This window comes from Symsagittifera roscoffensis, chromosome 7 (assembly GCF_963678635.1).
Source record: "Symsagittifera roscoffensis chromosome 7, txSymRosc1.1, whole genome shotgun sequence".
Classification (NCBI taxonomy): domain Eukaryota; kingdom Metazoa; phylum Xenacoelomorpha; order Acoela; family Convolutidae; genus Symsagittifera; species Symsagittifera roscoffensis.
This window is the reverse complement of record NC_087068.1, coordinates 35,742,524-35,886,702: the sequence shown is the minus strand read 5'-3', so window position 1 is coordinate 35,886,702 and position 144,179 is coordinate 35,742,524. Positions and strand designations below refer to the sequence as shown.

Here is a 144,179-nt window from a genome sequence, read left to right as displayed (position 1 = left end):
ATTGGTGCTCGGAAAATCATTTTGCCCGGGGCAACATTGGTGCTCGGAAAATCAATTTGCCCGGGGCAACATTGGTGCTCGGAAAATCAATTTGCCTGGGGCAACATTGGTGCTCAGAAAATCGATTTGTCTGGGCGCATTTTTTTGGCCTATTATGTTTTTTTTTGCTCGTAAGAAAGCTCTTTGGCAAGAGATGCAATCTGAGGTCAAACTGCAGCAAGATAATTGATCAGGAAGTTGAGTTGGAATGTTATGTTGATTGCGTATGTTTTAGTCAGTTGAAGTGGCGGCGGATCCGTGGATGAACAAACATCCGAATGCGACTGCGTCCCTCAGAGGGGGAGGTGGTGGTATGGGGGGAAATGAGTTGCGAGAGAGTGTGAACGAGACAGGGCAGACAGCATACAACTCTTCCCAGACACACCTCGTTTTCCACCAGGCATTCGAGGAGCCAGTCCAACTAACAGACAGACCCAGGTAAGAAACACTAAAGAGTCTAGCAAAGGAAAACAAAGAAAAGACTAAGTTTCGGAAAAAAAAACGAAGTACAAAGCATTCAATTGTTAGTCTAGTGAAAAAAATTAACTTGAAAAAATGCAGACACAGAGTGGCTTCATTGATTTAACGAATGTTTGACACAATTCCACACAATTTGTTGTTAACAAAGTACTTGAATCATGGACTACGCGGACCAATGTATGATTTACTAAAATGTATATATAAATTTACTTATGGATTGCCGCAAGGTTCTGTCCTCGGTCCCAAACTTTTCCTAATTTATCTATATAAATGATGTTTATTTACGATGTGAATGTAAAACAATTTAATTACGCGTAATTAAGGTTGTTTGCCGATGACACTCTTATATAACAGGAAACATTGGAAAAAAATCAACTCAGTTTTTAGTCAGGATTTAAATAAGTTAGATTATTGTTTCATTACTAATGAATTGACAAGAAATAGCGGTAAGACAAAAATTATAATTTTTCCACTAAAAAAACAATAAGCATCGCCGATATTGAAAACAATAAATCAGATCAATGTTTTTTTTGTATACCTACCTTGGTTTGGTTATTGATTGCAAATTAAAATTCAAAGAGCATATTGTTCATGCTTGAAAAAACTAGCCAGTGTATATTTTGTATACACTGAGAAAATATTTAACAAGGAAACAACTTCTTGAAACTTACAACACCTATGTTAAAACTGTATACGAATATGGGGCACCTATGTTTGTTACTGCCAACAAGACTGTTATTGAATACTTCTATGGAGACTATGCTTGAACCTTAGAAAAAAAATACTGTATGAGGCACGATCTGAGCGGAAATTTTCTAACGATAGAGATTCATCTAAAGCAGCTGATTTGCCGTTTAGTAGAAATATTGCGAGGTGACTCATATAATGATGATTTGAAGTCAGCAATAGTCAAAAATGAAATACAAAAGTCACTTAGTGAAGAAAACAGAATAAGGGTCCTCAAATCAGAAGATACAAAAAATAAAGAATTGTTGAAATGCCTGAAACACTTAAATGATGTTGTTGAAAGCAAGTATTCAGTTTGAAGAAAAGATTATTCAAAATCTGGTTGATTAAAATGAGAAACCGCTCAAAGTGTATTATAAGAATCTCTCAGTTACTATCTTGTTCGATAATAATTTTTTTGAAACATGTTTTGGTAGATACGGGATTTCTAATTTTTTTCCTAAGTAAATTAATAAATTATAGTTAAAATGTTAGTAAAATTTTCTTCCCTTTCAATATAGCCGATATTATCATGGGTAATACATTAACACGTATAATCCAATGATTGTTAATTACTTTCTGTTTTTTTTTCCTGTGTTTGAATGAATTTTTTGAGTGTCTTTTTCGTAGTATATCGTTTTGATTACTGAAAGTTATTGCTCTTTAAGAGGATTAGAAGCAGGTCGCAAGGCCTGATTATCGTCTACCATATGTAAAAGAGTAAACACTATTGTTTGTTTTTCTCGGTTCAAGTTGAAGTGTATAATTCAAAACTGTTTTGACCCATGCTTCATGTTCATAATTGTTCGTTCAAATGGAACCGCTTTTGTGTTGTGAACATCTGAAATGGAATAATGTTTATTCGCATAGACTGGAGTCAGGATTTGACAATTTGGTTTTTTTAAATGCCCACTGATGCTGTAATGCTAATTTGTTTTAAGTGGGCGTGAGAAAAGGTCAGTTCGTTTTTATCGTGTGTTGGTGATTGCAAGATTTTAATGCTCATCTTGTCTTTCTTAATATCTCGGGGAAAATAGCTTGGTTTCCATCGTATTTTTGCATGGAAGGAACTTAAGAGAATAATTATCAATTCCATATTCATATCAATTCCTCCTTTCATGATCAAACCACGGATGCATTTTGCTGATTTCGTAATTTATTTAATGATTTCAACCTGTGATTGCGAAAGGGTTGAAAGTTGTAAAATTCAATACTTGGTTGCATCTAAAATAAAATTGAAGATGTTACCAAGTAGATCATCGTTTTGCATTTTTTAAATTTGTTTTAATCTTAGCTATTTTTGATGTGTGTTTGACAGGAATGAGTTCGGGAGATTCAAGGCCCTGATTGATCCGGCCGAGGCAGAGAGACAACGCAATAAGCGAGAGAAACAACAGGAACATGTTGTGAGTAGACTTCAATTGAAACTTTTGACCATAATCAGACGACTTTCGAATTGAACAGTTGGTTGAAATCTTTTACCAGCTTCCATGCACGCCGAGCATTCAGTCGAGTTCAAATTTGTACTGATTACTTGATAATTCAATCTGATATCGCACATGCAAGGATTTTTTTCTTAGCTTTTTGATGGAATTAAGGATTTTAAAGTTTTTAGTACTTGTTTTTGGCGTAGTTTTGCCTGTTTGCGAAGCGCAGCGCCAAACTGTTGAATTGATACGTTACAGAAAGAAGTGCAACGACAGATAGAAGCTAAGCGATTGGCGAAGGAGGAGGAGAAGAGGAAGCAAAAACAAGAGGAGTATGAGGACGAACAGAGAGTGAGGAGAGAACTAAATCTGGCAACCGACTCCGGCCCCAGTGAGTACAACAGGACCAGACCAGTGCCCAAAGCACAGCTGGAACCACCACAGAATGAGTATGTACAGCAGCATGGCCAAGTGGAGGCAGCACCAGAAGTCCAGAAGGCAACACATTACGTGGATACGAATCACAACCACAGTAGATTACAGCAGGTAAAATAATGTTTTACAGTTCTGTGCTTGGAAAGTTTTTTTTGTCTCAACGTTTTAGAATATTAGAAGTTTAAATAAACCACTGAATCAAATCGAAATCTTAGCGTTCATATGTAGACACAAAGAAACAGAGAGACACAGAACGTTGCTAATAGAAGGGTGGCTCCTGGTGATTTCACTGGACCTGGATCCAATGTAGTCCACTCTCCAATAGACTCATCAGCGTACCACCTGGACCCCCACCAGTACCAGGGAAGAGGGGGAGGAGGAGGGGCTGGCAATATGGGCATGATCTCAACTGGGGCTAATATAGTGCAGAGGCAGGACAGTGATGTAGTTGTGGAGTATGTACCTCAACATGAGATTGGAGCTCAGATGAATACCAATAGGAATATTAATGATGGGCGCCAGCAGCACAACGAATCAGCACTGGCATCATCCAGATATGGTAGCTAAATTAGATGAAAGTACGCAGACTTCAAAAACAGTTAACTCACAAATTTGTTTAATTTAGAAACAGCAGAATAGTTAAATTCCATTTGAACATTTGAACAAGTTTTACAAATCTAATTAAGAGTAATGAACTTAGTCAATATTTTTATATAGGTCTTGGTGATTTTTTTTGTTTTTCAGGAAAAAAATCATAAGATTAGTTCACGCTCAGTTTTGATTTTCGTGGTTTGACTTGTGTTTTTTAAGTTCAGTTCATTTCCATTGTTAAAAGGAAGGCAAAATTCACTATCGAACAGCAAAATTGTGAAGTTCACGAAAAACGTGATCAATTTCGGAAATGGAAATTAATTATCTTCCCAGCGAAATAAAGATTTGCCTATTGATCCAGTTTTCTCAAATTGGTTTAATTTTAACCAAAACGTGTTCATCATAAAGTGTTCTACAATATTAAAGAGCTTTAAGGCCATTCATTTTTTTCTTCGAAATCAGAAGTTGGTTTATGAAAAAAAAAACAAGTCATCTTTTTTTCAGTTTCCTTGCGTTCATTACTCTTTTCCAACTGTCAGTTGGCTATGTTCGAATTTTTTGAACTTAATTTGAAGTAGCAAATTTTAACTGATGCCTTTTCAGTTGAACAAGAAGTGAGAAGCCACCAGGCAAAACAGTCTGGGAGGAGAGCGAATGAGAGAGACATCAGGAGGCCAGAGAATCTGCGGCAGAAAAAGAAGGAGACTCTAAATAGACACAATAGACAGTTCGGGGCAGTCGCCACTGACCAACAGTCCACAGTATCTGGAATGACTTCGTCCAGAAAACCACTCTACAAACAGAATGGTACAAAAACAAAATTAAACACTAAGTGACTCGCGTGGCAGGCAACAGCAACTAAGAATTTACACTTAATTTAATATTATGTACAAGATACGATGTAAACATGAGCATTGGCATGAGAATAATAAGCATCAGATTTCATTGGCAGACGGGTTTCAGTTTCAATATTTTCTTTTGGATGAGAAGTTTTATTATATGATACTTTGTGTAGTCAATTTCCGGTCGACAATAGCAAATAGACTCTTCTTCATATTTAAAATGAAAAAATTGCCTCTGTAATTCTGTGATTATAAATGAATGAAATTTTGTTCAGAAGCTGTTTTGAGATCCAACCGGTCTCCGCCTGTTCCGGCTCTGCAGAAGAGAACGATGGACAAGCCCTCCATTCCATCGCAGAACAAGAGAGCACCCTCCAATGCCACCACCCACGTGAACGAACAGAATTACCACAACACTACCATCCCGGAGACAGGCAGAACACAGCAGACTGTAATGAGTAGTCGATATGTTGATCCTAATGGTAAGTAGCCGGAAACACTTCGCATTTTATCCAAACCAGAAATTATGCTTGGGTTTTCAAATAAATTGTTGGAATAGGTATCTATTCCGAGACCTTCCGGACCTTTTATGTGAAATGCCATTCAGATTTTATTGTAATGCAGATTAATCTTAATCAAAGATTCGGAAGTTATCTCTTTTTCATCAATATCTTAGATAAAAGTAAGATGAGAATACCAAGAAAAATGAAGAATAAGGTGTGGTTTAGAGAAAATGTAGTAAAGATTTCGCTTCCTTATACTGCTGCCGTTGAAAATAATCTAAAATTGAATCTAAAATTGCAGGCATTTCGTTGAAGAGCTCACTCATTTCTTTACAAAATAACTCAGTCTGGGGTGTGGGCAAATAAAAGAAACGGACTATGCTTAGACAGGCTAGATAGCCTTTCATAGATCCTCTGCGAATCGTAGAAATCACATTTATTATTTAATTATTTTCCAAGTCTTCATTTCAGATATAATTAGTCATGTAATTACACTTCGTCAGCTTCGTTTATTAATAAGAACCTTTTTTTTCTAACCTAAGTCGCAAATATTGGCGCCACTATGTGCTCCGCCTCTGTGTTCACATCTGATTTCAGTAACTTCCCCGCCTCCAGTTGCAAACGGAGACTTCATCCCCTTTCGCAGAACCAGTGCCCACATGGATCCAGCCATCAACAGTTCGAGACGCCAGCAGCCTCCAAACCACCACCAGTCATCTACCAACCAAAGAGGCAGTCAGCAGCAGCATCATCATCATCAGAGAAGAGCACCCCCTTCAGAGTTCTCTCTGGACGAGCCAGTGCAGCAGAGGAACACGACAGGGTCTGCCATAGAGAGACATGATGCCGTTCTCAAACAACTATCTTCACTACGTCAGGTAGCAAAGATACATGCCTTTTCTGTCTAATCACATCCTCGAAGGTTTTTAATAAAATAGCTGCTTGCAAAATAATTTTGCTTCCATATTGAAAGAAGTTATGAGAACAGTGTTTTAAGTGTCAGTGATCGGAGCTATGACCGTTAGGTCGTGCACTTTTTTAAGAAAGTCTTAAATTTTGATCACATTACAAGTATCATTTTTCGCTGCTTAACTTTTAAATCTCTTGAAGTTCAATTCAAAATCATGTGCTGAAAAAAGGAAAACTACGCTTTCCAATGACGAATGTGCAAGGTGCAAAAAACTTGACTTAATTTCAGAAAAGGATTTTAATTTTCAGATTTCCTTGCGAATTATATTAATCAGTTATTGATCTTGTTTTCTCTAATTCGGCTAACTTATCAAAAAGGTGTCATGGTCAAAAGATACTAGAAAATCAAACAGATTTAACAAATGTTTTTTGTATGAAACTCAGTCGATTTTTTGTTGTGTTATTTTTCTTTTGGGTTGTTCATTTTTTTCAAAAAACTATCTGGATTAGTCTATGCGCTAGTATTTCAAAGCTTATCTTCGCCCATCTGAATGGCTGTATCTAAATCACAACTAATTTCACTTTTGTTTAGGGTCTAATTGAGAAGCAGCGTGAATATAACAATCAAACTCCGACCCAATACGATGGCTAGAACGAAGGGTTCTTTCGATCGAAGTTTTCAACGCGTAGAACTTCTGAAAAAAACTTTGTACCCTATCTTCGTCTTGTAAATTATACCTGTAAATTATTTTTGTCGAAATTGTACATATTGTAGCAATTAAATTCTTTCTCTCAAACCGATTTGAATTTTGAAATACGTGACACTCAATTTGTTCGAAAAAAAAAGATGAGGTACCTTGAGCGGCTGCTCTCTTTAAGCCACCACGGTGCGCACAGAAGAGAAGTCTTATGTTTTTCCGAGGAAAATCTTTTGGATGTTTCTTCCAGAAAGTTTTCCAGTACTGTTTTTCAAAAGAGAATCTTTTGGATGTTTGATCCAGAAAGTGCTGTATTTTACAAGCGAATGCTTGTGATATTGTGCGATTTCATTTTACTATGTTTTAAAAAAATGAAATGTACTCTTTTCTTGCTCCGACCGCATCGCGAAGTGACTGAAGGAGCCTACAACGTAGGACGGGTTTTTCCCAGCCGATTTTAACTACTTTAAAGCTAGTTCGTGGTGGACCGAATGCCGAATCATATCGAAGCCCTTTTAGTTATGTATTCCAGAAAAGTCTCAGCTTCGAGCCGAATATGTTGAAAGTTTCTGTGCTTAGACTGAATTACTCTTTACTTGGGTGAACGACTAAGCCACCAAGTTACTGATACAACAATCAATGTGAAAGTTTTGCTTTGATCGATTGTCATTGTTGATTTGTTCCTAAAAAAAACTATCTAAATATGGGACAATTTTCTTCCTTTGAACTATCATTACGCAAATCATTGTGGTCGAAACATTCTGTGCTAATTGTACAAGTATTGGGCTCGCCTTGTTTCATTTTTGGCTCGCATTGTTGTCAACAAATGCTTAAGAGTCGATGATTGTAGTTCAGATTCTTAAATTGGTCGTGATTTTTTTCAAGAGTTCAAGCTTAAAGTTAATTATTGCCGTTCGAATTTAGATATTTTTTTCTCAGTTCATGTTTTTTCGGATAATTTGGGTTAATTTTATCAAAAAGCTATATCATAAACTGCTCATAAAATTCAAAGAGCTGTTAGTACATCTAGTTTTTTTGAACTTCAAAAGTTGATTTTTTTAAAAAACAAGTGAATTTTTTCTGTTTCTTCGCGTTCCTTGACTCTTTTCCAACTGTCAGTTTGCTATGTTTTTTTCCTATGAAATAATTTGGCTATGAGCAAACAATTTTGATAATTTTTGGTCATTTGTCAAAATTATCGGACCAAGTGCACTTGATCACAATTAAAAAAAATTAATTTTCAGCCAATCCGAAACAAATAGTTCTTGCAGTATTTTTTCACTCAGCCGCTATAATCGGGAAATTAAATGAAATTAGAATTTTCGTACTTGCTCCGATAATAGTTTCGCGTATCAGCCCTTTCATAATGTTAGTAAAAATTTTCGACATTTTTTCCGTCTAATAGAAATTGTTTGATTTATTGTTTTACAGAATAACTTTACCTTTAAATTAGAACAAAATATTTTTTCATTTGCAAAAACAATTTCCAGAATTTAGGGTCAGATAGTTCTTCTAGTTTAAAAGAGGTGTGGTATGAGAGAAAGAGATTGTTCACATGGGTCAAACAAACAAAATCAAACGTGTCTTAGGTTTAAAAAAAATGTGATTTGCACGGAAGCCGAGTACTTGCATATGCTTTTTTTCCATTTTGTCCCATTGGCTTCTTTTTAAAATTTTTCACTGAGCTAACATTTTGTACTGGGTGTTTCAGATAAACTGTTTTTAAAAAAAACGCTATAACTTTTTTGAGAGAAGATAAAAAGTCAATTTATTGCAAAAGAAAAAAATGCTGCAAACTTTAATAGCTGCTGAAATTGTTTTATAAAATTGTTTTTGGAAATGAATAATTAATCAGACAAGTTTCAAGTCACACAGACCAGTAACCTTCTCTTCACAATGAATCTTTTTTGTGAAGAATCTTCACAAAACTGAATCTTCATTGAATCAATAGAAATTGTTCGATGTTATCTTCACTGAATCTTTTTCAAAGAATCTTCCTAATTCTGGGCCCTTATTGTATTGCTAGCATCTTCGACTGTTTGAATGAGTTCCTGATAACTTCGTGGGTTAGAAAGATGTACGATTTTCCCAAAGTAAACCCACATTCAAAAATTGAGGAGGTTCAAAACCGGGTTCTAGGATACCCAGAGTATAGAGCTTTGCTGACTTATACTTCTGCTTTAAATTTGGTCTTCAACCAATTTAGAACACGCCTCGGACTGCAGTTGGGTTTTGATAAATTGCGAAAAAAAAACAAATGATTTGTTTTTCTTCTTCCAATGTGAGAACTATTTTGTTGTTTTCGTTCACCTATGAACAAATATTTAAAAGAATTGGTTGTAGCTTCAAAAAATGAAACACTTGGGAAAATGCAGGTATTGTTTATTTTTTTGATCTAACCAATGTAATTTTTAAATAAAATTAAATTTTCGTCAGTCTTGCACATTTTCTCCAAACTTGAAGTCAAGCAGATCAAATAGTTATGAAATGACAAACTATAGTTAAACAGTTTATATGAAACACCCTGTAATTCAACAATCACTGAGGATGTCTGAGCTGAGTAGCTTAGAATAATTTTAATTTATATCGGCTGTCGCTTTTAATTATACTTTAGGCCAAACAAACTTAAAAACGAATTGAACTTCGTCAATTCACTTTCAGGGAAAGCCTTGATTGTTAGATCTTTGTAAATTTTGATTCATTCCAACTAAATTTTTATCAATCCGGCTGGTTATTGTCTAATTAAGTTCTTCTTCATTGCCTCTTAAATTAAACAACAGTTATTCACAACAGCAAAAATCATTCATCCTGTTCAGACCAAGTCACAAAAAATATATAGTGTAAGATAGATTGCTCTTTTCAAATGTAAATAGAAAATGTTTTTGTTTGGCAATCCTTTTATCATAATGAAGCCTTCATTGGTCTTGAAATTTGCAGTTTATAAGACCAATTTAGAGCGCAAACACTATTATCTGGCTTGCTCAAAAATTACGCAAGTTTAGAGTTTAATATATGTTATTTTTTTCAATTTTTATCTAAATTCTGATTGTTAGTTTGTGGTTAAAAAAAAAAATTGAAAATTGCAAAAAATGAAGTTAATAAAATAAACCCATGTTTGCAATATTTAAGAGAGAATAATTGAACCAACCGATTTGCTAAACTGCTTAAAAAGTTTTCTGAAAAATCTGAGCAACTGTCATTGAAATTGTCTGACGAATGAAAAATTTTTGTTATCCTCAACACTTGTTGTTATTAATGGTTCAACATTTAAATTGCCCAAAATTTAATGTGAATTAGTCCCGCAATATTGAACGAAATTTTGTCAAATTCGGAAAATCCAGACTATAGGGCTTGGGTCGTTGTCTGATTTTACGCTAAAAATTTGACTTAATGTGTAAGCCTAGACTACTCTGTAATCTGTAAGCCTTTAATAAAGCTAGGCTACTCGCAGGAATTCCTATAACTATTGTAATATTTATGCTGTTTCTACTCAATTTTAAAAATAGCAAAACAGGCTATTAAAAGTTTTTAATTCGTTCTATAAATAACAAAATGACCTTTTTTTGAATTTCTGAAGGGATTAGAGAGGGGAGAAAACATTGGCCTCTCCAAACCTACTATTGATCGATTGATCTCAAAGAATTTAACGTAGAAGCCAGGGGCGGATCTAGGATTTTCTTGAGGGGGGGGCGGATTTTCAAAAAATTTTCAAAAATTTTGACGACCTTTTTTTTTTTTTTTAGGTCGATCAGATTGATTTTCCGAGCTCTCCCAAAGCAGTAAAAAGACCCTGTTTTGGCCAAATTTTCTGCGCCGCAGGCAATTTTTTGAAAAAACAGGTCAAAAAAGCCGTTTTTGGGCACTTTTTGGAAAAATTTGACAAAAAAAACGCGTTTTTTTTTGGCGCGCGCTCCCCCTCAAAATTAGTATATATTGGCGCCAAAGGCGCCTTTAGAAAAATTTTAGGGTCGGTCGGCCAAAAATGGATTTCTTAAAAAGTACCAAAGGGGGGAACCTTTGGGTTGGCAGGGGTTCGAATTCCTGAGAAGCGGCAAGTATTTTGTTCCTAGTGGCAAACAGTTTTGAGTCAAAAAATTACTAATCTAAGCGTTTTTTTTTAAATTTTTATCCACTTAAAACAAATTTACAAATAGGGGACTGCTATGTTCATGAAACTGAGAACTTTTGTGTTGTGTTCTATTCTTGCGTTGTTCCGTGGAATTGTTCCGCCCATCTCTCCTGGATAGACTTTTTCTTCTTCATCCGGGAATCTTCGCCACCTAATGTCTCTGCAAATCTGACCAGCTGCAAGCAGAAACTGATTTGTTATGCTGTCGATAAAATTATTTCAAGAAAACTTACACGATGAGAATTTACAAAAAGTAGTGTGACAGAAGGTATTCTCGGTAAAAAAAATCAAGCTAGTTCTTTTTATTTGTTTATTTAAATTTTAGTCTGACTTTCGATTACATAACTTCAAGAATAGTGGAAAAACAAACCCGTTTGTAAACTTGTTTGTCGTGTTCTTTCTGAAGTAGCTGCATGCGCCTCACGTGTGCAGACTTCAGCTGTTCTTTCAATCTCTCCCTATCCCCCTCCTCACCCTCATCGTCATTACTAGCCCAACTCGCCTTCCTTCCTTCATTCGAACAGGAGCATCAATTAAACTTCAGGCTCATTCGTCAATTGCTTGAGAGCCAATAAAACACTTCTATCTTGAATGGAAATTTAAGAAATTACCGTATTTTTTTCCATCATCAAGAGGGAGTTTACTATTATTATCGTGTCTAGTGTGTAAAATGATGCTTCAAATGTAGTAAAAAAAAAGAGAGCCTCAAATCTAATTGACGCCTGTTTTCCTTTGTTCATGGCACTGCTGAAAACCTCGTTCGAAATCTGAACTGGACTCTTTCTTTCGGCTATCCTCCCAGGACCCCCTCCGGCACCCAGGTACCCCCTGTCTGGATCAGGACCCCCCTGTTTGGCCATGTTGTCTCGGAGGAAGTTCAGTTCTATCTCACATTTGCGCACGTCTTGCAAACACTTGGCCCGCTCTAAAACATTAATAGTGAGTATCATTAATTCTGGATTCATTTTTTTATAATCTATACAATGACATTTCAGTCCAAACTCAATCTTTTAGATCCCCAGCCCCCTCCAAATTTATTGGTGCAGGTGAAAATTGCATAAAAATTGGACTATTTGATAGAAAATGTTCTTTTGTAAACGGAAAAAAGAGTGTATGCTTTTCTTCAGAATGTTTTGTTCAATTTTGTTTGTTAGAAAACGATTAGTGTTAAATTTTATTTATGTTCAATTAATTTTTCATTAATTCTTCTCAGGATCTATCTGTTTCAAAGAAAATGAATTTTGTCAAATTGATTTCTGTTCAACTCGGTTACTAATCAGTAAATTAATCAATTCTTATTACAACATCATCAGTCCTTATTGGACAGTTACTACCAAATACTCTCTTTTAATCTGCAATTTATAATCATTGGTTCCTTTCATCAATTGGTCCATCAGAAGACCTCTCAACGTTGACCTCGTTTCCACTATCAGATTCTTTTTCAACGCTTCCGGCAAATCCGGGTTTTTCAGAATGTCCTCTTGACTAAGCGAGAAATAACGGTCGATCAGTTTGTTCGTATATTTTTGTTTGTCTTCAAACGTTTGAACAGTCGAGATGTATTTTCTGTAGTATGGACACGAAAAGGAAGTTATTTCACTTTTGGACTTCAATCGCTCGTCGCCGAAAGATTCTACGAATCTTTTGATTCGGTTTGGAATGTTTTCGGCTTTGAATACCATGACTGGACTAGTTAGTTTCATCGCATTTTGGACAGAAATATCTAAAGCTTGTACAGTTTGCAGAAAAGCTTCGTTGACTAAATTATAGATCAAAGTGTTCTTCGTTCTCTCATAGTCAAAAATTGGAAACAATATCAACGATCGTCCGTGTTTAGGCTCTAAACACTTGATCGCATTTTTGAGAATCTGTCCCAAAAAACGATTCGATCGCTCTGATGTTAAAACCAAATCATCGTCGGCTTCAAATTCAGTCGGATAGATGCCCCGGTAGAGTTTTTCCCGCATGGGTAGTTTTTGAGCAGTGTTTGCTGATATAATCAAGTCGTACTTGCGCCAATAGTAAGTTGATTCGAAGGAAAAGTAGTCGCCGTAAATGCCCGTAACTCGAACTTTTTGAGGCGTTGTTTCTTCAACTTCAGTGCTCAATGAAATATCATCGGAAATTGAATCGGTAACTTGGGCGTTCAACTTTAAGGCAAGATGTGTAATATCTGTATTTGTGTCTCCGATGATGATATCAGCATCTTTTTTGTTAGTTCTGCAGAAATTGGTAATTTTAGAAACAATTCTTTCTGTTTTGAGTTCCCCATGTTGGCTCAAACCAATTATAAGGATTGAAAAAGTGTTCAAATTTTGCAATTCAATCAAAATTTTCAGAAGACAACTCTCAAAAAATGCTTCTATTGAATCTTGTTTTAAGCCAGATCCCATATTTTACATCAACGGCATTTGTTTTGTTTGTGTTTTTGCGCTTTAATGCTACGAATTAGCCAATTGCAGGTGTCTTTTTTATTCAGATAGCGTCTTCTGATGAAAACACGTGAGAAAATACGGAATTATGTTTCCTCAATTCAACCTGAATAAGTAGCCAAAAGGTTAGCTGTATGGTTCAGTATCATTTAATTAAACTTGGCTTTTTTTTCAAATATGGCGTAAGAGGACAATTTTATCTCTTTTTGAATTATGTCCATACCTCTCCGGAAGAACCTTCAAAACTCACTAAAAATTAGACTAAATCAACTACAAGAAAAACATTTTTCAAAGAAGGTATCTTTGAAACTCGTGGAACTTTTACAGTAAAAAAGGCTGGCTTCGGTTAGTACAAAAAGTGTTTCCCAATAATATTCCTTTTTCTACATAATGTTTCAGTTTACAAATTGAGAAAGTATTTGAATTCAAGTGTTTTTTTTGCTTGGCTCAAATCAGATCGACCAGATCAGGAGAATCGATTCAAACCATTCAGCTAAACTTCGAATTGCAAAATGATTGTGCAATAATGTTAAGTCTTTCAAAAGAAATTGGCGCGTCTTGGACTAATTTACAATAAAAACCAAAAATATTTGAGATATTCACCTAATTCAAGAAAGTCAAGGTTTTTTCAACTTTCTAGCAAGTTGATTCGCGCCAAAAAAAGTTTGGAACTGGAGAATTCAAAATGTCCACATGACTTACCAATGATAGCAAACAGCATATATTAAAATAGTAATCATAATAGTAATTGTGGTTTCTGCCATTCGGAGAGGATCAATTAAAAGCTATCCAGCCTGTCTAAGCATATTCCGTTTTTCTTATTTCCCCACATTCAAGATTGAGGTATTTTGCGAGTCGCGGCTGTTTTTTGCGTCTTGAACTTTCACGTGGTACTATAGTGCAGTCGTATTCGGCCAGGTTGTGGTAGTCCTGAAGCTAGAAGTCAAGTGAGATATCGTCCTCGCACGCTACCATTGCCATGGCAGGGGATTGATTTCACAATAGTGAACGTCTTACCACTATGCTAAAGCCACTACGCTAAGATTTAGAAAAGTCTACGAGTTTTTAATCATATTCAAGAACAGGGGCGATATAGGAGGGAAGGGGAGCGGACGCCACTCTCCCTCTGCCCATCAGGGATTCGACCACCTCACCAAACAAAGGGTCCTAACTTTGGTATTTTTATATCATCCACTTTCCATTGTCTAAATTTATTTGTCTACTTTTAAAACGTTTTCGCCAATATACACTACTTTGAAGGGGAGCGCGCCCCAAAAAAAACGACAAATTTTAGAAATTTTGGCATTTGGCTTGTTTGGCCGTTTTTTCCAAATTTGCCAGCTGTAATAAAGATTTTGTCAAAATGAGGTCTTTATAGTAAATAAACGCGTTTTGTGCCTTAATTTTTTCAGTATATTGCTGACTTTACCATTTTTGCAACATTCTCACTCTGAACCAATTCTATAATTGTTTTTATATTCATGAAAAAAGTTTTAATGCATCTGTTGTGAATGCTCAGACGCTGAATATCTTTTTCCGAGTCTCGCGTCGGGCCACATATGATACAACACAAAATAACCTGGCAAATTAGCCGACATGAAATGAGACCAAAGCTGGGAGAGCGATTTTTTTTCAATGTCGAAAAAACTTGATATACAAACAGTTAATACATTTCTCTTCAATTGTCTTGACTGATATCCTTTTTGCGGAAAACACGCTATGTAAGGCCCTAACTAGCAGTAAACTAGCGTCAAAACAAAATATAAAAACCGTAATTATTTTTTCGGCAGGCGCCCGTCGAGTCAAATGTTACTCAATTTGAAATCTTTCAAGCCGACTATAATGGAAATGAAAAAACTGAAGTTAAACAAAATTGAAGTTGACAAATTTTTATCTTGCTTTGAAAACTGTGTTCAAAATATTTCTGCCAAAATCACTTCAAAACATGCAAAAACAACAAATAGGTCTTCCGGGATTTTTCACAAATGTTATTCGGAAATTAATAATAATTGCATAATCGACGCTCAATAAAAATTTTCGTCCAGAAAAAAGAACACGATAAAAAATGTTTGCTTGAATTAGTAGCGTACCAAGAAAACTTCTCAGCCCTGATTGCCGTGTTTTATCAAAGGTAGTAATTTACAATAGATATTTTTTACCGAAGATTTCTAAAACTGTTCTGAAGGCGCTTTTGGCTATGGGTACTAATTTTGAGGAGGGAGCGTGCGCCTTAAACGTGATTTTGGTTCAAACCAGCTAAAAAGCATTCAAAAACAAATTTTCATACCAAAAAAGTGGCCAAGTGAATTCCCCCCATTTGGGCTGGGGTTTGGGTCTGACCTAAAAGTAGATAAAATTTTTCAAAAATGGTTTAAATGGTTTGATTGCAAATTCGTTTTGCGCTTCAAAACATGAATAATATTTGTTTTTGGGTAAGTTTGAAAGCTGGTTTGATTTTGGTTCAAACCAGCTAAAAAGCATTCAAAAACAAATTTTCATACCAAAAAAGTGGCCAAGTGAATTCCCCCCATTTGGGTTGGGGTTTGGGTCTGACCTAAAAGTAGATAAAATTTTTCAAAAATGGTTTAAATGGTTTGATTGCAAAATTCGTTTTGCGCTTCAAAACATGAATAATATTTGTTTTTGGGTAAGTTTGAAAGTTTATTTCAGAAAATTTTTTTGTCAACAAAAATTTCTATTCAGAAAAAAACTAGTCAAATAAATTTGTTCCGATCATTGAAAATGGGGAGGAATTTCGTTATCGGTTGTTTTTATGGCTCTTTTCCAGTTTCCCCCCCTTTCAAATTCAAATTTGAAAAGTCTATTTAACGATGTCATAATGCAATGAAATTTGGCGTGGTGAACAAATCGACAATTCTGAACAGATTTGTTCTTCATACATTACAGCGTAACATTACGCATTTAGCCGTAATAACACGTAAAACAGAGATAAAACTCGGTATTTTGAAAGGGGGGGGGACTGGAAAAGAGCCGTTTTTATTTTTTTAAATTTTTTTCCACGCAAAATTAGTAACCAGAAATAATCATCGGAAAAATTTAACTGATATATCATAATAAATCTCTTTTAGTAGTAATTCAGATGACATTTAAAATTGTTCAAAAAATTGTCCCAGTGTCGAGAAAACTAGTTTGAAGTTTTTGAGATCTAATTTCAAGCAAATAACGCAATCGATAGAGTAACGCTCGTTATATGGAAATTTACTTTTAAGACTCTTAGAGTTAAAAACTTGATTTTACTATGAGGAAATTTAGTTTTGGATGTTTCATTTAGCGCTTATTTGACAACAAAAAAAATTTTTTTTTTCGTTTTTTTTTCATTATTTGGAGACATATGTTGTCGATTATTAATTTTGCGCAACTTTGTAGTTCTCAAATCACTACGCTAATATAAGAAAAAATATAAAATAATGTCTGTTTTTTTTAATGAATATGGTCGGAACATGCAGTGCCTTTTGCACAACAACTGGCTGTTTTTAATATAGTATAGAAACTGTATTATTAGACATTTTTTCGCAAACTTCTTCCTCTGTTTCAAAATTATATATCGATATTTTGTCAAAACTACAAAATAAAAACATGTTTAACCCTGGTTCTGAAAAACTAATACTGGTACTGGAAAAAAAATTAAAATGTAAGAGTTTTTTTTCATAGATTAAAAGCATGGAATTGTATGAGAAGCATTTTTTCTGTGGAGATCAACCCAGGGTAATTGACTGACCAGAGCCGCGAGGTCATTGCTTGTGTTGCTTGACTGACCTTTGAGGTACAGCTGCTGGTAGACTAGGTTGTCCCTGTCCACTTTGCCGTGCTTGTCTCTGAGCATGACCTGGGACTGTTTGTTCTTCTGGTCTGTCTTCGAGTCACTCTGCATCGCCTTCTTCATTACATCCAGAGCTGTCTTCTCACTCACTCCCGGCATGGTTGAATGATTCTTCTTTTTACTGGCAAAATGCTTTAAGACCAGCTAATTTGGTCCTTCTTCTTCAAGACTACGTAAACGGAAATGACAGTAAAACCTGCTAACTTTTCAGTTTTTTACAATAAAAAAAATTGAAGGGATGCGAATCAAAAGCAGCTACAGAAAAGCAGCAATTCCAAATGTTTTTGTCCAAAATAGTATTGCTCTTTGCAACTCTTCTGCCAAAATGGATAAAAGAAAAAGAGATCGACACAATAATTAGGAAAAGGGTGGTAGTTAATAGAAATTTGGAGAAAACTGAAGTAAATCGTTCTTTAAAGTCAAGATAAAATAAGGATTAAATACAATCAGTGATGTTAATTGGTTGAATACTGAATGCGTGCTCAGTTGATTATCTGTAAAAACATTTTTTTTTCACTGTTTCGCTCTTAAACAAGTACAATCAAGTCACTGCAATTTATTTTTTAATTTTACATATCAAAACCTCAAAAGTACTCTTGGACAGATGGTTGCTTTTCGAATAAATCTTCGGCTGGTTTTTAAAAAATACAATTTTCTCTATTTTCGTGATTTTTGTGATTTTTGACAACAGGTGACAAATTTGAACGTAAGCGCGGAGTCCTCGTAATAATACTTTTACTGCTCTTTTGCTATCTTTACTGTCATTTCAAATTATATCTACGTCTTTGCGACTTGTTTGTTTTGTTGCCGAGTTGTCATAAAGTAGTTGACTCCATTGTTTAACTGTGAAATTTAACAAGCTTGGCAGAGTTTGCGGCTTTTTTAATTGTAGTATTTTTTTACTTTACACCATTGTACCATAATTTGTACAGATCAAAATTAAACGTGTATGCTGTAAAAACATATGTTCAATCAATTGCTCACTTCAATTGTTCAACCTTTAGAGCATGGTCAAAGCGCATGGTCGACTGATAATTTGTAATACAGCCCTTTCACTCGTGATTCGAAATTTTCGCTTTTCAGTCTAATTTTGAGCGAGTAAAGCAAGCGAGAGGATATTTTTTTCTGATAGGCCAAAGCGTCTTTAAGTATGAAACGCTTAAATTACCACCAAAAAAAATCATTTTTGACTCCTCATTTAGCACTTTCTTGGCTAAAAAAAAATCTTTTTTTTTCAAAAAAAAAAAAAAATTTGGGCTAAAGCAAGAATTTTTGTCTTGTTTCTCTCATCGCACAAAAAACGACACAACTTGGAAAAATGGAAGTGTTTTGTTTGCTTAGCTTTTTAATGAATGTGGTCGGACCGCTTCTAGTCTCTGACGAGAGTTTCTTTATAAAAATATTTGAACAATATTACCGCTTCAATTTTTTAAACAGTTTTAGAGATATTTTTATGTCATTTCTCCAAAAAACTGTGCATTTTTTCCTCTTTATACGGCAAAAAACTGTTTGCAACGTAAATTATTCAAAATATTGTGATCCACCCGAAAAATATCAATTAAAATAGCAACCTAAATAAACAAAATCACATGTCATTAGAACGCTTTCACAATAAGTGATCAAGGTGGCTCGTACAATTTTTTCACAAGTAAACGGAATCTCCATAGCCTAGATCTCTAATAATAATGATGCACACTCATAAATTGATCAATGCAATCTAGAGCATGGTAAGTAATTATCTCGAAGCAAGTCCCGAGTGAACTGCATTCAGAAAAAAGGCGATAAATTTTGTGATGGAGTTCACTCGGGACTTGCTTCGAGATAATTACATACCATGTTCTAGATTGCATTGATCAATAAAATGTGGCAATAAAATTTGCAAATTGGCAATAAAATTTGTGATAAATCACTTATTCACTCCAACTGTTTAGTTTTGCGAGCCTTAGCACAGTTGAATGTTGAATGATCCATGAAAAATATATAAATTGGCAATGAAAATTGTCCGGAAAATTTTAAATGAAAAGATCGTAATTTTAATCAGAGCACTAGTATTCTAAGAAGTTAAAACAATCTGAAAATCTGAAAAAACACCAAAGTCTTAAATAAAACGGTGTTTATCTGCTATCATTTTTAAATTAAAATTGAGGTGTTTGAAAAATTCCTCTGTCGCTAACGAATAGCCATTATAACAAGCATTGCGGTAAGGCGTTAACTTTAAGATCGTCAGTCGTGCAATCGATCACTTGATCTCCAGCTTCAGGTCTACCACAGCTTGTCTGATTTCGGCTGCAATAGTGGTACCACGTAAAATTTCCAGACGTAGAAAAATGGCCTCGAGTCGAAAAGAAGAGATTCGCTCAACAACATGAATCTTGAAACTGGGAAAATACCAATGATATATGCTTAGACAGGCCTGATACCTTTTAATGGATCCAATTAATATTATTCTATTTATTTTGCGCTGAGCTAGCAAATTAATTACGCTCAGCAAATAGAAACCAGCACTAGCAGTGAACTTCATCCAATTAAGTCGGGAATGTAGAATAGAAGGGTTCCATTCCGTGTAAACATCCATTTTGTCAAAATGAGAAAAACCAAATTGTGTTGCAGACAGCCAATAAAAAAAAAGCTTTACCTGGGCAAACATCCAAAAATTTTCAAAAAGTAGAGCAAAGATCCGATTTTTTTTTTACTTTTTTATAGATGCTATGGTTGTCGAAAAAACGTGTTGCGAGCTTGCCAACAAAGGGTATGAGTTTATATGAAAAATAGATCCAGTTGTCACCGCAAAGTAGCGACGCCTGCCCACCTAAGACTTTAAATCAAGAGTCGGTTAAATTGGAGTTGGATAATTGAACTAGTTTATCTAGTTTTTTTTTAAATTTAACATCATAATTTTACATGATTTTTAAATGGGGTCGGATATTTGACAAAGCGGGGTCGGATATTTGACATAGCGGAGGTTTTCTAGAACATTTGTAACTTTATACTTGATACCGAAAGTAATTTAAAAGTGATATGAGCGGAATGTTTGAAAAATCAGATATTTGCATGTTTGCACTCAGAATAGAAACATTCCGCTCATATTGCTTTTAAATTACTATCTGAAAAATATTTTTTGAGTTTGGAGTGAAACTGGATTGTCTTTGTTAATTTTGAGTCCATTTTACAACCCATTATTGGTTGGTATGTCAAATTAAGATAGATAGCCAAAATTTCCAAAAACTTATTTTAGTTTTATTGTTTCGGTATCAAGTATAAAATTACAATTTTTCTAGAAAATTAATTTAGAAAAAATCGATTTTCAAAGAAATTAAATTGCCTTTTTTGACCCAGTTTTTTTTAAGGAGAAAAATAGAGTGCCTATGCTAGGATATTTTTCTCTTCTCGACAAAAACAAAAAATTTTTAGATGATAATGTTTTCTATAAAACTGATGTTTCCTCTGAATTTTTTTTTCCTCAGAATAAAAAAAATACCTGCAGTTTTTTGCAAAATTAAAATCTTGTTTGTAGTCAATTTTGAGATGCAAGAACAACCTATGCGCATTTTATGTTTACTTATCAACTTTGCAAAACTAACGCCATTGTTTGAGCAAAGCGAACTAATCAATCGAAAAATTGTTAACCAAACTCACTGGCCGCAATATAACCACCTGATCTGTATTTTAGTAGAATAGCAGTTTCAACAAATTTTGTGTTTACTTATTTGCAGTTTGCAATTTAAATAGCGTAGCATATATCTTAAATTTGCTCCTGGAAAATGAAAATCAAAATAAGTACCAAAAAACAAAGCTGCGCAAAAATAAAAAAGAACACTCGATTTTTTTCTCAATGGCAGTTGTGATGATTCATGGTCGATAATTTTTTGCTGCTGTAAAATAATTTTCACAATACAAGAGAAATGAGGAAATGTTTTTTTGAGCTTTGAGTTTTATGTCTCTCCTATGTGTTAAATTCCAATTTCCCTTCTAAACAACGCAAAACTGCTCATGATGAAAAACTAGTGAGCAGATAAAAACCCGTATCATTGAAAATACGAGTTTAAAAAACTGATTTTTGATTTTTTTTCAATTTTTAGAAAACTAGAACGGGTTTGGTAATTTTTAATTTAGAGCGTAGCTTTTATGGTTTTATTTTTTAATTATGTAGTTTTAGTTTTCTCTTGATCAACTTTTGAGCAATAAACGAAAGATCTCAGCTGAAAATTGTTCTGTTTTCAGTCCAATCGATCGATCGAATTGAAATTTTTGGTTTGTCATTTTTATGCCACAAGCATCTAAAAGTTTCTCAGTGTCAAAAATGATAGATATATATTTTTTAGAAGAACTGCCAAGATATGAACGGTAGGCTAAAAATACAGATTTCATTTTTTTGTTAGTTGTGATTTTTTATCTGTATTTGAACTTTATCACAGGTACTTGCACAGAAATCGGCTGTTTTTGTCTGTATCAATTATGAACTTAGAGCCTTGACATTTTCACTTTCATTTTTAGAGCAAAATTCATAAATGAAACAAAAACAGCCGATTTTTGTGTAGGTAGCTGAGATAATAGAAAGAAATTTAAATGAATGAATAAAAAATCACAATTGAAGAAAAAAGAAAATTTTAATTATTGTTATTTCACTGTCCATTTATCTGAAAAAAAAGCGATCAAGAATATGAAAAATTTGCCAACAATTAATTTAAATAGGCAAAAGTTGTAGGTAAAATTAATTTTGTCTGAAAATCGAAGATTCAGTCTGAATATCCACGATCGGAAAAAAAATAGATCATTTTCTTCTCGACACTGAGAGAACCTTTAGGTTGTTTTTAGAAACGCAAACACGATCAGTTGATAACAAATTTGACCACTTACGAGCTCGTAATGAGGTAATCAATGTGGGGGGGGGGGGAGGGGGGGGGGGCATCCACTTGTGAAATTATAACTGCGTGGTTTTGAAAATATTTTCAGGCAAAATTTTGCGTGAAAGAATTGTTATACGAATCTGTTCACTTTTTCATGATGATACATTTTATTGCAATTTCGAACAAAAGAAATCATTTTAAATGTATCTTATGTAAATAGAATTTTAAAAAATTTAGGTTGTTCAGAAAAAAAATGAGATCTAATGAAATCTTGTGGAACAACTTCTCCCACAACTCCATTGACTAAAATGGCAACCAAGAACTGTTCTGCTAAATCTGGTAATCATTTGTAAACTTGATGAAGGCAAAGCACAATTTACTTTGGCTCAAATCGAAACAGGAACTTTGAGTTGTAATGATTTTTAGTTCTCGCATCAGTTACTTATTTGTTTGTTTAATTTTTTCAAGGCTGATTTCGATTTCTTCTGAAACAAAGCTCGTTGTTTTCTGTAACTCACAACTTTTATGCAACTCAAAACTATTCTGCAATCGAAGAATTTTCTGCAACCCAACTTTGCTCTGCGACCCAAAGTTTTCTAGCAACTTCAAGTAATTTTAAGAGCTTACGGAGGACTTTGAAACTGAGTTCAACTGAATTGCCAAAAAAAACATCGACCCATCCGAGCCCAACCCGCATAATGTTTATTAACTTTTCAGAATAGCATAGTTGAAGTGTATAATCAAATCAGAACCCATTAGAAGCCTTGTTCTTCCTTCCATTCAAAATTCAATTGCCATAATGTCAAATTGTAGTCAGTTAATTATGCGTTGCTTGACATTATCCGGCATTAAAAGGTGTTTAATCATCGCAAGACTTAATTGAAAGTTGTTACTATTTCCTTTCTATCAGGGATTTGAATAAATTGAGTTAAATTTTAATTTTTCCCAAATAATTTTTCCTATTTCTAAGCCCGCTTAACCAGAGCAGCTCAGGAATTTCTGTTTTAATTTGGCAGCCGCTAAAATTTGAAAGTCAATCAGGGGATTATGTGTGATTACTTGCAGCAGTTTTGAAAACAGCAAAGCAATATTCGATAAATATTCTAAGTGATTCAAAAGTAACGTCAAACTATTCGAAAATTACTGATTTTAGGCAAACAATAAATATTTGTAAGCGTTTCTTCTTTTTTTTTCGTAAAACTCGAGAGCACCAAATCTTACAATAAACGACTGATAATTTTAAACCTACTTTTTATTATAAGTAACCTTAAAAAATAATGGATTTCACTGGATCTTTCCTCCCCCCTCCTCCCTCTTCCAACTCTTCTAGCCAGTTGTTCCAACCAGACGAGTCCCCCCTTATGCTGTCTGCAGGGGGTTCAGTCGCGGGTGTCGGCGGTGCTGGTGGGGGAGGGGGAGGGGGAGTGTTGGGATCTGTAGCAGTTGAGGGGTCTTGTCTGAGTGACGTCACTTGTGTGGTGTGTGGGGATGTGTCCAGTGGTAAGCACTATGGCATCTATGCATGTAATGGCTGCAGTGGATTCTTCAAGCGCAGTGTGAGGAGGAACTTGAACTACAGGTAAATAGAGTTTCTACTATACTATCGATAGAAAACCTATCACAAATCAAACTGATGATTTATGAGTTGGAACTAAATTCTAATATCAAGTTTTAAAAATTGTCAGTTCAAGTTACAATTTTTTCGTTACTTGAGCGGATGTGGTTCCAAGGTTGGAGCGGCTGTTCAGAAAAATTTAAAATTGCTAGTCATGATACGAACCTCTAAAATGAGGAAATTTTAGGCAAACCGTTTTGCACGCAAAAAAGATTGGACCATTTTGCAATATTGAATCAAAATGACATTTTGGCACTTTTTGGAAGGTTTGATCAATAAAATGCAATTTTTCTCAACCCGGGTGCATTCAAGAAAATCTAAAGGTTGATCGAATAAAAATGGCTAATAATTAAAAGCATAGAGGCCTCTTTGGGTGGTGAGGAGGTCGAAATCTTTGATACTTTCTGGAACATTACAAGGCCAAACTGTGCACTGGATAGGCTCACAGTTTTGTGTCTTTATGTTCCTGGATTCCATAGATAAACCTTTAAACATGTTCCAAAATGTAAGTGAAATACACTTACAAAACTTCCGTGGACTCCGCGTACAAAAACCTGTAACGTAAGTTTTGTCGGAACAATCAGATTCCTCGACAAATCTGATTTTGGCCTGTTGCGGAATCCGCTAACAATGCACAGTTTGGCCTCGTAATGAGGGTGTTGAGCTTCCAGGGGTATTCGTCCATTTAGCTACCTCCTAAAAATCTTAATTCTGCCAGCATCGAATAATGATTCTTTAAATTATTTGTGATATGTTATGTTATGTTGTAGGTGTCAGAATGGGGGCAATGCATGTGTTATTGACAAAGTCCATCGGAACCAGTGCCAGGCATGCAGACTCTCCAAGTGCCACCTCAAAGGCATGAACAGGGACGGTGAGATACACTACTTGCAAAAGAGTTAATACCTTATTCGTGTCTTATTAGGAACCGCTTTTTTTTGAAATGCAACGTTGCTATATGGTAGCTTCTTCGTTTCAAATCCTTTACTTTTTGGAAGAGTTAACTGATATTTGTCAAAAATTAGAAGAACACAATAAGTAGTACGGAATTTCGAACAATTGTCTCTATGTTCGTTAACTTGATTAGATAGACTGGAGTTGCTTATTGACCGAGTTTTCACCAACATTTCAGCTGTGCAAAATGAGCGGCAGCCTCGAGCAAACGTGTTCGTGTCTCAGTCGGCTGCTAAATCTCTCAGCGTGAACAAATACCGAGGAGGAGCTACGAGAATCCAGGCAGCCCCCATAGTGATGACACGCGGCCCCTCCAATGATTCAGCACCCAGGGCCATGAACCGAGTCAGCCAAAATCCATTGGCAATGACTCCAGTCTCTTGGGTAAGCTCAATTTCAGTTGGGTAAGCTCAAAAACGACAGCACAACTTGAGAAAAATTGTGCAGCGTGTAGTAACTCGACTCCATAGTTAAGGCTAAGTTTTTGGTAACATCGGCGAGATTGACCAACTTAATTGGTCAGAAAAGTACGTATTAGGTTAAATAGACTTTTTGACAAACTTTTTGCGAGCTGAAATGAGAAAATAATTGATACAGATGTCAGAAGAGCAGTTGTAGATTAAACCACTTCGTTCAGCTTCGTTGACCGAAAAGGGTATTGCCAAAAGTTTGACGTTAAATATGTAAGGTTTCAGAGTAGGACTACTTTTTTTGTCGAGCTTTCTATAACAATTCTCTATAGCAGAAGCAAACTATTCTCTATTTGGTATATACTTTAGCCTCCACCTTTCAACTTCAGCATGGGTGTGGTGCCAAACTTACTGCCAATCAACTTTTGTTCACGAGAGGCTTCAATGATGGCCCACAGAAACACCCTCCTTCTGATGAACAACTCAAGTGGCATTAGCTACAATGCTGTCCCCAATCAGAGCCTTGGCTCTGAGTTCCCAAAGGAATCAGATCAGCCGCAAATTCAATCGCACAAAACAGGTTCACTGAATAAAATAAGAGAAATAATTTTGCATTCGTGAAAACACATGAGTACATTCATGTTCTTCCAGGGAGGTTGTGAGACTATTTCCATAAAGGAAATATTTAAGTTTTTTTTTGGATTGGAAGAAGATTAGTTAGGCCCACAGCTCGCAAAAAAAAATTTGAAACTGAGAATTTCGATTAGTGTTTCTTTATTGCATCCAAAATCGAAAAAATCTAAAAATTCATCTCAAATAGGAATGAATGAAAATGAAGCCACTGCAGATGCAGATGCAAAACAGACTATGCCAGATGATGTGACAGCAGAGACCTACAAGAATGAGTACATGGATGCAATATTGAGAGAAGTTGTCAAGTGGCTGCAGCACTTGGCTCCTCTCGGGTTATTCAACAACGAAAGCAAGGTAAGATTCTAGAAAGAAAGAACGAAAGAATTTAATATAGGGGCTGATAACTTGAATGGAGAAATTTTGCTTCGTTTCACATTTCATTTCGAGACCAAACTGTGCACTGGATAGGCGCACAATTATGTGTCTGAATGTTCCTGGATTCCAGAGACAAGTCTTTAGATATGTTCCAAAATGTAAGTGGATTTCACTTTAAAAAAAATTGTGGATTCCGCGTACAAATACATGTAACGTAAGTTTTGTCAGCACATTAGTTTTGTTGCCGCGGATTCCGAAACGAGCGAAAATATGTCGTTATTCCGGATTCCGCAAATGTAAGCGGATTCCGCAATTTTAAGTGGATTCGGCATACTTATGCGGATCAGCTTACAGTTTGCGGATTCCGCTTGGAAATTGCGGAATCCGCTCACAGTTACGGATTTCACGACAGCTTTAGTTTACGAAACACGTATATTATTCTTTGTTTGTATATTCTTTTTTTGGCCTGTTGCGGAATTCGCTTACAATTCACAAAACGATTTGGCCTCTTAATGACATTACAAACTTTTTGATTTCTTGTAGATAGATTCATTTTTTCAGTTTTGGCCAACACTCGCTGAAAAATTTTTCAACTTTTATTAGTTTTCAATTTCATTTTTAAAGAAATTTCTCATAATTTTAGTCAATTGAAAAGTTGCAGTGAACAAGTTCTTTAGAGATTTTTAAATGTTCTCTATAGCTAGCAAAAGTTTAAAATATTCTCTATTTTTAAAATGTTCTCTATAGCTAACAAAAGCTCGTGATAACTTTCCCAGCTCAATTTTTACTTTTCGTTTTGAATTACCAAGCTAGAATATTAAATATTTGCCAATGAACCAAAAAATCAGAAATAAAAAAATTAATTTGATGATTTTTCATGCATAATTTTCCTTTTACAGAAAACCCATTTTTCAAAGATATCAATCACTATTCATGCATTGAGCAAGGGTTTAGCAAACGCATACTGATAATTTTAACTCAAAAAGTTCCGCTGAATCTAAAAATTTTGTCAATTAATAAATTTGTTATCTGGAACTATTTTTGCAAATTTTCAATCAGAATTTATTTTTGTTTGGCTCGGGTGCAGTCGCTCTAATCTTAAAAACTGGATGACTTCAAAAAAAAATTGCCGAAAGTCAAGTTTCCAACGCTAAAAATGCCTTTATTTGCAATAATGTTCTTAATTACTATTTTTATTCAAAGAAATCTGTTTGCAAGTTTTTAAGTGCTACTCATTTTCGTTTCCTATAGATAATATTTTAAAAATTCCTGGTGTCAATAAAGAAGAAAATGTTTATCAAAGTTTATTTTTTTCTCTCCAACAATGAACAATGTTGTTCATAGGAAGCATTTCTTGTTTTTTCATTTAAACTTAGTTTTGCAAATTTCAATTTGAAAGTACCTTCCTCTAGAAAAATATCGTTCATCATTGCCACCTTCTTCTGAATCTATTTTGCAAATTTTCATGTGTTTATTACTTTATGTTTTTCAATTTGTAACATATTTTTTTCAATTTGAAATTATAGCATCAAGTAATGGTTTTCTAATTCTGTAAGTTAAGGAAATTTTTGAGACTTTTTGATGAACGCTTAAATCAATTTAAGGCTTGATAAATTGGTAAATATAAAGTAGATATTTAGATATTTAATGATAAATAGATATTTTGAATTTAAATTTTTTTCTTGAAATTGAAAATCATTCAACTTTTTTCGAGTTGTAGAACCAATATTGTTTTCCATTTAGTAAATAAGTTTGAAATGAACTTTAAACTAAAATATAAGCAAAACACTTATAGAAAATAAACACGCGATCTGGAAAAGTAAAAATTGTACTATAATTGTTCATCAAATTGCACCAAAAATTTCGTTTTGGACTTAAAAACTTTTAAGCATCAAATACATCCGAAAATAGTTCCACATTTGAGCAAACTCATGTTGAGAAAAATTCACTCTACCTTAGAAAAAAATTTCATTTTTGACGTACATCCTCATTGTGGAAATCTTAATAGAAAATTATTGATCAGTTTGTCTGGATAAAACTGCATTAAGGAGAAAAGTAAATTAACAACTAAACTAAACGTGATTTAAAAGATGTATCAATCAGACCAAACAGAATTTACATGAGCTGTAAGTTGTAATTTGAGGTTAGATAGAATTCAGATTTGGAATTAATTAGCTTTTTGTTTTTTTTTTGGTGAAAAAACAACGTGATTCATTGAGAGTTTGCAAAAACGAGTTTCAATAGTTTAAATCATACGAAAACCAAAATTTTGGTTTATTTTAATTAACATCAAACGCGAAACATTAATCAAATACAATGACGAAAAAAAATGAAAATCAATTGATAAGCGCCATTTTTCTTGAGACTTGAGATTACTTATCAAAATTTTTCTCGGCAGTTCCAATAGCTCTTACGCGTTTCTATGTAGATTTTGATAGAAAATTTACTCAAAAGCTAACCTAAACTGATTTCAGTGTTCGCTGTGAGCTTGATTCTGTATGATGCAATGTCTCACTGGAGGTGAGGAATACTATAGGTTCGGATGCATTTCTTGACAAAAATATAGTTATGGGAAGTTGTGAGATGAGTCACATAGAAATTTTTGTAGCCGTGATTTGGATACAATTTTTTTACACTTGACTACCAATATTAAAATATTAGTTATGACATTAAAACGACATCATTCTCATAACATCTTGAGGATCAAATCAAAAACAGTTGTTTTTTTTGTTTGATCTACTACTTAGTAAACGAACTGTTAAAAACACGAAGACACATAAAGACCCCCAACAGGCATAAAAAAACTAATTCCGTAATTTTTTTAATCCGCAATTTTCAAAAAAGTGATGGACAAAAATATCTATAACTATAACTAGTACTATTGACACAGCAACCGATAATTTTGTTGAGCATCACTGTTTCGAATAATGATGATTGCAAAGTTATCAGCGACCAAATTTGCAATTCTAATAAAAAAAAAATATTCATTCCCGCCAATTATATGAATTATCTATTAACCCATAAGTTTACAAATTCTCAAAAATTTACAGCAGGAGTTGAGCCAAACCATAGTCAATCAAGCAGGGTTATCTAGCAAGATCTTGCAAGATTCGGGCAAAATAGGGTTATCTTGCAGGAGTGAGGTTGCAGGAGTGAGGTTATCTTGCAGGAGTGAGGTTATCTTGCAAGATCTTGCAAGATTCCTGCAAGAACTTGCAAGATAACCAACAATGAAATTTTTCGCAAAATCTTATTCTGGCGCCAAAAAACTATGGAGATTTAATTTGACTACGTTCGCAAAGAATTCTGAGTTTAAGCTCGGAAAAAAAATTAGGTTAAACAAATTTTAAAAATTTTCATGTTGTACTGATTTTTCATTTTTTGTAATGTAATTCGTTATAATTTATGCAGTTCAAAAAAAAATTTCCAAGACCATATTTTATTGACGTTATTGGGATTTTTCATCTAGTTTTGCAAGTCTAGTGGTAAATTTTATATTTTTTTTTGTCAAAATTTTGCTGAATAGAGTCAATTAGCTTCAGATATCTTGTTAAGGTGTTCCGATAAATCCGATTAATAATTATATTCGTCTTATTAAGCGGTTTTATTTTTTCACTGCTGATTTGTTCAAGTATTTAAATGTTGCTAATTGCTACTGGTAAAGAGTTTAATGGTATAGCAAACTTTGCTTATATTCTTGCGTAAAGTTTTCCAAGGGGTTTGGAAGACATGTACTTGGGTATTGGGATGTCATGATTCAGATGTTTACTTGAGACAATTTTAGAGATGCCCATTTGACAGACATCGCTGCCACACTTTTGACAACAATTTTCATAGTCTTTTTCGATCAATTTCTTAATTTTTCAAGCTCCTGTATGGCAGAAGAGACCAGTATTTGAGAGACCACGTATTTGCAAGAACCATTGATTTTTCAAGGTTTTGTAATAAAACCAAATGTATTAGAATGTGGAGCACTTTAAAATTTTTCCTGAAGAAACATAAATATAGCCAACGGACAGTTGGAAAAGAGTTAATGGTCGAAACTAAACAGAAAAAACAATGCTGATTTTTTTTTTTGAAAAAATCTCAACTTTAGATTTCAAAGAAAAAAAAATAGATGGACTTAGAGCTCTAAATTTCTAGAACAATTTAAGATTCAAAATTTTTTGATAAAATTTATCCGATTTGAGAAAACTGGATCGATAATTAAATTTTCTGTTTCGCAGAGAAATCTGACCAATTAACTCAAAATTCGAACTTACAAGTTGATCAAGTTCTTCGTGACCTTTACATTTGTTCTGTTCGATAGTGAAGTTTGCCTTCTTTTTTACAAAGGCAATATGCTGAACTTACAAAAAAATCAAAAGTCAAACTATGAAAAAGTAAATTAGAGCCTGAACAAATTTTTAGATTTTCCTGAAAAATAATCGAAGAAAAAATCATCGCGACCTATATAAAAGCCTGAACTACGTTTATCGGTTCTTAAAAAAATTATTATTACTTTTATAAGAGTCTGAATTACGTTCACCGACTCTTAATAACCCTGCTTGCATAATTTCAAAATAATCTATAGATTTCTTATTAAAAAAATAACACTAAATCCCCCTTCAAATTTTCATTTTTACCCTTTTTTTTTTCGTGTAACTATGGCTGAATTTGTAAAGATACAATGTAAAGTATGAAAAGCAAATCTTTCCACTACACTTTTAAAAGAGTTATTCTGGTGAAAAAGGGGGGTGTGAAAAAGACCAAGTTTTGTAGCATTATAGCCCAAATAGTTGCAAAGATGTTCTTTTTTACATTTAGTACTGTTTATCTGAAACGCCCAGTAGAGAAGTTTGAAATTGTTCGTATTTGCCCAATGTCGTAACAATCAGAAGTTTGGAGAAGTCCTAAAATGTCTATCGTACAAGATTTTGCAATGAGTATATGTAACTTTAAAAAACGTTGGACTTTTTAACAGTTTCCAATTAAGTTGGTATGGAAGTACAAAAAATTCAAGCATAGTAGTTGTATCAGTTGTTTCCCCGTCTTTTCTTGTTTTCCTGTTGTGCACTGAAACTAATGAACTGTTACCGGGAACACGGTCTACACGAGGAACCCGTATGGCAACCAGAACGGTAAGAGCAACACGAGTTGCAGTAGCATGACGAGCATGGTCTTCGGGTCAGCCAGCACACGTAGGGTCTATAAGTGGGGCATACACAGACAGACCTATAGAAACGACATGTGGAATTATTTCGAGTCCATGACAATTGTGTACATTACCATAAGAAAAAACAACGCTTTGCTTTCCATTTCCCCCTCCACACGCAAATTTCATTTTTATGCATTAAAATTGGCTGTTTCCCCACCATCCCGCCACTCATTTGAATTTATTTTGGGAAACTATTTTAGCGTTGTCATAATGAAACATGGCATATGTTAAACAAACTAACAATTATTAACCGTTTTTTTTTCGTTCAAACCTCATATCGTAACAATACGCATTTACCCATAATAATACATAGAACTATTAAAAAAGAGAAAACTTGAAAAGTGGGGGAAATGAAAAGAGCCGTACTAATTTACGACATCCTGTTCTGGCTGGCACAACTAAGTTGCGCCAAACTTCATAATTATTATGAAATCAATTTTTCAAATACCGGTTTGCGAAAAAAAAGTCTTCATTTAGACAAATTGTCTCGGTTTTTTTTCCTTTTCCCCATCTCAGATAAGCATCAATTTTCTGGTGAAACGGTGAGATTTACAAGGTTAAGTATGAAGACCAAATATGTTTTCATTAGTCCACATGCATAATCGGCATTCACCAGTTGCCATGCACAATCGGCGTGTCATATTTAATCCGCATGCAAAAAAACTGTAACAATCGGGAAAAGTGAACAAAAAAATTACGAACAAAAGGTTTTCACAGTCAGGGAATAGACGGATTAAATCTCCGCTCACGCGTTAATAGCGCGAAATATATCGCGCGTTAATTGTCCCAAATTGGCCAAAATGGCAATCTTTAAACCCCCAAAACTTTACGAAAAATGATCACAGGTGAAATATCTTTTCAAATTTGAGCTCAGGACAACAATACCTTTCGAGTGATATAAGAAAATTCCGTCAAAAATGGCTAGTTAAAAAGTCGAAACTTGTCTGAAGAAAAAAAACCCACTCCGACCACAAATATTCCGTTACTGTCGTATCCAAACTCGGAACAAAAATAATAAAATCAGAGCAGGTTTAGTGCGTCTACTATTGTGTAGTATTTCGATGGGAACAAAAACTATTATTGTAAAACTTTACAAGAAAGAAAGTTGTCTAAACTGACTTTTAAACTGAACCGTATTTAAAATCCAGAAACATTTTGTTTTTAAATCTGAACAAGACTACTCGTATTAGGGCGAACCCCTTATTGTTTTGACTGCCTTTTAAGGTTTGATGGAGCAGTAATAACATTAAAAAATTAAATGTAAGAAAAAAATGAATTTTTTTTTCTAAAATTTGAATTTTTTTTTTGTAAAAATCATCCCCAATGCATCGAAACTTGTACATTCGTACACCAAAACACTTATTGGATGAGGAATCTGATGTTTGATTCATACTATTTGAACACAAAGTGAACTAATTTTTAAAAAATCCAACTTGCAAACTGACGTTTGAATAATTGTGAACAGTGACATGTAAAGGGACGAAGAGACGAAAAGACCTTGGATAGGTATACCCCCACCCTGATTGAACCCTAGCCACAAGTCAATTTTGCTAATTGTATAGTTATTTTACAAACTATTCTGGCTGAATTGGTGAAATGACAAGGCGAAGTATAAAAACATTTGTTCACTTTAGTTGATTTATCAAAATATTAAGCTTGAGAAAAAAAGTAATGCAACTTAAGAAAATACAAACAAAAAACAAAAAAACATTATAAAACAAAATACATTGGTAACTACTATATTAGTTTTACCTGAAAATTGTAATTTGCCTTTACTAGTGGTCAAAACTAAGCATGTTAATTTTTTTGGCCCTCAAGATTGGCTTTTTTCAAGGTCCATTTTTGACGACATTTTCTTCAAATTTCAGCAAAAAAAATCATAGACCAAGAGCAAAAATGATCGAAGCTGCCACCCATGTAATTATCAAAATTTGGTTTCAAAGACTTCCCAATTTAATCCAGATTTATAAATGCCAGTTTTCCTCGTCTGCACTAGTTTGAATGCAAAGGAGTTCACTTCGCTGCAAAATTTAGCATTGATGAAGAGACTCGGCATATTCAGAATTGAATTCATTTTGTAAGCCTTCGAAACCAATTTTTGATATCTTTATATAGGGTAGCTCTGATCATTTGCTCGTGGTATTTTAAAAAAAATGCTGAAATTTGAAGAGAATTTTTTCTAAATTGGACACTGAAAAAAAGTGCATTTCACAGAGTAAAATCCTGACTATGCGGTTAATATTTTGCAAAGGTTTTTTATTTTTTGAGAATCTCCAGAAGGCTGCATAGAATTCAAAAAACAAGTAGAAAAAGCTCAATTTTGAAGCTTTTATTGAAAACTGGTTTTTCTGTTTCAATTGAATCAGCCAAAACGTGCTCATAACGGGTTGTGGGGTTGACTTAATCCAAAAGATTACTTGTGACATGTGCCGCAACATGAGGAAGGTGTGTGACAGTGTGATGTTCCGCAGTGTGATGTTCCGCAGTGGGAGGTGCCACAGTGTCCATGATGTGAGCCACAGTGGGAGTGGTAGTAGGAGTATGGTCTGTAGCAGTAGCTCCAGGGGTAGTAGCACGAACTGTAGTAGTACCAGGGACGGTAGCAGTATCGGTAGCAGCTCATCCTCTATCAAGTCCAATCCGTTTTCTTCGCTCGTCTTTCTCCACTAATGTTGGTTCCGCAACTAGTCTTTGTGATTGGTGAATTTTTACTCAGACAAGCTAACCCAGATGTTTAGGATCTGGGCGTCCAATGCCTCACGGCGGTGTACTGTGTATGATTTCAGAACGGTTTTATTCAATATTTTTTGGTTGCCTTTTGGGTTTTGTTGGAACACTCAAGTTTTGTTTTTTATCCGTTTGTTTGGTTTTGTTTTTTGATTGAAAATTTGTTTGCGTTTGGTTTTGGTTACCACTTGGTTATGACGAGCATCAAATCAAATCTGAAGCGGGAACCTAGCTTGATTCAAAAGTCAAAAGTTACACACAATTTGAAGTCATCGTCACTCAATAAGCACGTGCGAAACTAAATTTAAACAATAATAGCCCGGGTTGTTGTTGCAGAGATAATTTTTGCTGTTTCAGGCTCTTTTTTCCGTTTTTACCCCACATGTGAATTTTTTCTTGTTTATTTTTTGTTCAAAATACCTAATTGTTTTCGAAATTGACATCTAAAAAAAGATGTTCGGGTATTTCCCATTATAGGCTCTTCTCATTTATATTTCCTCCAATTTTCTTTGTTTGAAAGGGCGAAAACTTTATTTGTTAGCGGGGCGAGGGGGTATGTAATGGAAAAAACCTGGCTAATCTACCTATATTTGGTTTTAAACCTAAACTTATAAAACCAAAAAAAAAGTTTTCATGTGAAGTGAGGGCGGGGAGAAAATGAGAGGGAAAAAAAGGCTCTTCTAACGTTCTCCCATTTTCTATGTTTCTAACGTTTGTCCACGTTGTCCAATTGTCACGTGGCTGCAAACAAAATTACAATCATATTATGTCCTCAAATTTGTTGTTACCGTAAAATTCATGGTTACACTGTACACCTAAAATGCATGCAGTAGGAATCGGACAATAGGAAAACACATATCTTTGTAATTGCGTAATTGCTGCTGTTTCCCCTCCCCATACCCCCACTTTTCATAAAATCTCTTTTCGAAGTTGTTTTTGCCTGTTATTATGTTTCTCAAAAATGAAATTGTAAGGCAGGATGGTAGGGTGGAAAAGCAGTAATTGCTGGTAACAATTTTGGGCTCTTCTCCAGTTTCCCACCCCCCTCTCAAAAAATTACAAAATACAACTGTTCAAAAATTGTTCACACGGCATTTTGCATGTTAAAAATGCGGTGCAAATTTATTCACCTGTTCACGCTGACACGTTTTAACGCAGTTTTTTTTTTCATAAAAAGTTATTTTAAATAGACTTTCATTTATTGAATTTCAAAAAATATCAGGGGGGGGGGGGAGAAACTGGAAAAGAGCCAAATTTTGGATACTCTAGTAAAAAATAAAAAAATTTAAACGACTTTCCCCGCACCTACTTGAACTTCAATTCTCAAAATGTAGTTCGGCATTGTCAAAACGTAGTCAATTTTAGCTAATTTGTGTATATGGCCCTAAAATGGCCCTAAAATTTGAAAATAGGGACCCGTAACGTATTTTTGAGAAAAACCAAAAGTTATGGGAAACATTAAAAAACCATTGCCCGAACTTTCAAAAAAATGTAATAAAACGAAATAAATAGTAAGAAATTATAGCAGCTAGTCCATGTATTGTGAAAAAGAGTGGATGACTTTTTTTTATCTTTTAATTTTGATTTTTTAAAAAAGTTTCCCAAAATTTTGGTTTTTCTCAAAAAACTACGTCTCTAAAACCAATTTTCAGATCTTCAAACTACGCACAACTGCTTAAATTTTTTGAAAATTAGCTTCCTGGCTCCGTCCAAACTGTTAAACACAAACAATAATGGCTCTAGAAAATCAAAATTTTGATTTGTTGAACCTTTGTTTGTATAACTTTGACTTTTTAAAAAATAAATGAACGAAATGAGCTCATATAAAATTTTGTGATTTTTTTTCAGGTAAAGAAAAAATCAATTTTGATTGTCGCTGTTTTAAGTTTGATTATTCTAGGTTCCTTGTTTTTCCTTGTTTAAAGGAAGGCAACTCCTTTTTCAACAGCAAAAAGTAAACTTCACAAGAAATATAATCGACTTCTAATTTTGAATGAGGATTTTATTATTTTGATTCTCAACGTAAGTATAAATTCAATTTTTATCTAGTTTTCTCAATTTAGAGTAAATTTATTTTAAAAAATGAGAGTTTTGTTTTCTGTTTGTTTGCGATCATTTTTTTCCAACTGTCAGTTGGCTGTTTAAATAATACTCTCGCATATATCCAAAGTTTGATTACATCTCAAATGGCATAGTTCCCAAATTACATAAAAATGGCATAAGTTTCATTCAATCGAGAACAAATTTTTGATAAGCAATTTATGAAATTTTGTCAAAATATCAATTAAAATGTCGATTAACTTTTTATCTTGAAAAAATTGCAGAACTTTTTAATCAAAAGCAAAAAGCATAAGCTTTCGGTTATTGATTAGCTTCTTGTGGTCAAATTTTCCGGCAAATTTGTCGCTTAACATTCGTTTGGAAGCAATTAATTCCATATGTTCTTCACATGTTTTGGTATCTGGCAAAATAAAGAATATGAAACTGATAGAAAACGTTTGACTTACAATGAAAACTTAGAATTTATGCCATTTGGGAAAAGTTTCATTTTTATGCTATTTGGGAATTATGCCATTTGGGAAGTTACCCAAAGTTTTGATTTCAATCATCAACAAAACGGTTTGTGCAAAGCTTCTTTGCATCAGCGGCTGCGCCCAAGTTTTTATGGCTCTCAGAAAAGAACTTTTGATTCGTTGTCCATGTTTTGAAATTTTTTCACTTTTCTCGACGATTAGCCTCCCAAATATGAAAACTTCACACTTTGGTATCAATCAAAAGACCATATTGTCAGAAGATAACTGCAAAAGCAGCTAGGCAAACTTTCTAGCATAAAATTTATTGCTTCAGAAAGAGTCAAATTATGATGTTTTGACTGTTTTTAGAAATTGTTTGTCTTGACTCAAAAAACGCACTCTGAATTTTGAAACATGCAATTAATTCGAAAGAAACATTTTTGAAAATTTTCTTTTGTGGCGCAGCTGCGACCAATTTTTTAAGACAAGAAGTTAAAGCTCTCGGAAAAGACAATTTTCAGATGTTTTGAGGATTTTTTGAAACTTTTTGTCTTTTCTCGGAAACGATCCCTCAGAGCTGTTATCAAGGATTTAGTTGAAACAATTGCTTCCGAGAAAACTATCTGCAAAAACAGTAGGCCCAGAAAGTTCCGCGAATCATGCCGTGACCGCTGTGATGGCGAATACTATGATTAATGTGCAAACACAATTCCTTATTTGTGCCAGGATTTTAGCCGCCCAAACTCGCAAGATAACTCGCGGAAAGTTGCAGCAAAGCTAATAATGGTATTAATAATTTCGTAAAATAGGTTTCTTAGGATGGGTCTATTGGAGATGTGGGACAATTCATTCAATTCACGTAGAAAAAAAGTCGACAACAATTTTACCATCAACAAACCGAAAAAAGTTGAAACAAATTGACAAAGGGAAGACAAACTAGTCAACATTTTCTTTTTCGAAAAAAAATCAACACTTGTTTAATTTTAATTATTTAACAAAAACAATTTTTTTTGAAATTTTGATTAAAAAATAAAAATCTTGGTTTTCTTTGTTTCAACTTCAAGAATTATTTGCTTTATCAACAGTGTAAAATAATTTTTGATTGTATATATACTACTTTTTCTTCATTACTTAAATTGAAAATTCTTTTCCGCTCAGAGACGTTTGAAAACGGACCATTTGATCGAAAGACGTTCTCTCAGGCTTCATTTTGGGATAAAGGTTTTACCAGTATTTTATACTATAATTACAAACTAGTGAGCCTGGTAACAAAATATTTAGTATTCGGAAAAGTCAAAGCCTATTTTTAAAAATGCTTAAGATTTTTTGGCAAATCTTTAATTTTTTGAAAACAACTATTTGGCAAATTTGACATTGAGTTCAGTTGAAAGAATGGGTAGTAATCATCTTCTCTAAGTAAGCGGCTATTATCGCTTCTTTTATAAGAGAAACCACTGAGGTTTTGGGTAAAGTCCAACTAGTGAAATTTGATCCTGAATTTATTAAACCGATGTCGCCAGATTTAGCTGGGCCCCTAGTTTCTCTTGTAAACAAATTAACTACTGAAAGCATATTTTTCTTTCCCAGGTCAAGTTCCGCGAATCATGCCGTGACCGCTGTGATTGCGAATACTATGATTAATGTGCAAACACAATTCTTTATTTGTGCCAGGATTTTAGCCGCCCAAACTCGCAAGATAACTCGCGGAAAGTTGCAGCAAAGCTAATAATGGTATTAATAATTTCGTAAAATAGGTTTCTTAGGATGGGTCTATTGGAGATGTGGGACAATTCATTCAATTCACGTAGAAAAAAAGTCGACAACAATTTTACCATCGACAAACCGAAAAAAGTTGAAACAAATTGACAAAGGGAAGACAAACTAGTCAACATTTTCTTTTTCGAAAAAAAATCAACACTTGTTTAATTTTAATTATTTAACAAAAACAATTTTTTTTGAAATTTTGATAAAAAAATAAAAATCTTGGTTTTCTTTGTTTCAACTTCAAGAATTATTTGCTTTATCAACAGTGTAAAATAATTTTTGATTGTATATATACTACTTTTTCTTCATTACTTAAATTGAAAATTCTTTTCCGCTCAGAGACGTTTGAAAACGGACCATTTGATCGAAAGACGTTCTCTCAGGCTTCATTTTGGGATAAAGGTTTTACCAGTATTTTATACTATAATTACAAACTAGTGAGCCTGGTAACAAATTATTTTATTATTACTTTTTGTAATGCTTACGGTTATGATTGTGGGTGGCCTCATATCTTCGAACCATTTGCACAGCAATCGGTCATTCGTGTTTTGTTCATCACATCTGAGTTTTTCTTAGACCAAGTTGGTTAATGGGAGTCTGCTCAGTCTGGCTATCATCACTGCCAGTCAGTTGAACATGGAGAAACAACTACTCCACTGGCTCCACCAACAACTACTGCTTGTGAACAAAGTGGAAAAGGGAGCAGATTCTTCCAGAAGAAATGAGGACAGTTCGTCTGTTGACCTTTTGGTTCGCACTTGCTTGTTGGTGTTTGAGGAGCTGAACACACAGGCTCTCAATGTGATGGAATTTGCAGCTCTGAGAAGCATCCTCATTTTCTACCCATGTGAGTTCTCAAACTTATCAAATAACTATGTCAATCATGATAATCATTTGCATTTCAACTCTTTTTTCAGACAAAAAATACCAAGCAAACATGCTTGGGTTCGAATAAAATAAAATTTTATTTTCTCGTCAGAAGCGGAATTAGGATTTTTCGAGAGAGGGGGGGGGGGGGTGGATTTTCAAAAAATTTTCGAAAATTTTGTCTACCTTTTTTTAGGCCGACCAAATTGATTTTCCAAGCGCTCCCAGATCAGTATTAAGACCCTATTTTGACATACTTTTTTGCGTCGCAGGCGAAGCTTTGATATAAAAAACAATTCAAAAATGCCGTTTTTTTAGCACTTTGTGAAAAAAAGTTTGACTTAAGAATAGGGTTTTTTTTGGCGCGCACTTCCCTTCAAGATTTTTGGCGCAAAAACCCTTTTAGAAAAATTTTAGAGTTGGTTGGCCAAAAATGGATGTCATAAAATAATACCCAAGGGGTGACCCTTTGGTTGGTAAGGTGGTCGAATCCCTGAAGGAAGACGCATCCCTCCAGCCCCCTAAATTCACCTTTCTTTTAGTGCTGTAAGTTTTCCAGAATAAATTGAGAATGGATGACAGCTCTGTTCTTTTAGATAACTCTGAGTTGGATGCAGAAATGACCGAGTTGAGCAAGCGCCTCTATGACCAGGTGTGCATCATGTTATTACACCACTGTGTCGCCAACCACTCCGCACAGCCAATCAGGTAAGCAAAACTTGCAGTTACTCTTTCAAACAGAATTTCCTCGAATAAAATACAATAAAGTAATAAAAAAGTTTCAGCTGCTAAACTGGCGATCAATGATTGTTCGAAATTATCTTTTGATTTTTGTCAGTTTTTTGATGTTTTGAGTTTTGGTTAATTGATAGTTTATTTTAAACAACTGATCGAAGAAGTGAACCTACAATTTTTGTCTTTTTCGCAGATTTAGCCGACTTCTGAGCTGTGCCATTTCAACTAAACTAATTCCAAGCTCGAAAGCAGAATTGATCAGACAGAATCTGCCGTTCAGCAGAGAGTTCAAACAAATAATTCACACCACAGAAACTGCACAGATGCAGCAGCAATGAAGACATAATAATACTACGATTGTTCAATTTTCACAAACAACTGGCTGGTATTGTCGAAACTTTTTGATTTATATAAATAATGGATGATATAATATAGAAATAGCATTAGTTTTGCCCGTAATTTATTTAATTCTCAACTCATAATGTTTGACGGCTTTCCTAGCAGGGTTTCAATTACGAAAAATTGCGTGATGTCAAATTAAGAGACGTTTTAAAGTTACAGCACTTGTTTCAGGGTACAGATTGCCTAATGGGTATTTTCTGTGACTACAATTCAGCGCAAAGAAAATCAATCTTTTTGTTTTTAATTGTGCGAATTTTTTCTTCATTTTTTTTCGTTGTTTCTGTAACGACTAAGTTTCATAAACTATAAGTCAATTTATCAGCCCTGTATATTGACTAGTTAAAGAGTAGACGACAAAAACATGAAGAAAAATTTCGCTCATATGACAAAAAATGTTTTATTTTTTTGTCCTAAAGGTAGGTACTGTGGGTAATTGGTTTTCAAAAAACTGCTTCAAAGAGAAACACTCTTCTGAATTTTTTGCCTTTTTTGATTTGTTTTGGCAGATGGTCAGTCAGGTTGGTCTCTCATACCAATCACTGATAGAAAAGGCTGCAATGTTGTGAAATTAATTTGCTCCATAGCATTTAAAAACAGTAGATAAATGACGTTGAAAAAAATTTACTTGATTCAAAACCGGCCTGTAAATAAATGAGTATTTCTGAGATGATGATTAAGATTAATCAACAAAGTTTTTCAGCAAAATTTTCAATTCTTAGCCCAATTGATGCATAAGTGTCCAAAAACAGTTTTGCGGTTGAAATTTGAACCAGGCTACCGGGTTGACCAAAAATGCTTATCATACAATTCTCATAAATGGGAAGTTTCTTTTCATACAATTTCATACAATTCCATACGTACAGAAAATTGTATGAAAACTCTATAATAAACATTTTCCCATATATGGAAATTGTATAATAGGCGTTTTCTCCATAAACCAAAAAGTTGTTTTTTGTTTCTAAACTTATTTTCTGAAAATTTTTGGGTTGTGTTTGCAACCGAACACAAGTGACAAAAACCTTGGTTACTCAAAGCATCAAAGGTTGGACGGTCTTACATTTACAATGCATAACAAACGACCTAAATTGTCTTCCAGATGTCTATCACAAATGATTTAAAAAAGTAACAAACTTTTAATTTTTGGCAAAATTTTTCAGTGATGGTTATTTTAAATTTTTGATTTTTCAAATTATCAGACATTGATCAAGGCATACATAAACACGCCATACAAAAAAAATAGGGATTTTCAGCGTTTTTGAAAAAAAAATTTAAGTGAAAAGAAAATAAAGCGAATATATTATTGTATCCACCACTATGTTATGCACACAAAAAAAATTAAATTTTGCATGCAAAAAAAAATTTTCGAAAAAAATTTGTTTGCATACAAAATTTGATTTGCGGTTGGAAAAAAAGTTTTGAGGTAAATTTTTAAAATTACTTATGTCGCCATCAAAAAATATGCATTTATGGAAAATATGGAATATATGGAAATTGTATGGAAAGCATTTTTTTTTCAAAATAATATTTTAAATCAGTTTTTTTTGTCACCAGTCTGTTCAACTGTTCTCAAAAAACCGCAGAAATGGTTTAACATTTTTTCTATTGTTTTTCGAAAATGTATGAAAAATGTATGACAAGCGTTTTCTCCATACACTTGATATATGGATTTGTATGATAATGATTTTTGTTGTATCGAATTGTATGATAAGCATTTTCGGTGTATGGAGGTCAACCCGGGCTGCTTGTCCTCTAAGCATCTAGATCTGTTTCAAACTAAATAAAAATGCACAAAGCAAAAATGTCGTGAGTTTTTTATTTTGAATTATAGATCTTACCAAATAAGTTTTTTATGAATTATTAAAAATTTGTTCTCTTCTGGATTTTAAATAAAAAAGTTCCATAATTAACGTGCAAATATGGCGTCAATCGTGCGCTAACAAGCTCACCAAGGGTTTTTGAGTCTTAGAAAAATGCGGTGGGCGTAAATTCAAGATCAGATATTTTGCGTATTAATATCTCTATCGTGAAATGCATGGTCTAACAATATAAACAATGACAGGCCTTGACTCGAAGTTTACAAAAAGGCATTGGATGCTTTCGGCAAGAAAAACTCAGTTTTACGTTGAATGGACTAAAAAACGCAGATATGCTGCCGTTCATTGCATATAAAAACAGTGCCGGATAATTGTAGCAAAAATTAACAGAAGAGATTAAGACAGCACGAGCTCAAAACATACAAAAACGCTAAATTTGTGAGTCAAAGAACATCCTTTCTTCAAAAACATGTTTTTTAAAATAAATTCAGATGTATACTTTAATAAGGTCACCAATCGATTTGAAAACTTTCAAGTAAATAACCCAATTTTTCAAGTAAAATAGCAATTTTACAATAGCAAACACATCCTTTTAAAACAAATTCATTGACATGAAAGAAACTCATTACCAGACCATCTCTGAAGGAAGAACGCTATTCGGTCATTTTAGCTAGGCAATTTCAGCTAATCGGAGTCGGGAGTTTGACTTTATGTATGTCGAGAGTTCGACTTTACCCGGGTCGAGAGTTTGATTTGATGAGTTTGACCGACGTGACTACGGTTTTCCATTTTTTGACCAATTTTGAATATCTGAGACATGCTTTGACTGGCGCGACCCAAAAACTATGATTCGACCAAGTTTGGCCAACTCAGGTATGTTTCGATCAGCGCAACCAAAAGTACTATATTTCAACCAAGCTTGACTACAGAAGTTTCATTTCAACTACAACGCAATATAACCAAAAGTGAAAACATAATTTATGCTTGTTACGTGATATTTTGGGGCAACGCTTGATTGACACAAACAAAAATAGCAGTCACTATGGAATGAAATTGTTTTTGTATAAAACATAATTTGGTCTGCTAGGTTTTCTATTGTGTGGATTTTGGTTGTACGTTGGTTTGAAAAGTATTTTACTAGCAATTAAAATTGTGGAAGTATCCAATAATTTCAACTGCAGGAGCCCTTAGACCTCAAAGCTTCAAGGGGATCCCCTTCAAACTACTGGTTTTCGTTTCCCTTAAGCGACTGTTGCTGAAAGAATCACTCTGTTGGAGGTTCTTTTTTGCTCAAATTTGCTCAAATTTGTGAACAAAAACAATTTGAATTTAAAAAAAACAATTTGACAATTTCATGAGCGATTTCACGTTTCAACTTAGTTCGAATCATATGCCCTCCACCACATCGGCCAGAAAATGAAATCAAAATCAGGCCCCCAGGGGGGGGGGTGGGGTTGAAGCAACCACCGACTACCTAATTCGCGTATAATTTTGAAAGACATTATTTGTAGTTGTATAAAAAGAAAGTTACTGGTCCGAAAAACGTTTTTACCATTGTTATGGTTTTTGTCTAATGTTTCTATATCAGAAAACAACGTTTTTGTCTCAATAAAATAAGAAGCCATGATACGTTAAGGGTCATTTTGTTGTTGCTCAAGCAATTTACCAGAAACAGACTTTCTTTTTTCAAGATACCTGAAAACCAAGACTGAAACTCAAACAAAAAACAAAGAAAATAATAATTCGAAGCCGCTATTTGAAGAAACCACCGTGCTCTAAAACATATATACCACGCTGATTGAAAGATTTTTTTTAAAAAATATTTAGTTTGGTGCGTACAAATAAAAACACCGCACATATACTGTCGCACGTACATTTTATACTTTATCACGCAACAAACTGCAGTAGAATTAAATAATAAAGAGCAAATTTAGATTTACTTTTGTTATTGTTGTTGCTATCGTAGCGCTGTGCGCGAGTTTAACCTTATATGGAGGGGGAGCGTGTTAAGTCCCCAGAGTGGGACATAGGTGGGACTAATTTCAAGCACAACCCCCTAGTCCACTGGGACATGTCGGATGGGTGGAACGAGGACTTGAAGTGGATGACAGCAACTGGACTGGTCATCCCGCAGAGTTTTGACCGAAATGCCAAAGTGTAAGTTTCAATTAAAAGCACTAATTAATAACAACAAATTTGCTTCTACGAGTTACCGAGGGCTTTCTGGAGACCATCTTAACGTGTCTAAGGAGAGACCTCTTCTTTCATTTTCCCCAAATTTCAGACAGTTATTTTGCTGAGCGAAGTTGTTCTTTTATGCGACTCAATACCAAGATCAGTAAGGTTCAATTTGATTTTTAGGTTCATTATAGAAAAAGTTTTAAGTCTTAAAGCTAATGTTTCGAGCAACAGAAACTTGCAAACGTGTTTTAAATTCAAAAGAACTGATTGATACCAATTGAACAATTTGTTTGAATATTTTTAAATAAGGCTCACAAACTATTTTCAAGATTCAATAGTTTTTCTCACTTTTTGACAATATGAACAACACGTTAAATGGTTGGTTCTTTTTGGGTTAATTCACACTTAAATTTAGCAGTTTTCTACTTTTTTTTCTTTTTTTTTTGACACAATCAAACATCCGTTACTCTTTCAATTAAATATTATAATCATAACAGTAATTTTTGCTTAAATGAGTGGGAAAACTTTATAACAATGAATACTTTTTCCGGAAATGTTTACTATATTATTGTGTTTTTTAAGTGTTATCAACTTTATAAAAAAAGCGCCATATTCTTACATTGTTACTTATACTAGCCTTCGCATAAAATGATACAACTCCATTACTCCAACCGTAGGTCTCAATTAGCCTAGAAGAAAATTTTCATATCAGTTAAAAACGACAAGAAAAAAATTTTCTCAAGTGTTTTTTCTTTCGATTCAGGATCACAACTAAAGGTGCTTTAAAAAGTTATACAACTTGATAACAACTAACAATTTTTTTTATACATGTTTACGCTGAAATGCATTCAAGTCAATCAAATTTCCGACTGTATCTTTGGCCGGCAGAAACAAAAGAGGATAACGTCTATAAAAATTTCAGTTTTTTTTCTAACTTCACAAAAACAACAAGCTTAACTTTTTCAAGATTGTTCCAATAAATTGTGTTTTAATTGCGTTTAATCGGGTCAAGGAGCGCGAGGTTACCACTAATCAACCCTGGCTTAAAGGGCGCTGTGAAAAGCTCTTTAAATGACTCACATGACTAAAAGAGCGCTATGATACTTTGATGCTGCAAAAATTTGACTCGCATTTATTACGCGTGGCCAACTATCCCGCACCACAAAATCGTTTCAAATTCAATTTAGGCAGGCTAATTAATTGATCACAAAAATTTCGTACATGATTCATAAAATTCAGCATAAAATTCACAGTTGTCAATATTTCATTAACTAAAAACTATTCGAGACCAGTTTTACGGACAGTCGGAACATTTAAGGCTTTGTTAGTGTTAGAGTTTGAGTCTTATAATTTTCTGTTACGCTTTCAACTTCCTAGATAAAGTCTCCAAATTATTAGGCGATTAGCCCACACAGGCTGAAAACGCATGTGATATAAACCCTAGAACACTCGCTTGATGAAACGTAGCTAACAGATTTGATCTCCACTCTGGTCTTTACTTTGTGAAAATGGTCTGAATAAAAATCGATCTATGCGTTGAGGTTTTTGTCGAAAGTCAAAAAGTCAAGACTGCTCAATTCCGTGCAAAGCCCGAAGTTTTTTGTTTGTGTTTTAACGTTTTACATGCAATATGAAGTACAAAATTATAATTTTTGTGCATTTTGTTTACTAGTTTAACCTTTAAAGTAATCAGCTAGCCTCAAATTTGGATCAAATTTTGAACAGGTTAATTTGCAGCCAGCGCTAACCGTTATTCAATAAATGAAAATATCGTGGAAATCGACTCAACCAAATTGGAAATTTTCAAAGTCCTATATAGTTAAATGGTCGCAGGTGAATTAAGCTTTTAACTTTAAGCTCAAGGCATCGAATTGCTTAAATTGTTTTTACAATACTGGAAATTCATCTGATGAAACAAAGTATTATATTGGATCTTTTATTCAAAACTCGGAACAAAAAAAATAAATATGTTCAACAAAACACGTAGACAGCTGAAAATATAACTTCTCCACATTACGAGGCCAAACTATGCACTGGATAGGCGCACAATTTTGTGCTTGTATGTCCATGGACTCCAGTGACAAGTATTTAAATATGTTGCAAAATGTAAGTGAATTCCATTCACAAAATTTCCGTGGATTCCGCGTACAAATACCTTTAACATAAAGTTTGTCGGCACATTAGTTTTGTTGCGGAAACCGCTGCGATGAATAAATGTAGTCCTCAAATTTAAGTGCGTTCGCAAATGAAAGTGGGTTCCGCAAAGCTATTGCCTCTTTTCGAGCAATTTTGAGCAATACAGTGTTTAAGCTGTGTCCTTGGAGTCCTAAATTGCAAAGAAGATCAAAGAAAGTAGCAATTCTGTTTTTGGCTTGTTGCGGAATCCGCTTACCATTCACGAAATGCACAGTTTGGCCTCTACGGCATTGTATCAAACTGCCATAATTGTTCAGATGAATTGTTGCTCGGAATAAACTTCTAAATTATATACAAGTTTTTTCGAATGACTTAAGTACGAAAACTCTTCCGCCGATATGGGACAATTCCAGGTAGTCAAAACTGAAAACAAAAATAAATCCCTGACTAAATCCAGAGCGTTCGGAGCAAGCAACATTATGCTTAGATTTGATATCGTGAATTCATTATTTGCTTCTCAAAATCAGTTTTGTGTACACTATGAAACATTGCAGATGCCATTGCTTTGCAAATGCTGATTATATTATAAAAAAAGATGTGTAATTGAAAAAAAAACGAGCATTGATTATTTTTAGGATGTATTTGTATACAAATTGTATGCTACCATTTTTCTTATTTTGCTTAATCGAACCTTGCCCCTCCCATTAAAATGCTGAACGAGGATTTCACGGATGAGGAGTTTATGCGGATAAGGCTGGACGCATTTTTTCAACGGTAATATCCTTATTTCCAGCGTTATTTCTATCTCATTGAAAATTTGTTTGGAAAATAGTAAATATTTGCAGTGTTTCAACTTTCTTTCAGATCAAAAAGTCAGGGCAAGAAATCCGGTCGCAAGCGCTCCCAATCGTCTCATCAAAATTCTTCCAACTTTGAAGATGGTTTTTCAAAGTCAAAGCCAGAACTGAAAAGTGGGAAGATCAAAAGAACGAAGGCAGATGAAAGAACCTTTGACCGATTAGTTGTTCACGGATACGGGGAGTCTGCTGCTAGTCTCGATAAAAGCCAAGATGACAGCAGCAAGGAACTGACAACATACAAAGTATGACTTGGGAGTTTGCTCATTTTTAACTTTTTTGACCTGGCATTATCACAATTAGATGCATAAAGATGTTACAAAGTTAGCTAAGAATTGGGGCGAACCTGCTCAATTTTAATTTTGAAATAAACTCCTTTGACATTGCCCGTACGAATAAGACCCTATGCTGCTCCAGATAGTTGTCACTACTGGGTCTGGAAAAGGATCCGGCACCAGGGCTCCAGTGTACATCCAGATGAAGGGGGAGACAGGTGTGAAGTCAGTGAAGAAGCGGCTGGTGGACAAACGTCACGTGACCAAGAAGACGAACGAGATGTGTTTCAGGGAGGGCACTGCAATTGCATTTCGAATGCACAATGAAGACATAGGAGAGTTGCACAGCATCAAAGTGGACATAGACCAGGTGAGAGGGGTGATAATGTCTGGGATCAAAATTTGACACAAAATTTCTGTTTCAAAGTTCAGCAAATATGTTGATTAATTTGACTGCTGCAAATAATCTTTGTCAATTTTTTTTTATTTTTTTTTGCTCCATTGCTGTAATCTATTTTGCTTAAAGGCATTTTGGGCTTAAATTCTAACGTCTCTTAATTGGAAATCATCTAAAGAGTGATGATTTTATAGGTTTCTTAGTTAGTCGATAAGGCGAGCTCGTTATACATCCTGATAGTTTTGTTCTGTTGCTTCGCTCTCTTGTCGACTCGATACTCTCCGATATTCCGTGAGCAATCAGAAAACTTTTCCGTTCAGGCGTTTGACGACGAGTGTTGGTACTGTGACACCGTTACAGTCAAGAACAAAGCAACAGGAAAACAGTGGAAGTTTCCTTGTCATCAGTGGATAGGGTGGAACACAGAGTTGGGAGAAACCTATTGCATCATAGAGTCAGAACAGAAACAAATTCAAGAGACTTTCACTCTATACCAGATAACCTCAGTCACAGGTAACTAAGCTTCCATCATTTTAGCCAATCTGCTAGCAAATGGAGAAAATCCGCGCCAGATAAAACTTGAAAAGTATTTAAAAAAATTGAAGAAAGAAGAGGAAAAGTTGAAGAATTATAATTTCATGAGCCAGATCTGAATTAATTCTTAGATCAAATTAAATAACTAACTAATTTTTCAGACCACACATTTTAGAGGAAATTCGATCCCCTGTATTTGACCCCCTGCCATGGCAATGATCCCGGGTTGATCACTAATGCTAGTCATACAATTTTCATATATGGAAAAAGGCTAGCCATACACTTTCCATGCAATTCCATACGTACAGAAAACTGAATGAAAGGTCTATGATTAGTATTTGTTCATATATGGAAATTGTATGACTAGCATTTTTTCATATATGGAAATTGTATGACTAGCATTTTTTTCATAAATGGGAATTGTGAAATTAGAACTTTTTCATATATGAAAAATTTTTGATTAGTATTTCTAAGCAATTATAAATCCAGCTAAATGAGGCAAAAATTGTTTTAAATCCTATCCCGTACAACGAGCAGTCTCTTAACAGAGAAGAAAAACCAGAGAAAAATGTTTTCTATCAGTAAATTCTCCTCCCTTGCTGAGAAAGCAAAGCAGTTCTTATTCTTATCCAAGGGAGAATCCATACCGGGCGGGAATGCCTCAGAAGGAAAATTTTAAAGAAACCTGATAGCGAGCTGAATAATCCAAAAACCAGAAACAGTCCACCGAAAAATCTGGATTTTGTCCGTCTATTCGGGCAATATTTTTACGGGATTCTTGTCTTCTAGTCACGACATCAGCCTCTGAAACAGTTCTCTATAAACACAAAATTGACACTTAAGTTAGAAACAAACAATTAAACATCGACACCATTTTATGGAGGTCAACCCGGGGTAGTGTGCGATGACAAGGTCTTACTTGGCCTCTAGTTTCAGGTCTGCCAACCCTGGCCAATTTTGGTTGCAATAATGATACCATACGAAATGTCAAAACGCAAAAAAAACGGCCTTTAGTCGCAAAAAAAAGAGCTTCACTCAGCAAAACAACAGTCTGTAAGGTGGGAAAACAAAAGAAACGAACTGTGCTTAGACAGGCTTGATAGCTTTTCATAGACTCTCTGCCAAAAGCAAAAACCACAAATAAAATTGGTTTCTGTTGTGTTTGAGGTTCGGGTGCTAATGACGGGACCTGCGCAAACGTAGCTATTACTCTCTATTCGACCACCTCTGACACTGGTCCACTCATTCTAGAAAGAAACAGTGATGACATTTTCCAGGTAACGTGAAGAACCATTGACTTCCAAGAAAACATTTTTGAAAATCATTTACCGATCCAAATCACAACAACAGGCAAAGCAAAAAAAATAGCCTACTTTCAGCCATCCAAAACGGATGTTTTCACGATGGAAGCCAAAGAATTAGACGACATCATCAAAGTCCGAATCAAACTTCTCGAGGACGACCCAACGGCCTCTGATTGGTTCCTGGAACGACTCGCCATCAAAGTCAGATCTAGACCGAACGTCGTTTACTACGCCGCATGTTCCGACTGTGTGTCCCAGTTTGGAAACCCAACTGACCTGAGAGTCTCCACAAACCCTCTGGAGTGCTTGAAGTGCAACAGGTTCAAGGTCACAGTGTTCACTGGGAAAGGGAGGGACCATGGGACTAGTGCGAATGCTTTCATCGTCCTCTTCGGGAGTACTGGTCACTCAGACGAAATTCTTCTCCAAAATGACGGAACTTGTTTTGAACAGGGTGATTTAATACTATACCTTTCATACTCAATTCTACACCATTTCTATACATAGTTAACCTTCATGTTGCGACATTGTGATTTGAAATATATATATTTGCAATTATGATTCGCGCTTTTCCAGGCATCGTATCCGAATTCTCTATCAGCACTCCCTTCCTCGGGGGTTTCGTGCGCCAGATGCGACTGAGTCATGACAGAAGGGGAGACAGGCCAGAGTGGTTCGTGGACAAGGTCATTCTGGACCAGCTAGATGCGCCCAGGAGAGTGTATGAGTTTGAGTGTAGAAGGTGGCTTTCTTCTGATAGGGACGACGGCAGCATCAGTTGTGTCCTCAAGTTAGTTGGAATTTTGTTGAACTTTATATCAGGGCGACCCCACTGATGTTTCTAGCTCTTTCGAAACACTATTCGGACCCGCGGCCGAATATTTGAAAACACTGTCCTTGTGCCAGTTTTTATTGGGCTTTGACCAAAAAAAAAGATATTTTCGGCGTACCGACCCAAATCTATTAGAAAATTGACGCCCAAGGCGCGCTTAGAAAACTCTCCTGAAAAACCACCCTTCCCTAATATTGTTACGGGATGTATGGTAGTTGGCGTTTTTAGGTTCAATTCAAGTGGTTGCAAGTTTCAAATTTTTTGATGTTACAAACAAAAAGTTAGCTTCAAAATAAGGATGCCATAAAACTCTCATACTTTCACTGAATAATTTTGTGGTCAGGCCGACTGGGTTCGAAGACATGGCAGATGATTTGACTGACGGGGACGGACTGAAGTCGACTGCGAACACTTTTGTCATCACTGTGAAGACCAATCTGGAGAAACAGCGACTGGACTCAACAGACAAGTGCACATGTCTCTATGTCATCCTCTACGGAGAACAGAAGACAGGCGAAATGGGCGAGTTGTTCAAATGTTTATAACGCCTAACGCTCACAAATCGAAAAACCTTAAAACACACTTATTACACACCTAGATTAGATTTTTATCAAGAAAGTTTTTGAGACTTTAGAGAAATTATTTTTGATGTCATTTATTTGCGTGCGCATTGATTGTTTGGTTTCAGAAACAATCAAGGCGCGTGCAAATAAATGACATAAAAATGATTTCCTTAAAAACACAAAAATCTTCAAAGATAACTAATTATCTTCTCATGTTTCTGCCATCTTAAGATTTCCAAAAAGTCGCTATCTCGAGTTCGAATGACCATTAGCGATTTAGCAAGAAGTTTAGATGAATTTAGCAAAAAATGTAATGTTTTGTCACGATGTGTTTGCAAAAAAAGAAAACCTGATGCTCAGATGGATACCTGCAAGTGTCTTCTCCCAAACTGTTCATCAAAGACGACTTCGCCTCATCTGACAAAGTGACTTACACTCTCACCTGCGACAATCCCAGTCCTCTGACTCAACTGTGCATCGGACTCAAGGACCACTCGCAGGAGACATTCGTGGATGACGTCATAGTGTACTGTCCGGAGACATGTATTCAGCAGGTGTTCACGTGTGGTGGATGGCTCTCGGACAGGAGGGATAACAAGTTGACGGAGAGGACTTTGTTCGAAAGGATGGATGAACGAGTCATCCGAAAGCCAAACAGAACCTGGACGGTATTACATAAGTGTCTGTTAAACAAGACTTACAATGAAACTAAACTCAAAGTCTATAAAAAAGATTCAAATAGATATCTTCATGAACTTTTTTGCTGGGAGTCTGCGCAAAATGACATTAGTTAATGACAACCAAATTGATTGAAATTCATGGCAACTGTTTGTTTTAGACGGAGATAATTGGTAAAAACGAAGATGTGGAAGTTGAAGGCGAGCTGAAGTTGGTGTTTTGGGGGAGAGAAGGTCGCACCTCGATGCATACTATCATCAATCCACGTAAATACATGTATATTTATTGCATACAGCTGAGACAGCGCATGCAGTGCTTAACGCATAGCCAAAGCTTCAAGCTAAGCTTGCCTTGGACGCTATTAAATCCCTACACCGCCAAAAGGGTCCCTCTATGGTACTTGTTAACGACATCTGAAGACTAACCCCAAATTAAGGGCGCCTTGGTTACCAGCAACCTTTTAGCCTAAAAGAAATTTTGCTGCTATTTCAGAAAAAAAAATCTCAATCAAATTTTTGACAATTGTTTGAAAAACACCCGTTGAGAAAATCCGAGATCCGTCTTTGGATTTCAGGTTTCAACGAGCAGATAACACTGTCATTAGAAGACGTCGGAACTTTCTTCAAAGTTTCCCTTGAATTCAATCCAAATGACTGTGGCGATAACTCCGAGATATTCATCAAGAGACTCTTTCTCAATGGAAAGAAAAGACGCGAAGAGTATCAGTTTGAATTCAAACAACTTTTGTCGGCCGCTAGAGGGCCATTTTACTCTTTGGCAACTGATGTTCCTGCATTCAGTGATGGTTTGAAAGTGAAGCAAGCTAAAGTAGAGGAATATAAAATATCAATCAAGACTTCGGAGACAAAAGGTAGAAAACTGTGCCTTCGATCTTCCAATGTTTTTTGTTTGAAAAACTAGCTATGCTGTTTGCTTAGGACTACGTTAGTGTTTATCAAGTGGTACTTCTGAGTGTAAAATATAACTCATTATCTCAAACTCCATTGCAGGTGCTGACACTTCGGCACAGGCGTCTCTGGCTCTGGTGGGGAGTAAGAGTGACAGTGGGTACAGGAAGTTGTTCCTCAACCCTCAAATCAACCCAGAGTCTCATTCTATTTTTCGCACAGGGCAAACAAACTACTTCGCCTTTAACTGTGTACAGCTGGGAGAAATTGAACACGTAAGGCGTTTTTTTTTGTCCTTTGCTAAAACTTATTTCAAATTTTCTCCTGAATTGTTCAATTCGAAATACACTTAAAAACACTTTCAAATTTCTTTAAATGAAAATGTTTGCGACATTTTTTTCATTAATCCTAGCCATAATAAAATATTAGTTATTAGAAGTGAAAGAGAAACTAATGAGCCGCTTTTGACACACTTCTAGCTTTGGTACAAATTTTTCAAGTTCAATTCGCTTTTTCCCAGATTATTCTCGGTCATGATGGCAAAGAATCCGAACACGATTGGCTGGTGGAGGAAGTGATAGTCACGCCCCCTCCCGACTCAAAAGAGGACAGGCTGCTGTTCCCCTGTGGCCGGTGGATATCGGCAACCAAACACGACCGTCACACCCAGATTACACTCTACCCATTGGGCAAAGGTGGAGGCAAGGCATTCTGCAGAGACTACAAGGTGCGGGTTCTAACAGCAGATGTTCCAGGTACACTTCCTTTCATTTTGATTGTTATTTATGAATCTGCAATTGAGTAAAATTAGAGTCAGTTCGAAATAAAGTTTGAGTGCGGGTGCATAGAAAACTCAAAATGTGCTTAGGAAATAATTTCACTCGTTTTTTGATTGACAACTTCTCGTGTTCTATATTTCTGTTCATTGTGACGATCGCTTTAGACACTATTGCAGACATTGGATCTGCCTTCATTACCCTCATCGGGACCAAATCCGAAGCTACCAGTCTTAAACTGACAAATCAGAAACAAACAACGACCGCCGGCGACATTTTCAAACCAGGACAATGGGCCGAATTCGTTTTCCGAACTGCTGAACTCGGTGAAATTCACCAAATAGTGATTGGCCACGAAGACGAAGATAAAAAGTGGTTCGTGGATAAAATCGAAGTTTTCTGTGAACAAAGATGTGAAAAAATGTCTTTTCATCCGCAAAGATGGCTCGCAAAAAGCGAAGGCGATGGATGTTTAAACGTTTCAGTAGATCCTTCTGAAGCTATTCACGGACAGCCGAAAACTAGATACGATTTGACTATCGAAACCGGACAGCAAGGCACAACTGGTGATGTTTTCCTGACCTTATTTGGAAGTTGGGGTAAAACTGAAGAAGTCTCTTTGCGAAAGTCAACGCACCATTTCCAGTCTAACGGAAAAGATCATTTTGATTTTCAAGAAACTGATGTGGGCGAAATAGATAAAATCAGATTTAGATATGTGCCAAACGAGCTTGAAAGTTGGGATTTAGACTTAGTCAAAGTTATGAGAAATGCTCCAATAAAATTAGACAGATTGTCTGAGAAGGAATGGATGAAAAAAGGCGTTTCAGTAAGGCACAGTTTTGACAACCGAAAGCCCAATGATTTTTCAAATGTTAAATTTGACGTGAACTATCTATTTAAGTGCAACCAACATTTCCGACCGACAAAAATTAATGCGAAACCGGTTCTAGAGTTTGTGCCTGAAAGTATGAAAAAATCTTCAAGAAGAAAAGAAGCAAAAACTGAGTCCTATGACGTACTAATTCAAACAGGTTCAAATTCAGGGAAAACTCAAGACTTAAAAGAAAATAGCTTTGCGATAAATCTAATCGGGGCTCGTGGCGATACTGGCTTCCGTGAATTTTCAGGCCAGATTTCTGATGCTGGAAAATTGATCACATTGACGGTTGAAACTTTAAATATCGGCATGCCTGAAAAGGTGATTCTTAAAGTCAATGGTTCGCTCAAGTGGAATGTAGAAACTGTCAGTTTACAAACATCTAAAAAGGAGTTTTTCTTTCCAGCTGAAGTTTCGTTTGACGTCTACAACGAAGTTTCAGGGCAGATAAATCACACATTAACTCCTATGAACAAAAACTTTGTGAAAAACTTCCAAGATAAACAGAAAAAATCAAAAGGAAAATGGAGTTTACGGTCCAAATTTGGATTAGAAATGACAATGGGAAAAGTTCTTTACAAAGTGAAAACATTTGCAAAATCTTTCGACGGCCTCGAAAAATCAGACGGTGATGTTTACATGCACCTAATTGGGAGTTTCTCGAAGTCAGAGAAATTCATCTTGAGCCAGTCATTATTACACAATACGGCATTCAAGTCAGGGCAAATGGACGAATTTGATTTGGAAACATTTGATCTTGGAGCCATCGAGTCTATTCATCTGGGCTGGAAACCAAAAGGTGCTTCTCACAAGTTTCCCTTTGAGAAAATCCAAGTGAGGTCAGGTCAAAAAGGAACCCAATGGTCGTTTGCTGAAAGTGGTTCTGCCCAAGATGTTGATCAAACCAAGAACCCTTCAGGGTACTGTGAACGAGTTCTGAACTACCTTCCTGCCTTCGTGAACACTTTTAAACCGATGCGATTTTATGAAATCAGGATCAAGACTTCTGATTCGATCACAGATGGCTCTACTGATGCTAACGTGTACATTCAGTTGTACGGGGATGACTTGAAAAGCGAAGTTGTGAATATGGTATCAAGGAAAGATCTGAGGAGCAACTGTTTCAATTTGGGCTCCGAAGACGTCTTCATCAGGTAGTTTTTCCACAAGTGTTTCTTCCTTCCTTGTTTCAAGTTAAATACCAGAGTGAACTAGAGTGTTTTTTGCGTGGTTTGATGAGAGAACTAGACGAACGTGTAGAAGGTTAGTGGATTGAGCAAAATCGGCAACAGTTGACTTCGAAAATGACTAACAAATAAAAAAAATGAAAAAAGTTTACTTCCGAAGAATTTATCCAAAGAAGCGCTAAATGTAGCTTCCAGAAATAATTTTCATTGGAATCAAAAACCCTTACACAATTCTTCTGAAAATTTTAAAAGATAGTGCAGAACTTAGACGGCAATCTTCAAGATTCTGGGATCAAAAACTATTGAATAGCTTATCTCAACTGTTACTTTTCAGGGAAATGGAGAACATTGGAGACTCTATTCGCAAAATTCGCATAGGCCACAACAACTCTGGATTTAAGCCCGGATGGCATCTGGCATGGGTAGAGATACGAGAACTGCTCGGAGAATACGACTCCCTCTGCTACCGATTCGAGTGCAACAGGTTACTAAGTAGCAAGAGGCTAATGATCAAGTTACACTTCACTGGAACGCAACTTGAGCTTCAAGCTATACTGATTTACTACTAAAATATATTGGCGGTTTGATACAATTAGATTTGGTAACAATAGATTGGCAAAATTTTTAAGAGTTATGCGGCTGGCTTCATTCATAAAGGATCATGTTGGCCAGAAGCATGGTAAAATCAATCTAGATGTTTTAAGACTCTGTTAGCTGTACTTTCTCAAAAACTGAACAAAGTTAGTATCTTTTATTGTAAACAAAGCCACCAAATGGAAACTTTAAAAATAGCGTACTTTAAATGATAGCTTTGATATAAGTAGTTTTTTTTCTAAACAGATGGCTGGCCCGAAGCGAAGACGACAAAGCAACCGAGAGAGAACTAAATCCAACTAAAATTTGGGCTCTCAAATATGATGCAAATGGGAATCTGGAGAAAACTGAGAAGACGGTGGAGAAGTTAGCCATCAAACAATACAAAGTGCACGTGTACACAGGGAGCGTACCAGGTTATAAAACAAATATTTATTGCGTCATATTTTCTGCTCACACAAGCAGGCTTGCCAGAGTATTATTATAGGGTCAATTCACTTTTTTCTAACGCAAGTCGCGCCTTTTAGTGCAAATTTTCCCTAAAGCTTCTCAAAAACAAATTTGAGAGACATTTTTATGACCCTTGAATTTGCCGTGGAACTGAGCTCAAATACAAAAAGTATTTTATTGCGATAAATTTTTGCAAAGTTTGTAGATCGGAAAAGTGCCAAGTTTTTAATTTGCTAGATTTAACATATGCGCGCTTTTATTAACATATATGAGATGCTCTGTGAGGTGCTCCGATTTCTTCATAGTGAAGTCAGGTTTTTTATCCTAAAAAACTATACAGCTAATTTTTCATAAAAATCGAGAGTTTCTGTGAATATCGAAAAACTTCATGCACATCGATTTTGATAATAATTTGCTCGAAATTAGACTAAAGCTCAAACTCGACTTTTTTTTCTCGACATTGGAACCGTTTTTTATGTAGTTTAAATCACGACTGAAAATGCTTCAATTTGACATATCACTTGGCCCATCGCGATGTTTATTTGTGGTACCTAATTTTGCGTATAAAACAAAAAATGAATACAAGGACAGTCTGTTGAATAATACATAAGAAATTTTCATTGCTTTTTCAAATTAGTTGTTTTTTTTTGCGCGTGGCGTGATGAAAGGATCTGAAGAAAACCTGATAGTTAGATAACTTCGACAGTCACTGCAAGAGAGACAAATCGCGCAACAATTTGGAAAAAAACCGAATTTGAAAAAACCAAAATTTTTTTGAAGTTTTTTATTTTATAAAGCAAGGCGCAAAAAACTAATTTTAATCAAGGTTCGTGGCTTATCTCTCTACAATTGGTCTGCTCACTAGCTTTACCCGTTCGAAGTTACACAAAAATTTGAAAATCTCAAACTGGTTTTTCTCGACATTGAATAAACTTTTTCAATACAAAAAAAACACGCCCAAAGACAACGTTCATCCCAATTTTCAACTGATTGGAACAAAAAAACACACGAAAAGAAAGTTACTCGATGATCGGAACCTCAAGTGACAACTCGTGTCACTTAATTGCTGATCAAAAATTGCGTTTAAAAATTAATTGCAGTTGAATTGGAGGATTAATGTTTCTATTTCAATTGTTAATTGCATCAAAAATCTCAGAAATAGAAGGATAATTAGCTTGTGAAGATAGAAAAAACAGCCGAATTAGTAATAAATTGCAGGGACTAGCTTTAGTTTCAATTTGTGATTTCTTTTTTTTTGCTTTATGCTAATTAAGCTGTCAGTTGGTTCTTTCAATTGGCTAACATAAAAAAAACAAGGATAACCAGTTACTGTGCTAATAGCACAGAAAGTTCCGAGCATAGTCCTAACAAACATAGATTTTTTTTCAAAAATTTTTTCTGTGTGATGTAATATAAAAATCTGCACAAAAAACAGAAGTCAAACATCTTTGTCAATCATAGTCGAATAAGCTAAATCGAAAGCAGTTTTTATGGAAAAAACTTAGAAAATGAAAAAAAACTGTAAAAAAATTCTTAAAAATCTTTGTAAATTTTTTTTGCAGAATTTATTTGAATATTTGAAAATTTTGATTTACAAAATGGTGCTAAAACAAGCCAAAAAACTAACTTTGTTTGAATAGTACTAATTTTTCATGGCTTTAAGTACTACTAAATAAGCTATTGTAAGTGTGCACGCTGACATTTATAGCTGGAAATTAAACCAAAAATCAAAAATTTCAAACTTCGAATTTGATTGACACTAAGAGATTTTTTTTGAATATTTTTAATATTGCTCGAAATACGACTGAAAGTGCTGCAATATGACATATCATTTGGCCCAACGCGATGTTTATTTGTGGTACCTAATTTTGCGTAGAAAAAAAAATGAAAACAAGGACAGCTTGTTGAATACTACATAAGAAACTTTCAATGCTTTTTCAAATTAGTGTTGTTTTTTTTGCGCGTGGCGTGATGAAAGGATCTCAAGAAAACCTGATAGTTAGGTAACTTCGACAGTCACTGCAACATAGACAAATCGCGCAACAATTTGGTCAAAACTGACTAGGAAAAAAACCGAATTTGAAAAAACTAAAAAATTTTTGAAGTTTTTTATTCAAAGCAAGGCGCAAAAAACTAATTTTACTCAAAGTTCAAGGCTTATCTCTCTATAATTGGTCTGCTCACTAGCTTTATCCGTTCAAAATTAGACAAAAATTTGAAAATCCCAAACTGGTTTTTCTCGACATTGAATAAACTTTTTCAATACAAAAAAAAACACGCCCAAAGACAACGTTCATCCCAATTTCAATTGATTGGAACAAAAAAAAAACACAAGAAAACAAAACTACTCAATAGTCGGAACCTCATGCGACAATTCATAACACTTAATTGCCGACAGAAAATTGGGGTTTTAAATTAATTGCAATTGAAATGGAGGATTAGTTTTTCTATTTCCATTGTTAATTGCATCAAAAACCTCAGAGTAGAAGGATAATTAGCTCATGAGAGATAGCCGAAGTAGTAATATATTGCAGGGGCTAGCTTTAATTTCAATTTATGGTTTCTTAGTTTGGTTTTATGCTATTTAAGCAGTCAGTTGATTCTTTCAATTTGCCAAGGTAAAAAAAAGAAGGATAACCAGTTACTGTGCTAATAACACAAAACGTTCCGATCATAGTCCTAACAAATGAAATTTTTTTCATAGTCATAGTCGAATAGGCCAAGTCAAAAACAGTTTTTATAGAAAAAACTTACAAAATGAAAAAAACTGTAAAAAAAATCTAAAAAATTTTTGTAACTTTTCTTCCAGAATTTTTTTGAACTTTTATATTCTTGATCAACAAAATGGTGCTAAAACAACTCCAAAAACGAACTTTGCACAAAAAGAACTAATTTTTCTTGGCTTTAGGAACTCCTAAACAAGCTATTGTAAGTGTGCACGCTGACATTTTTTGCTGGAAATTAAACCAAAAATCAAAACTTCTAGTTCGGTTTTGCTTGACACTGAGATTTTTTTTTTAAAGTTGCTCCAATCACAACTGAAAAGGCTTCAATATGACATATCACTTGGTCCATTGCAATGTTTATTTGTGGTACCTAATTTTGCGTAGAAAACAAAAAATAAAAACAAGGACAGCCTGTTGAAAAAAACGTTAGTGTTTTGTTTTCTTTTGCGCGTGGCGTGATGAAAGGATCTGAAGAAAACCTGACAAATAGGTAATTTCGACAGTCACTGCATGAGAGATAAATCGCGCAACAGTTTGGTCAAAAAATGGCTAGAAATTAAAAACCCAATTTGAACGAACTAAAACTTTTTTGAAGTTTTTTATTCAAAGAAGGCGCATAAACTAATTTTACACAAGGTTCATGGCTTATCTCTCTCCAATCAGCCTGCTCGCTAGCTTTAATCGCTTGAAGTTAGACTAAAACTTGAAAATCAAATAAGTTTTTCTCGACACTGAATAAAATTTTTCAATAAAAAAACACGCCCAAAGACAACGTTTTCCCCATTTTTCAAATGATTGGAACAAAAAAAACACACACAAAAATAAAGTTACTCAAAGGTCCACGGTCGGGAACTCAAGCGACAATTCGTATCACTTAATTGCTGATAAAAAAAATGCGTTTGGTAATTAATTGCAATTGAAGTGGAGGATTATTTTTTCTAGAACAAACTAAAATTTTTTTGAAGTTTTTATTCAAAGAAGGCAAGAAAAACCAATTTTACTCGAGGGTCGTGGCTTATCTCTCTCCAATCAGCCTGATCGCTAGTTTTAATTGCTTGAAATTAGACTAAATTTGAAAAATTCAAATTAGTTTTTCTCGACGTTGAAATTTTTTTTTCAATAAAAAAAACACGCCCAAAGACAACGTTCTCCTCATTTTTCAGATGATTGGAACAACAAAAAACACACAAAAACAAAGTTACGCAATGGTCGGAACCTCAAGTGACAACACGTATCACTTGAATGCTGAAGAAAATTTGCACTTAATAATTAATTGCAATTGAAGTGGAGGATTAATTTTTCTATTTCAATTGTTAATTGCATCAAAAACCTCAGAAGTAGAAGATAATTAGCTCTTGAGAGATAGTCAAAACAGACGAATTAGTTATATATTGCAAGGACTAGCTTCATTTTCGATTTATGATTTTTTTTAGTTTCTTTTCATGCCAATTAAGCTGTCAGTTGGTTCTTTTCATTGGCCAACGTAAAAAAAAAAGAAGGATTACCAGTTACTGTGCTAATAGCACAGAAAATTCCGATCATAGTCCTAACAAATATTCTTTTTTTTTCAATTAAGTGTATTTTTTTCTGTGTTATATAATATAAAAATCTGCACAAAAAAAAGATATCAGACATCTTCGACAGTCATAGTCGAAGAGGCAAAATCGAAAACAGTTTTTATAGAAAAAACTTACAAACTGAAAAAAAACGGTTAAAAAAATTTCAGAAAATTTGTAAATTTTTTTTTTGCAGAATGTTTTTGATTTTTTAATCTCTTGATTTACCAAATGGTGCTAAATCAACGCCAAAAACGAACTTTGCTGGAACAGAACTACTTTTTTATAGCTTTAAGAACGGCTAAACTAGCCATTGTAAGTGTGCACGCTGACCTTTTTAGCTGAAAATTAAACCAAAAGTCAAAAATTTCAAACTTCGGTTTTGCTTGACACTGAGAATTTTTTTGAAATTTTAAACTTTTGCTCGAATCACGACTGAAAGGGCTTCAATATGACATATCACTTGGCTCATCGCGAAGTTTGTTTGTGGTACCCAATTTTGCGTAGAAAACAAAAAATGAAAACAAGGACAGCCTGTTGAAAAATACATAAGAAATTTTAATTCTTTTTTCAAATTAGTATTCTTTTTTTGCGCGTGGCATGATGAAAGGTTCTGAAAAAAAAAACTGACAATTAAGACACTTCGACACTCACTGCAAGAGTGACAAATCGCGCAACAGTTTGATCGAAAAATGACCAAACTAAAATTTTTCTAGAAGAAACTTAAAAAATTTTTGAAGTTTTTATTCAAAGAAGGCGGAAAAAACTAGTTTTACTCAAATTTCATGGCTTATCTCTCTACAATCAGCCTGCTCGCTAGCTTTAATCGCTCGAAGTTAGACTAAAACTTGAAAAATTCAAAGTGGTTTTTCTCCATACTGAATAAATTTTTTCAAAAAAAAACACGCGCAAAGACAACGTTCTCCCCATTTTTCAATTGATTGGAACATAAAAAAAACCCACAAAAACAAAATTAATCAATATTCGGAACCTCAGGTGACAAATTGTATCACCTAATGTTAATTGCATCAAAAACCTCAGAAGTAGAAAGATAATTAGCTCGTGAGAGATAGTCAAAACAGCCGAATTGGTAATATATTGCAGGGACTAGCTTTAAAATCAATTTATGATTCTTTAGTTTCTTTTCATGCTAATTAATATGCAAGCTGGTTCTTTAATTGGCCAATATAAAAAAACAAGGATAACCAGTTAGTGTGCTTATAGCACAGAAAGTTCCGATCATAGTCCTAACAAATATACATTTTTTTTCAATTTAGTGTAGTTTTTTCTGTGTGATAAAATATAAAAATCTGCACAAAAAATAGAAATCAGACATCTTCGACAGTCATAGTCGAAAAGACCAAATCGAAATTAGATCTTATAGAAAAAGCTTACAAAATCAAAAAAAAACTAGAGAACGAAACTTAAAACATTTTTTGTAAGTTTTTCTTGCAGTTTTTTTTTGATTTTTTGAAACTCTTGATTTACAAAATGGTGCTAAAACAACCCCAAAAATGTACTTTGCTCGAATAGAACTACATTTTCATGGATTTAAGAACTACTCAACAAGCTATTTTAAGTGTGCACGCTGACCTTTTTAGCTGGAAATTAAACCAGAAATCAAAACATTCAAACTTCGGTTTTGCTTGACGCTGAGAAATTTTTTTGATTTTTTTTAATGTTGCTCGAATCGCGATTGAAAGGGCTTCAATATGAAATATCACTTGGCCTATCGCGATGTTTATTTGTGGTACCTAATTTTGCGTAGAAAACAAAAAAGGAAAACAAGGACAGCCTGTTGAATAATGCATAAGAAACTTTTAATGCTTTTGTCAAGTTAGTGTTTTTTTTTGCGCGTGGCGTGATGAAAGAATCTGAAGCATAACCCGATACTTAGGTAACTTCGACAGTCACTGCAAGATAGACAAATCGCGCGACAGTTTGGTCAAAAAATGGCTAGAAAAAAAAACAAATTTGAACAAACTAAAATTTTTTTGAAGTTTTTTGTCCAAAGAAAGCGCAAAAAACTATTTTTTACTAGAAGTTTATGGCTTATCTCTCTACAATCAGCCTGCTCGCTAGCTTTAATTGCTCGAAGTTAGACTAAAACTTGAAAAATTCAAGTTACTCGACGGTCGGAACCTCAAGGGACAATTGGTATCACTTAATTGCTGATAAAAAAATTGCCTTTAATAATTAATTGCAATTGCGGTGGAGGATTAATTTTCCTATTTCAATTGTTAATTGCATCAAAAACCTCATAGTCATAGTCGAATAGGCCAAATCGACAGCAGTTTTTATAGAAAAAACTTACAAAATGAAAAAAACTGTAAAAAAAAAATTAAAAAATTTTTGTAAATTTTTTTGCAGAATTTTTTTGAATTTTCGAAACTTTTGATTTTGAGGAAATGGTGCTCAAAGAACCCCAAAAACTAACTTTGCTCGAATAGAACTAAATTTTTATGGCTTTAAGAACTCCTAAATAAGCTATTGTAAGTGTGCACGAACTTAAGTGTGCACTTTTTAGCTGGAAATTATACCAAAAATTTCAAACTTCGGTTTTGCTTGACACAGAGAAACTTTTTTGAATTTTTTTAATGTTGATCAAATCACGACTGAAAGGGCTTCAATATGATATATAATCCGACACTCTCCGATGATTATTTGTGGTACCTAATTTTGCGTGGAAAACAAAAAAAACTAAAACCCCCCCGAATACAAATTTTTTCCGCATTTTTCTTATGGTTCCAACAATTTTAAATTGTTGCCTTTCACAGCATTACGAGCTGTCGCTTATTTCCAACTGTCGCTGGCTTCGAATTGCCGCCCAACCATGATGCTGAAGGCGAAAGTGCAAATAATTTGAATGTGGACAAAATAATCTCAACTCAGATGCGTTCTCAAAAAGTTTGTTCCAACTTTCATAGAAAATGATGCAAATTTTGTGCTCGGGGTGTTTGTATTTCTCCAGACAAATTTAGACAAAAAAACGAGTTTTCAAGATATTTTACCTGCGAATGAGTTTAGTAAAAATCTAGGGAAATCAAATTTCTAAATTGAGATGATTAAGCAACTTAGAAGTCCAATGACGCAGGCAGTGAATCCAGAGAGCAGGCAGGGAATCAATTTATCACAAAAATCAATTCAAATCGAGTTTAAGCAAGCTTATTGGTCCAGGCATTACATTTCTGAGAATTATATCATTCTGTATTTAGATTTTTTCATCATGAAAAACTGTTTCATTAATCGTACAGGGAAGTCAGAACGCTAGGAGCATTGACCTGAAACGAGCAGTCGTATCACTTTTTAAAGAAGGTTTTCTTGCAATTTTTTGGTTTACCTCATATTTTCTTTTTTTGGCGTTTTACGAGCTACTTTTTGCAACTTGTCTCGTTGCTTGTGTATGCGAAAAGCAGTCTTGGTTCTAAGTTTAATTTCAGATTGGCGAATCAAAAACATTATCAATTTTAGCAGCAAAAATTAAGGGTGAGTAAACATCATTGGATCTTCGATAGTTTAGTTTTCTCATCACTGCATGATGTTCGTTGGATCTTAATGTTCACCTTGTTATTCTTAGGATTCTTCTTTCTGTTTCTGAATGCTCAAAAAATTGCGTCATTATAGACCAAATAATGTCAACAAAATAAGTTCATATTTGACACCACAGTACCCGAGTAAAAAAATAATGGTTTTGGATGACACAAATTTAGATAAATGAGTGTGTGCTGTTTCAGGAGCAGGTACAGATGCGAATGTGTTCCTGACCCTGTTCGGGGATCTGGGCGACACCGGCGAGAGGCCTCTGAAGCACTCGGACTCTAACATCAACAAGTTTGAGCAGAATGACGTGGATGTGTTCACACTGGAGGCTGCCGACCTCGGACAACTCTACAAGTGTTTCGTCAGACACGACAACAAGGGTGAGCCGACAACTTATAACACTCAGGACGGCTGCTCCGTAAAACAATAGATCAACCTTACAATATTTCCCCATTTCGACAGATATTTTAATAATGTCTTCGTCAAAAATCCCCCCACCGTCACGCTATAGAGGATATAATCACACAATGAGCTTAACATACCAGTCACAACCCGGGTTGAGGTGTTCGACTCATGATTCGACCGACACAATCGAACGGAGTCCGATTTTCGTCGCAAATTAGGACGGTCGAACGAACACTATCGTCGAACAAAGTCGAATCATGGCTCGAACAGGGTCGAATCATGAGTCGAACAGGGTCGAACCATGAGTCGAACAGTGTCGAATCATAAGTCGAACAGGTTCGAACCATGAGTCGAACAGGGTCGAATCATGAGTCGAACAGGGTCGAATCATGAGTCGAACACGGTCGAATCATGAGTCGAACAGGGTCGAATCATGAGTCGAACAGGGTCGAGTCATGAGTCGAACAGGGTCGAATCATGAGTCGAACACGGTCGAATCATGAGTCGAACAGGGTCGAATCATGAGTCGAACAGGGTCGAGTCATGAGTCGAACAGGGTCGAGTCATGAGTCGAACCGGGTCGACTCATGAGTCGAACAGGGTCGAATCATGAGTCGAACAGGGTCGAATCATGAGTCGAACAGGGTCGAATCATGAGTCGAACACGGTCGAATCATGAGTCGAACAGGGTCGAATCATGAGTCGAACAGGGTCGAATCATGAGTCGAACAGGGTCGAGTCATGAGTCAAACACGGTCGAATCATGAGTCGAACAGGGTCGAATCATGAGTCGAACAGGGTCGATTCGTGAGTCGAACAGGGTCGAGTCATGAGTCGAACCGGGTCGACTCATGAGTCGAACAGGGTCGAATCATGAGTCGAACAGGGTCAAATCATGAGTCGAACAGGGTCGAATCATGAGTCGAACAGGGTCGAACCATGAGTCGAACAGGGTCGCAACATAAATTTGGGTCGCGCAAAGTCGCAACATGGGTCGCGCAAAGCTGAAGTAATGGAATTGTTGTCGGATTTTTTTTTGCTTGCATAAGCGTTATACAGATGCAGATCGCAAAATCATCCAGTATATATGTATTTTTAATGTGCAGTTAGCAAGATCAACAAATTTGCTGATCATATACAGGACCGCCACGAGAAGGCCTACACATGGTCCCAACGTTAAATATAAGCAACCTTTTTAGGGCAACAACAAAGTCGTTACCATAAAAACTGAAAGCTAGAAATCATCCAAATCAAACATAAATCAGAGAAGTTAAATGAATATTAAAAAAAGCTAAAACTAAACAAAACACACTTACCATGAAGCTAAAATTAGAAATAAATTTTGGTACCCTATGCTTGAATCGACTGTTTCCAAAATGTATCTACAATTTTTGTTTAAAAAATAATTAAAAAGGCGCAGCACACTCTTCGCCGCCTGTGAATTATAAGACAATCGATTGATATTGAAGAATGGTAAACCCAAAAATCAAAAAAGAAATGACACCTTCCAAAACCCGACAAAAAACCAAACGAGATGTTTTTTCACTGAGAGGTCAGAAAAGATTTTTGTACAGTTTCGAGCAATCAAAACTAACACTCAGACTTTGAATCAGCTTGCTTCGGGAGAATTTCGCCCGAAAAACTTTATTTTTCAAAGATAAGGCCCAAAACTAAACGGTAAATATTACGTTTACTAGTTTTTTTTGGTACACTATGCTCGAATCGACTGTTTCCAAAATATATTTAAAATTTTCGTTTAAAAAACATTTGAAAAGGCGCAGCATACTCTTCGCCTGTGAAATATAAGACAATCGATTATGAAATAACACAAAACGAAATAACACAAAGTACTATTGGTAAGGTACGCAATATGCTTGAACAGGTGTGGTTGGAGCTGCTTGGTTTCTGGGCAAGATAGAAGTTGAAACTTCATCGTCGCCCGACAAGAAGACAGTGTTCTTCTGTGAGAGATGGCTTTCTAAACAAGACGATGACAAAAAGATAGAGCGAACCCTCTACGCACAAGGCTATCATGGCTCACTAATTGGGGAGCATGACTTCACACTGGCTGACCACGTTTTGTACTATGTGAAGGTGAACACAGGGCGTGAACAAGACATGGGCACTAATGCAAGTGCATTTGTAAACTTGTTCGGAGCAGATGGGAGTAACACAGGTTCATTTAAAAAATCTGTTAATAGGTCTCGGTTTTATAGGCTATTAAGTAACATGAAAGAATGAAGGTGATAAGGCAAAATACTTAGTGATTAAAATTTTGAAAAGATGACTGTTCCAAAAACTAATTACCATTGAACGCAAGGACGTGAAAAGATACGCGGTGAAACGACGATCAGGTCTTCAAAATATCAATAACTTCTCAAAAAATTCGCTGATAATTGATTTATTTATGCGAAACAGTTGATAGATATCTATGAGTCAATACGTTCGTAGAATGATTGTACACTTTAAATTATACATTTAAAGTTTGAACGCATGTTAATTGATTCATTTATAAGGAGATCTATGCAGAACAGACATAAAAAGTATTGATTTGCAGGGAAGATGGCGTTGCGCCACACGACTGAGACCCAGTTCAAGCCCTCTTCCTCGGAGGAGTTCCAGATGTGGGCTGCCAGAGTGGGACAGAGTGTGCGAAGGGTGGATGTGAGTCATGATGGACTGGGGGAGGGACAGGACTGGTTCATAGATAGTGTGGAAGTGAACATTCCGCAGATGGGCAAAAACTACATATTCAAGGTGCGTCTAAAGTACACTTGTCAATGCGATTCACATCTGCCTAATTTCAATTTGCAAGTATTTGCTTTTCAGGCTCAACCAATTTTTCCATTCCAACCAGCTTTAGGCGTTTTTGACGCTTGGTCCTTTACTAAGTGTTCTGAATCATGCTGCTATATTGTGTTCAACTATCTTTCTATTTGCAGATGACACGAGCATTGCTTGCCATTGCTCATTTTTTGATACGTACGAATATGGTTCAAAGTTTTGTGGCACATTTCAAAAATGCAAAATTTCAATTGAGATTTTTTAAAAAGATACTATAAAACCTCATAATACTGTTTACTCACCTGTTTTCTTGTAAATGTATAATGTATACATGTATGACAGTAACTTGTCATTCATCAATCGCATACAAACTAGGTCAACAAAAAACTTGGGAGATATTCCGGTTTTATATCAAAAAGGAGAAATTTTGTTCCTTATACGGTTCTATTGAAAAACTATAAAACCAAAATTAAACCAATCGTACACCATGGTATATTGCTAAATGGCGGAACATGTTAGGCTTTGTAGAACCAAACTCTATTTTAACAGCGAAAAATAGTACGACACGAGCTTTTTACCACAAAAAACTGAAACAGACAATGAGCTCTATATTCATGACCTTCATAAGTTTTGCATGCGCTCATCGAGCAAACAAAGCCCCATTTCGTTTCTGACTCATTTTTTTGCCCAAAAAGTTTTCAAATATGAGGCCACATTTTGTACATTTGTTTGTTCATTCATAAAAAAAATTCTTAACAATTAAAGAATATACAGACTTCTAATTTATTGAATATATTTTATAAAAACACAGATTTGTTACAAAATATATTTGCTTTCTAATTATTCTTTTCCAATAATTAACACTGTTGATTGGATGCTATATAAATTTAGGGCCCCGCGTTGAGGTCCCATTGGAAATTAGTGCTAACTTAATACTAACTTTGTAGCCTTTAAAAGGCGGCCCATACAGCCCGGCGGCCCTACTCGGTGGAGCTTCTATCCTGTAAACTAAACCTATAGTTTTTACTGGGCGGCCTCCTCATCCCGAGGGCCCTATTGTTCTATAAATAAAATTTGGAGCCTTTGCTCGGTGGCCCCCACCTCCTAGCCGCCCTGCATCCAATTATTTTCCCACAGTCCCACTTCTGTACTCGGTTTTTGTTTCCTGATTATGATTCATTCCCAATAATTAACAATGTTGATTGGATGCTATGTGTTTTTAGGGCCCTGCGTTGAGGTCCGATGGAAATTAGTGAAGAAAAATTGAAAAAACAGTGATCTTCATCGATGATTTAATGCTTAATATTTACCAAACTAGCAAATTTCAATTCGGAATTATCACTGAATCGAATGAATTACCAATGAGCTTTCAATTTTTCTCTATTAGCAAGTTTCACTGCTAAAATAATAATATTCAGAGCTGAAATTTTTGCTTTATATCCAATGAATTACTAGTTTCCGATGAAATAAAAAGCCTCATTTTTTATAGAAATGGATCTAATTTCTTTTTCTCAAAGAATTCTGGAAAAAAAATCGAAAAAACATCCATTCGCTGATTTTAAAACAAAATTTGAACATGTGAAATATACACTTTTTTGTGATAAAACCAAGTCAACATTAGGTTTAAGAATTGGGATGGGGAAGCGCCGAGTAAAGGCTAAGACTCAATTTCCAAAAATAGTTCTTTCTCCCAAATTTCCAGATCTAACAACTGAATGAATGTCTGATTATCGAATTTTAAGTGAAAATCATTTTGTAACAGTTGATTGCCTAAAATTACTGAGAAACTGAAAATCATAAAGTTTTACTTGCAAATTCGCTTTCAGACAGATTGCAGAATTCCATTTATATAAGAATCTGAAAACTAACTTGGAGGTAAAAATTTTTGATTTTCAGTTTTCAAGTAATTTTAGGCAACCAACTGCTACACTTTGATATTCATATAATTAGTTAATTTTTAGATCTAAAATTTCGGAAAAAAACTAGTTTTTAAACTAAATTTATAGCCTTCACTCGGTGCTCCCGCATCCCGGTGGCCCTAATATTCTATAAACTAACTTTGTAGCCTTTAATCGGCGGCCCCTACACCCCGGCGGCCTGACTTGGCAGAGCTTTTATTCTATAAACTAAATTTATAGCTTATACTGGGCGGCCTCCGCATCCCGAGGGCCCTATTACTCTTTAAACTAAAATTATAGCCTTTACTCGGTGGCCCCCACCTCCTGGCCGCCCTACATTTCTTTATATTCCCACATTCCCACTTCTTTACTTAGATTTTCCCAAGAAGATTATCTTATAACAGTTGAAATTACAGGTTAATTGGCTCAAAACAAAGACATACTAAGCAACGAACAACTTTTAAAAGCCTTTTTTAAAAACTCTACTGGCCCTGGAGAATCTATTTTACTATATAAGAAAAAGTCTGAAACTAATTTTTGTTTGACATGTCTTACCTTAAAGCGACTTCTACTATCAAAGATTATCATTCAAAACCTCTACGTCCACAAAATCTAATTTAGTAGAAGAGATCCAAAAAAAATATTAAGACCGATTTTCCAACAAATTCAGCAATTTTGAGCTAAAAATAACCAATTTTAGCAAAAACAAGACAAATAACAATTTTTTTTTCAAATCGAAAACTTCAAAAAGTACTTTTTTATGGGTTATTTATACTGATGGTTTTTTAAATGAGTAATTAGCTATAATTTGCAATTTGTACTAAAAAATCATCTAGCTATGAAAAATCGCTTATTCATAACTAAGTCAGCGTAGTTTTTTGTTGTTAATCATTGATAAATCATCACTAATTTTTCAGTTTCTTGATAAATAGTCTCTAATTTTTTTATCTATGAAATTGCACGGAATTGTTCATGAAAATCTTAACTATTACAGGACATCGCTAATTGTCACCGGTAATTCAACCCAAGGTCTTCCTAGTAAGAAACAATTTACCCCGCAAATTTTCCTAGAATTTGAGAAAATACTGTTTTTATGATTTGTGTAAATAAACACAACGAAAGACAAATTTTTTTCATTTTTTTTCTGAGACTTGAGAAAATGCATATTGAGAACATAAGAAGAAACACTATGAATGTATAACTGAACTATACTGTGTCCAATTTATTGAGCTATTTTGAACAATGTTTGAAAACCTTTTTATAACTTTACTGCCTTTACCCAGAAATCTTCGGGTTAGACCAAGAGTGGGGAGCAGCTATGCGTTTCGTCGATCCCCTCCAATTACGTGCAGATAGTTGTGCTTCATTTGTGTTCATTTGAAAAACACTTAATTGCCATGATTTTTGCATTTTTGGCGCATCTATCAAGTTCGTCCTCCCCTTCCGCAAAAAAGTCAAAAATCAAGAAAAAAAAATCGAAAAATCTTTTGCAAATATAACTGTGACCGGTTATACTATGGCGGATCCTTAAAATTTTTCAAAAAGATTGTCGACCTTTTAGGTCGACCAAATTGATTTTCCGAGCTCTCCCAGAACACCAAAAAGACCCTATTTTGATTTAAAAATTGCTGCGTCTAAGGCAGGGGCGGATCTAGGATTTTCTTGAGGGGTAGCGGATTTTTCAAAAATGTTGTGGACTTTTTAGGCAGTCCAAATTGATTTTCCGAGCTCTTCCAATGCACAGTGTTTTGGCCAAATTTTCTGCGCCGCTGGCAAAATTTTGAAAAAAAAAAACAGGCCAAAAAAAGGATTTTTAGGCACTTTTGGAAATTTTGACCAAAAAATCGCGTGTTTTCGGCGCGCGCTCCCCCCTCAAATTTAGTATATTTTGGCGCCAATGGCGCCTTTAGAAAAATTTTAGGGTCAGTCAGCCAAAAATAGATATCTCAAAATAGTACAAAAGGGGGACCCTTTGGGTCGGCAGGGGGTCGAATCCCTGAGGGGGGAGCTCCGCGCCCCTTCCCTAAATCTGCCCCTGGTTTAAGGCAATTTTTTGAAAAAACAAGTAACACGCTGTGTTTGTCCGCTGTTTGGAAAAAATTTTGACCAAAAAATTGCGCTTTTTGACAAGCGCTTGCTTTCAAAGTTAGTATAAATTGGCGCGTTTTTGGAAAACTTTAGGGTCGGTCGGAAAGTTTTGAATCGAGAGCAAAAATCAAGAATCAATTTGGTCGGCCTAAAAAAAAGGTCGACAATTTTTGAAAATAACCCCCTACCCTCCCCCTCCCTCGAGAAATTTCTAGATCTGCGCCTGAACAAAATAAAATACTTGAACGATATGAAAACATTTCTTTGGTAATCAAATTCATGTCAATTTTGATTCGACCGGGTATTAAATCTTTGCTAATTTTCCAAATTATCAACTAATTGAGCAAAAAAAATACATGATTTCAGATGAACGAGTGGATTGGAGCTTCAAAGGGTGGCGGGAAGCTGGAAAAAACTCTAATTGCTTCAGACACAGAAACAGTCAACTACGTGCCAAGGGAGACTTATCTTCTAACAGTTCACACCGGAGACAAATTCCAGGCAGGAACAGATTGCAGAATCACAGCTACATTCTTCGGAACAAGCGGGACTTCGGATCCGATCACGCTTCCAAAGAACGAGAGTCGATTCGAACGCGGTCGCAAAGACAGCATTCTGGTTAATTTCGACGATATAGCAAATTTGGTCAAAATGCGACTTACTGTTACTTCTAGTGGATATAGAACTGGCTGGTTCCTGGAAAAAATAGTTGCTCAAAAAATCGGAAAATACCAATCAGAACCTGTGACGTTTAGTTACAACGACTGGCTCAACTCGAAAACAAAAAACACTTCAACAGTCACGATTATTGGAGAAAGTTCGGGCAACAAACTATTGACTAACTGCGGATACGAGGTTTCGGTTTCAACTTCGGATAAACGAGGAGCAGGTACTGACGCAAATGTTAATTTGATACTTTTTGGAGAATTTGGCGACAGCGGAGAATTGGCTCTGAAAGAGTCGAAGACAAACAAAAATAAATTTGAGAGTAATCAGACTGATAAATTTGAGTTTGGGGACTTGGAGGATTTGGGCCAGTTGCAGAAAGTGAGGATTTGGCACGACAACTCTGTAAGTTCATTTTGTTATGCTAAAACTTGAACTTTTCGATCAAAAGTTACAATAAATAGCGACATTCGGTTCTTGGTAATCATACAAATCAGGCAAATCTTTGTTTTTTGAAAACCTACTTTCTGTGAAAAATTTTATTAGAAAAGACTTCATAAGACAAACATAGCATGACAAACAAAAATGTCGAAAAAAACTAGATCTATCAAAGTTTCCATGTATATTCTGACTTGAATTTAGATTGCGAAGTAAGTAAAATCATGCAAGTAAGATAATTGCCAATAATAAAACAAGCATCTGAAAAAAACGTATGAAGAGGCAATAAAGCACAGGGGCTGACAACACTTGAGTAGAAAAAAATCATAAAAATTTAAAAACTCATAAAATGTTTCTAGTCCACCACTCAAGAAAGCACACACGCATAAGAAACTTTTTTCGTCCATCAAACAAAACAAAATGTGAAACGATTCAGCCGAAACCTTATCAAGTCGAAAACAGCGAAAAGCAAACAAAAGAAAAAACGAACTGTACCAAATCGGAGTAGGTAAAATTAAAACCAACGTAAATTTTTTTTCTGGAGAGAAATGGCATTTAAAACGCAAGCTTGCTCAAAATACGTGTTGTTACCCGGAAAAGGCGCGAATGTTACGACTTCTTGTCAACGCCAATTAAAACCAATTGGTTGAAAACTTAGTCAAAGAAACGAAAAAACTTTTTTTACAACTTTTTTTTGTCGTTTTACGCTAGGTAAACTAGAAAGGATGTATTTAGCGTCTCGTGTCCTAAAATTATCTCCTAATAAGTATGAGCCGAGCTAAGGCTGGAAGTATCCATTTGATGTTTTTTAAATTGTCGTACTGATGCAGGATGAAGGGGGTAATTTCAAAAAGTCAAAAACTGTGCTTCACCCAAAACCTTAGTTGTTTATCTACTAAAATTAATTAGGAGTGAAGTTTTTTAATAAAAACAGTTTTTGAACAAATTTTAGGGCGTAGCCACGTTTGCACGGAAGCTTTCCATAATTTGTTTAATTTGTTGCCTCGGTTAAACTCTTGATGTCAGATTCGGCCCTTGGTGTCAGCTTCGGAGTAGTTTTCGAGAAAAACTTTGAAAAAACGGTCAAAAAGTCAAAAAAACTGACTTTTCTGAGGACAATAACAACCCTTTATGAGGAACAAGTTTCTTTCAAAAATGTGGTTAGCCGCTAATGCAGGGGAATTTCCCACAAACCATTTTCTTCAGTAAACCCAAAACATCAGATTTAGCAGGGTGGTGTTCGAGAAAAGCCAAAAAGTTTCAAAAAACGGTCAAAAAATGAAATAATTGACTTTTCGATGACCATATTTTTTTGTGGGAAAAATTTGAACCTAGCCACTTCATGCAGGGGAGCTTCCATGACTTTTTTTAATGGAAATTTTATTTGGATTTGGGAGAGTACTTTTAGAGAAAATTCAGAAAGTATCAAAAAACCGGCCATAAATTCAAAACATTGACTTTTCCGAGGGCCATAATTCTTTGTGTAAGTGAGCGTTACCACTGATGCAGCGGAGCGTCTTACAGTCCGTTATCTCCATTGAATCTAAAATTTAAGATATGAGAGACTTGTTTCCGAGAAAAGTAGAAAAAACGATCAGAAAATCAAATATTTTACTTTTCCGAGGAACGTATTTTTTTGTAGAAAAACACTTTGGCACAGACGCCTGTGTAATGGAATTTGTGACAACCTTTCGTTAAGATTGAAACCAAAATCTCATATTTGGGATAGTAGCTTTCGATAAAAGTCAAAAGCTTCAAAAAATCAAACATTAGACTTTTCCCAGTACCGTAACTTTTTGTAGATAAAAAATTGGGCGTAGGTGTTTACGTCGGGGAGCTTCTCACAAACCGTCCTTTAACTTTGGATCAAAATCTCAGATTTGGTAGCGTAGTTTGAAAAAATATCAAAAACCAAAAAATTGACTTTTCCGAGCGCTATAAATTTTTATTTTAAAAAAAATTTGGGGCAGCAGCTTATGCAGAAGAATTTCCCACAGCCCGTTTTATCAGATAAATCAAAATTCTCAAATTTAGTTATTGAGAAAATGAAAAAGTCCAATGTTTTGGTCAAATATCACCTCCAATCACAGAGTTTTTCGAAGGCTGTAGAAAAAGAGGTATTGTGAAGAGACTATTGGAATATGAAAGCACAGAGGGGCAAGGGCGGGGTTTCCATTAGTACCATTTTTTCACAAATTGGTAAAGTAGACATTGAGAAAAACTAACATTTTTAAAAACAGTGAAAAAAATTCCAATGTGTCTCAAAAAATCAAATCCTATACATTTTCACAGTATCTTTTTAAATCAAAAATGAACTTTCCTCAATTCAATTTGGAACAATTTCTTCCGCGGCTTACTCAATTTTTAGCGCGTTAATTATCCCAATTTAACCAAATGAGCACGTTTTAAACTCTTAACTTTCGGGGAAAATCACAGGTGAAACTTTTTTATATTGGAGCTCCGGACAACAAGATTTTTCAAACGGTATAAAAAGTTCCGGATCAATTGAGTAAGGGAGTTAGGGATATTGCTCAATTGATTCAAAATTTCTGTCACAAAAGCTTAGTTAAAAAGTTGAAAATTGACTGAATAAAAAACCGCTCCAAACATAAATACTTGGCACTGTATTCGAAAATCAGAACTATAAACTTCGCAAGTGAATTTTTATCCACTGCTCCAGAATAGCTCGAATAAACGAAAACATTCCGAAAAATGTATCCAAATTAAAGTAATTGATTTTTTAGGGATTGGGAGCTTCTTGGCACCTAAAAGAGGTGATTGTGCGCAACATGAAAACCAATACCACCACCAAATTCGCATGCGACAAATGGCTCTCGAGAAGCGAAGACGACAAACAAATATCACGGGAACTGTTCAGTCATCAAACTGAAAAGTCAAACACACGGCAGGACTCAATGGCAAAATTCAGGGCTGTTATCTCACTGAAGCCAAGCGCCAAAAATTCTAAGTACCCGAACGGAAACCTAACCTTTCAACTAAAAAGTTACGGCAAAGAAACGGGATTAGTTGAGATACCAGTGAACCAAAAAACAATTTCTAAAAACAGTGAAATAGAACATGACTTTAAAGATACAAATCTGACCAACGTAACTGATATGCTGGTGAATTTTGTGCCTGCAGTGGATGGCGAATCCGTTTTCTGCCAATCGATTCAGTTGGCTAATTTGACATCGAGAGTGAACTTCACTTTCGTGATTGAGTCTGAGCTTCCAAACGACAAAAGTCCCTATGAGCCGATGTTCATTCAGCCGAAAGACAACCCAAGCGACAGAAAGAGCGCAATGGCACAGCAGATTGCATACGAAATCAAGGTTTTCACAGGCAGCAAAATTGGAGCAGGTAACAGTTTTTGTCCCCGCCAAAGGTTAAAAGCGGTTTTTTCAAGAATATAGTTGGCCCATTATTGACTGAATAGCCAGTATAGCCAAAAAGACATCAGCAGTAAAAATAAAAAATTTTCTCTTTTTCATCGTTTTACTGGAACTCCGTTTTCGGCTGTTTACACAAAACTATTTTGCCCAAGGCTCAGAGTGTCTTATTTTTTTTTCAAGCAAAGCGCCCCATATATGGTCTAGAAAAGAATAGCGGCTACCGATATAAGAGTAGCAATCGATGAACTGCTTGCACTAGCTGACCATAATGTCACAGCCAACGTTTGAATTTTGAATGAACAATCTGACTATTTAAGATAATACCGCAATTTTCAGTTTTTTTCATGCAAACATGCAAATTTTTTAAAGTCACCTAGAGGTTAAAAAATACATGTTGTTTACCTTTGCGATAAGCAAGGGTATTGAAATCGGATACTACAATTTTTTTCGTAAATCAGTCGGTTAACAGAATGGTCAAAACTGGAAATGGTAATTTTAGGTTCAGTTCATAATAGTGAGGTTCAGTTAAAAAAAATTTCAGCTTACTATTTTCTGCTTGTTTTGACTTAGCTGCCAAATTGTAAAATTGATTTCTCAAGTCTTTTTACATTATAGTTACTTTTAGAGCTTAGTTGGCTTTTAGTATTGTTGCTTTTAGTGATTTACCTCTGCTGTTTGTATTTCTTTTAAAATATTGATTTCTAATATTTTCTTTTTTGAATTTTTTTTCGCTTGAAAACTTGATTATGCTCATATGGTTTCAGCCTATTTTTTTTATTGGCATTGTGACCTAAGTTTGACTCGTTTCAATGGAAACATATTTTTATGCTTCCCTCTTACTCGCACAATACTCTTTTAAAACCTTAGAAATTATAGTTCAAGTTTTTCATGACATTTTGTTTCGGCGTTTTTCCTTTTTTGTCGGCTTGATAGGTTTCGGCCTACATATATTGGTTTATTGGCCTCAAATTGCGTATTTAGACGAGCGTCTTTTTTGTGTGCGTGCCTTCGTTTAGAGGGCGAGGGGGACTTAATAACTTTTTATTACTGTTAAGTTTTGTTGATGTTTTTCGGCTTTTTTATTTTTTTTCTGGCCTTAACAGTTTTCGCCTTATATTATATTGCCTAAGTGGCCTCATTTTGTTTCATTTATATAGAAATATCGAAATAAAGTTTTTTGAGAGTTTTGAGCGCGAGGGGAACTTATTAACTCCCACAAATCTCTTATTATCTCTTTTCGATTTTTTTTCGGCTTAAGGGTTTTTAGTTGTTAACGCTGGGTAAAAATCATCCAATGCTAATTTCACTTTTTTGCCGTGGCATTTTTAGTTTAAAAATTAGCCTGATTCATTTTTATAATCTAGTTTTTCCGAAATTTTCAAATTTTGTTCTATTTTTTTTCTTGTGATCTATCGCGCTCAGCTTCGCCTCTGTGATGATATTTTTTCTTGCAGCAAAACGTGCAATTTGTCTTTCACTAGCCGATGCAAGTCAACTTATCCATTAGCTCATTTAAAGCCTACTTTGAACAAATTGTGAATATTTTGCATAAAGTTAATTCTTTTATTTAATTCCTTAGTTAAAAAATTAAGCTGTGGGTCTCTGCAGTACTTAATTACCGCGGGTCAAAAATTTATCAAGGTGAAGAAGACGGAGACGGTGCGCTGACAATTTTCAATTTGTTTTATTACAAGGGAAGGGCGGGTGTTCGAATTTATCAGGGGTCCTGCAGCATTCAATCAATTCCTTAAAAAAGTATGCCAAAAATTGACCATTAAATAGTCTTGAACTTTTTTTTAGATCGGCAAGAGGTTTTCTAATTTAATGCGGTAAAATTTTGCATAAGTATAATTCAGTAACATGTTTTTAGCGACCTCGTGGCAAATCTATGAACATCAAAATTTAAAATATTTCCAAAAATCACCATGAATACGCGGTTTCTGTGCAATTAGCACTGAATGCGTTCCGATCATCAAATACTTCAAAAGTAGCACTGAATACGTTCCGATACTTCAAAAAAATAAAGGCAAAAAAGGAAGCAGCCAAAAAGGAAGAAGCCAAATGATTTTTTTCCAAAATTTTTGTTGAACGTTTTTAATAAAAGCCGAATAAATGGGGTGTAAAAACTGCAATATGAAAATTACTACGATCAAGCGGAGAAACTTCAAAAAAACTCGTTTTTTACGGCGAAATGAATTTCACAAAGCTAAGTTCTCAAGCCCGCCTAATAAACTATTAGCATTTGAATTTTTTTTCAATTTATTTCGTAGCATGAATCGTTTTGCAAAAAAAATCACACTTTTCTATGCAAGATCATCAAATGATTTAATTTTGAATCATTTCAAGATTTCTTAGAGACTGAATCGGTTCGCAAAATAAAACTTTTGAGCAACTTCATCAAGCAAAAAAAAAACATTCGAAATTTGAATTTATTTTATAGGTTTTAATGCTTAGCAGAAACTTATTTTTTCCATGGAAGTTTCTCAAAAGAAGTAATCTGAAATATTTCAAGTTGTTTCATAACTCGAATTGGTTTTCAGGCTAAGTTTTTCCGCGCAATCAAGCTCAACGGGAAATGAAACGTTGATATATTTCAAGTCATTTAAAAGAAGAGTGAGTTGGCTCGGAAAAATTCTCACAAGTTTCCAGGTGAACAAACTCAAGCACAAGTTTATTTTACCTACCTCATTCGAATTTCATGACACAAAGAAAGCTCTTTCATTTTAGTTGGCTTGTCTTAGAAATTGAAATAGTCACGGAAAGCTTTGACAAAAAACTTGCAGGTTCTGTCTAGCTTTGTAAATGAATCGATTAAAGCTTGTCTGAAGCCTTTATTAAAATAAATTCAACAAAATTTTACAGAATGATAAGAATCTTAAAAAAAATTGCCAAGTTTACATTGCCAAGTAATTTTTAAAAAGTTGCACTCGATAGCCGCATCTTAACCTTGCAATTTATTGAGTACAAAAAAACCGTCTAAGGTATCATAAATCTCTTGAGGATATATTTGAATGAAAAGCTTATAACAATTATTTTGAAATCTGCCCAGTTTGAAAAGCGATCAGTTGTTTCTCCTGAATTTGTTTCTTTAGTTAAAATAGAACAATTCTCACTTTTCTGAAATTGATCACTCCTACTAAATTGAACATTCTGTGAACAAAATTATTTACGGAAAAAAGTCTACTACCGGGAAGCAACACCCTAGCTGATCGCAAGTGTAGAAAAAAAAACTTTGATCTGAAATTTCTGCGATAAAAACACAGCAACCAGCTATTTGTGATTTAAATTCTAGCCAATGCTTCTTAAAAACCGGGCAACATTTAATGTGGCCAGTACTTTTAAGTAATGAAATGTGACAAGCAACGAACGGTAACAACGGGCTGAATTTGATTGAAATTCCTAAATTAACTAATTAACAAATACTTTTCAAATAGTTAAGTTCATCCAAAAACGTATTCGGCTGGATACTCAATTGTTTTTTTTTGCTTTACACGCGCGCCTTCAGGTTACGTTTTCAAATAAATTATCCAGTAAGTTTAACCACCGGGTATTTCAATGTGTCGTAGGTATACTTGTAATTATTTTTTGCACACGCTCAATTTTTATATTACCAGAAACTTAAATATTACAGAAATTTCTAACTTTCGCCCATTTTCAGTGTCGCTTTAACGTTTTGTGATTTTGCCCACTATTTGCTATTTTCTGTAACTTCACTCAGGATTGGTTAAACTACCAAAGAAATTGTCGAAAAACTAAAATCAACCTCACATACTCTTCTGCTAATAGCTGAAATGAAAGATATAGTGGAGCTAAATTATATTTTCCCAATTCGTTTCACAATGACAACTTTGGTTAAAAACTTGTGGTTAGAGCAAGGAGCTGTAGTTTTCACACGCTTTTTGCTGCAGGTAAATGATTGGAAATTTATTGCGCTATTTCTTTTGAAAGTTTCAGTTACACAGACGCGAAGGGAGCTTAGCACCAATGCCATAGGCTTAGCACCAAACTTAGAGCTGCGAGCTAGCAGACAAAATTAGAACTAAGCCACCAAGTTGAAATGTCGCAAAACCACATCAGCAGTTAATCTGAAAAGTCTTTGAAGATAGCACTTTTTTTATTCCATTACATAAATTTAGCTAAGATGATATACTTCAACTAGCTCGCAATTTTGAAGCATCATCAGTTAAGATTATTTCTGTGTAAAAAATCATATTCTGTGGTGGCTGCGCTTTGCTTCGAATACGGTATTATTGTTTTACTGCAAAATAGATTTTCGGTGGACTGGAATTAGCGATCGGTTCTATTTCTCGGCCGAGTTACAAGAAGCTAATCAACAAAAGCTATTCAAAATCACTAGTCTTAATTGAGGTACTATTCGTAATCTTTAACGCAAATGCAGATAAATTTTCTAGCAACAAATTTTGGAGCTTTGTAAAAGTTTCGAACTACACTACTCGAGCTATTTGATTTTTTGTATTATGATACTTAAGAATCATTTCAGCCAAACGGTTTCTTCAAAAGATTTAAACTTGATATAGACATCCGTCTCAAGTTTCTTTTTTGTTTTTAAATTCAGATCTTTGGCTAAAACAATTTTCTCAAGGCTTTGCATTTCTCATCCGAGATTGTAAAAATATATTTTTAAAATTTTTCTTGCACGGGCTTTTTTGGGTTTACAGCCAAACTTTCGATATTAATGTTTTCAAATTTTAAGAACATTTGAAATTTTTAGCTTTCAAAATTTTGGCTTAAACTGTTCCATTAACTTTGTATCACACGTGATACGAAGCCTCACTTTGCAGCTGTCTCAATATTGAGAGCATATTTCAATCTTGATATAGGCAGTTAGATGACACCCAATCATTAAACTCTTCGTCTGCGGGACAATATCGCACGAAGTTGCTTTTGGCCAACAAGCAAAAAATTGGAAAATTTGAGCTTGGAAATGCAAACAAGCCCTACGATAATGAAGTCTTGCACAGAACTTTAAATACTTGAACATCGAGCTCATCCAGTGCTGCTTCGTACGCAAATACGTTAACCTGTCGCCTGACATCTACTTTGTTGATAAATGCTGGACAAATATATCAGTCACGAATCATTGCTCATTAATTAAAAAAAATTGAACTGCTAGCTAACTCATGCTTCTTGAGTTCAAACGCCAAAAGAACAGGTTTGCACAATCGCTGTGGAAAAAAACAATAGGTCCGTTACATTATAAAAAGGTAATAGCTCTATATCAAAGCTTCGCTTGTATTAAATAATTAAAACAAACATATCCAACAATAGCAAAAGTTTTCGTGAACTCAAGAACATTCCAAGAATATCTTAAGCCTCTTTCAATTTACGCTTGATATTTGCTGCAGTTGCTCTGCGAATTCTTAAAATTGAACAACAAAAAACTTCGCAGAAAAGTCTTGCACGTTTTTCCGCCAGTAGCACTTCCGTTATCGCAGAAGGTCATTTGCCAAAAAAAGTGGAGAGCACAAGAATTCAGAAATCAACACTCAAGAAAAATTTTTTTAAAAAAACACGTCCCAAATGTTCACAGTCAATTAAAAAACTAAATCATGGGTAGGCGCTATATTAGTATCTTCTCTTTTTGGTATATTGAAATAGAACAAAATGGGGGCGTTTCTATCAACATGTTATTTTCATTTCAGGGACTGACTCCAATGTGTTTATAACAGTGTTTGGCAGCAAAGGCAACAGTGGCAAACACAAACTGGCAGACTCCAAGGAGAACATCAACAAATTCGAGAGAAAACAGCTGGATTCGTTCGATTTGAAGTTTGGCGACGTCGGAGAAATGCAGAAAATAATCATCGAGCATGACAATTCCGGGCAAGGTGCTGCCTGGTATTTGGACCGCGTAGAAATACTAGACAAAAACCGAGAGCAAACTTCGGTGTTTCCATGTCAAAAGTGGTTCGACAAAACGAAAGGCGACCAACTAATATCACGAGAGTTGTTTGCGCGCCAACAGAAGAAATCAGACAATACCCTTAGCAAGAAGTGAGCTGAAAACTAACAACAACGGAGCATCTATTTTTAAACATTGTATGAATATAATTTGCTGTATTAAATATAAGAATCGAGAGATTTATGGTAACATCATAACAACAAAATATGCACAAATTCAATTATTATCATAGCCGACAGACAGTTGGAAAAGTGTTAATGAACTCAGGGAAACTTAGAAACGCAAATTTAAGGCTCTTTGTCTTTCAAATGGGAAGTTTGGGAGAGTAATTGACAAACCTTTTCAATATCCAGAATCTTTTATCATTCATACGTTCTTGGCAAAAATAACTCAAATAGAGCGAACTATCAAACCATTTCGCTCATTAACACTTCAATTTAATCGAACTAATCAGAGTAATGTTTGAACACTTAAGGCAGGAAACACTTCGCAACATCTTCTTTTGACTCAGCTCAATGAGACTCTGAGCTTGCGAGAATGGCGTTAAAAGGACGTTCAAAAATGTCCTCAAATCGGGGTTGAGCTGGGGGCGTTGTTGTAAGAATTGGAAGGAGCAGTAGTTATAATTTTGGGTTTCTTCCTCGGCGGCGACCCTGGTGAATGGACTAAGGCTAAGGCCTTGTAAGCCTCTGAAATGAGGGAGGGCCTACTGCTCAGCAGGTTCTTCCACGAATCTGTTTCCATCACTTCGTGGGGTCTGAAGTTAAGGAAGTCGATTGCTGCTGTTTTCAGTTCTTCCGCATTGTGCATGTCGGCAAGCATGAGCACATTGGCCGCATTTTCTACGTTCAGGTTGGCACACAACGTGTCTTGACACATGTATTTTAACCTCTGCAAGTCATACTAAATAAAATGGCATACAACTAAACCTTTTATTATAAACAATTAAAACCTAATTCCCTCTCCAAATATTTTCAATCCTTTCTTATTTTAAATTTTCAGTTTCAAAAATTGGAGCCAGCGTTTACTTCACCGCATTTCAAATTCGGCATGGTGAACAAATTAACCGTTATTTGAACATAATGCTACAACGCATTTTCTATCCGTAATATCACGCAAAATCAGGAAGTCTGAAATTGCGACAATTAAATATTTTTTTATCCCCATCGTAATACAGTTAATTTTAGGAAAACATTTAAATTTTGTTAATATGCTAATTAAAACATTCGAAAAAGGGTTCAAAAGTATTCATTTGCCAAAATTGACATAACAGAGTAAGATTTGAGGACTGAAATTGGCTCTGTTCCAACTTCCTATAATGACAGCGAGGCGCAGCTCCGCGTCATATCACTTGCGATAGACATAATAGAGTAAACAAACAGTGCGAAGTTTCAATGAACTAAAAAGAAATTAAAAAAGTCAGGCGAAGCAGACTTTTGCTACACTTGCGATAAATCACAAACATAGCTTTGCGAGCTAGCAGACATAAACAAACCAAAGAAAACTGCCTCTAGCAAAATGTTTATACGTTTATTGGCGAATGAATCTCAATTGTCAGAAAACATATCTTGAAACACAAATCCCAGCGTTGAATTGCATCACGACATAGGTATCTAGCGGTAATTATGCCGAAATTTTTTGGTAGACACCCGCTGTAAACAAATTTGTTGTCACTAAATAAACTAGAAAATTTGACACTCTGAAGCACACGCGTAAAAAAACTATCATTAAACCTCCAAATAAAGCCATATAAAGGCTGAAACTATTCAGGACGATTGAATCTTTTATACAAAAAAAATGAACACGAAATTATACAAAATCGGATCCTTTTCATTTACAAATTGCAGGAAATAAGCAAATTGGCTTTCATTTTTGTTGAAAAACGGAATTTGACTGAAGTTTATGCTGTTCAAACTGTTCAAAGTCGGCATTAACCGAGCAGACACATAATAAACCGACTAATCAGTACTGATATAAGATAACTCGCAGTAGTTTCATCTTAACTTTCAAGAAGTTGAGCATGTCAGCAAGTGAATGGAGTGCAGGAGCTGTCCAGTGATTCAAATCATTTTGTTAAGCAAACTGTTGACCCAAAATATTGTTAATCCGATTTAATAACGCTTGCGTACTTATTAAAACATTTGCAAAAATTTATATGGCCTTACAGTTCTATGAATTATAAATGATCCCACTTCTTGGATAACACTAACCAAAAATGAGAAGAAGGATCAATAGTTATTTTTTTTCATTCCACTGGGATTCATCTTCTATAAAAATTCATTTTGATAAAAAAAAATGTACGACCAGCAAAAAAAACACGACCTTTGATAAGTATCCAAATTTGTCTAAAAAAGATCTTTTTGAAACAAAAATATATGATCAACATAGAAAAAATCAATACGACCTATGATAAGTTTCTTCACAACGTTAATTGACCTTCAATTAGACAAACGACAGTCTGAAGATTGTATTTTCAAGCAAAAATGCTCATGTTCAAACAAACAAGTCCAGGTCGGACTCGAACCTTGGACCTGTGTCACCCCAGGAATTGACGTTATCCTCAATTCCAAAACATCAGACTCAGACCCTGAACTTGAATTGACAAAAAATTAAGATATCACATGATAGCATAGCCGAAGAGCCGATAGAAAATAAGACGGAAACCCATAACTAAATTGAATTTTCAAATAACGAAAACAAAAAAAAAATCAATCAAAATTTCGATGTCTCGATTTGTCATGAACAAAGTTCAATTTGAAAAAAGCCGAGTAAAACCAACAAAAAATGTATAGGAATGGAATCAGCATAGGAAAAAACTTCTGAAGCTGTAACAAAGCCGGCAATACTTTTTTACGCCCCTCAAAACACGCATAAAAACGAACTTTTTTCGAAGACCAAACGACGCAAAAGTTGGCCACATGCCCAACATGATAAAAACCGAAGCCTTCTGAAACGAACAAATAGATTATAGCCAACATTCAACTTTCGAAACTTAAAGAAAAAAATAGAACTTTTTCAATTTCAAGAACAATTTATGATTAAGAGTTTTTTTTATTAAATTAACTCAATTTGATAAAACTGGATCAATAGGTAATGTTTTTATTCCGCTGGGAAATCTAAAAATTAAATTCCACTTTCGAAACTAGAAGTCGGTCATGTATCTCCTGGCCTGTACACTTTTGCCGTTCGATAGTGGAGCTTGCCTTCTTTTTAACAAAAGAAATGAACTGAAAATAACAAGAAATCATGGCCAAACCGTGAAAAGTAAATTTGTTCCTGAAAAAAAATCATCGCGACCTATATAGGAGTCTGAACAACGTTTATCGACTATTAAAAACTGATATGAGACCAAATCAAATTTTCAATCAACATATTAAAACATAGCAAATAGACTGGAAAAAGATTTAATGAACGCAAGAAACAAAAAACGACTTGTTTTTCAAAAAAAAATTTTTTATTTTCAATCTTAAAGAATTGAATAATATGGCTTTACCGCTCTTTTGAGTTTCGAGAACACTTTAAGATTGACACTCTATTGATAAAATTAAATCAAATTAAAAAAACTGAATCAAAAGTGTAAATTTTTATTCCGCTGGAACTTGAATTTCGAAACTAGAAAACTCGAACTTTCGAAACTACGAGTCGATCACGTTTATCGTGACTTTTCCACTTTCGTAATTGGAGAGAGCAGTTTACCGAAATATAAAATAAAATTTAACTAAGCTCAAAAATGCATATATACCTACAGCATTCATAAATGCACTAATATGTATGAATGCACTTCTGTAAAATATATGAGCATTTTAAGACTTTTCCAGAGAACAATAGGAAAAAAAAAATGTTCACGGCCCATATAAGAGTCTGAAATACGTTCATAGAATTTTAAAAATGAATTTCGATAAAGAACAGCTTTGACATAATGATTACGTGATTCTGCTAGACAAGTTGTTTATTTATATAAAAAAAATTCTTTATTGCCGATTTGATACCGCTTACGTATCGCATGCGTAATAATAAATTGGGCTTATTAAACTGCTCTAAAAAATTCCTTCTTTTACCAACACAAACATCAATTTCTTGCTGTATTCGGGAAATTTTCAAGTTTCGGTATGGAGGCCGAATAGCCAAAAATGCCTTTGAAGATTAACCTAGGCTCTCGATCGGTCATTAAAACGAAAGTAGAATCAACTAGAAAAGTAAAATGTATGATTAACAATACTTGATTAAAAGCAAGACCTACTTTGTCTGCTGCGGCTATGAGTGCTTCTGCCATACTGTCGATGTTGGGTGCACTGCCCGTGTAGATATAATGAAGCATCTCCTTCAGAACAGGAAAGTCTACGTCTAGAATCTCCACGCGACCCTAGTCAACGGAAAAAAGCTTGGTAGCTCCATACCGCAAAGACTCATTGAGAATATAATGTGCGACCCATTACTTTGTCAAGTTACAATATTAAGTCCTCTGAGATAGATTATTCATAATCCCATTCGTATGCCTCAAAATTAACTATGATTAGTAGGAGTTACTTCAAACAGCCTTTCAAGGTGTGCTTCTTTAAATTCAAGGGGTGGTTTGGAAAAGAACCAGACTCTCGCCAATCAAACCCCCTCCCTTATAATATAATTGATACTGAGCTGGGAGGGGGCTAACGATGTAACGATGTTTACAGAGGCGAAGCTGTACACACAAGCCAAAACATGACCGATAACGATACTGGGAAAAACTGAATGATTAAAACTTTGAGTCTGCAAAATTTCTCAAGCCGCACGCCAATTATAAGTCCACCTAATTGCTAAGTGACGCAAGCCAATCATGACGCATTAGCAGTACCAGCCAATTTGAAAAAAAAAAATAAGAAAAATTTACCAACTAACATGCCTCAATTTATAGAGCGGACGCATTTTAACTGGTATACGAAAAAGTCGAAAACATCCGACACTGCCCAGGTTTGAACCCTCTTATTTTGTTGCGGGTCTCCTTCCCTACCTCTACGCTACAGATCCATGATACCTGTAAGCTTAAGTGATAACTATAATATAATAGTCTGTGTTAATATCCTTAGCAATGGCTGTACTTAATATCTGGTTACTGATCAAAATGAACGCTTTCAAAATTAACACATTTTGTCGCAACAATATTTGCGACTTAGGTTGGAAAAAAAGAGAGTTCATACTATAACACAAGCTTTGCTTGGTCTCCTTTCCTTTGTTTGTTTAAATAGTCGACCATACGAACAGCTCTCTAACCTTCTGCTGTTCTTCCATATTGGAGGAAAACATTGCACTGAACACTCGACTTCGCGCTAAAACATGACAAATTATTACAACTTGAAATTGCGGTCTAAATGACAGAGCCATCTGCATTTTCGTTATTTAAGAGCGTTAAATTGTCGGCTCTTTTTCCTTTTCTCCCTTTAGAAACGTTACAAACAGATTTTCATTCACATTGTCTGATTGTTACTAGTTATTTTTTTTCATTCCACTGGGATTCATCTTCTATAAAAATTCATTTTGATAAAAAAAAATGTACGACCAGCAAAAAAAACACGACCTTTGATAAGTATCCAAATTTGTCTAAAAAAGATCTTTTTGAAACAAAAATATATGATCAACATAGAAAAAATCAATACGACCTATGATAAGTTTCTTCACAACGTTAATTGACCTTCAATTAGACAAACGACAGTCTGAAGATTGTATTTTCAAGCAAAAATGCTCATGTTCAAACAAACAAGTCCAGGTCGGACTCGAACCTTGGACCTGTGTCACCCCAGGAATTGACGTTATCCTCAATTCCAAAACATCAGACTCAGACCCTGAACTTGAATTGACAAAAAATTAAGATATCACATGATAGCATAGCCGAAGAGCCGATAGAAAATAAGACGGAAACCCATAACTAAATTGAATTTTCAAATAACGAAAACAAAAAAAAAATCAATCAAAATTTCGATGTCTCGATTTGTCATGAACAAAGTTCAATTTGAAAAAAGCCGAGTAAAACCAACAAAAAATGTATAGGAATGGAATCAGCATAGCAAAAAACTTCTGAAGCTGTAACAAAGCCGGCAATACTTTTTTACGCCCCTCAAAACACGCATAAAAACACGCATGCCCAACATGATAAAAACCGAAGCCTTCTGAAACGAACAAATAGATTATAGCCAACATTCAACTTTCGAAACTTAAAGAAAAAAATAGAACTTTTTCAATTTCAAGAACAATTTATGATTAAGAGTTTTTTTTATTAAATTAACTCAATTTGATAAAACTGGATCAATAGGTAATGTTTTTATTCCGCTGGGAAATCTAAAAATTAAATTCCACTTTCGAAACTAGAAGTCGGTCATGTATCTCCTGGCCTGTACACTTTTGCCGTTCGATAGTGGAGCTTGCCTTCTTTTTAACAAAAGAAATGAACTGAAAATAACAAGAAATCATGGCCAAACCGTGAAAAGTAAATTTGTTCCTGAAAAAAAATCATCGCGACCTATATAGGAGTCTGAACAACGTTTATCGACTATTAAAAACTGATATGAGACCAAATCAAATTTTCAATCAACATATTAAAACATAGCAAATAGACTGGAAAAAGATTTAATGAACGCAAGAAACAAAAAACGACTTGTTTTTCAAAAAAAAAATTTTTATTTTCAATCTTAAAGAATTGAATAATATGGCTTTACCGCTCTTTTGAGTTTCGAGAACACTTTAAGATTGACACTCTATTGATAAAATTAAATCAAATTAAAAAAACTGAATCAAAAGTGTAAATTTTTATTCCGCTGGAACTTGAATTTCGAAACTAGAAAACTCGAACTTTCGAAACTACGAGTCGATCACGTTTATCGTGACTTTTCCACTTTCGTAATTGGAGAGAGCAGTTTACCGAAATATAAAATAAAATTTAACTAAGCTCAAAAATGCATATATACCTACAGCATTCATAAATGCACTAATATGTATGAATGCACTTCTGTAAAATATATGAGCATTTTAAGACTTTTCCAGAGAACAATAGGAAAAAAAAAAATGTTCACGGCCCATATAAGAGTCTGAAATACGTTCATAGAATTTTAAAAATGAATTTCGATAAAGAACAGCTTTGACATAATGATTACGTGATTCTGCTAGACAAGTTGTTTATTTATATAAAAAAAATTCTTTATTGCCGATTTGATACCGCTTACGTATCGCATGCGTAATAATAAATTGGGCTTATTAAACTGCTCTAAAAAATTCCTTCTTTTACCAACACAAACATCAATTTCTTGCTGTATTCGGGAAATTTTCAAGTTTCGGTATGGAGGCCGAATAGCCAAAAATGCCTTTGAAGATTAACCTAGGCTCTCGATCGGTCATTAAAACGAAAGTAGAATCAACTAGAAAAGTAAAATGTATGATTAACAATACTTGATTAAAAGCAAGACCTACTTTGTCTGCTGCGGCTATGAGTGCTTCTGCCATACTGTCGATGTTGGGTGCACTGCCCGTGTAGATATAATGAAGCATCTCCTTCAGAACAGGAAAGTCTACGTCTAGAATCTCCACGCGACCCTAGTCAACGGAAAAAAGCTTGGTAGCTCCATACCGCAAAGACTCATTGAGAATATAATGTGCGACCCATTACTTTGTCAAGTTACAATATTAAGTCCTCTGAGATAGATTATTCATAATCCCATTCGTATGCCTCAAAATTAACTATGATTAGTAGGAGTTACTTCAAACAGCCTTTCAAGGTGTGCTTCTTTAAATTCAAGGGGTGGTTTGGAAAAGAACCAGACTCTCGCCAATCAAACCCCCTCCCTTATAATATAATTGATACTGAGCTGGGAGGGGGCTAACGATGTAACGATGTTTACAGAGGCGAAGCTGTACACACAAGCCAAAACATGACCGATAACGATACTGGGAAAAACTGAATGATTAAAACTTTGAGTCTGCAAAATTTCTCAAGCCGCACGCCAATTATAAGTCCACCTAATTGCTAAGTGACGCAAGCCAATCATGACGCATTAGCAGTACCAGCCAATTTGAAAAAAAAAAATAAGAAAAATTTACCAACTAACATGCCTCAATTTATAGAGCGGACGCATTTTAACTGGTATACGAAAAAGTCGAAAACATCCGACACTGCCCAGGTTTGAACCCTCTTATTTTGTTGCGGGTCTCCTTCCCTACCTCTACGCTACAGATCCATGATACCTGTAAGCTTAAGTGATAACTATAATATAATAGTCTGTGTTAATATCCTTAGCAATGGCTGTACTTAATATCTGGTTACTGATCAAAATGAACGCTTTCAAAATTAACACATTTTGTCGCAACAATATTTGCGACTTAGGTTGGAAAAAAAGAGAGTTCATACTATAACACAAGCTTTGCTTGGTCTCCTTTCCTTTGTTTGTTTAAATAGTCGACCATACGAACAGCTCTCTAACCTTCTGCTGTTCTTCCATATTGGAGGAAAACATTGCACTGAACACTCGACTTCGCGCTAAAACATGACAAATTATTACAACTTGAAATTGCGGTCTAAATGACAGAGCCATCTGCATTTTCGTTATTTAAGAGCGTTAAATTGTCGGCTCTTTTTCCTTTTCTCCCTTTAGAAACGTTACAAACAGATTTTCATTCACATTGTCTGATTGTTACTAAACATGGCATGGTCGTTATTAAGACTATGAAAAACGTATTTAGTCTTCATACTTTCCATTGTAAAACTCCTCGTTACGCAATAAAACTGATCTAAAATTGAGGTGGGGAGGAGGAAAAAGATTTTAGGAACACAGAGGCAAAGCGGAGCTTCGCACCACTTGCGATACAGCAGAATCATAAATAAGCATGAAAATGAGTCGAAAAGCAAGAGTCGAAAAAATGTTGAAAAAACTAGGTGAACCAAAATTTTTGTATCTCTCGATGAAGGACACCTAGGGCTCAGCTAAAGCAGGAGCTAATCATTAATTTTTTCGAATTTGTTATACTGATGCGGGACAAATGCGTAATTTCAAAAATTAAACTTTGCCCAAAACCTTAGTTGTTTCTGAACTAAATTGAGAAGAGTGAAAATTTTTGAGATTTTGGAATTTTCTCAAATACCTAGCCTTTTTTACACAAAATTAAGGAGTACCCGCTTCTGCAGGAAAAATTCAAGCAAACGCTTCTTTCGATTGAAATTTTCATATCAGATTTGATAAGGTAGTTTTTAAGAAAATTCAAAAAGTTTATAAAATAGTCAAAATTCAATGATCAGTAATTTTTTTTCTACTAAAAGCAGGTCGTGACCAGTAAAGTAGGGAAGATTCTCGAAACCTTATTTCTCAATTGAACACTTAATCTGAGAATGGGCAAGTAATTTTCGAGTCTAACTTCCAAAAAACTGTCCAATTTTCGAAACTTTCATTTGTTTAATGGCCATAACTTTTTTCTGACAGACACTGAGAGTAGCAAATTTAAAAAAAAGTTAAGCTTTCATCAACCTGTTGGCTCGATTAAACCTAAAATATCAGTTTTGGGAGGATAGTTGTCGAGAAAAAGACCAAAAAACGGTCAACAAATTAGAGAGCTGACATTTCCGAGAATTATAACATTTTGTTTTAAAAAAATTGAGCGTAGCCGCTTTTGTAGAAGAGATTCACCCAATCTGTTATTTCGATTGAATGCAAAAACCTAGGTTTGGCCGGTTAATTCTCGAGAAAAGTCAATTTAAAAACCAGTCGAAAAATCACAATTTCGACTTTTCCCGTGTCCATAATTTTTTTTTTAATTTGGGCGTGGTCGCGTATGCAAATGAGCTTCCTAGAACCCGCTCCTTCCAAACTCAGACATAAAAGGGTATTTTCCGGTCGAAACTACAAAGCGGAAACAATGCAGACAATCTTTGAGCAGACACCAGTTGAGCCGAATAAAAACTGACTAAATAAAAAACTTTAAAAAGTTGCAAGCCCCCCTGAGACTACCCTGTAGGAACTAGTACTCAGCCAGTAGTTAAATTTTAATTTTCAAGAGATTGAGCATGTTTGGTTGCTGCAGAAATGATTCAACTGATTTTGTTAAACTAGAAAAAAGTCTATATTCCAGTTTGATAGCACTTGCTTATCGTAAGCGTAACAAATTTGAATTGAAAACAGGGGTGGGTTTTTCACGGATTTTCTCGAGGGGAAGGTATTTTCAAAAAAATTTGTCGATCTTTTTTCAGGTTGACCAAATTGATTTACCGAGGGCTCCCAGAACACTAAAATCCTAATTTCACAAAAAAAATGCGCAGCAGGCACTTATTGGAAAATTTTGTCCTGAAAAAATAAGGTTTTTGGCGCGCGCTCCCGTTCAAAATTAGTATATATTGGCGCCAAAGGCGTCTTGAGAAAGTTTTAGGGTTGGTTAGCTAAAAATTGATGTCAGCAATTAACACCAAAGGTTGGTGAGGGGGACGAAACCCTGCCAGCTCTTTGTGCCTTGTTTCTAATCTTACTAATGTTTGCCGGCTCTTTTCCAATTCCCCCATTTGAGTTGCAAATTTGAAAAACTAATTTTCTGTAGTCATAATGAAATAAAAATTTGCATGGTGATCGAACTAACAATTGTGAAAAATTTTGTTTTTCATACCTTACATGGAAACATTTCAACTAGCTATAAGCAGACGTAAGACTATAAATAAACAAAATTTGAAAGGTGGGGATAAAATTTGATAAATAAAGAATATTATTTGCTTAAAGGAAGTGAATTTATGCTCTTCCATTAACTTTTAGATGCCCCAGCGGAATAAAAATTATTCATTGATCCAGTTGGCTCTTTTTCATGTTCCTTCACCTTTCAATATTTATTATTGTTTTACGTGAAACTATTGGTAAATGCGGAAAGTTAGGATGCAAGGTATTGAGCACAAATCGGTTCATAATTGTTAGGTTGTTCATCATGCCAAGTTTCTTAGCATTAGACAGAAGCGAATCAGCGCTTTGCAAACACTATTGAGAAAACGACAAAAAGCAGTGAAATCTATATAGTGAAATTTAAAAATAATAATAAGACGTGAAAATTGATTTTTCTGCACCGGATTCGATCCTACAACCAGGAGATTTAGAATACCATGTCCTCACATCTGCGCCGCGATTTCTTGAAAACTTACTACCATTATTCACAAATATACAGCAACATATGCTAATAAAATGCCAATGCGATGCAGCATAAGTGGCAGCAAATACAAAAAGACAAAAATTTGCATGTCATAATTTAGAATAACGTAACCAACAGACAGTTGGAAAGGAGTCAATGAACGCAAGTAAACAGAAAAAAAAACCGACTTACTTTTTGAAAAATCTCAACTTTCGAATTTCAAACCAAAAACATTTGGCCTTAAAGCTCTTTGAATTTCAAAGCTAAATATGATTGGCACTTTTTGATAAAATATCCCAATTTGAGAAAACTGAATTATTAGGAATTGTTATTCCACTGGGAAATCAAAAAACTAAATCGCTTTTCGAAACTAAAAATCAAGCTCGTTTCTTTTGCGCTATTTCAGCTTTCATAATTGAAGCGTGCATTTTGCCGAGCAAATGAACTTGAATTGAGCTCAAAAAGTGCATTTAAACCTAAGGGCATTCATATGTGACTTATAAGTTATAACCAATTTATGAAAGTATTCACATTTCAAATGTTCATTTTTCTAAGTTGTTTTGATTATGACTAAAGCGTGATCTTACGATGTAAGGTATGAAGAACAAATCTCGCAATTGTTAGTTTTTCACCATGAAAAATTTCATAACATTATGACAATGCTAAATTAGTTCTTCAAAACTGAAATTAAAATGTGGCGGGGGAAATGGAAAAAACATAAAATGAAAAATATGCAAAAAATTCTATGCAAAATGTCGCGCGAACATATTTTGAACAGTTTTATTTGGTAAGTTTACGAGAGGTGTGCGAAACGAAAAAAAAAATCTTGAATTGAATACACTAACAGATGACAACTTAAATCTCAAGTGACCTGCTAGAATCGCTTTGTGGGCCGATACTTCCTGGTTCGGCCCCACAGCCAACACGACGTCTGTGAGGACACCCTGTTCCAGAAGAGACCCCATGTCCTGACTCAGTCTGCACTCTGGGATCCTCTGGGCAGCCGGGTTGGTAGTGCCTCCGAAGCTCAGAGAGTCCATCACCACACTCACCTGCAAACCACTACCAGCAATCCCATCGTACTTCTTTCTTCTGGTGGGAAATGGCCGCATGTCGAGGCGACAACAGTTGATAAATAATTACTAGTCTATTCAAAGTTCTATTCAGTTCAAGTTATAATAAAGTTCGCGCCTTTAGTTTCAATTGAACTTCTCTGTTGACCTTCTTTCACATATCAGGGTTGCATAATACTTTCACAGGTCTTCTTGTCTCAATCTAATGAATTGCCACGTGCTTTTTGATTTTTATGCGCTTTTGTCATATTGCTCTTCTAAGCAAAAATACAGGCTTTTTCTTATTTCCCCTACCACCAAAAAATTGCGCGTGAAACAATGTTTTAAAAACATAGTAGATTTTCAGGTTAAATTGATTTAGTAGCTAGGTCGGCTCTACCATTTCCCCCACCTGCACTTTTTACCTGCTTAAACATGTCATATTGCCCAACCCAGAAAAATAACCAAAAATTCGGCTCTTTTCCAGTCCCCCCCTTTGTTAAATTACAAAAAGAGATGTTCAAAAATTGTTCACACGGCAATTTTCATGTTAGAAATGTTGTGAAAATTTGTTCAGCTGTTCACGCTGACACGTTTTAATGCAGTTTATAACATTAAAATTATTTTAAAAAGACTTTCATGTAATGAATTTCAGAAAAAATGAAAGGGGCGGGGGGAAACTGGAAGAGCCAAAAATTCCTGTATACAGTAAAAGTGGCCCAACAGGGGTTATTTGCAAGAATTGAACAGCTCGTATGCTGGCCATCTCCCTCGTGAATAAAGCGTCTCAACTTGAAATATGGCTTTAATTTATTCATGCATGAATTTTTATATCAAAATTGGCTCGTTTTTCTTCCTACACATGCAAAACTTCATTTGTTCCAAATTGTGTTCATAACTTGCGCTTGCCATAAAATTGGCACCCAAACTAAAGTGCCTATTGCAAATAAATCAGATTTTCAGACTTACCTTGCAAAAGCACTCGTTACACCATAATATTGAACCGTCAAACCCATACATTACTGTCTTCTCCTTTTTGCTTATAAAAGCCTCATGCAAATAGACTTTTCATTACATACAATATTTAACAGGCATTATCCAAGGGATGTTATACCTCGCAGTAAATGGTGAGTTTGTCATCGCAAATTAGTCCGTTGATCTCGTCTAACAGGAAATCCCGTCTGATGAATTTCTTGAAGCCCCAGTCCTTCCCCTGCACAAATCTGTACGCCCTCTGGCTCTCTAAAATCAATCATCAACATAACAACCAATTCACAATCATACATAAACTATATTAAACAGTTTATGTATTTATTGGATTGAGGTATATAATTCGATAGGCATTTAATTCTTAAAAAATTACTATAAACTCCAAGATTGGGACGCATGAAAGCCGCATATGAAAATGGAGCATTTGACTAAATATTACTTAACAAACAAGTGAAAATTATAATCTGAATCACGCATTAAACTTGTACACTGAAGAAAAGCAAAGATACAAAAATAAAGACTTTTTTCCACAGCCCCCCAGAGAGAAGGGGTAAACTTTGTGTCTTCGGGTGCGTTTAAGTTTTAGTTCTTTTCACGGAAAACCTGCTGGCTCTTTTTCCTTCCCCCCCCCCCCCACCTGCATATTTTTACATGTAAATTTGTTGACCACATTGTCCAATTGATATGAAAATTTACATACAGACTAATAAGGCCACGACAAACATATTCGGTCTTCATACTCAACCTCGTAAAACCACTCGTTACACTAATAAGTTGAAACTGGCGTGAGGTGGGGGGGGGGGGGGGGGGGGGGAAGGAAAAAGAGCCAACCTGCTATCACAAAAAATGATAAGACTTCGCAATGAAAATTTGCTAGGTAATCATCTTAAAACAAAAAAAAATATATTGAAATATATTTTTGCTTTGTTATTCATTTTTCGAAGACAACTGTAGTTGACTATGGCTAATTTACTAGCTTTCAAGCTTTCGCTCCTTGCTCACATCACGTGCAAAAAAAATGAAACACAAACTAGCTGATTTTTAAAATCGATCATTGTTGCTTTTTAAGCAACACAAATCAAGGTAACTAAGCCAATAAAACATCAACCGAAAACGTTTAGGTCCAATAAAGCTTTTATGCCCAAAAACAACAAAACATAGGGAATAAACAAAGTCAGGGCTAATATTTTTATTAAAAATAGCTGACCGCACAAAAAATCCACAATGTGGCAACTTAGCCGGCAAAACATGAGCAGACAAACGGAAGTCCGATCATTAATTTTTTTCCCGGATTTTTTTCTTCAATTTCATACACACTGAAAAAACTAAGGTCCGGGCGGGACTCAATCCCCAAGCCTTGAAGTGCACAGAAAACCACGTTAACTCTAGACCAAGAGGGATGACCTCTCGGAGTTGCAATAATAAAGCAACTCCAATTTCAACTTCATTCCAAAGCGTTGTTCCCGATTATCAAACACTAGATCTCGGAAATGTAATGTCAGACAGAAATACACGAACAGTCGTAATATAACACTAACTCACTAAAGTTCGCAATTGTAAAAATGCAAAACTGTGTTAACGTATTAATATTCGAATGTCAATGCACATGCTATCAAAAAGCCAGGTGCCCCAAAAGTGGCACCAATAATTGCGACTTAGGTTAGAAAAAAGAATAGTGGTATTATAACACTAACGCTCACTAAAGATCGCAAGTGTAAAAATGTTTATAACTTTTTTCTCCATCAACGATGCAATTTAAATTATACGAAACCGTTTATTTTAAAAGTTGAAAATGGCAACAAATCAGATTGAATGCGTGAAAATAAGATAGCGGACAAAACAAATAAAGACGAAGTTTGATTTTGAACGTCGAAACAGTTTAATGCTGATTTAAATTATCCGGAAGACCTGAAGTTTAAAACGCGTTTTTCTCAAATTGGGTTGAGTTGAGTTGAAAAATGATGAAGTTGCTTAGAATTATGGCGAAATTCGGGACCAAAACGTTACCACAAAAAAGGCTCATTTTTGGATTTTGGCCAATCAAAATTAACAGCTGAAACTACCGGGTCATTTACTAACAAAACTGTATTAAAGTGAGTCTCTTATGAAGACAAACAAAGTTGAGTATAATCCCCAAAAAATGAGGTCTCCTTTCCAGTTCCGCCCTTTGACAGCTAAACAACTTTTTATAACATTTCTTGCATGCAAAAAACCGTGTGAAAAATTTATGGAAAGCTTAATTTTGCGATTTTACGAGGGGGTGGGAAACTGGAAAAGAGCAAAAATCAGCACCATAGTATCCTGTTACAATATATTTGCGTTCGCTACTATAATTATCAATCAATAAAAATCTAAACTGAGTCTTCTCAATCATCACACGTGTCATGTAAACCCATGTGAAATGCAGACTATTTGCCAGTTTCCCACCCCCATGTAAAACTTAAAAAGAACACTGTTCAAAAATTGTTCACACCGCAATTTGCATGTGTGAAATATTGTAAAAATTTGTTCACCTGTTCACGCCGACAAGCTTTAATGCAGTCTATTGCAGAAAAAGTCACTTACATGACCTGATACTTTGAATTTCAGAAAAAACAAGGGGGACTGGAAAATTTCCAAGATGTATTGCCGATTAAGCGAGAAAGAGTTAATTGGGGCTTATAGAGTTTGGCGGTTGGCTTACTTACCCATGGCCTTGGTCTCCTCTCCTTTTCCATTGAGGATGGAGAACTTGAACTTGGCTCTGATCTCGTTCTTGTTGCATGCCACCAGATAGAGATACAGACTCAGATACTCTTTCGACTCCTCGTCCAGTCCCTTCGGATTCACCCGCAGACACCTGTACATGCAAAGCAACACAACTGATTAGATATAGAAGAGACCACACTCAAGCTAAACAACTCATCCATCCTCTCAAAGGTTAAAATATAAATTTGGTCTTGAAAACCTGCAAATAAGCTCCTTTTCAAAACTGATCGCCTTTCTAAGTTCATACTTTTAATGAGATATGACATGCAATAGTTGCTTGAAACCTTCACGGCCCTTCGACAACTAGCTGACTGGAATTAAATTATTCTTGTCAGCTTACAAAATATAGAGTGATATCTAATTAAATTATTCTTGTCAGCTTACAAAATATAGAGTCATATCTAGATGTGGACCTACCACTTCATTTTGTCATTGAGGGGTGTTGAAAAAGATGTGCTTCGCAATGTCTCCCCCATCTCCTCGCGGCAATAACTGAAGTTGCTGATGGTCCACATGTAGGAGAACTTGATGATCTTCACCAGCGTGTGACCCCAGTTCTCAGCGAACAGACCACCCCCATGCATGCTCACATCTCCCGCCCCTCCTCCAGATATAACAGCACCGGAATGAGCAGAAGAATGCACGACTGCAACAAATTATAAGTCAAGAGAGTTAGATACGAATTCAAATACGGAGAAGACTTCTCTTTTGTGCACAAACCAAAACATGGACTTTTTTCTCTTTCTGTGCACGGACTATTCACATAAAATAACCCTTTTATTATGTGAAAATCTCTATTCAATGATTTCAATTGGTATACCTGTTGATGAGAGGTTGTGATGTTGGGGAAACAAGATGTGATCTGAGGATGTAGAAGCGACTGCATTGTTGTTCGTGCTACTCGACGTGGCCGGAGCTGTTGCGCAGACCACGTTTCCCGAGTGATGTACGGACCCCACTGCTGCACTTTGCATGCTACTCAGTGGCCTCAACGTAGAAGAGGGTGTGTTGCCAGGTGTTACTGCTGAGGATGCTGAGTCATTTTCACTGGAAGATGCCGGACTCTGCTGGGGAATGTGTGTGACTCCGAACTGGGCAGTGGCCGTGATGCTGATGCCTGTGGCATTGTTTGAACTCATTGCATTGTCTTGACTGTCACTCGAATATCCGGCACTTATATTCATTTTGCTCGACTAATTTCTATTCACTGTACAATTGATTCTCGTATTTAGGCAATAAGTTCGCTCAAATAACTGTCATAAGCTTTCGTTTAAGGGCATCATTAAGATGCGATCTGAAATAACGAACAATGATGTTTCCGCCACTAGTACGCACGTGCCGAATACATTGAAGACCATACTTGATACATAACCTTCTATAGTTCTATAGTGAAAGTACCAAAAATAATTTTAATCGTTTTGAAAATGAATATGCTTCTCGCCAGTCCAGTTGATGAGCATCAGCTATAAAGTCTTCTTATTACTTACAAGATCTCTCAGATCTTTACCCCCATCCCCATCCCCTCCTCTCCCCCCCCCCCCCCCCCCCCCCAACTTCACATTAGCATCAAGTTTTTGGTGTAAACTATAAACTGAGGTCTAACAAAGCTGCGTATGAAACACAAATATAAAGGAATAGCCTAATTAGTTTTACGACGAAAAGTGGGACGGGGGAAGGAAAAAGAGCCAATCTGTCAGCTATCTAATAGTCAATTTTAAAGAGCTCCCTCGACCACTCTAATTGCCTATAATAGCCTGTTTTTCCTTTTCTCCCCACCTAACGAGAATTAATTTTATGGTGTAACGAGTGGTTTTACAAGGTTGATTATGAAGACCAAATATGTTTGCCATGGCCTTATAGTCCGTATTCCAATTTTCATAACATAACAATCGAGTAATGTGAACAAATTTTTCATTTATAAAATTTTGCACGTGGGGGGGGGGGGGGGGGAAAGAAAAAGAGCCCCATATTTTATTAACGGTTACTGTTCCCCGTTTTCAAAAAACAAACCCTCTCTTGGTATGTTTATTACTAGTGTTATTATTGAAGCTTTACAATCAGAACGATTGAGATGAATTATCCCAATTTATAGTTCGTTTACTTTTCTATCTTCCATGTAGAGAACAGAAGGCACAAATGATTAAAATTAAGGGCAAAGCGGCAGAACTGGTAATCTAGTTGCCAAAATACTGTTTTGGTTTATGGACTAAAGAAAAAAAGTCAAAACAAAAAAGAGCACATTCAATTACTAATATAAATCTCAGCATATCTACATATCGTACATAGATTTACAAAACAAGAGGTAAAATCACGAATCGACAAGATTTTAGAACTAATTGTTGTGGCTTGATTTAAGTCATGCTTAAGCTTCACAAAATTGTTTTGGAAAAACTTATTTTAGTACACAAGCAATATCATTAAAACCGAAGTCAAAAATAATTTTTCCAAACAGCAGAAGCGGAGCTTCGTACCACTTGCGATACAAGAATGAATGACTATGATTAAAAGCAAATAAAAAATCTTTTAAAAATTACCTACGCATTATAAGAAACTTTAAAGCCGACAAACAAAGCAGACAGACTATAGTCTAAAATAGCCGAAAATGTTCAGCCAGCAGAAGACAGGTCCCTACTGGAATCCAACACCCATGCTTAGTCGTCCCAATCATGGGTGTCAATTGCGCAGAATGCTCCTTGAATTTGAACTTATAATGAAGCAAAGAAAACACGTGTAATATTATCACGTGCGAATTCTGCGAACAAAGTTATTTACGAGCAAAAAAGTCTAGTAACTGGTGGCAATACCCTTAATTATCGCAAGGGTAAAAATTCGTGACATTTAAATTGTGACCTTTTTATGTTAGCTAGCTGATATTGCTACTCCTTAACATAACACATCAAGATTTCCATGAGATTTAATCGACACTCTATTGAACGGCAGTGCGCACAGTTATTCAACATTGAACACATTAAGTAAAGGGAAGCAATTTGGCATTAGCCTGAGAGTACGTATTTAAAATAACAATTTCGGATTTAAATTTTGAACTGCTAATACTGAGATATTTCAAAATACGCAGCCTGATTTTCGCTTTATTATGACTCAGATCTTAGCTTCACTTTGTTACTAAATCATTCAAGGGCCGTTCTTTCGTTAGCAGTGTTTGAATCTACATCTTATCATTCCACAACTAGGTTAGTACAGACTAGTTTTCTTCATGATCCGCAGGAACTCAGCTTCGCTTATCTCTCCATCATTGTCTCTGTCTGCCTCTTCTATCATCTCCTGCAGCTCTTCGTCTGTCAATTCCTCTCCAAGTTCTTTAGCCACCCGTTTCAGATTCTTGAACGAAATCTTACCCGTGTTATCATCATCGAACAGTCTGAATGCCTTCAAGATCTCTTCCTTCGGATCCTTTTCTGTCATTTTTTGAGTCATCAGGTCCAGAAAACTCCTGTAATCAATCTTTCCAGATGAATCTATGTCCAGTTCTTGAGTCATTCGTTTGATCTCTTCTTTCTTTGGTTCAAAACCTAGAGCTCGCAGAGCTACTTTTAATTCTTTGGCGTCAATTGTGCCACTGCCTTCTGTATCGAAAAGATCAAAGGCTTCTCGGATCTCTTGTTTCTGTTCTTCAGTCAATTCTGGCTTGCCGGTTGTGCCAGCTGACTTTCGCTTGGCTCCGCCAGTTCCAGATGCACTTTTGGTTTTGGCAGTTGACATTGACGTTCTGAAAAACGTCATCGTTTAGGTTTTCATTAGGTTTATTTATAGCTTACTGAAACCTAGCTCATGCTAGCACTAAACATTGAATCCAGAATAGAACACTTTAAGGACGAACACTTCTATTTATGAAAAACGCTTATCAGAAGAGTGAATTGTGACCATTAATTGCAATATTTTTTCAAGTCTACAAACATAACATCTTCAAATACAAATATTTACACATTACTGACAAAGCATAGCAGCTAAAAATATGGATAGATAGATTCTAAAAAGTACATCTTCAATCATCATTCTGCACAGCAGCACAATTCCATTTGCAATGAAACAAATATAATAGCAATACTTCAAAGTTTGGCCCTTTTACATATTAGCACAGTGACTTCAGAGTTAAATAGATCGATACAAACCCCGGCGCTTTCCCATTATAACCCCCCGGCCTAGTAAAAATATGAATATAGCCCCAGCACACAGTAATTTTTTTTATAATGGAGAGCATTAATTTGCTGGAGGGAATAAATGGAAAAGATGCCAAAACTCAAAAGAGAAAACAAGCTAGTTAGAAAATCGTACCACAACTCACAATGTTTAAAGAAAGCAAAAACTAGCGTTTTCTCTCTAATTGCAAAAAAAATCTATATAATCCACAAAAAATGACGAAGGCGCTCTATATGACTCGTGCCGCATGTTAACGCAGCCGAACAAGGGGTCACCACCTGCCGATACAGCTTTCGAACTATCTTTCGAAACTTTGCGAGTTGTTGCTTTTCTTAAATTTTGCGAGTTGTTATTTGTCATGAGTTAACGCAGTATATAGAACATGCGAGCTCATGACTGATCAAAATGTATACACTTTTTGTGACGGTTCACTAGCACCCGTTGCCCCCCAAGACTATCCAACACTGGAACTGTCTGTTCATCATCAGCAGCAGATAGACAAAGCTGAACAAATACATCAATACAAACACAACCAAGTACACTTTGGCAAGAAACTTTGATTTTCCCAACTCCTTCTTCAACTGATGCACATGGCTTTTATCTCTTGGACAGAGGAAGAAAACAGCTAGGAGACAGACTATGTTGAGAATGAATACTGCAAACACAGATCCGAACACTCTCAATCTGTCCTCGCTGTCGTCTCGGAAGTATCGCTCATCTTCTAAACGAACACAGTCGCAGTTGTTTTTCATCTTCAACATATGTGAAAAAATATTCAAGGAAACTGAGAGCACTTTCATGACGATACAATCTCAGAAAACGAAAGTCAAGGCGTATCAGAACACCATTGGCAACAGACAGATTGACATGTCCCAATGAACAAGCAAACCGGGCAAAAATGAGTTTCAACACAGGCGAAGCACAGCTGCGCACCACTTGCGATACAACACAAATTTATGTATGCATCGATAAAAAAATAACTGGGGCCCAACTAAAGCTCGAGATACCCGCTTAATTATTTTGAATTTGTTATACTGATGCGGAATGAAATCAAAAATGGGACTTTGTCCAAAACCTTAATTGTTTCTATACTAAAGTAATTAAGAGTAATTTTGAGATATTTGAATTTTCCCAATGACATAAAAATTCCCCTACAAATAGGAGCCGCCACTTCTGTAGGAAAAATTCCCGCAACCGGTTCTTTCGATGATCGCACTTTTCATCTCAGACTTGATAGGGGAGTTTTTTTAAAGAATATTCAAAAAGTTTCTAAAATAAAGTCAAAAGATCAAAATTTGACTTGTTTGCAGTCCAAAACTTTTTCTTCAAAAAATTGGGCGTAGCCAATTATAAAAGCAGGCTTTCAAAAACCAGTTGTTTCGATTTCACTTATGATATCAGATTTGGCACGATAGTTACCGAGAAAAGCCCAAAAAATGGTCAACAAACAAAAAAATTGACATTTCCGAAAATCTTAGCTTTTTATGTGACAAAAAAGGGCAGAGCCGCTTATGCAGAAGAGATTGACGCAACCTGTAATTTCGAATAAACCCAAAAATTAAGATACGGGAGGTCACTTATCGAGAAAAGTCGAAGTTTTACAAAAACGGTCAAAAAATCAAAATTTCGACTTTTCTGAGGGCCATAATTTTTTTGCCAAAATTGGGCGTAGTCCTGCATTCATAAGAGCTTCCCACAAACCGTTCTATGCATTGAACCGAAAATAACAGATATGGAAGGGTAGTTTTTAAAAAGAGAAAAATCAAAAAGGTTAAAAAACGGTCAAAAATCCAATATTAGACTATTCCGAGGGCTATAAAATTATAGGAGAAAAAATTTGAGCCAAGCGGCTCATGCAGGGGAGCTTTTCAATTCCGTTCTACTCACTGAAAAGGATTGGTTTTTGAGAAACTAAAAATAATCAAAATTATGCGTCAAAGACTCCCAACACAGATTTTTTCGAAGGCTGTAGACAGAGGCGTAAAGATAAGAGACTACAGGGAGTATGCGGTCTTTCCATTGAGATCTTTTTTAAAAAATCCATAGAATCGTTTTTGGAATAGAATAATTTTTCGAATTGTCTATAAAACAAAGCCTGACAGTTGGAAAAAAATCAATGAACGTAAGAAAACAGAAAAAAAACAGATGAGGCTAAGATTTGCGCGGCAGATTCGACAAAAAAAGGTAATGCTTATTTACGAATTCCTTGTAAGGGTCATAAGCAGACATGCTTAATTTACACAAAATAAATACATTGATTTGCCTGCGTACTATAAAGGGTTGACTAACCTATGACGTTGAAAGGCGCTGATATAAGATTGGCGGCCATCCTTCCCACAATACTCATTACTGTCCAATTGCTCATGAACATGCTGAAACCCAGTCAATAGATCACAAACAATTTAAAGGCAACTGCTCAAGCAACGAAAAAATTGAATTCTTTTTTATAGTTATACAAAAACTACAATTTCCATTTGCTGCAATCAAGCACACACAATAAAAGAAAGCCTGATATTTTCTCATGATAAGCATAACAATCAGAAGAAACCGTCTGCAGATAAGTAATTCCAATGACCAACTGATACGGAGCAGTGAAATGTTACCTGAATGTCAGAGCCTCCAATCCTTCTGTGGGTATTTCGGCTGCCAGCTGCATGAGGATACAGGATCCGAATGCTAGATGCACACTGTCAGCTAAATCCCCCAGGAAGTAGAAGTACTGGTTGCGCACTAGGTCGAACACAGTCACACTGTCTACCACCACTGTCGCACTCATGCAGATGAACTGAAGTGAAAGAAAAGATCAATACTTCATTCAAACTGAGATTGAGCTATTTCGCAAAACCGAGCTAGTTGCACATAGATGATATCTTTATTAACTTAAAACAGCCAACAGACATAGAAGCAAAGCGGAACTTTGCCACACTTGTGATACAACACAAAGATACCATTTACTATCAAACAGACGATGTGCCGAAGCCAACTAAGTCGAAGACGTTTTTTAATTTAAAAAAGAATCATGAATTAGTAGATGATTTTCATTTTGAGGAAAATATGCCAAGAAACGCCAGCACCTGAGACGAAAATACTTGGGTAGACACCAGCTGAGCCGAAAATAAAATGTCATAGAAAATTTTCAGCTATAATTTTTACACTCCAATCTTTGAAATACGCGATCTATTTTTGCATTTAAATTACACAAAAAGAAAATGTAAAAAAGTCGATATAGCATAGCATGAACTGAACCCATGCAAGCAAAAAAATAGTCCGAAAAACGAGGTTTTACCAAAAAAAAATACTTCCGCACATTGAAAAAAAGGTCCGACCCGACCTGATGTGTCATAGGCGCGTGCTTTACCTCTGGACTAAATAAGAAGGGACCTGAAAGGTGTTCCATAATATACTTACATACTCACAAACATAAAAATACATGATGGAAAAGAAAACAAAGTAGACCGGGATTCAGACCTGTAACAAAACTAATTTACTATTAAATGTCGCCCGTAACAAATTTTGTTTACGGGAAAAAGTCTTTGTTCCCGATTACAAGTCACTGGCTTTCACAGGTGAAAAAAGATTCAATAAGCGGAGGAAAACATAAACGGAACTGACGCGTTTTTTCAGACTTCAACATTCCAATTTCAAAGTTAAAAAATATGGCCTTACCCTTCTTTGAATTGAAAGAACAATTTCTGGCAGACACTTTTTGAAAAAAAAATTAACTCAATTTGAGAAACTGGATCAATAGGTAAAATGTTTATTCCGCAGGGAAATCAGAAAAATAAACTCCACTTGAGCTCGATCACGTTTTTCGTGACCCTTAAATTTTGTACTTGGAGAGCAAAGTTAACTTAACTTTCAGCAGATGAAATTGATTTGAACCCAATTAGTGCATTTAGACCTAGAAGTAGAGGCGGATCTGGTATTTTCTCGAGGTGGGGTGGGTTTTCAAAAGTCGAAAATATTGTCGACGTTTTTTTTAGGTTGCCCAAATTGATTTTCTGAGCTCTTTCTAATCACTGTAAAGAACTTATTTCAACCAAATTTTCTGCTCAGCAGGCAAACTTTCCAAAAAACAGGCCTAAGAAGGCGTTTTTAGGCACTTTCTGGAAAATTTTGACCAAAAAATTGCGTTTTTACACCCCCTCCCTCAAAATTAGTATATATTGGCGCCAGGGCGCATTAGAAAAATTTTGGGGAGGGCCAAAAATAGATATCTCAAAATAGTAAAAAGAGGGGAACCCGGCAGGGTGTCGAATCCCTGAGAGGGGGCGTCCCTCTAAATAGAAGCATTCATAAATACTTAATCTGTATGAATGTGCTTCTTTATTGTAAAAAATTCGAGCATTTTAAATCATTTAAAAAACCATAAAGACCTATATAAGAGTCTTCGCTACGTTCATGGACTCCTAATAATGCAAAAAGCCCTTATAACATTTTAACAAATAGTAAGTATACAGTAAAATTTTTTATAAATTACTAGCAATCTACTAGAGCGTTTGTATATTATGTTGAGAATCAGAGTAGGCTTCTAACCTTGATGGCGATGTAAGAAAAGATCCAACTTTGGAACAGCTTTTGGAACAGCTGTTTTCTCAGTTTCTGGTAGATCACGACCACCAATGCACCCACTAGAGCACTGAGAGCAGCCACTACACTTCCCTCCAACGGCTGAACCTGCAAAGATTGCAATGGATTCCACAGAGAAAAAACGCTGGAAGAATCCCGTTACACCCATTTTTGTAGAAGCAACTATAAAGTACCGCTAGGCTCAAGAAAAACTGACTCTGGCTGGGAAGACTTTCTTTTTAAAAAAGCATCATAATTTCTTTGTAGGCAACATCTCACGTTACATCAGAAAAATTGTATAAAAACTCCTTTAATTTGAAACTTAGTAGTTCTATTTCATCAAGTCAAGCATTTTTATTAAGTTTTGTGACATATCCAGACGCAAAATTGAGATAAATGATTGCAATCCTTATTGCTCCGACCATTTGAAAAATAAGGAGGAGCTTTGTATTCGGGTGTGTTTTTTTTGTTTTCCACGCCAAATCAGGTACCACAAACAATCACCGGACTGGGTTGAATGGTATATATTAAAGCCCTTACAGTGTCGAGAAAAACCGGTTTAAAATTTTTAATTTCTGGTCTAATTTCGAGCTAACAAGGTGACCGTATAAGTTTACAATAGCTTATTTAAGCTTAGTTTCAGCCGGGAAAACTTAGTTTTATTCTTTTTCAGCAAAATTTTTAGTAAAATTTTGGCAAAATTTAAAAAATAATTGCAAAAAAAATTCAAAATTGAAAAAAATATTTCGTTTTTCTTGTCATTTTTCTTCAGAAACTGTTTTCCAATTGACCTATTTCACTATGATTCTCAAATATGCCTATATTCTATTTTTCTATCACAAGATACAGAAAAAAAATGACACCAATACACCATGCCGAAGAATCACGCAACTGATAAGCTTGTGCACGACCCATTTTCACGACATTCAACACACAATTGAGCACCATGCCGATCATCGGTTGCTTACACAGTGCTGATTTAAATTATTCGGACAAAACGATTAAAATTGAAATCTTTGAGCTCGTTTTTCTGCAATTGAGTTAGGATTGAACAAAAAGTTAACAGAAACAATGTTGCTTAAAATTTCACCCGATTTATCATTTCCAATTTTTTTGGCCAAATTCGGAACGAAAATTTTACCCCAAAAATGATTGATTTAGGTTTTTCTTAGTTAATAAAAAAAATTCTTAAATTAGCTAAAGTTAATCAATTATCAAACCCTTGAGTAATTTGACGATAAAATTATAGAGAAATGATAAGGTTTTAGAGAGTAAAATCTCCAAAAAAATCTGTGTAAGATTATATATTTTTCCTTGATAGCCAAAAATGTTGTTTTTAATATATAAAACTCAGTCTTTGCTTATAAACAAAGTTTACAAAAATTTTTGGAGATTTTACTCTTAAACTTTGTTGAGCTGTGAGAGGCTTCTTTTGATATACTTTTATTATCTTTACTCAGGTAATTGATAATTTGAATAACTCAGGTAATTTATTATCAAGTAATTTTGGGGTTGTTTTTGATTCAAAAAGAAATGACAAAACGATCAATTTTGGGGTAAATTATGGTTCGGATTTTGCAAATTAAATCGCACCGTTAGAATTCTGCTAAAGCTAAGCAATTTTTGTTCGGTTCACTTTTTGTCTTATCTTAACTCAATTTGAGAAAAACTCGTTTAAAGTTTCCAACGTGATTCATCTTGTACGTCCAGATAATTTATACACAGACGCGAAGCTGCGATTCGCAAACACTGCAATAACACGATAAAAAGCAGCTCTAGAGTTCTAAAAAATGCAAAAATAAAAAGTTAAAATAAGACTCGAATTGGTAAAAATTCGGCGTCTCGGACTCAAACATACGACCAGCTGCGGCCTAGAAATTAAGAGACTCACGCACTAACCACTCAGCCATGAACGCTTAAAACCATTACAAGCACTAGCCACATATAAAGCCGAAAACGGGTGTTAAGAAATTTTCAATGTTACAGATCGTGATTACTGCAAAAAGCATACAAGTCAACACTTTTAATAAACACTTTCATTTGCGTTAGGTTTAAAAAAGTCTTCAACACTAGCTTCTCGCTAGCGTAATCAGCACTGTATTAAAACGAATTGAAAGTCAAATTAGAAAGCAGACAAGAAAAAATTAGCCAACTGACAGTTGAAAAAGATTCAATAAATGCAAGGAAACAAAAAAGATACTGACATGTTTTTTTTGGACAAATTGGACAATTTCATCCTTCGATATTTAGAAAAATATATATAGCTCTTTAAATTTCAAAAAATTTATGATTGGTGCGTTCTTGATAACATTAACCAAATTTAAGAAAAATGGATCATAGGTAACGTTTTTTCAACTGGGAAATCTAAAATTGAATTCCACTTTTGCAACTAGAAGTTTTTCGCATAATTTCCACATTCTTATCTGAGTAGTGCTATTTACTTAACTTTCAGCAAATGAATTTCAATTGAACTCAAAAAGTGCATATATACCTAAGCGCATTCATAAATGTATTAAAATGTATGAATGCACAAGTAGTTACTAGAGCGCTTTCATACTTTTTCATGACAAAAAAAATCACCAAGACCTTATAAGACTCTTATAAAGGTCTTGGTGATTTTTTGGCAAGAAAACGTATGAAAGCGCTTTAGTAACTACTTGTGCATTCATACATTTTAATGCATTTATGAATGCACTTCGCTACGTTCATTACTCTTAAAAATGGGTGTGAATAAACCAGGACTGATTTGGAAGTGGCGCCTAGAGCGAGCATGACAGTAATTCACGACGAAAAATCTGCATTGAGTTGATTTAATAATTTGGGATTTCACAACTGATACTAGAAATCATTGCGATTCCCTCCCTTCGAGTGATACTAGCCTCTGCCCAGTTCTTCCTGATCTTGACTGCCCCGGATGACTGGAGCCGAAGTGCAGGGGAGAGAAGGAAGAGGACTGCACAACGAAGGAACACTCTGTCCTGCATCAGGTGCCAGAAGCCACGCATCTGAAACGACAATACAGCAAGCGATCAACATAACCCACTGATCAAAAGACATGTCATCATTTGATTCAATTAAACACAGTGCAGCAATATACACTTATCTCGATTATCGGATTACATGTAAACGGTTTTTATGGAACAGACTACTCTGGAAACATGGCAAATAACCATTACTAGCGTTTAACGCACCTTCGGTGCTGCGAAATTCTTCGACAACTCATGAAAAACCGCATATATTGGAAACAACATCTGCAAACTTTTATTGTGCTCTGACTGCACCCAATTACAGGGTTGGTAATTTCGAACTTTTAATTTTTTTTGAATTCCCATTTTAAAATCGTCATCTCGAAATTTTAATGGGCCTCTGGAGAAATTTGGAGGCCAGATTTGCAACCACTGAGAGTCCCTGAGAGCACCCTACTATAGGGTTAGGAATCCAAAATTTTGTGAATTTTTTTAAACCTAAGTTACCCGAAAAAAACGTCTATCTCAAAAACTAAAAAGATTTGAGCATTCCTATTAAAAGGCAAGATTTGAGACGCCTGGGTGTACGCTGACAATAAGGTTGTATCTTCATCAAGTTAGTAGTTTCAAATTTTTTGAATTTCTTTGTAGATAAGTTCTTTGAGAAATTTTGAAAAAATCAAAAAACGTCACATCTCGGAAACCAAAAGCATTTGAGCAGTCGCGTTTAGCAGTCGCATGTGGCAAGATTTGCAACTCTTTAGAGTACCCTACCAGCACGAACTATAGCGTTGGGAATTTCAAATTTTGAAAAATAATTAATTTCATCTTTCTGAAAATTTTGAAAAAAATCATAAAAACGTCACATCTCGAAAACTACAAAGAGTTGATCAGTCACACTTGGAGGCAAGATTCGCAATCTGTAAGAGTACTGGCAGGACCCAAAAATCTCAAAAATCGTCTTATCTATTTAACTAAAATGATTCGGGCATTCAAAATTGGAGGCGAAATTCGCAACCCCTAATTCGATATTGGGCTGCTTCATTTAAACTCGGTATCCACTAAAATCAAATTGGAAAATCGAAAAAAAAATTTAACCATTGCAATATACCATATTGCTAAAACATCCTTAAATAATACGTTGAAAAAGCTTTAACATGGCGAGATAGTGAAGCCCGCATTTAAATATATAATGGATGATAGATTTATAGAGCACAACGCATCTTAGATACAGCCTAGCTTTTGACGAAGTAAAATTAGCTAAAAATACAAGTGCCACTACCTTTGATTTAATAGACACTTGCGTCATGTCGCGACTCAGAGGAATGTCATAGGTGAGCAGAAGAGAGTTCAAAAGACCCAACACACACGTGGCTAAGTAGACCATGAGAACATGTTGATAAGTGAGTGGCAAGTCACAGAAACTTCCCCTGTAGGCAGGACTGTTAAGACCAAAGCCGACCATCAGGTATAGAGCAGCTGCTCCTACATTGGTGCAGCTTAATGTTCCAACTATTGTCCAACCACGACGTTTGCTCGTCTCACGTTTCGTATAGTCCACGGACAGAGCGTCTAAAACAAAATATGATGACGGCTTGAAGAAAAAAAAAACAATTTAATATGATATGCAATATTTTTCGGAAGCGAGGTAATTATCATCGTTTATTTCGTTTAACAAAACAGCAAATTCGTCTGCTTATTTCAAGTGCACACTAAAAAAATAGTTCACAACTTCTTATTTTTGAAAACTATATTACTATGAAAGGTACAACAGCACGAGTTACGGCAGGTTAATGATGAAGATAAAAATTACCTGAGCAGCAGTCGACCATGGCCACTCCCATGGCAGCCAATCCAATGGCCAGTGCGTAGATGAATCCACTGTCAGGTGCGTCTGAATTCTGTACCACAGATGTGTTCAGTCTGCACTGAGTCACTGCATAATAAGATTCAGGATATGGAACCAACAGAGAAACACCAAAGGCAAGAGCAGCTATCGTCCAGCCTAGAACAGATGATTAATCATATGGTTTCAAGTAGTAATCTATTTTAGCGTTATATTAAACACGGAGGCGAAGCTGAGCTTCGCACCATTTGCGATACCGCCAGTATAGGATTCAGACAGCAAGGAACTCAAGAACTATCAAAGAGGACTTTGAAAGTTGTTACCGTAGAAGAAACAACTATAAAAACAAAAAAAAAACGAAAATCATTTAATTTTTTTAAAGAGTTCCAAGTGGGGTTGAATTTGAGCATTGGAAAATTTGAATTAAGGACCAAAGTCTTAAAGATCTTATAAATAATATCAAAATTATGTAGGAAACAAAATTTCAGGTAAATAAACCGACAGAATTAAATCCGACGGCCAATTTGCTGAAAATCAACAAAAACTGTTCGGCAAACCTATTAAAGCAAAAAAGACAAAAATATTGAAAAAAAAAACGTTTACAAATGGAGTTGGTAAAATTACAAACAATGCAAAAAGCAAATTTCGATTCGGCCGGCCTTTTAAAATGAAAAGACACTTAAAGCAACTACATTGAAACGTGCTTGCACCAAAAATAGACAATTCTTAGATCTGACAACTAAGCCGACAAAGCATAAGCAGACAAATAATAGGACAAAAACCTAGGTACCACCAAGAGCCCTGTGAGAAAAGTTTTTCACGGGAAAAGTCTAGAAACGGATTGCAATACCCTTGCTTATCTGGACGGAGGATACTATACTAGTGATAAAGAAAAAAAAATTATTTCTTGATTGAGATTTTCTTTTAAAATATATCTCAAATTAGGGTTGCACGCAGCTGCTTTTTCATCAAAATCGACAAAGTTTTAACGAGAATCAAAAAATAAATTGATTCGTATTAATCAGTAATAGAACATTGAGGCAAACCACAATAGCAACAATGATTGGGCATGAACGCATTTAAGTTAAGCATAATTTTGATGATATCAAAGAAAAATACAATTTGCCCAACATTTCAAGAAAAAAAACATAGCCAACAGACAGTTGAAAGAGTCAATGAACACAAGAGAAAAAAATCGGACTGGTTTTCTAAAAAAATGTCAACTTCCAAAAATATAAGACCTTAGACCTCTTTGAATTTCAAAAACAATTAAAGAATTACAAGTTGTTATTTGAGGTTAACCCAATTTGAGAAACCTGGATCAATATCCATGACCTTTTTATTTTTGTTGTTCGATTGTGGAGTTCGCATCTCTTTTAACAAAAGAGATGAACTGAACAAAAAAACAGTTTCAAAAGAAATCTATTAAACCAAACCACAAAAATTCAAATCCAAAAAAAAAGAAATCATGACGGCCTATTTTACAACCAAAACGTAACACAAAATTCGAAAAGAACGGGCATTTAAAATGCGCAAATACTCAAACTTTTCTGTTAGTTGACAAAAGTATGGAGATTACCACAATTTAAGACATCCTGTGAACAAAGTTCTTCACGTGAAAAATCAGAGTAGCCGATTGCAACACCCTTGCTTATCGCAATGGTGATAAATCAATCTATCGAAAGATTCTGTTGAATAACTTGGAGTCAAAATTGAATCTAAAAAGCATGTTGTGATTTTAACTACTATCAAGAATTTACTTGTTTGATAAAATTAATATATAGCACCTGATGCTGGTTAATAAGTCAATTTCAGAGTCTTTGGCTTTTCGACGAATCGGATATTTATTTTGGTTAGCCCTTGTTTGGGATCTTCGAGATCCGATCGAATGTGTGAGCGTTTCTCGTCTATTTGAACGTTTTTTCATTCACGCAGAAAATTGAATCCCATTTTCACTGATAAATTTTAAAATCATAATTTCGATTATCTGTATCTTCAGACTTAGATTGTTTCTATTTAGTTTTTGGTGATTTATTCATAAACATTGAATAGATTTCTCGCAACCTCGGGTCAATTCATCGGGTGGCAAGATGCCTTTTCAGTGCTGTGATGGCGCCAAAGTTAAGAAAACACTAATAGAGAGATGATGATCGACTAGAAACGGATTCTGTTCATTTGTACTGGTCAATACCCTAGCATATAAGACTGAAGCACGTGTAACAACTTTGTATGAAGTCCAGAAAGAGCAAAGTCTTGCTGATAACAAGAAATTAAAACCAATTGTGAAAGGAACCATACCGTCAAGTAACAACAGTGATCGCAACCTCCTGAACGAAATCGCAGAAGCATTGGAAATTAGCGAAACCGCTGAAGATGCTGTTGAAACCAAAAGAATTGGTTAAATAAATTATGAGACCGGAACATAATTGCTCCTTCAAGTTCGAGTCGGCTGTTTTACGAATGAAATCTCTGCGGAAAGCAAAAGAGTTGAGACAAACAGAGAAGTCTCATGAAGATTTTATCAATCCGGACCTGACACTGGCTGAGCAGACCGTACAATTCAACCTGAGGGGACTAAAGCGGCAAGATGGTTTTGAAAATCCGGGAAAACCCGAAATTGGAAAGTTATGGATGTTAAAACTCCTTGGCTAGAATCTCATAGTCTATACGAACACTCACTTTGCTTATGAAATTGCCAAAGTTTCGTTTCTCTAGAAGACGGATGCGAGTTTGTCAATCTCTGTTGCCACCAATTTTCACTATCACTCTTGACCTCAACGTCGCTTGATGCTTCTGTACGAGACTTATCACTATTCTGTGGGCATGGTTATTCGGTTATCTGTAGAAGCGATCGACCAACTGGACAGCATGCTGGAGTCCTTATAGCTTGTAGCGTTGAATTTCTAGCAAAAAGCGAAGTTATGTTCACCGAAGCATTTGATTTTGGAGCTTGTACAGTGATCAGTTTCAATGATGGATTGTTCGCGTGTGTTTAATTATAGCTTACTCCACGTGGATCTCTTTATTATCTTTGTCACCTTCCCTTGTTGAAAACAAAATTGAATTATGTTGCTTCTCACATACTGTTCAATTTCAGTACGCTCTCAAACTTTGAAAAACTCGAATAGCCAACTTTAGACGACTTAGTTGCGGAAATTGGGATGCTACGTCGACCAGCTCAGATGAACAAGCATTACTAGAGTATCTCACTGCAGAGTGTCAACTTTTTCAACTGACGCATTCACCGACTCAAAATTGCCTGAACATTCTGGATCTTGCTTTCTTCTCAAATTTGAGAATTTAAGGATTTCAGAGTTTTATCATCTATCTCGTTATCTGATCAATTTCCTATCATATTTTATTTTAACAGTACTATAGAGCAAACAAATACCCCTATTACACATTCCAGTATTCAGTTAATGCTTTTGATCAACAAAAAATTCAACGTTAGCCTAAATTTGACACGGAGCTAACGAACTTATGTCACAACGGTTGTGATCTGTTTTTTGGGAGCTTGGAACAAGATTTTACAATTAGCCAATAAATCCTGTTGCAAATCCAAACGTTCTAAACGTAAAAATCTACCGTTTTACTATTCTTCACTTACTGTGCATGAGTTAATTAAGCTGGAAACAGCGCGAAGAAGTCGTTCCGATACAAAGGAACTTGAGATAAATTTACAGAATTTGATTGAATTAGATGAAACAGTGCTACTACACAGTTGTAAACGCTATGCAACCAATCACGCTTTTTCGCAGCTGAAGTCTCTCAAGTTTGCAACATTTTTTCCGCGAGTTTTAATTTTAAATTACGAAGAATCCAGCAAAGATTTGGACTATGAGACACGGAATCAACTATGAGACACACAAAAGACAGAATCGGAAGGAAACGAGGAATAGATTCAAGGCCGACAAAGAAAGATGGGAAGAAGAGTGGTGGCTGAAAGTGGTAGAAGATGCTAAGGCTGCGGAACGCGCCGGAGACATCAGAAAGCTATATTCAGCCCTCAAAAGGATCGGCATAAAGGACTCAACCACCATCGAGGAGGAATACTTCACACCAGACGAGTTCAGAGAACACTTCCAAAAGGTATCGGACCAGAGATTCGAACGGGAAATCCATGAGATAAAAGAGACTGCGAAACTGACAACTCAAAGGTGGGATAAGAATAGTATACAGGCCGCGAAGGTTCTGGGACGGGAGATCACTTGGCCGAATTCAACAATGAGATAAAAGTATTAACGATAGTGCTCCAGGTAGCGAAAACATGAGGATGATCGATGTCAAGAGAGGTGGAAAACATCTAAGACCAGCGTTGTTCCGATGCATCATGAAGATCGTTAAAACCCAATCTGAGAACTGGCCAGAGAGGATCAAAGAAGGATCGGTAATACCGCTACACAAGAAAAGTGCGAAGAACGATCTCAATAACTACAGAGGGGTATGCCTCTTACCACTTGCAAGCAGAATCATAGCGAGGATACTTGCCTCAAGACAGAGTGGTCGGAAAAGATCGATGTGTTAGGCGAGAACCTAAGTGGTTTCAGACAAAACCGATCAACGGCGGACGCAACCCAATTAATTCTAAGGGTAGACGAGGCGACCAGGAGGGTCCTAGGATATGAGCCGAAGAGTACACGAAATAGACCAGGAGCGGTACTCCTGGATATAACTAAGGCGTATCCCCGGGCAAATAAGCCTCTTATGTGGGGAAATACTAGACAGACTGGCTATACCAAACTGGATCCTAAGACTCCTGAAAGGCTTACATGAAGATACCACCTTTAAGATCAAGGGGAGAAATGAGCTGAGTGAAGGATGGAAGCCGCAACGAGGCTTGCGAGAAGGATGCGCCACATTCCCCACTCTCTTCAATATATACCTTTCCCAGGTGGTCAGGCTTGCAAAAGCCCTAAGAGAGGAAGCGGCAAAAGAAGCGAACCAAGAATGCGGGCTCAAATGGTCGAGGCTTACGGGCAGCAGTCTGTCGCCGAAGAACGTAAGAGTGGCGGCCACCAGGGCAGGCAGAGAAAAGTTCGAAATTACGGAGAGCCTCTTTGCCGACGACTCTACACTAATCGGTTGGACAAGTGAACTCAAACTCGGGAAGGAGGTAGTCAAGCAAGCAATGAAAGACTACGAAGAGAAGTGTCACGATGGAAAAGAAGAGTCAATATCATTTGGAACGGAAGCGGCGAATAAGACCAGGATGCTTGAAACGAGAATTGGAAGGAAAGACGACTTGAAAGCCAGAGTGCAACGAGGAAACGCTGCTTGGTACAAGACAAAGAAGTGGCTTTGGCGATCCAAGCAGTCCATGAGGACACAAGCCCTAGTCGTGCAAGCAGTCGAGGAATCAACTACGCTTTTCGATTGCATGGTCCACACATGGACAGCGACAGAAATCCAGAAGATGCAGAGTGTTCCAGATAACGCATACCGGTGGATATGGAACCACAAACGAGGCCTGGCTAAACTGCGGATGCAGAAGGAGCACGTAGATGCATACGAGATAAGAGGTCAACTGGGAATTGCGTCCATGCGGACCAAGATAGAGACGAGAACCCTCTCCAGGATCGGTCACATCCTACACATGCCGAACGAGAGACCTACCAAAAGGATAATTCTCGGTACCTGGGAAAACGAACCCGAAGTAAGAGGAGGCCTCAAACGAGGCACGTTATGGTATTGACGGAAACTCCTGGGAGAAGCCGGAATAGACTGGACCAACACTGAGAACTTATCCAGAAACAGGAAAGGATGGAGGAGTTTGGTAAAGAAGCGCGAGAGATTCTTGATCGACTGGGAGGAAATGCGCTTGACGGGAAAACACGACCCCAAACCACCCAGGGCACAGAGCCCGGAACAAACAGAGAAAGCCGAAGGCTTCACATGCAGGTGGGAAGGCTGCACCAGAGTATGCAGATCAAAAGGAGGTCTCACCCAACATGAAAGGCGAATGCACTGTAAATCGAACGCATCGTTCAAGTGTACACGATGCTTTAGAACGTTCAACGGAAAAGCACAACTGACAAACCACAGCAAAGCCTGTGAAACTGAGGTGCAAACACAGCCCCGAGTCTGGTCCCGAGAATCATGCTATATCTGCGGAACAAAACAGTCCAAGACTAACATGGCCAGCCACCTTCGCAGGATACATGGGGTTGTGAAGCAAGGAAGAACACCTCCATGAAGGCTCTGCCTAACCTTAGATGTTTTTTCCTTTTCAAAGTCCGTTTGAAACGCCAAGGAAGAAGTAATATAAGTATCCAATGGAGGATGATCTCATTACTTTTTCAGGTCGTGAATGAAAATGAGTGGAAAGGGCAGGAGCGATAGAGGTGGAAGGAAGAGGAGGCTGGAAGAGGACTTAGCATCCAAGGAGGGTGTGAATAAAGTACCGGCGAGAAGAGGGGACAAACCGTACCGTGAGGAGATCACCACGGAAACCACAGACCATCTTGAATTCGCTGTTCTGGGTGATTCCATTGTAAATGGAATTTTCCATTGTAAATGGCATCCAAGGAGGGTGTGAATAAAGTACCAGCGAGAAGAGGGGACAAACCGTACCATGAGGAGATCACCACGGAAACCACAGAACATCTTGAATTCGCGGTTCTGGGCGATTCCATTGTAAATGGAATCAACGCGAAGGTTGTGACTTGTCCCGGTGCGCAGATTCACCAACTGTCCGAGAGGAAGATAATGGACGATTATAGTCGTTAGGAATTAAGAAAAACGCGATTCTTGGCGGGACAAACAACATTGCATGGAGAGACGGCTCAATACATCAGCCAGAGGAGTTCAGTGACCAAAAGAAAGATCTAGTAGAAATGTACAAGAATGAAGGCTTTCAATTAGTTTTCATGGAAGTTCCATGGAGGAGGCACCGCGAAGAATAAATCAAGAAGATCAACAGGCAATACGAAAAGATTGCAAAGAAAGCGAAATGTGAGTTCCACAGATACCGACGTTTCTCGAAAGCCCACATAGACAAGAACGATGGGGTGCACCCAGTCACGCACCACATCCAAATCCTTGCCAAGGAATTCTATCAGGCTCTCCAGAGGCTGTCCACTGATAAGTCCAATGGAGGACGTACTAGTGGGGCCTCGGGGACCTGACTAGAACCGGGAAGGCATCCAGGTCTCGAACGAGACGTAACATAGAGAGAGAGAGACAAAGCTGAGTTATTCAACATTTTTTTTCATTCGGTTGTTCTCGCCGCTGGATAGTTTTTCAGATGAAAAATTGTGCTTTTCTTGCTGATGTTGATTTAGACCTTATAAGTATACAAAAGGCTCTGTGAAATGTTGCTAGTACTAGATCTTAAGCCTGTGACAACGTGCAGCGCTTAATTCTTTATCAAGAAGCTTCTTTCTTAGCACCATTTGTCTACCTTCTATTTAAATATATTATTTCTTCGCAAACGTTGCCTGTTTTTGGAAAACTGCGCTCATATTCAGGGTACACAAAAGATAACTAAATCATCTGTTAAAAATTATCGATCAATTTCATTCATACCTAGAATATCCCTCATTTTTCAAAATATGTTCAATTTAATTCATCTGAAGATTCAAGCCAAAATTCTGGAGAAGCAACACAGATTCAGAAAATGTCATTCATGCGTCACCCAATTACTGATGTTTCTTGATAAAGTTAACTCGAATTATGACAAGGACGATCAGCTCATTCTGTATCTTGACTTCCAAAAAGTGTTTGATTCTGCATCAAAGAATTTTATTGCGCTCATTAAACTCGCTTTGATTGGTTTTGACTAAGATCGTCTTATATTGTTCCAGTCTTACTTGTAGGCGACTGATCATAAGCTTAGTTTTAATATACTCAAATGTGGTGCTTAATTAATCGAGACCAGGAATTCTGCTCCCGTTTTCTAGAAATACTGAGCTACAAAATACTGATCACGCTTCTGACTTGGGACTAGAAGTTACTTTAATTAAAAATGTGTTTATCATGTAAGAAATAAATTACAGAGGGCGCAAAGAGTTTTCGGTTAATCTACGGCGCTGTACTCTAGGAAAATTTTCTGCAGGTGTGAACTTTAACCTTTTCCAGACGTATGCAATTTCTTATTTTGCTACATGCTTATCCCGCTTGGTTTATGGATATAACAACATTGAGACAATTCGAATCGTTCAATTACTCTGGTCTTAAGTGGTGTTAAGTCATCACGATTTGCTGTTCATTTCAAATACGGTGCCGATATTTTATCAATTTCTTGAAAGAGACATGCTATTCTACGTCAATACTCGTCTCGGAGTCAATTGTAAAAATTTTGTTGGTTTTTCGAAATCCTGGAACCAAATTGGGTTCTCAGATAGCCTTCACATATCAAGTTGAAATCTTGCAAAGTCTCTACAGCGCCGTAACACCACTTAAGACCAGAGTAATTGAAAAATTTGAATTGTTTCAATGTTGTTATATCCATCGAAATAATTTTTTTTACAGGATCGTTAATATTGTCAACGACTACATTGAGATATAGGGTCAAAAATTTATCCACCAACCAAATATTTCAAATTTCTCATTGAGTTACTTTTCTTCAAAATACAACTTTTTTATATCATTTACATGGTCACTCGAATGCCGTAGTTCATTCTGTACATGATTACACACCAGTATTGTTTGACTTCTACAAACTCCCCATGGAGTAAATTGAGGTCTTTTAGTACTGCTAGTAGTAGTAGCAGTTTAAACATAATTGTCATTTTCAGCGCAGTCAGAAAATCAAACAGTTCAATATGATATCTGCTAGATTCCAGCCTAAAGATTTACTTTTTTGCCTAATATACCAAACTTGAAACTACCAAAAAATCCAATCCCATTATTATAACAAGAATTCCGATCTGAGCAAAAGACCGGTAAAGTTATATGAAAATTATTCAGACTATGACAAATTGATCAATTGTTGATGAGTGACTTCCAGTAATCAAAATCACTATTAAAAACTGAATGAATCACGCGTCCTAATATTGAGGCAACAATGAAAAAAATCAAAAAAATTACGCCTAAAAACTACATGATTGGATCATCGACAGGCCCAAAAAACATTAAGTATCATAAACAGTGACAACAAAAGAGACAAACGTTACGTCGATCGTTGTTAAGCCGAAAGATGTTGTCATGAAAAAACGTTACAAAATTTCAAGTTTTAACGATCCATCCTTACTGAAACACAATCGCATTAGAGTCACTATTGACCTCAAAATTACGCAATATAAGTTCACTTAGCCGATATAACATGAACCAAAACTGGTTAACTGAAAAATATATATAATCAAAACAGTTAGGGCAAAAACTCTCAAAATCCTCTTTTTTTGAAAGTAGGCCCATAAATGACTGAACCAGACATTATAGATGGCATTTACAAAAAAACAGCAAAAATAAACCGACAGAAAGTAGGACGAGAACCGACTAAATCTATATATTAAAATGAGGACTTCACTATCTCACCAGGCTTAGGCTTTTTGAAGATACTTTTTAAATAATTTCTAGAACGTTCAGCATGAGACGAGGATGGCAGAGCATTGTAGACTAGTGTAAAGGTGGAATTCATGCATCTATCAGTATCTATCAATCTATTCAAACATTATTCAACGGGCGTTTCACTTCACACGTGATTTCGAAGTCCTTATGTTGGCCCGTCGAAACGCCAATATATATTGCAACGGTTTCAAAATTTACTGCAGACGACGCTTCAATATCTGTTGGAGCAAACATTTAAAAAAAAATTCGCAACCTAAGCTTCTTATCTTTTGTTCCGACCATCGAAAACGGGGAGGAAATTTATACTAGGTTGTTTTTTTTGGCTTTCCATGCGAAATCAGGTACCTCAAATAATGATGAGATTTATGATCAAATTTTTTTTCATTCAAGCCCTGAAAAATCTTAAAAAAATGAAAGTTACAAAGTTTCTTTAGCGCATCTTCAGAATTAAAAAAATCTGTAAAAAAAACTACAATGTTTTTCAAATTATTCTATCATTTCTTTATTAGTTTATTTTTCGAAAAAAAACTGCTTTATAATATGACTATTTTACTATGAATATCGGAACTGCTTAAAACCAGACTATCGTTCAGATCCTTTCATCACACCATGCACAAAACAATTGAAATCAATTTTTTAAATTTGAAGTTTTTTTTTAAATATGGTCGGAACACTTTCGGCTACTTGCACAGCAACCGGCTATTCTTGTGCTTTAAAGTGTTTATTTCATCAAATTAGAAGTAGCAACCTTACAATGGGGTGCTGCCATCTATTGCAATTTTAGCCTGCAAATATGATTATCCAAATCCTTTCAGTTTACGAGAATGGCATAAAAAACTTCAGATTGCAAAACTTCACAAAAAAGAAAGTCCCAGCCCTATGTTGGGGTGCTTTCAGGGTACTCTCAAGGATTGCAAATCATGCGTCTAAACTGTGACTGCTCAAATCCATTCAGTTTCCGAGACTTGAAGTTTTTTAGGATTTTTTTAGGCATTTACGCGGGAAGGCGCTTTTTAATTAACTTGTTTTTTTTTCAAATATGACTGCTCAAATCCTTTTAGCTTTCGACTTTGGAAGTATTTCTTCAAAAGCTTTCAAAAGATTTTTCAAAAAATAACCAAAATTCAAACCCAATGTTGCGGTGCTGTGATGGTATTGCCAATTTGCGCATCTGGTTTCTACTGCTCAAACATCTCTGGTTTTCAAGAACATATTGAAGTTTTTTTTAATTAATAACGCTGTATTAAACGATTGACGACAGCAAATTATATACTACAGGTTTATGAAATTTTCTGGATGAGAGTGTCTATTGTACTGTTGTATGAAACAAATAGCTTTTTTCGCTTCAATAGATGAATTTTAAAAACCTTAACGGTGTTAACTCATTAAAAATCAAATGCCGAAGCTCATGGTATTTTTGTGCCATGCAGCTTCTGAAACAAGCCTTTTTGAGTCACCAAGTGCCAATTTTATTTCCGACTTAGGTTGGGTGTAAAAATGGAACGTGAAGTTGCATGCTAATCGCAAGAGCAATTAAGAAAAAACAAGGAAATAAATAATTATCGTACTCACCGATTGCCATGTAGTAGCTTCTCGCTTTGCCAAAGATAGGTTTTGTATCCGATAAAAATCCAAAGAAAAACTTGATGGACCAAAACATTTGAAATATTGAGTATATTGTTGTATAACTGTGACCAGGCATGTTCAGGTATATACCGAAAAACGGATATGTTGCTTCTCGGTAAAAAACAGTCCGGAATGTAAAAGCTTCCAGAAATTTGTCGTAAAATAAGCCTAACCGATGCGGGTTGGACCATCGGACTTTTTCGTTAAACTCGTCACATTGAATAAAATTGAGCCTATCGACATCTTTATCCTCCAACTGAAAGTTGGTTTTATTCAAATCAACACGGCCTTTCAAAACTTCAACTTCTGCCATGTTTTCTGGATACGAATACCCATTATCCTCATCGATATCCATATTTTGTTAAACAATTTACTATTCCATGATCTAAAATCTGGAAAAAAAACATGTTTTCGCGAAAACTAATATTTTGAGTTTCTTTCAACTCCGGTTTAATCAGTGCAGGTAATCTCAATCTAGTTGACTAGATTCCTAACCATCTGACAGTAATCAGAAAATCAAAAAAGTATCATAGTAACCGAGGTTGCAGCCAGGAGTCCTTCATTGTATATTTGGAACTTTCTAATAATCAGAAGGTAAAAAGTGTCAAAGTAACCGAGGTTACAGTCAGGAGTCCATTTATTACATACTCCAGTTAAAATCCTAGGAATTTTCTAGATATGGAAAAGATGATGATAAAAAGATGATTTAAGTTCATGAGATTTTTTTCTTTTGTTTTCTATAGGGGTAATCAGGTCAAAAGTATCATAGTAACCGAGGTTACAGACAGGAGTCCCTTCATCACGTATTCCAGTCAAAATCCTTGGAATTTTATAGACATGGAAGTGATAATGATAAAAGAAGATGACAAGTGTTTAAGTCCTTTTCAATTAAAGTCGATACGGGTTACGTTTCTTCAATACGAACACGCAACTCGACACGAAATAATATAATACACAAGTGTTACAAGTAAAAAATTTCGTCGAAAGTTATTTTGTCATTTATTGTTCCGAGTACGCAAGCGGCGTTCGCAATCTGTATTGCCAGGGAGATTCTCGGTTTTAAAAAGCTGCCTGCTCTGGGTTCCTCAGTGCATATGCTTAGGTTCTTACAAAGCTTGCTCAAAAAAACTTGTGCTGGGGCCGGCCGCGCCCTGAATTTCAAAAGCTAGCGGTTGAAAAAGATATCCATCATTTACAAGATCTTTATACTTGTCAGTTTTTCGCTCTTCTGCTTCAGCGGCAGCCGTACCAGGGTTACAAACAGACCCGGCATTAATCCTACAAGGAGCTAAGGAGTCTACTACCGTTACATCCCACAAGAGCTGCTTACCATCAGCCCATGGAACGAGCGTCAAACCGTCTGGTCGCTTTTGATCGGTCCTGTAGAGGTGTCGTGGTTATAAAACAGACGGAATGTGAGTAGATGATAGACTCTGCTTTATAAGGGCATTCAGGTTTGAATGCCTAGAAAATCTCCCTGCACTGTTGAGGCAAGAAAGACCATGCCAACCATCCTCGGCAACGTCTTTTCCGCGCACGCATTTATGCCGTTCGCATATTTTTGAGCCTAATCGAAGTCCTATTGCAATTCTGAGTTGTTGGTTTGACAGTTTTAACCTTAAATTTTTGCACGGGATGACGTTCAACCATTGGGAGTCAAATATGTTTTGGAACGCGTTGAATCTTTTTACGTCCGTTGGTTTGAGTCGTAAAATCAAGTCTGCAATTTCGCTGTCAAAAATTGGCTCCGTCCATTTTTTTTTGGATTTCATTTTCCGGAGCAATTTCAATTTTTCCAAGTTCAAACCACCGTTTAAGCGCATCATCATAGGTTCCATCCACATGGTCCAAACCAAAGATTTTGCTCAAGGCATCTTTCGCTTCTACTGCTGAGGCTAAGAAAGCGGGTAAAGCGATTAGACGAGCGGAAGAAACGCCCAAGCAACCTTTGGCTGCCGGGATAACTGCTTGTAAAAACTGGTTATCATCCAATTTCACGTTAGTGACCTTGCATAACGAATTTCGTAGTAGTTTGTCGTAGCATTCCAAAAAATCTTTTTGCAAAACACAAGGGCTCGTACGCAAAAAAAGGAGTTTTGGCTTGCTAAAGCAATTTTTCAGGAGGTAAAAACCATAATGGGCGTCTAGTTTGTCAATGACATCCGATAATTGTTCAAGCTCCTTAACTTTTTCGTCGAGCAATTCTTTTCGGCAAATTTCGCCGATTGGAGATCCTACAATGAGGAATTCTTTTTTTTTTTTTGGAGCAAATTAATAAATTCGAAATTGTGTTAAAATTGAATTATAATGTGCACTAGTAGTCGGTCCCAAAAAGCAAAGTTCGCACTTCTCAGTGTTCAAGCTCAGGCCGTAAATGTGTTCCGATTTCACAACGTTTTTAAGGTCCCGGAGTACTACTTTATAGTCTTCGGCTAAATTTCCGTCATCTAAATACCAAATAAAAAGTTTCGACTCCAACTGTTTGACTAATGTATGAGTTGTTTCCGCAAAAGGGGTGGGGCTTCAGGATCATCTTGCTGAGTTCCGTGTTCTGACGTTATGACAGAGCTTCCGTAAAAAAGGTAACTAGGCTTACCATACGCGCAGTGGGTGTAATTATAAAATTCGGGGCAATTTGAATAAATATGTTTCTCTATTTAGAGAGTTAAGGGCATTCTTAAAATCTAGTTTTAAAAGAACAGTGCATTTTGGATTGTCGTCGTGTTCAATTAGGTTTCGAAATGAGTGTGCAGCTATTTTTGCTCCTCGTTTGGTACCGCATACTACCTGTACGTTTCCGAAAAAATTTTGTCATGAGATTGAAATAAAACAAAAAAATTCTTCATTTGCCAGTTGAAAGTATTTTCAAATGATCAAGTGTAGATTAACTATGATTATAATTTTTTTCAAATACACTCAAATTTATCAATTGAAACTTACGCATTTAAAGATATTATCAGTATCTTACGAAAACTCATTTAAGAATTTGAAATAACACCGTGAAACTTTTCCATAGGTTGCCACTATGTAGGTTGTATCTTCTTTAAATAATAGTAATTCATAACCCTTGAAATTGCAGAGGTGATTTAAAATGTAAATTACGAACGTTATTGCACACTTTTTGATCAGCAAATTTAATAAAGTAATAAAACTTTACAAATGTAAACTTTCCCTACTTGCAACAGTCGCCTACTTAAGTCACAAATGAGGTTAAAGAAAAATAGGCCCTATAACCATTGGCTCAAGAGTCAGGGACACTATCTCTTGTGTTTTTCTACCTCGAACGGTCGGAGCCAATTCGGCCCCCCATTATACATACCAAAATACTACCAAATACCCCCCCCCCCACTCTAAAAAATAAGAACGTCCCCATACTTAGGCCTCAAAATACCCAAAATACGCAAACGCCGTTAAAAACAGGGTCGGAACATTCCGTTTTAATTACTTTTTACTAGACAATGGAATTTTGATCCATTTCAGATGAATCAACCTAAAACTCTCCCTACCTCAACATAACAAATACAAAACACTCAAGAAATCTAAATTGGGTACTCACATACCGACACTCTCTTGAATTGCAGAAACTAAATTAACCACCAACTCTGGCATAAATGGAATTAAGTTTAACTTGAGAAGTTTTGAATCAACAAGTTCAAGCTTGAGAATTGATTTTTAACTTGAGAACTGAGCTTTTGGGACTGAACCATTGGAAGACTTCGGTTGTCCACCTTTCGACCGAAATTTCCTTCTGGTCCACTTCTAATTCGTCTCTTCTTTGGTCGCAATTGCTCTGCTTTCTGTTTTAAGATAAGTCAGCTCTACTCTAGTGTGATTTTATCTCTGGAAATTGCGAATAAAAATTTCCCGCTGCTGTCTCCGACCACTTTTCCGCGATTGTAGTTCGGTTGTTCTGATCTTATATTTCCGAGATTTTCAGTTGTCGCGAGAAAGTTGAGCATGAAATGCTCAATTCGATTTTTTGAAAAAATCCATTTCACCCCAAAATCATGTTTCTCACGTTGCTCAAGTTCAAACTTCCAAATATGACCAACTGGCACAAAAATGATCATCGATTATAAAAATATCATAAGACATTGCCTACACAAAACAAAAAAAATTCAACTAATCAGAGGTTTCTGGTGAATCCTCTTTTCGGTTTTCGTCAATTCTAGTGGTTAAATGCCAAAACGTTTGGCCAACAAAGGTGGAGTTATATCCACAGCAGGAAATCTTCTAAACCACTTTTGATTTTCTATCACGCGAAAAAGAAGACTTTAAGGATAGAAGTCAGGTTTTCAGTTTTCTGGTATTGAAAACAATTGATGCCTTGATCATGTTCCGCACTTTATTTGCAAATTTTAGACTTTCATTGACTCGGTACTAAAGATTCATCATGCGTGGTGCGCCTGGATTACCAATACTTTTTTGATGTAAGTCCTTACCAGGACTCTTGTTGGCTTTTCCTTTGATGATTCTGTCAAGTGCCCTCGAATAAATTTTATCAGTCCAAGAGTCTGGGTATTGGTTGTCCGTCCATTGCTTTTTTTTTCATCTTCATGGCCTCTTCGATTTTGTTCCACATTGATGTGTTTCTAAAAATTCAATAAACTGCGCCTTCTTTGAACTTCACAGCTCCTAAAAGATTTGTCCCACTATCAGTTGGTTTTTCAAACCAACCACAAATTACGTTTTTGTGTATGTCCACGTTAACGTTAATGTCAAGAAAAGCTAAGTTGCATTAGTATTTTCTAAAGAAAACTGTAAATTAGGCTGTAAATTATTTGCAGCATTTAACAAAAACATCTGGCTCTCCTTTCCCAGCTCTAACGATGTCATCTACATATCTCACGAAGAGTTTTATTTACTCTAAATCTTGGTTTTTTTCTTATTTTACAGCATGCCGAGCAAAACCAAACAGTATTAGCTATGTTTCGATTTTCGTTTTTCTGTAGCTTACCACATTTTTGATGGAATCAATTTAGCAATTTTCACATTCAACACCTCTCTGTCTATACATAACTTATTGACTAAACTCTCGAAAGGTGCCGTTGAAATATTCATTTGGCTTTCAAATTTTGGGAATCTTTTTCCTCAATACAGGTTCGAACTCTTTAATCCACAATTTCGCCAGTATGACAGCAAGAAAGGCATCCATAGCCATTCCAACATTTTGTGTATAACACATATCATCGTAATTAAATGTACTTGAAGTACAGCAAGGTTTAGCAATCTCTTTATAGTATTGCGTGCAATGTCTGGAGGTTTCTCCTGCTCATAAAGTGTTCCGAGAGCAATGCCGATAGCTTCTTTGAGTGGAACTTTAGTGTACAAATTGTTAAAGTCTAAAAAATTTTCTTGCGTGTTTGTTTTTATCTTCGCCCGCTCAATTTTATCAAACAATTTGGTCACTATTTTGTTCAAACTCTCATATAAATTTCGCAGAGATAGAACAGGGCGCAGTGATATGTCTTTCTTGTTTAACTTTGCTAAGTCGTACAAAAGAGCCGGTTGACTTTCTGTTGGAGTATAGATGTCCACTTATGTCATTGCTCTTTTTCAAACTCAACAGATCTATGATAATGTCTCCCAAACCTTAAAAGCACCGAATCATCAATGTTATTCTTTGCTTTATACCATTCTGGCTCTGACATTATGAAACAGTACATTAAAAAGGAGAGACACAAAAAACTAACAATAAAATTTTTGATCCACAAAAAATGTAGTTATTTTGAAAACCTGTACTCTTCTACGTACAATTTTTAAGAGTGATTCAGTACAACTCTCTGTACTTGTTTCAAGGGTTCCTCATTGACGGACAAACCAGTTTAAAATCTAGCTCAGCGCTACGGTTTTTTTTACAAAAATTTACGACAGACAGAGGTATTTAAAATGTAATTTACTAACAATTTCGCACATTTGTGCATCATCAGGTTTAAAAGTGTTAGTTTTTTATGAAATGATCATCGATCTTAAAAATATTCTAATACATTGGCTTCACAAAATAATAAATTTTCAACTATTCAAAAGTTTACAAATTTGAACTGCGCGCCAAAATCACATCATAATTATATCATCAGATTTAAGTTTCTGAGACCTTTTCTTAGTTTTAAATCTTAATTAAATTTTAATTTACTTCTTCGATTTGTCTAATTTTTCATTTTTGAAACATGTCAACTTTATGACAATTTTTTTTGTTTTTGTATTAGCCGAAAATTCTTTTTCGGATCTATAACTTGAGGGTCTCAAGAGTTTTCGGAACTATAACTTGAAAGTTGTTTTTGCTTTTCTGTACCTTATGATATTCTTAACATTAATTTTTTCATCATGTAACCTGTTACAAATTGTTACTGATTTGAAAATTTTTTTTTGATGTATTATCCATTGAATCTTTCGACAAAATTACTTTTTTTATTGCGTTCAATGTGATGTGATTGATTTCATACTGATTCACTTTGTAAGCTGGTAAAAAGAGGTGGTTGAGTCTCAAGAAAAGGCAAATTTTTTTCCAGTCAAGAAAAAATTTTCTGAAGAGGTTTTTGAAAAAACGTGAAACTCAAACGTTTTCGCAACTATGTGCATCGATAGAATTTTTACAATAAAATAATCTATATGGCGATAAAACATCATTTTACAATTGTTATTTACAAAATTCTACATAAATTTTGGTGCTAAACCATCATGTTAAAAAATAAAAAATCACACCTCCGAAAAAAAAACTTAGATTAAATTTTTTTAACCTCTAGAATAAATTGAAAGAATTTTGAATTATGTGTCTCAAAAATTCTGAGTCATATTTTATTTAGACATGTACGTTTATAAATGAAAAGCCAAAAAAATTTAGGACTAAATTTTCAAGGGTAATACTTTGCTCCTAAACCTATCGCGCGTGTTCAAGCCTGTTTTCTTTTTGCTGATATGTACTGCGTCTAGTTTAAACAGTTTTGTTTGGTTGTTCCAAATTTCAATTTTTTTTCCAGCTAACATCTGCGCTGAATCACTCAAGTCTCAATTGCTGAATGTGAAGGCCTGCCGGTGAGTCTGCTTTCGTATTTTCCTAAATTCTAGTGGTCGAATGTCGAACAGTTCCTCCGACATAGGTAGAAGTGCATCCACTACTTGACAGTTTATCACCCACTCATGACTTGAGGTCATTAGAAAACTTCAGCAATGGTAAGCAACCTTCTAGTTTTCTTGCGGTGAAAATCACGTGAACGTTGGTTTAACTTTGTAACCTGCTTGCAAAAACTTTGGTTACCTCTATTTTGCACCATCAGCAATAGGAGCTTCATATGCTTTGGTAATTGAGTTGAAGAACTCCTCTCACTATTAAGGGGCTTGCTTTTACCCTCGATGATTTTGAATAGGGTGTCTGCTGTCACAATTGCGTAGCAATCTCCAGTCTACTAGTTTGTCAGCCATTACTATCCATTAGTTTCCATAGCCTTATCAAATTGGTCCCAGTTAGATGTACGCCTAAAAGCTCTATATACAGTGCCTTGGATAACACCACACTTATACTGAGTTGGGGCACAGCTTCCATAGCACAACATAGTCCCAGAATCTGTTGAATTTGATACCAATTGCTGGTTATAGCCCTATCCTCCGATACCTTTAAGTCAAATCCAGGAACGGCGTTCCCCTATGAATTAGTTTCCTTTAGAGTGAACTGCAGATTTGGACGAAGAGAATTGGCAGGATCGAGAACATAAATCTGCTCAATTTTAACTATTCTAACAATGTCATCCTCATACCCAAGGAACATTTTCACTTGTGGAGTAACCTTTTCCCTGTTTTTAGCGCGGCAGCACCTTTCACAATATCAAAATATCTCCGTTATTGATGCGTATACATCATCGAGTACTTTTCCGCAACTCAGATGACACCATTTTTGGCAACTCTCGCATTCAACCCCTTTTGATCTTTATGTTACTTTCCTCTGCAACATGGGCAAAAACTTTTTTTTTTCATTTTGACATACCATGAATCATTACACTTGAAATATACTATGCTGACTACCATATTCAAACGCCTTTTCAAGGCTGCTCATTGAATTCAAGGAGGAGACTCCTGGCTGTACAGCTTCTGTAAGGAAATTTCAATGCTTATTTCAGGGAAACATAAGTGTATAGTTTTTGCACACCAAGAGATATTATGGTTTCATCCGGATCTAGAGCGTTGTTTTCAATTGTTTCTCTGGCATCTTTAATTGGTTTCTATATGAGCTCCATCGATGTTGTCAAAAAATTTTGCCAGTATTTTGTTAAGATTCTTATACGAGGGGTCAGAAAGTGATAGTCCTGGTCGTACGGGGTGTCTCAGTCCCGTGTAACTTAGCTAAACAGTGCAAACGGGCGGATTGCTCCATTGACCTCATCTCAATTATAATAGATCACTCATATCGTCTTTTTTTGTTCATAGCAAGTTATTCCTTGCTTAGTTACTTCTCATTTTTCATTATCACCTCATCAGTGGTTGCCTCTTTTTTTTCAAAAATTCAGCAGATTGCTCAGAAACTCCAGTTTTGATTCATACTTTTGTTTCCTCATTACGCAAAAACTAACCCCGTTATTAAAAGGCCCAGCCAGCAACCCATTATCATTAAGATATTTCCTCGTTTTTTCAACGGCTTTGTCTCTTGGGGTTTTCCTTACCTGGGTTTTACAGCGGCTTCTATTTCACATAAAGTTCCACCCAATGTTTTTTGGTTTTCAATTGTGAGAGGGAAGTTTCGATATCAGCCATGAAGTGCGTTTCGTTAAACTTTGCTTTAATTGGATCCTTCTGACCCATTAACAGCAGTTCATGTACCCATCCAGGCAGTTCCATGTTGTCAAGCGTCTTAATTCATCGCTCATTTCTCCCCCAAGAGGATTATCTTGTCTCTGGATTTTTTTTCTATGGTTTTCTGATGTTGTCTTTAAGCTTGCATCAACTTGACGCCCAATGAAACGGAAAAATCATACTCACCACTATTCATCAATTTCTTTCAGCACCACCGATCGGGATTTCACTGCCACTTCCTCAAACCTTTTCCTGTCTTTATTAGCCCTAGACATTTCAGAGCTGAATAATTTTAGTTAAAAACTATGCAGAGCTTGGTCCAAAAAAATCCGTTCTTGGAGACCCTAAATTTCAAAAAATCCGGTATTAGACCACTTTTCAAACACGTTCTCAGAAACTTCAGTCTATGTACAGATACTTGAACTTTTTAAAAGAACTTTGAATAGTCTAACACAATTTTCCAAATTAGTTTTTTTTTAAATTTGTCCGAGCCAAACAGCATCCAAAAGCACTGTGGTCATTCTTTTGCAAGCCACGAGTTGAAAAGATTCACAAGGCTTAAACCAAAACAAATCATACTCTCCTCACCCGGATCTTTGAAGAGCGGACTCTTCCTCTACCTACTGCTCACGACCAGCTTTCGCCTTCCTCGTTGTCTGCGATGGTCTCTGTTTTTTGCCCCTGATGTTGCTAATCAGTTCTGCCAGTCTTTTTTCGTTGAACACTGCTAATCGCAGAGGATTCAGCTCCAGTTCAGGACTCTGGTGCAGCTTTAAAATTTCACTGAGCTGTTCTGGGTCGTTCTGTTTGCTCTTGACAATCTTCACATAAGTTTTGGTTCTAAATCATCATGTTAAAAAGTTAGCCAAGCACAGTTGAACTCTGAAAAAAATATTAAGATTAAAAAACTTTCCATTTCTAAAACTAATTGAGAATTTTTGAATAAGTTGTCCGGAAGTTTCTGAATCACTATTTCGGTTTACACTTGTAAGTTTTTAAATCGGAAAATCAAAAATATTTTGGGACTAATTTTTTGTATTTTAACATTGTGATTTCATGTTTTTTATCATTGTAATTTAGTTTAAGATCGGACGATGAATCGAATTTTGCACAATCATATCAAGTTTTAATTGCCCAGCTGAGTTTTTTTTTCTCATGAGATTGTCAAGTTTGTTGAAATTCCTTTTAAAAAGATAGCAGGATAGTATAGGAGACTGATAACGAGTTCGTTAGTAGCATTCATCATCACCCAGGCCATTTTTCTTCAGACCATTTTTACTTTGTCCTGACGCTTCAAAAATTGGTTAATTTTAACCGAGATATTTCACATTGACATTTTTCTCAATAATAATTTTCTCCAGGTCAGTTGTGTACTTATGATCATCTTTTCTAACATGTTTTCTACTGAAAATGTAAGGTTCTTTTTTTCAAAATTAAATTAATGGAAGTGTCTGAAAGTAATGAGATAGAATTTGACATTTTAACTGCAGTTTTCATCATCTGCATAATGAACTGTTTTGCATGGATTAGTCAGTTGCTTGTCAAGATCCTGTCTGATTCAGTGTTTTTTACTGTTATTTTCTGGCATTTGTCGCTTATGAAGAAATTTACCATGTCTATAGCAGGTTCTGAAAAGATAAATTGTTTGAATTTTTGTTCTTAATGCTTATGGTCAATATATTCATTTGAGTTTGAGTGAACTAATAAAGAGCAGGAAACGGAACTGTTAGTATCAATCAGTTTTCTGAATGATTCCATGCAAAACAAAATATCATCAGTTGTTGAGTATGATGTTCTAAAGCCGAATTGAGTGTTCCTTAAAAATTTTTGAGATAAAAGGTATTCATTATTTTGATAATCCTTGAGTAAATGAGACAAATCTGTAGTTTTCCGGTACTTCAAGATCATTTTTTTTGTATATTGGTGTGACAATTGCTTTTTTTTAGCTTCTGTGGAACGATAAAGTTTTTGTAAGGTTTTCTTTAAAAAGAAAAGTAACATGCGTGTAGGCTATATTGCAAACATCACTATGGGCCCATGATGGAATGTCAGGTAGTTACAAATCTGATTGAAAATGGAGTTTTAAAAAATGGTTTGATTTGATTTGGTTCATCAGTTAGACAGATTTTGAAGTCTTTTTCAAAAAAAATAACCTAGTGTTGAAAATTTATATTTCAGAATATTTGTCATTTTGAAGCTATAATTAATAAGGCAAGTTCAGACATCATAATTTCTGAAAAACCTTTAAACTTTACTATTGACATAACCTCAAAAAAGTTCCGGTTCCCTGCACTATTCCATAGTTGAACAAGGAGTCTTTCCACTCTTGATTGAGCTGCATAAGAGCTGCACGGTATACTGATGTTCAAACAAATTGGCAATCAACCAAGACCAGCACCTTCAATTAAGCTGCACATAAATGTTTTTACAAAAACCATTTACTTTTATTGTGCATCTTGCTGCTCAGAAAGACTCTAGCAGCCTCCAAGACTCTTTTACTGGATGTTTATCGCTTTTTCATCTCACAGAGTTTTCTTCACTTCTACCAGCATGTGAATTATTCTTCGCTTCCACCCTTATCTTGATGACAAAGTAGCGAAAGGCTTCTAAAAAAATTGCTTCAATTTGAATGGCGCTAGCTCTGTCAAAAACTATATATCGTAGAAACTTGGAGGCACCGAAAAGTGCTCTGAGCTTTATTTAGTTGCGACTTCTTCGAGAGCAAGTTTTTGTCTCAGCTTTCAACTTCAAATTTTGCTTAAATTGTTGAAGCCCTCTCTGGCTCTCAGTGGTTTATCAATTCTCTGCAAGAATGAAGTACTTATCTAAATTACCTCTCTACTTTGACAATGAAGTACCTAGTTACTTCGAGAAAAATGTTCCAATTTTGCGAACTTTTTTGGGTTCTCTGTAGACCTTTTAGTTGTAACAAAGTTTTAGTTGTAACAAATGGCAAATCAAATCTTCTCATGATATCAAGTTAGTTTTCGTCAGCTTCTATTTGCTCAAGAATAATGTTCAATTTTTCAAAAAATATTGGTGGCCGCTCACCACATTCAATGGCGGCAATTATTCCAACGATCCCACAGTGCGCTACCTGGTGTTAACACTAACTACGCTGAACAAAACTAGCCTTACTACATCTTTAACTTCAAACGATTTCGTAAACGGGAAACTAATACAGAAGCTCCCCGACTACAGGCTCTTGTCGGTTGACTGAAATCGATCAAGTTTTTATTTTATTCTCAAATAAAACACTATGTTTTTCATCTTTTTCCAAACCCAAAGAAAACACTTTGTTTTATTTTTTAAACGGCCTAATTGCATTCCAATATATCTTAACTTTAAAGTTCTAATTATTTCAAGCTTACGGGGCTTTATCTATTCCAACGAACCCACAGTGCGCTACCTGGTGTTAACACTAACTACACTGAAAAAAACTAGCCTTACTACATCTTTAACTTCAAACGATTTGGTAAACGGGAAACTAATACAGAAGCTCCCCGACTACAGGCTCTTGTCGGTTGACTGAAATCGATCAAGTTTTTATTTTATTCTCATATAAAACACTATGTTTTTCATCTTTTTCCAAACCCAAAAAAAAACACTTTGTTTTATTTTTTAAACGGCCTAATTGCATTTCAATATATCTTAACTTTGAAGTTCTAATTATTTCAAGCTTACGGGGCTTATCTTTTGACTTATAAATGCCTAAATTTGATTTCCCGTAGTAAGCAAGTTTTTTTCCTTGACCAAGCAATGCTTTCGTTTTAACTGCAAAATGGTTTTGATACCTCTTCTCGAATGCTTATAACAACCATTTCCCCCAATGGGTTTAACAACTGCAACTGGGATACATTTTTATTTGCCGCATCTTTCACCACAGCTGCAGAGGAAAACTTACGCAAAAAAATCAACCCTAGAAATTTACAAAGGGAGAAACTATCAGCATAGTGATTGTATTTTGGCTAGCTGATCTTCAATAACGGAGCATTTTTGTTTCCAGTTTCGCAAACCAAAAAAAAATTACAAGCTGTATAGTGATTTCTTAAAACAAAATGACCTAATTATTTAAGATTAGATTCCTAATTTTGTTTAAGAAAAACTCACTTCCCGTTTTCATTTTCCTACTATGTTTCATAAGAAGTGACCAGTGACTATCACTCAGATCCTTATCCGTGAAAAAAGTTTCACCGGTAAAATCAAAGGAGCTGAAAGTTGCGGGTTTTTTGCATGTTGCTCTAACTATAATTGTGTGGGAGATCAACTTTGAATAATTTTCATATAAAAATTGAAATCCATTATCTAATTCAAAAGCATAATGAAAGAGTCCAATAAACATGATGTGTGAATAGTTGCAATAGAACTTTCTTTAGTTTGGTCGAAATTTTTTTTTGTGTATTTCCACAGTTATTTGCTCTGTTTAAGACTGTATGTTTGCAAGTCTGACCTGAATTTTTGCGCATTGATAAAATTGTCGAACATTTTGGAGTTGCAATATATCAAAGATTTATTTTCTACAGGAAAAGAAAAATAAACGAAGACAAATGACATGGAGTATTCAAACCTTACAATGCACCAAAAAACTGCTACCAGCAAACATCAGATTGCTGTTTATGGAAACCGTTGTCATGAGCCAACAACACTATCCGACTAAGTTCCTCAGAGGAAAAAAACACCCAATTTAAAAGTTTTACAATTAAAACATTTAAATTGGACTTTATAAATAAGCTGTAACGCTGTACGTGCGCCTGTTCGTTAGGTTTTATAGAAAACCTAGCGAAATTTCCCTTGGTTGAAATTGTCATGCCATTTTTGAAAAAGATCGAGTTTGTTACCAGCCTACATCAAATGAGATTGTCCAAATCGCTCTAACTCGAGAACAATCAATTTCAATTTTATGATTTTTTTTCAAACAATTTCCCTTGAAGATAAAACAGAAGAGCCTGGGTAAGATTTCAAAAAGTTTGATTAAATGTATCTGAACAAATACTGCTGTTGTTTTACGTTCGTTTAAAATTAGATGTAATTGAATAAATATTTTTGACTTGTGCAAGCAATGTGCGTAGCTTTCAATATAATTTTCTGACAATTAATGAAAAGACTGTTTCTTTTTTTCGTTTTTCTTCTGTCCTTCACATTGATTTTCATTTTCTAAAACTGCTTGGCCTGCATGATTTTTTTCACCTTACGACAATTTTTGAATGACTATAGAATTTACTGCTATTGCTGGAAGAGCAACCTCTGACTAATAGTCAGACTAGCCTCTCACAAGATATGCTGAAGAACAGCATATCCTCTCATCGCAGTAACAGCTAAAAGTTCTGCTGACTTGAAGATTTACTTGCGTATCTGCAGCCAAAGCGAACATGAATAAGTGGTTTTGTCTACCGCAGGAGAATTTCCACTCCCGGTAACTTCGAGTATCTGTGGAAGACAGAGAAAATTGTCCTTAAGGGAATCAGTAACTGAGACTCTAGAAGCAAGAAAGAAAATCCTGCGGTCCCAAGAGAGCATCTTTATTTGCACCAACTCAGCGAATTGAAACTGTATTTCTTACAGGCGTTGCTATCCGATCAAGATAACCTGACCGGTATTTTCAACAAAAGGACACAGACCAAAAAATCATCACAGTCACGTGGCTGGGCAAAGGCGAGGAAGCGTTGGCATTCGAACTTCATGAAGAAACAAACGACCACTAAGTAGTCAGATACTGTTAGGTTTCTTTGTTTGCTGAGAGCCAAAAATTTTTAGTGCTTGCGACCTGCAAAAAAGAGATGAGGGAAATAGTGCTGACATCATCAGTCCTTAGATTGTTCCTCAGAAAAACTCCGAGGAAGCTTGAGTTAGTTTTGCTAAAGCAGTCAAATAATTTTAATAGCGTTTTTCTTGAGACTTAAAGCTCTGAAAAACGAAATGAATAACGAACTTTTACCATTTTTTGTGCGGTTTTGCGTGCCTGATTGTTCCTGAGACTTAAAGCTCTAAAAAAACGAAATTAATAACGAACTTTTAGCATTTTTTATGCGGTTTCGCGTGCCTTTTTTGATCAGACGGCGCTCAGCTTTTCATTAAGACTCATCTAAGAGAGATCTAAGAGAGATCCAAGTTGAGCCAGGCAGTTTCCGATGGGAGTTAGGCATCAAGTAAACTAGCCAACGCAAAGGAGGTAAGAAGAAGGGCTTTAGCTGAAAACTGGTGGCCTTCGGTAAATATCTACCGAAGACATCAAGCAGGAGGTGTAATATCATCAATCTGAAAACCGACGAGAAGAAAAATCTTGAAAAATCAATCAGAATCCTAGATGAAGTGAGTCCCAGTAGGTGCAGGGAGTTTCAAATTTTGGAACAAAACATCTGGTACGAGGTAAGCCAATAAATTTCAATTCCGTGCTGTTTTTGATTAAAAAAATTTCTTGAGCTGAAATTAGATGGATTTTATGGAGAAAAATTGTGTGAGGTTGAAGCAGCCGCAAAGCTATATGCTTATAATTTGAAACAGACCCATTTTGACAAAGAAGCTGAAGAATGAAGAAGCCTGAAAAAAAAGGACAAGGATCTTTTGTATGTGCCGTTTAAAAACCGGTAGTTTTTTTCGTAATAAAACGAAACAAAAGAGAAAAAGAAGTGATATTTTGAAGTCAGAACAATTTGGTGAGGGTATTAACTGACAATCAACATGGTCAAGGAAATTGAGGAAGACATGAACAAAATGTTTCTTGCTATAAAAAAACGAAAGACAAGATCAAGTAGCCTCTGTATATTAGATGCAGATCAACGGGCGCAATCAGCAGGCTGTATAGATTAGCAAGATGCACAAAAAAGGCGCACGGTGCACCACTTCGTCTTATTGTTTCTTTACCTAGTAGCTCGTATGACCACTTACAGAAAACTTTGGCGTATTATTTGATAAAATTGAGGGCTAAAACATAGAAATGAACACTCGAATGGCCAGTGTGAATTTAGGGAAAACACAATTGGACTCTAATGAGAGAAAAACTCCCTCTTTATGATTTTGGTTATTTGCAAGAAGTTTGAAAACTAATGTCTAACTCAAGGAAGATGCAGAAGAAGCCATGAGAAGAATGTAGAAGCAAACCAATCTACGACAAAACTAAAAAAACTGCCCATTTTTGCTATGAGTAAGGCACATTTACATGTAACGGTTTGTGGATTGTTCGAACTGACACTTTATCAATGGGTGCTTCCCATGCAGTAAAGCTAGCCAATCTGTGGCTAGAAGAGTAGGAACCTATATTAATGAAACAAACTACCAAAGTTGACGTTGCTAAATGAAACTAAGAGCGCATACTGCCCTGTTTGTCAAAAAAAAGCTGACATATCAGGCTACGGTGGTAGAATGTGACACCTACTTAAGTTGGTTCCTTATAGTGTTTGATGACAAGTCTGAACCCGAACATGCAAACATCGCTGAACGCATCTTGATTTGCAGGAAATGTAAAAACAAGATTCGGTCTAAAATTGGCTTTTTTTTGGATATCTGGATGACATAATTAGATCTGTTAAGGAAATTCTGGTGTAGTCCTCAAGGTTGCATTATATCTTGCATCCAAACTTGCAGTTTACTATAGAAGAGCTTGTTTTTAAGGGTAATTTGGTCTTTTGATTTTAAGGAAAAAAAGCCACAAAAAATGCCACATGTGGATGGCCCCAGAAACTCACTGATACCATAACAGTTCTTAGTTTTAGAGGCTGTGCAAATTTGCAGTACAAGCGAAATGTTGCTAAAGGAACAGTCCATCATTGTTTTGGAAGTGTCTCAACGCGTCAACACTTTGACAAAACACAGCAGAAAAAATAAAAACAATGTATTGAGTATTCAGATCCGGAAAAAATGTCAGGTAGGGCAGTTTATAAAACTCGGAACAAGATCATTGGGGTCAAGAAAATTTTTGAGACTACAGCATCAAAGCAGAGATTTGAGAATGGGTTCAAAGACTTACACCCGCTTGACAACGCAACATCGAGGCAACATGCAAAAATTTCATCGCTGCAATAAAACTGGCTGAATAAACAGTACTAGTTGAAAAAAAATTCCATCGCAAAAATCCGGGGCACCAATCGTGTTTCTTGCAAAAAAAATTAAAAAATCCAGACTATCCCTCATAATTCTTTTTGCAAGCCAACTCAGATCAAAAAAGGTGTTTAGGCTTACATGTAGTGCATCTAACACCACCGATATCGGCCAAACAATGGGGAAGTTAGCAACGAGGATTGAAGAAAATCTCACTAGTGACTCACCACCAGGGCCGCGTTTGCTTGATTATGGCAAGCAAGTAGATGTTAATGCTGAGCTATAAAAAACTTATTAAAGATCAAACAGGCAACACCCATAATCTGTTCAAGCCACAGGGTATACCTATTTGCGGATTAAAGGCAATTACTGTTCACGCCAGAGGCTATAACTATTAGCGGGATAAGGGTTTTCAACCCAAGCGAAGAATTTAGAATACGGGAACTAACACTAAAATTTTAGTCCAATTCTGAATATAGCAAAAAAACTCAAAAGTAATTGATTGTCATTTTGGAAAAAGTTTTCTAATTAGAAAATTTAATCATTGAAGATTAATAAAATTTAAAGTTTCGAATTGATTCGAGTGCTATTGAAACATGTCCCCAATATTTTCACATAATTTTGAACGCACCACCAGCCAGTTCCAGTTTCCCACTTCCACACAGAAAGCCACTTGACAGACCTGTCTCTAAAATCCCTCAGAGGGCGCTGCACATACAGGCACAAACATCAAACATATCTATTTAATAAGTTTATCACAACAATTAGGCTAAAAGAGCTCATACTTGTTGTGATGAGCTCTTACAACAAGCATGAGCTCATGCTTGTTGTAAACATTCTTATCTTCTTCATTTTCGGTACCATTACAAAACTTATCGCCCGTTGTTTCGTCATCGTTTTTCTCGTCGCTGGCATTATTGGAGCTTGGTTTTTGTGGGTAGTGATTATTTGGATTATTGGTTATTTGGTTCCCTATGTTGCACCAATCATCGTGATGACCTTTTTCTTGGCGTTTAGACATCTTGCAGTTTTGACATTCAATTAGTGAATGTATGTGAAACGAGATTTCTACACCTTCCCACATTTTGAAGCCATCGATTCTCGATTTGTAAGACCAGTCCTTCAGCTTTTTCTCTTGTTCTTCATTTTGTATTTTAACTTCTAAAATTGCTCTTCCGGTGTAAACATACTGACCCGGTTCAGTTACGATACAGGTCTCACGTTGGAATATGGGGCTATGGATTATGTCTTCTGGCAATTGGAGAATTAATTTCGCTTCGATATCGTTGCATACATAAGGCAAGTTCGACAATTTGATTTTTGCTAGTTTAGGGTAAATGTTCTTGCGTCTATGAGACCCTGGAAAGCATCCCATGGGAAATACCGTCCTGTTAAGTAGAATGATTTTTTCGCTTTTGATGCTAAGTATGAATTGCTTTGCTTCGGGGGGGAGCAATAACTGTCAGTGTATGAAGTTTGCGGTCATCTTTCGTCACAGTTATTGTTTTTGAGATTGTCATCTTCTGTTGCATTGTTGTGGGGGAATTGTTTAAGTATATCGGAAGCACATCTTCGATATGCCTGCGCCAGATTTTCAGCTGACTTTACAATATCTCTCGAGAATGGGGGGATGATTTTGATTATTTGGAGTTTTTTGTTTCTGTCGTCGATTTGTTTGCTGTTAGCGCATTTTTGAAATTTGTCTCGGTTTCAATCAGCACTTCGTGAGTAAATGATAGCTGAGATTCTGTCAGTTGTTGTTGACTCATGACTTGGTTTTACTCAATGGGGGGCAAAAAAGCCTTCACCCGGAGATATACTTGAAAAAAAAATTAGATTTTTCTCTTTCAAAATGTAGAAATCAGAAGGCAAAAACATCAAATTAAATCTTCTTATTCACCTTTTCATACACAAATTTTCGATGCTGATTCAAGTGCTATTCAAACATGTCAGTGTTTAAAAAATTGTTTGTTACCAATATTTTCACATATTATTGAAATTAATTTTTCTTTTCAATAGTTCACCGTAAAGCCTTGCTCGCAAATCTCGCATCCTCTGTTTGGAGCGAAAGGAATCTGTTTGAATTTAAGTGTTTCTCAAATAATCACATCACCACCAATTAACTGACCTCAATTAACAGGAATTTTTAAAATCGATTGCTTATTAGATGTTATGTAATAAATTCATATGTTTGTACGATTTATCTGTTTGACATTTTCATGAATTTTTATCACAACTGTAAATGTTAGTTAAATTTTTTAATCTGAAGATGCGCTAAAATTGAGCGAAAACCTTTGTTCATTTTACAATTTTCATGTGTTCGATAAATTATTCTCTTGTGTAAAATCATCATCCCAACTTGTTAAGATTGAATTCAAAGAACCAGATCCCAGGTCAAATCATTATGTTTTTGTTAAAATTCCCAATCACTTAATTTCGCATGTGTTGTGACAAGCATGGTTAATTACAGTATCAGAGTATAAATTGCTTTAAAAACCTAAAAACCAAAGAATACGGTAAAAACTAACTGGCCAACACGGCCAAGGACGCTTGATGCAACTTTGTTCACCTTGAAATTTGTGGCTCTTATTTAAAAAGTTGTACTATCTTGGTTCTTGATGAGTAGTTGCAGAAGCATTTTTAGATTAGTCATGATAAAACCATAACTGAATGGACGTTAAAATAAGGAGCCTTCTGGCGTTGTGCGACAGTAAGTGCTTTCTTCTTTTTCTCATGCATTGTTTTTTTTCTGAAAAACACGCGCATATTTTGCTTAGATAATGGGCAAGCTCTTGATGAGGCGTTTGAATATCTTCGAAACAACGAATCCCGGCCTGCTGTTGATGGGCCGGATATGTTCAGCCATGATCTTTTCGTCCTGTGTGCTGAGTCAGCCATTCAGGTTAGTTTCTTTTGTGAAAGAAGAGGGATTAGTTCTTTTTTTCGACTACGCTCGGAGGACTGGCAACATGATCAGAAAGAAAATCAGAAGGTCTTAAACTATTCTAATGGACTAGTCGGCAATTATAATTGAGTACGGTGCGTTATTTTATCAGTTTTATGTTGAGCGTATGTAATATCATATCAAAGCCCTTTCAGACGTGATTCCTTTTTGCAAAAGAAACGATGAAAATTTATTTCAGTGTAGAGAAAAGTTGGTTGGGCTAACTTTTCAATTTTTTAAACTTTTTTCACCCACGACTGAATTTCTAATCAACATGTAATTTTTACTGCATTGTGCCCCCTTAAAACTTATCCCTTTAGCTAAAAAAAGCAACTGATAATTTGGATCAAAATTCAATAATCTTTCTGGAAAAAATGTGGTATTCAAACTTTTTTCCTTAAATTGAAATTCACTGCAACAAATGGCGTAGTCTGAACATTTTGTACTAGTTGCAAAGCAACCGGCTGTCCTTATTTTTCACATAGTTAATTATTAAATACCAGTTAAAATTTGCTGAGCAGCAGTATTAAAGCAGCCTATACGCTGATATGAAACTGCAGCATGCGGTAAAAGTTTGTCGAAAACCTGCTGACTTCTACAAATTTCGAAGGCACCTGCAGCTAAATTTGATTTTGAAGGTAAGCCACAAATCATTTTCTATGAGTTAGTTTTTGTCATAAAGATAGTGAAGGCGTGTTTTTATTCAAGCTTCATAAGTAATTCACGTGAAAAATTGATTGATTGACAATTCTCATTAGGAGCTGCAATGAGAAGTTCTCTTTTTGTCAAGGAAATTAAATTGTATACACCGCCAACCGTCGTTGAAGCAAATCATGTTAAACAAGCAAGGAAACTGAAATTTTACTAGTACGCTTAATTAAGCCGTGTTTGACTTGTAACTGGACCATTAAAAGTCAAACCCTTCCTCCTTGGCAAAATGCTTGAACTATTAAAACAAAGTAGAAAAGGAATCATTTGACACAAATAGAACGCCGTACTATTTTGAAGTTGCAAATACATGAATACATTTACTCCCTCTTTATGATTTTGGTTATTTGCAAGAAGTTTGAAAACTAATGTCTAACTCAAGGAAGATGCAGAAGAAGCCATGAGAAGAATGTAGAAGCAAACCAATCTACGACAAAACTAAAAAAAACTGCCCATTTTTGCTATGAGTAAGGCACATTTACATGTAACGGTTTGTGGATTGTTCGAACTGACACTTTATCAATGGGTGCTTCCCATGCAGTAAAGCTAGCCAATCTGTGGCTAGAAGAGTAGGAACCTATATTAATGAAACAAACTACCAAAGTTGACGTTGCTAAATGAAACTAAGAGCGGATAGTGCCCTGTTTGTCAAAAAAAAGCTGACATATCAGGCTACAGTGGTAGAATGTGACACTTTTAAGAAAAAAAATTGCCGCATGTGGATTGCCCCAGAAACTCACTGATACCATAACAGTTCTTAATTTGCAGTACAAGTGAAATGTTGCTAAAGGAACAGTCCATCATTGTTTTAGAAGTGTCTCAAAGTGTGAACACTTTGACAAAACACAGCAGAAAAAAACAATGTATTGAGTATTCAGATCCGGAAAACATGTCAGGTAGGGCAGTTTCTAAAACTCGGAACAAGATCATTGGGGGCAGGAAAGTTTTTGAGACTACAGCATCAAAGCAGAAATTTGAGAATGGGTTCGAAGACTTACACCCCCTTGACAACGCAACATCGAGGCAAATAACACTACCGATATCGGCCAAACCATGGGGAAGTTAGCAACGAGGATTGAAGAAAATCTCATTAGAGACTCACCATTAGGGCCGCGTTTGCTTGATTGTGGCAAGCAGCAAGTAGATGTTAATGCTGAGCTAAAAAAATATATCACACTGAAACACGCCACAAGCTATACCTATTTGCGGATTAAGGGCAATTACTGTTCAGGCCAGAGGCTATACCTACTAGTGGGACAAGGGTT

At 35.7% G+C, this 144,179-nt stretch overlaps 7 protein-coding genes across 12 annotated transcripts in view; 3 read left to right on the top strand and 4 right to left on the bottom strand.

Moving 5' to 3' along the window:
• The window catches only part of LOC134851782 (coiled-coil domain-containing protein 66-like), a 263,446-nt gene extending 256,693 nt beyond the window's left edge, over window positions 1-6,753 (top strand). For 4 of the 5 annotated variants that reach the window (XM_063868012.1, XM_063868013.1, XM_063868009.1 and 1 more), the window contains 9 exons: window positions 275-477; window positions 2,187-2,201; window positions 2,564-2,651; window positions 2,931-3,218; window positions 3,336-3,666; window positions 4,302-4,505; window positions 4,816-5,022; window positions 5,641-5,921; window positions 6,545-6,753. In XM_063868012.1, coding sequence (XP_063724082.1) covers window positions 275-477; window positions 2,187-2,201; window positions 2,564-2,651; window positions 2,931-3,218; window positions 3,336-3,666; window positions 4,302-4,505; window positions 4,816-5,022; window positions 5,641-5,921; window positions 6,545-6,604 — 1,677 coding nt within the window. In that variant the 3' untranslated portion in view covers window positions 6,605-6,753. The remainder of the gene's footprint in view (window positions 1-274; window positions 478-2,186; window positions 2,202-2,563; window positions 2,652-2,930; window positions 3,219-3,335; window positions 3,667-4,301; window positions 4,506-4,815; window positions 5,023-5,640; window positions 5,922-6,544) is intronic. The other variant, XM_063868011.1, reaches the window with a different exon arrangement.
• Window positions 6,754-11,378: 4,625 nt separating this feature from the next.
• On the bottom strand, window positions 11,379-17,983 carry LOC134852010 (uncharacterized). Its single transcript, XM_063868286.1, has 3 exons — window positions 17,812-17,983; window positions 16,989-17,221; window positions 11,379-11,704 (listed from the first exon to the last, which is right to left on the bottom strand). The coding sequence occupies exons 2-3, from the start codon at window positions 17,149-17,151 to the stop codon at window positions 11,379-11,381; spliced, it is 489 nt and encodes a 162-aa protein (XP_063724356.1). The 5' UTR covers window positions 17,152-17,221; window positions 17,812-17,983.
• A 5,193-nt stretch (window positions 17,984-23,176) lies between these two features.
• LOC134852009 (photoreceptor-specific nuclear receptor-like) lies at window positions 23,177-40,027 on the top strand. The gene is made up of 8 exons (XM_063868285.1): window positions 23,177-23,478; window positions 24,285-24,388; window positions 24,647-24,852; window positions 25,248-25,458; window positions 25,699-25,865; window positions 38,664-38,934; window positions 39,551-39,662; window positions 39,883-40,027. Exons 1-8 carry the CDS (start codon window positions 23,177-23,179, stop codon window positions 40,025-40,027), a joined length of 1,518 nt encoding a protein of 505 aa, XP_063724355.1.
• A 3,720-nt stretch (window positions 40,028-43,747) lies between these two features.
• Window positions 43,748-82,128, top strand: LOC134851323 (lipoxygenase homology domain-containing protein 1-like). Of its 2 annotated transcripts, XM_063867355.1 has the most exons (23): window positions 43,748-44,062; window positions 47,087-47,324; window positions 47,497-47,724; window positions 48,072-48,264; window positions 49,453-49,562; window positions 49,665-50,043; window positions 50,166-50,379; window positions 50,765-50,943; window positions 51,345-51,652; window positions 51,823-51,928; window positions 52,237-52,533; window positions 52,673-52,845; window positions 53,091-53,325; window positions 53,514-55,380; window positions 55,748-55,897; window positions 56,254-56,423; window positions 64,211-64,225; window positions 64,474-64,659; window positions 66,567-66,860; window positions 67,242-67,441; window positions 71,821-72,525; window positions 75,303-75,918; window positions 81,614-82,128. In XM_063867355.1, the coding sequence occupies exons 1-23, from the start codon at window positions 43,896-43,898 to the stop codon at window positions 81,967-81,969; spliced, it is 7,386 nt and encodes a 2,461-aa protein (XP_063723425.1). In that variant the 5' UTR covers window positions 43,748-43,895; the 3' UTR covers window positions 81,970-82,128. The 2 variants fall into 2 exon arrangements, with proteins under 2 accessions (XP_063723425.1, XP_063723426.1); XM_063867356.1 differs by lacking the exon at window positions 64,211-64,225 and having other exon boundaries at window positions 81,614-82,127.
• Window positions 82,129-82,281: 153 nt separating this feature from the next.
• LOC134851324 (speckle-type POZ protein-like) lies at window positions 82,282-99,069 on the bottom strand. Its single transcript, XM_063867357.1, has 8 exons — window positions 98,596-99,069; window positions 98,193-98,421; window positions 97,715-97,866; window positions 95,152-95,279; window positions 93,857-94,037; window positions 90,315-90,370; window positions 89,308-89,430; window positions 82,282-82,776 (listed from the first exon to the last, which is right to left on the bottom strand). Exons 1-8 carry the CDS (start codon window positions 98,957-98,959, stop codon window positions 82,441-82,443), a joined length of 1,569 nt encoding a protein of 522 aa, XP_063723427.1. The 5' UTR covers window positions 98,960-99,069; the 3' UTR covers window positions 82,282-82,440.
• Window positions 99,070-100,001: 932 nt separating this feature from the next.
• Window positions 100,002-101,499, bottom strand: LOC134850917 (uncharacterized). The gene has a single exon (XM_063866720.1). The coding sequence runs from the start codon at window positions 101,493-101,495 to the stop codon at window positions 100,968-100,970; it is 528 nt and encodes a 175-aa protein (XP_063722790.1). The 5' UTR covers window positions 101,496-101,499; the 3' UTR covers window positions 100,002-100,967.
• A 135-nt stretch (window positions 101,500-101,634) lies between these two features.
• LOC134852008 (uncharacterized) lies at window positions 101,635-122,835 on the bottom strand. The gene is made up of 8 exons (XM_063868283.1): window positions 122,394-122,835; window positions 111,282-111,473; window positions 110,751-111,040; window positions 109,382-109,507; window positions 106,470-106,610; window positions 104,537-104,718; window positions 104,223-104,305; window positions 101,635-102,654 (listed from the first exon to the last, which is right to left on the bottom strand). Exons 1-8 carry the CDS (start codon window positions 122,800-122,802, stop codon window positions 102,365-102,367), a joined length of 1,713 nt encoding a protein of 570 aa, XP_063724353.1. The 5' UTR covers window positions 122,803-122,835; the 3' UTR covers window positions 101,635-102,364.
• Window positions 122,836-144,179: the final 21,344 nt, after the last annotated feature.

Excerpts from the sequence above, each read along its gene's own strand:
- LOC134851324 (XM_063867357.1), bottom strand. The coding sequence starts at position 98,959 with ATGAATATAAGTGCCGGATATTCGAGTGACAGTCAAGACAATGCAATG. Across the intron at positions 97,867-98,192 it reads CTCAATGACAAAATGAAGTG|GTGTCTGCGGGTGAATCCGA; the intron begins GTAGGTCCACAT and ends TTGCATGTACAG. Across the intron at positions 95,280-97,714 it reads AGAGGAGACCAAGGCCATGG|AGAGCCAGAGGGCGTACAGA; the intron begins GTAAGTAAGCCA and ends GATTGATTTTAG.
- LOC134852008 (XM_063868283.1), bottom strand. The coding sequence starts at position 122,802 with ATGGATATCGATGAGGATAATGGGTATTCGTATCCAGAAAACATGGCA. Across the intron at positions 111,474-122,393 it reads AAGCTACTACATGGCAATCG|GCTGGACGATAGCTGCTCTT; the intron begins GTGAGTACGATA and ends CATCTGTTCTAG. Across the intron at positions 111,041-111,281 it reads CATGGTCGACTGCTGCTCAG|ACGCTCTGTCCGTGGACTAT; the intron begins GTAATTTTTATC and ends ATTTTGTTTTAG.
- LOC134852009 (XM_063868285.1), top strand. The coding sequence starts at position 23,177 with ATGGATTTCACTGGATCTTTCCTCCCCCCTCCTCCCTCTTCCAACTCT. Across the intron at positions 24,853-25,247 it reads CAATGACTCCAGTCTCTTGG|CCTCCACCTTTCAACTTCAG; the intron begins GTAAGCTCAATT and ends TATATACTTTAG. Across the intron at positions 25,459-25,698 it reads AATTCAATCGCACAAAACAG|GAATGAATGAAAATGAAGCC; the intron begins GTTCACTGAATA and ends CATCTCAAATAG.
- LOC134851323 (XM_063867355.1), top strand. The coding sequence starts at position 43,896 with ATGGAGGGGGAGCGTGTTAAGTCCCCAGAGTGGGACATAGGTGGGACT. Across the intron at positions 53,326-53,513 it reads TCTAACAGCAGATGTTCCAG|ACACTATTGCAGACATTGGA; the intron begins GTACACTTCCTT and ends CGATCGCTTTAG. Across the intron at positions 55,381-55,747 it reads TCCGAAGACGTCTTCATCAG|GGAAATGGAGAACATTGGAG; the intron begins GTAGTTTTTCCA and ends GTTACTTTTCAG.
- LOC134852010 (XM_063868286.1), bottom strand. The coding sequence starts at position 17,151 with ATGCCGGGAGTGAGTGAGAAGACAGCTCTGGATGTAATGAAGAAGGCG. Across the intron at positions 11,705-16,988 it reads CCAGCAGCTGTACCTCAAAG|AGCGGGCCAAGTGTTTGCAA; the intron begins GTCAGTCAAGCA and ends TTAATGTTTTAG.
- LOC134850917 (XM_063866720.1), bottom strand. The coding sequence starts at position 101,495 with ATGTCAACTGCCAAAACCAAAAGTGCATCTGGAACTGGCGGAGCCAAG.